The following is a 130,146-nucleotide window of genomic DNA, read 5'->3' on the forward strand; positions in this document are numbered from 1 at the left end:
TCTAGAAATATCTTTAATTATTGTTATTACTATTAACTCATTTTGTTATTACTTCACTTTTTTTTATGAGTTGTTATGTATCTATTCATTAGTCTATTTTACTATTACTTTAATTTAATTTTTAATATTTTTTTATTTATTATACTTAATAAAAATGTCTAATTTAATGTAAAATTTTATTATTTAAAAATATAATTAATTATTGTCACTTTTATTTTGACTCTAATTAATACATCTGGAAAAAAAATAAGAATATAAATTAATAATATATATTAAATTGAAATTAAATAAATAAATAAAATTAAGTTTCAATATTTAAAAAATATATTTGTAGGTCATTATTTTTATTCGTTAAACACCTACAAAATAAATTTTAAAAGTATTTAGAATTGATCATTAGATGGATCAATAGACTCTATCTTCATATAGTTTATGAAAATTGTTAATATATTGAGATTCATAATTTTAATTTATTCTCTTGACGATTTTTAAATAAAATAGAAAAAATATCATTAAATTAATTATTTAATTCAAATACATTGTTTGACACGATGTTAAAATAATCACTGGCACATGTGATATTTTATTATTATTTCTTATCATATTTATCTAAAATGTCATAATATTTTTTAAAAAAAAAATTAATTAAATTTCTATTGTAAGTATATATAATATTGTAATATTAAGTCTATAAAAAAATTCTTTCATTATATTGAACATGTATACGAACTTTAAATAATCTAGTATATATATATAACTATACGTTGGCAAGTGGAAACATTTGGTCCTCACAATTTCCTCCTCCAAGCTGTGGTTCTAAGTTCTGGATATTCCCACAATCGTTGGACCTTCCACATGTCACTAGACACGTGTCATCATTTTTCTAGTCTAGTTTTTGCCTTATTTTGTTCTAGTCAGTGAGCAAATACTCTCTTCGTTTAAAAAAATGACTTTATTTTTTTTAATATGTTTCAAAAAAAAAATTATTTGTTTTTTTTGCAACAATTTAATTTTAACTTTCTACGTGATATGTTTAAGACCGCAAAATTAAAAAGTATTTTGGTACATTATATATAATTTTAATTTAGAACCAAAAGATTAAAAAATCTTCTTTCTTTTCTTAAATTCCGTTCCAAATCAAAATAGACCATTCTTTTTAAAACGGATGGAGTATTTCTACATAAAATTCATTACATTATTTTTACCATGTGTTTAATGCCCATTTTTGTTAGAATGTGATTACGTGCCTTCATTTTTAATTTGAATTTACCTTTCGTATTATCTTTATTTTGTCAGAAACTTTAAGATATATGTGAGTTAAATTAGGTTTAATTTATGGGAATTTCACAATAATCTCATTAGTGTTGAAGAGCTAATTACATCATATCTCTATTTTTTAAAAATTATAAAAATCCTTTAAATTTGATGGAATCTGGATACTTTCTAAAACATCTCGATACATTGTGTTTTCGATTTTGTATACATCCCTCAACGTCTCGATTCATTACATTTTGGTTTTTGATACATCACACAAAGTGTTTTATCCGATCGATATATTGCGTAAAGTGATAAGAAAGCGTAATGATTTTTCTAGTTTTTTTAAATGATAGAAAATATCAGAAATATAGTAAAATAAGTTGTGTAGTTAGATAACTTTTTCTTAATTTATTCTAGATATATTGTATTCAAGCATGATCCGTATGTATATGAGATACACTGATGTGTCTTTGACCTCTCTCCAACTCTCAATTGTCATGTATCTATATTTAAGAATAAAAATCCTATATCACATATACACGTATCGAGTATCAAAATTTATAAGTTGATTCTCTCACTCGCCTCTCTCTCTATGTATTTATATTTCATAATGTATTTAGTATCAAAGATACATATATCTAGTATCTTTATATATGCATGTATCTGACTTGAAATCTATTTCGATACTATTAATTAATAAGACGATATGTAATTATTAGAGTGGATTAATATTTATGTAATTAAGGTGTGTGCTAATCTATGTTGACATGCTATGAGGACCAAGGACCAACATTTTTTCTTCACCAAACGCATAAAGTACATAGGTAGACGTGGTTGCTCTATAGACTCTCACTTTCTATCCACGATCAGTGATGATAATACAAAAATCCCTAGCCTTAAAATTAATGGACACCATTCATTTTCTATATAATACCACCATATCTTATAAGAAATTAATTTAAGTGAAATTCTCGTACATCTTCTTCATTTATTTTTTTTCAATCAAAAAACTCAAAGGGGAATTTTGAAGTTGTTGAGAATAAGCAAATGGCTCAAACAATGTTGTTAACAGCCAATGCCAAAGTTGATTTAAGGAGTAAAGAATCTTTAGTTGAAAGACTAAAACCAAAGCCTTTGTCTTCTTTGTTCCTACCTTCTCTTCCTTTGAGATTTTCTTCTTCTTCCACTAATGCTTCTTCTTCAAAATTCACTAGTACTACTGTTGCTCTATTCAAGTCAAAAGCTAAAGCTCCTCCCAAAAAGGTAATACTCTCTCGCTCTGTTTCAATTTATTTAATGTAGTTTTTTGACTGGACATGTACGTGTTTTAAAATTATCAAATAAGTGCGACTCAAACATGAATAAAATGTTGATAGTGTTAGTTAAATATCGACAGGTTGCACCACCAAAGGAAAAGCAAAAGGTGGAGGATGGGATTTTTGGTACCTCCGGAGGAATTGGCTTCACTAAGCAAAATGAGCTATTTGTTGGCCGTGTTGCTATGATTGGTTTTGCTGTGAGTATTACTACACTTCAATATATTTTTTCTTGATATCAGATACATTATGAAATACAAATAAATAGCGAAACAAATTGAATCACATTCCAAGGTCAATAATGTATTAGATAATGCGGCATAGGGAGATTATTAGTGATTGTCTTTATCTACTATTATTTGTCATGTTGTGTTTCTTCAAAAGTTTATTTGACTAGTTTTTAAATTTAAATTAAATTATATTAATTTGATATTTTAACAAAAATTTAGATATTCAAAAACTCTGTGAAAAGTAGTATAAATTGCAATTTCTTACGAATCATGATGAAAAAATACATCATAAAATATTAGTCAAAATTTTTATAATTTAACTACAAAAATAGAAATCATGACAATTAAGAATGAACAAAAAATAGTACGTGACCAAAGGAAATCAATAATTTTTATGTAAATACTCTGTTCATATTAGAAAATTTAGTAAATATTTAATTAAAACCATAAATAAATATACCTAAGCTTCTTGCATGATTAATAATTTTATCAGTTATGTGAATGATGATGTTAATTTTGATATATAGGCCTCTTTGTTGGGAGAAGCAATAACAGGAAAAGGTATTTTGGCACAATTAAATCTTGAAACTGGAATTCCAATCTATGAAGCAGAGCCACTTCTATTGTTCTTCATTCTATTCAATCTTCTTGGAGCCATTGGAGCTTTGGGAGACAGAGGCAAATTTGTTGATGACCCTACCCCTCCTACTGGCCTTGAAAAGGCTGTTATCCCTCCTGGCAAATCCTTCAAATCTGCTTTGGGACTCAGTGAAGGAGGTATTATAACTTTATAAGCTCACTGCAATAAAAATAACTTTTAGCGGTATTAAATATTGACATTAATAAAGAATGTTAAAGTCTTTATCGATATTAGTTAAGTGTCATTAGAATCAATGTCGCTAAAGACTTTAGAGACATATACAAAGAGTGTTAATATTGAATGTAGTGATTGACGGTATAAAAGAAAAAACATATTATGTTGTGACGTTGTTTGATTGGATACTGAGCTAAAAATAATTGCAGGTCCATTGTTTGGATTCACAAAGGCAAATGAGTTGTTTGTAGGGAGATTGGCACAATTGGGAATTGCATTTTCCATTATAGGTGAAATTATTACAGGGAAAGGAGCATTGGCACAATTGAACTTTGAGACAGGTGTCCCAATCAATGAGATTGAGCCTCTTTTGTTGTTTAACATTGCCTTCTTCTTCTTTGCTGCTATAAATCCTGGTACTGGCAAATTTATCACTGATGAGGAAGAAGATTAGATATAGAGTACTACTACTTTTTGTGTGTATTACTTATGTGTAGTTCTTCTAATAAGAATTCAAACTTCCTTTAAATTCATTCAAAGTTGTTTGCACTCTCCTTCATCATTTTCTATTTAATTCATTTCTGCGTTTACCTTACTCGCAATTTAAGCCCTAAAATAAAGTCCTTTATGAGAAGACATAAAAATTTGAGCAAATTACACATCACATATTTTTAAGATAAAATTATAATTTATTCTTTAAAAATTTATATTTACGAAAATTCTTCAAAGCGGATAAATTAATATAAGCGTTGATACATTTATCTAATGCGCGAGATACAATAATCTGATGTGTGAGGTACATTTTATATATGATACATTAATCTGATGTATGAGATACACTAATATGATGAACGAGATACATTAATGTAATGTGTGACATATGTTAAAGTCATGCGCTATAGTGAGAGATTTTAAAAATTTGTAAAATTTATTAGGGATAATAGTAATAAATAAAATTTCAAGTTGGTTTCGAGGTATTGCATATTTGGAGTTTATATATTAATCACGTAGAATTAATTGTCTTTTGCTCTTTGTATCTCATATGTGAGGTAAGCAAAATGCACCAGTCCATTATCGCCTGATCGATACATAATATTGTTTTTTTAAAAGGAAAAATCGTATCAAGTGTAAATTATTAATTTAAAGTTAGTGTTATAGTCACAATTTCACTTAATTTTAATTCGTAGCAAATGCTTTGTCATCGTCTCTCTCCAAATTTCTCACTCGCCCTCTCCTGATCTCGCTCGGCAGTCTCTCGCTTGCCTCTTTATACAAAAACACAAATGCATATATTATGTTTGTGTTTGTATAAAGCGAGAGAAAACTGTATATTTATATATATATTTTTTTTTCGCTCGCCACTCTCCCTCGCCTTTCTCATTGATACAAATACAAATGTATAAATTGCGTTTGTGTTTTTATTAAACGAGAAAAATCTATATATGCAAATACAAACATATATTTTCACCCTATAAACTTATAATTATAAAAACACAAATTTTCCCCTATAAGTTATCTTTTGTCTTTCTCTCTTTCTCGTTTTATACAAACACAACACAGATTATACAAATTACAATGAATTTTGTGTCATATAAACGAGAGATATTTCATATACAAATGTTTTATTTCGATTGAATTTTATACAAATTCAAATTTTATGTAGATATATAATTGAATTGAGAGACTGCTATCGATCTATACAAATACTTCATAAAGCGCAATTATACAAACTATATCTATATTATACAAATATAATTTTAATATTTACTAAATCTAAAATTTACTCTTTTTAAAAAATAATTAAGTTAATTGTAGCGAAGTAGATAGCTTTGTTAAAAGTTAAAACTGTCCATTTTTTTTAAAAAAACAGTGCCGAATACAAGACATAATTAATTAAGATTTAATTAATTAATGCATTTCAACTGAGCGCGGGAAATCTAAACGGAATGCCGAATAAAATCGCGGGAAATAGCAACCACAGGTAACCTGTTACCGGCTATACCGGTTCTCTAATCCTTTGTTTTCATATAACCAAGTGGGCCCCACAACCTAGCAACAAAAGGTAAAATAGGAAAAAGGAAAAAAGAATAAAGCAAAGGGGAAATTCTGGGTAGCCTTCTTCATTGAATTGAAATTCCCAAATTGCAAAAAACCCTAACCAAAGCTGATCCAATGGAGGATGTTGAAGCAGTGGAGGAAGGACATCGTAGCAGGCGAAAGTTTGTTCAGTCGACGCTGTTTCCGAACAGTGCGAAGCAGATTCCAGTTAAAGGAGGAGCTGAAGAAGCTGAAGAAAAGAGAGTAGATGAAGAAGAAGAAAAAGAGGATGAGGAGGAAGAGTGGTGTGCGAGCCAAGAGAATGGAAATAAGAAGAAAGGAACACCGAGAAAGAAGAGAAATTCTAAGGTAACAACGCCACAGACTAACTCAAGAGCTACTAAGAAGGTGAATTTTGTTGCCAGTTTATTACCTACAGTGCTTACGAGAATTGCATTTGATTAAACCAATGTGATCGGATTTGAATTAGGATTTTGCAAGTGCTAGGTTTAAGAAAGGTGAACTCTCTTTAGAAGTTAGTTTTCTAGGTTGAATGTGGCTCTTAAGTAATGAAGATCCATTCCAAGTCCTTCAATCCCACCATTATTATATTGAAAAACGTATAATTCTGTATTATTTTAAAGATACCCATGGTAGTGTTCGAGCTAGCTTGTTAACATATTGTCCATTCCACTGGGTACCTACATCCTACCACCAATATGTGTATTGGTTTACTTCATCAACTAAGCAGATGCGATGAAATTACCTGGATTTTCTACCACTACTCTGTCCTGTATATATTCATTCCAGCTTCATCAATTGTTAGGTCTCACCCTTGGCCACATGAAGAATTTGCATCTTCTACATCTCTGCAACATGATCACAAAAAAATAATCTTCGCAGGTGTTGTGTCCTTCCTTGTGACATATGCCTGTTTTGTCCATTTTTGTTTGCATATACTGGTGTCATTCCCTCTCTGCATCTACCTCTCAAATATCAGTCTACTTGTTTCTTCAATTAAGTAGAGAGAAGAGTAAAATCTGGCAAAGGAATAACATAGAAAGGGTTGGATGTTACTGTAGCTTTGATTTTATCTGTCTACTTTATAATTCAGGTTGCTCTAAACAGTAGAGAAACTTCAAGCAAGGAAATGCCTGATGGAGACTCTTCAGTTGTTGTCAGTAAGTAAATTATTTAAAAAGATGTTCTTTGTCTTGTCTGTACTACAATAAAGTGGGGATTGAAGGGGGAGAGAGGATTATAGATAATATATGGAGAAATAAAGAAAAAGTCAATTCTTTCTCCTTCTCTGAATTCTTGAATGCTGAAAGCGAAAGAATGAGAGTTTTCTTGCTAATTAATGGAGAAACAATGCATTTTCTTACTTACTTATACTTCTTCTTTTCTGCAGAAAATGATTTTTTTCTAAAGCTTTCAGGGAGAAAGAATCAGAAAAGACAGCAAAATGAGCAGCTATACACCGAGTCACCTGAAAAGATCCAAACATCTTGCTCACCTCCTGAGTTTGCTACAAGTATGCAATATTCTTTTTTCCTTCAATCATGTCGTTTTAAATTATTTTTCAGTCAATTAAGTCGTCATATATTGATTACGAAAAAGAAAAAGAAATTCTAGCATAATCTTGTGTCTATAATTTTTTAAAAAGAGGTATAGTTGAGGCTAAGACCTGCGTACATCGTGTGCTTCCCAAACACCACTTGTGGGATTACACTGGGTATGTTTTTATTTTTTGGTATGAGATGAATTATGAAAGGAAGTCCTTAGAAAGTTGCATGCACTCTTGATGCTTCAATTCTCATTGTTCTTGTCAAATTCAAATGAAGTGTATAGGAGTACATTCATCATCATGTAATAATTGGAATGAGTTTTTCCTTGGCGTATAAAGATGACATCGGACTGTGGATGCATCAAATACCATTTTAAAATCTTTTATAGAAGACTGAAGACATAGTCAGACGCTGTATGACAAGAAAACAAGGCAATAAGGGAAGTCTGAAGTATTCTTTTAGCGTTTCATAGAATCTTATATTGTCTGCAACAGATCATTCTACAGGGTGCTAGAAGTTTATTCATAAATTAAAAAAAACCCGTTAGTTTAGTATGAATTCGTTTAACCTTTCATAACTTGTGCAAACAGTTCTGCGAGCTCCCAGCTTCTGTTAGGATATGATTAAGTATTTTGCATTGACTTCTAATGTGTCGCTAATAGTTTTTCTCTATTGTAGAAGCTTAAATCATTTGATACCCTTAATCAATAACTAAGCCCCTTTCATGTCTTATACAAAATAATACAAGATAATGATTCAACAACCTTCTCTTTGTTTCTCATTCTTTAGCCTCCTAGAAGGCTGGACCACCCACTTCTTCCAAATATCTGGAATTTTCTTTCCTCCCCTCTTTTTCCTTTTTTGTTTCTCTGAATAGTAAAAGATAAAAACTTATCCACTAAAAATGTCATCTGAACAAGACTGGGAGGACCTAAGGGTTTATACATATGATAGTCCAAAAGATCAGTTTCCTCATTCTTAATCTTATCGCTCCTTGTATGCTCACACATCCACCTTAAAATCCTCATTTTTGCGACACACATATTTTGAACACGGGAGTTCTTGACTATACAACACTACGCCCCATACAACAAAGTTTGTCTAACCAGTAACCACCACTTTATAAAACTTTTGTGAAGTTTTGTTGGTTTCTTTTTTTCACACAAGGCTCCGGATGCAAGCCTCCACTTTATCCACGTAGCACCAATACTGTGTGATGTCATCATCGATATCCCCACTTTCCGGTATTGACCCAGGTCTTGAAACTATCGGATAGCCTGAGTGCCAGCCTTCACTTCCACACTTGCCTCTTGCATTAAATTACTGAATTTGCACTCAAAATACTCTTTTGGTCCTGCTTGACCTGAATCCTTTAAACTCGCAAGTTTGTCTGCACACCTAACTCCTAAGCCTAGAATTTACACCGTTGTGCGTCTCATCAGTCAGTATTATGCCATCAACAAATAACATATAACAAAGCACCTCATTCTGAATGGACTGCATCAATTCATCCATCACCAAGACAAATAGGAATGGGCTAAGAGCTAACCTTTGGTGCACTTCCATCTCAACTGTGAAGTGCTCAGAGTCTCCTCCCACTGTTTCACCCGTTTCTTAGCTCCATCATACATGTCTTTTATCCCTCTAGTGAAAGCTATTGTACTCCTCTCGCCTCGAGGCATCCCTAGATGGCTTCCTTTGGGATTTTGTCGTAGGCCTTTTTTAGGTCGATGAACACCATATGTAGGTAACTTTTCCTTTCCCGGTATCTCTCCACCAGTTCCTCACAAGATGGATGGCTTTTGTAGTCGATCGCCCTGGCATGAATCCAAACTGATTCTTGTAAACGGAGAAACACTCCTCACTCTCAACTCCATCGCTCTCTCCCAAACTTCTATAGTATGTCTTAGCAACTTGATACCCTGTAATACTTGTCCAAATCCTTATTGTTATCCACTCACCCAACGAAATGGTCTCACACTTCCTGAGATTTATTTTGAGGCTTGACACTGCTTGGAGCCATGTAAAAACTTGTCTCAGTTAATTTAATAGGTAATAACTAATATCCGCATACAGAAAATTAAAGTACTTTTTGGGAACAAGAAACCTGAAACCCTCACTATATGTTGCTTTGTTGCAAAAAAATTCCGTCAAGTATTAGCATGCCTCAGATTTATCCATTATTCTGCTCAACCCGGCCATTACTAAAAGAAAACGAATAGCATTCGGTTTCTCTATCTCAAGCCCCTCGAGTTGCAAAAGAACCACAGACTGCCATTCACTAGGAATGAGAATTTGACTCTTAATATTCGTACTTGATCCACTTCTGCCGCCTATCCTCGAATCCCATCTTCTACATTATAAAGTCCGGGAACTTGTTAATATTTGGCCTTCTTAATACCCAGTCTGTTTCTGAACTTCCTAATCATATCTGATATTATGTGCTATTGAGATCAGTAAATTCATGTTTCTATGTGAATGTACTTTAAGTTCTAGTTCTAAACTCAATAAACAGAAGGGTTAAGGGTCTGGTCCTTTCATGAGACAGTTATGCTATAAACTTTTCTTTTTTCAGAGGCTTTCTCCTCAGATGTGAAGATGGCCGTTTGGCCATGTGAATTAATTCACGTTTTTTCCATATAATTTTTTATTTTATTTAAAAATCAGTGTTTGTTTTCCAATTATATCTTCATAAATTCCAAATAAAGTGCTCTCTTCTCTTCTTTGCAAAGAGTATAACCAAACAGAACTCCATCATCATCTCCAACTTCGAAAATTCCAAATAAAGTGAAACATATTTGGAATCTATGGCCAAACGCCTTCTAATTTGTATGCTTTAAATGTTGCTGGAAATTTATTGCTTTTAATTGAACACTGTTTGGAAGATAAGAGGACTCCTCGGTCGAAGAAGAAGCTTGCTCGATCAACACCAGAGAAACGCCAACTGGATGTTAAAGAAAGAAAAAACATGCTGATCAGTGGATCTACGGAAGCATGTTTGGTTCCACGCAACCTTATGGAGGATGAATCAATGTTACACTCAATTCCTGATCTCCGAATGGAGGCTAAAAAGACAGCTGAGGTTCGTTGAAGTTTTTATATTTTGTTTACTTACAAAATATGCATTACCTTGATTAAGTTGGAACTTCTTTTTTCTTCGTTTCTTCTGCGACACAAAAAGCACGATCCTTCTAAAAAAGAAATCCCTTCTCGAAAAAACAAAAGCATGATGTTTTATGTGGTTGAGTTTTGGTGATTCTGATCCTTAAGATTCTTCATTTCTTTAGCACTTAATGCTGGATCCTGTTATGCTTCTTGCAAAATGTTTTTTTTTTTTTGGTATTGGCATAGTTTTCCTTGATGTTGCTTTCTTCCAGATTTTGCAGAATAAGGTTCCTTTTCATTTTCATAGTATAACACAACTGAAGCCACAGTTTCGTTTGGTTCTTCATAACTTCCGTGGTTTTGCATAGTTTTCCTTGATGTTGCTTTCTTCCAGATTTTGCAGAATAAGGTTCCTTTTCATTTTCATAATATCACACAACTGAAGCCACAGTTTTGTTTGGTTCTTTTAAACTTTCTTTACTTTCAACAGGAGGATTCCCGCAGATATGCAGGAAAACAAATACATCCTTTTTTTCAATCTTTGAAAATGGGTAAGAAGAGCCAAGAAGTGGTTGATGTGGAGAGTAACTGGTACTCTTCTGAGGGAGAGCGAAAAAGCCTTACTTTCAGCCCCATTCATGTATTTGAAATAGTTAAGGTATGATGTTCTTCATTCTCGATTATACATTGTATTAAAATGGCTCTCTTAAACTACTCTTCTAATAGTTTTGTCCAGTTCTCTTGCTTGGATGATATATAAGACTTCCCTTTACAGGAGGATGAAACTGCCTTTGATTGGGGTCACTGGATCTTTTCTGAAGCTTGTTTTCTCGATGCTGCTGTTATGCTAGAATGTGGAAGCTCTTTACTCTCTGAAGGTTCCTCCACCTCTCTGCAATTTGATAACTTTTCTTGCATCTCTTATCCGAAGAGAACATTGTCACAACTAAACAAGATGGCACTGAATCAACATGCTATTCCACAAGATGAAGTGGTCTCTGATCATTCGTCTAGAGAAACAAAATTATATCATTCAGCATTATCTGTAGTTGCTGAGGAACAAGTCAGCCACTCTGAGCAGCTAAAGAATGTGGGAGTGGTACGCTCTGGCATAGCCTTGTTTTGAAATTTTGCTGTCTGATGCTCAAATTGATTATGACCCGAAGTGTGGAAAATATCTCTCTTTCTAGTGAGCATTATAAATTTGAGTTGGCAGTTATTTATAAGTGGGTGTGTTGGTTTGACTTAGCGTGTCATGCTACAGTCCTGCTTTTAGAGATACCTAAAAGTAAAAGGCTTTATGTTCTAGTCAATAAGTGAGCGTATGTTTCCTATCTTTTTTGTCTGATCATCAGTGATACCTGTGGTTTGGATAATTGTAGGCAAATTTAGTGGACTCCCTCCAAAATAATCTTAGCAGTTCAGATACCAAGAAGCAAGGTCAATTTCTTCAAGGAAGGTGAGGATGTTTATGATATTGATGGAGCAAACAGTTGTGAAGCTTGTTAAAATTATCCTCCTGTCTGATGACTTTATGTTTTGTCAACTTGTTTTGTTACATGCAATATCACGCCTTTTCTTTTTCTCAAATTATTGTATTAAGATTCTTCTGGGGCAAAGATAGTTTACTGTTTCAACTTCCATATTATTAAGACAAGACATCTCTAACTTTTTTGGACTTGGACCATTTTGTCTGAAGTGACAAGATGGTTGAGGAGGTAAGTAGTGTAAATGGAAGCCATTCTTTTTTTGTTGGATAATTGATATAATTTAAGTTAATAGATAGTATCCAGGAGGTACACATACCGAGTATGTACTAAAAGCTGGACTTAGCTCCTACTATATGCTAAGGAGATTATCAGCAGAACATTCCCCATCTCATTTTGACGGCCTGTAGAAACAAGTCTTAGGAACTGACTCAAGCAACTTTGATTTGTCAGTCTCTTGTAAAATGGCTATAACTTTTTACTCTGAACTCGAAATGATCTAAATTTGGTAGCATTGGAAAGAGGACTCAAATACCTTTAAATTTATAGGTCATGGACCATTTAATTCATTATGTGCTCGGAGATATGATCGTTTGAAGTTGACCTTAGTAGAATCTTATGTCAAAACTTAATCGGTAAGGAAGCTTTCAACTCAAATTTGTGCTAGGGGGTTCTTGTAATCTTTAGTCATATCAAAATCCATTTCAACACTAAATAATTGACCTTTACACATGAACAATTTAAGAATCACCTGATACGATTTTACATGCAAATAAAGAATGGTTTGGGCCTTACTTAGAAATTTTCGTGGTGTTACAATTATTGTCTCCGGCTTCTGCAGCTACAGATCAACACTTTTTGCTCAATTGTTGAAGCTTCTCCTAAATTGTAGTTGCCAACCATTTCCGAACAACATTCTTTGTTTATGCATTTTTTGTCAATTTCAATATTATGAAATTAGCAACATTTCTTTTGACGCAGATCTCAACCATTCATCTCTCTACAGCTGAAAATTTTTCTGCCATTGCTCAGCCTCAGCCTTATTTTATCCAGCAATTCCTTCTATATAACTACTGGCAATCCCTTATGTTTTCTTGATCAACCATCCCCATACAAATTAATCACTATTTTATTTTATCTGTGATCAGTTTTTCAACATTTAACTGTTACCATTGTTCCATTATTCATTCTTATATGGTGGGATGGTGGTTTGGTACCTCATGGGCAATGTCAAGAACTGTGAAAGAGTTGATATTCAGTTGGAGGAGCGGGAGAAGGAGAAGAAGACGCAGGGCATGGAACGTGGTTCCACTCGCATTAATGTGGGTGGTGCAGAGAGAGAGAGAGAAACAAGAGAGCTTTTGAGGGGGTAGAGTAGAACTGAGTTTTTTCAATTGAGGAGTAGCCTCCCATCACTTATTTCATTTCGGTGCACCCTTAGAGTTCCTAATTGTATAGAAGACAGGGTGGAGTTTGTAGAGACACATTTCTTTTTGTAGATTCTCAGCCTTTTTGGTATACCCCTTGTATATGACCAGTTTTTTGGTGGATGAAAATATGTTTACTTGATCAAAAAAAAATTATTCATTCCTGTTCTTATTGTACCCCCAACTTTTTGAAGAACAAATTCTTGTTGTGGAACCTCTGCGTTTTGACTCTGATGCCCACCTTCCGTTTTTCCTCAACAATTGTGGACCATGAAACATGTTCTCTTTCCTTCCCACAAATCACTTCTTATTTTTTTCAACTTCAGAAAGGGATTGATAACAAAAAAACATCAAGTAGGTGGATGTCAGTATTCGCCAAAAATATATACTGCTTTTGGTCAGATTCATTTTGCCTTCGAGTATTGCTTTTTGTCAGATTTAGGCTAGTAGTTTCACCTTTGAATGTAGCAATTGTTCCTCAACTACTTTCATATAGTACTTGGGTATCATCAGCATATAATTGGTGTGAAATTTCAGTACCATTCCTCTCTTTGTTTCCAGTTTGAATCCTCTAATGCATCCCAGTTTTGATGTCCTTAAAATTAGACTGAGTACTTCCATCACTAGCAAAAATAGGAAAGGAGACAGGGATCTGTTTCAATCTTGTTTGAGGACTAAAAACCCTTCAAGAGAGCCATTTAATATTATTGAAAATTTTGCATTGGGGAGAACAGTGAGATACATCAAACAATACATAGTGAGAAATTAATTGACTAACAAACTGCAGTTGTGACTGTAATTCGCGGATATGGGATAGAAACCCAATAGAAAGAATGAGAAGAAAACCATACATGATGCTGATGGAGCTGAACCTGCCTACGTTTTGTCTCCTTGGCAATTACTTTTGCGCGGCATATGCTATAGTAACTTCAATCCGTCCATTTATTCTTTGACAAAAACTCTGCGAGTTGATTAAATGAACTTTCTTATATCGCAGTGCTGGTATGCGGTGTGTAGTCCAGGTCGTTTCCGTCACATTCTGAACTTATACATGGGTACACATCATAGTTCTTTGCCTGAATACAGGATGAAAGAAACCTTTTGATTTGAAATATATATTGCTTACTGCCGTTATCACTATGGGTGCTCCTTTTATTATGTAATGCTGATTTACTCCCAACTATTTTTTCATGTTCAGGATAGTATTTGACTACCAGAACTGTCCCAGTCAGCCTAAAAGTTGTCTATGGACTAACAAATATCAGCCGGAGAGAGCTTTTCAGGTGAATATCTCATTTTGGATACCAGGATTGTCAATATTTATGTGAAGACAAGTCTTAAAAGAGGGTTATTCATTCACATGTTGACATTTTCCATGTGCATGCAGGTGTGTGGTAATAGCAAGCCAGTGAAACTTTTAAGTGATTGGCTGCATCTTTGGCATGAAAAAGCTTCTCGCACAAGCAAGTCGAGCATTCAGAGTGATAGCGATACTCTTCAAGACTTCTCCGACAGCCTTTATGAAAGTGAAGCTGACTCTTCAAATGAAGAGCGGCTGAAGAATGTCCTGCTGGTATCTGGACCAGTTGGGGTATGTAGCTTGTTTCTACTTTTCTACAAATTTAATTTATTGAACTTTTTTAATTGTTTTTTATAAAAAAGTTGGCAAATTTTTTTTGGATTTTTTTTTATAAAAGAATTGGGGGTGGTGGAGGTGTGTGGGTGGGGATGGAGGATGAAGGTACGGGGTTAAAAAAATTAATGTTTTTTTTTGTATGAAAAATTTTTCTTTTTTAAAAAATAATAATTTACGGGTGGTAGAGGTTGGGTTATTAACTATTTAGCTTTGGTTTAATTTTTTTGTTGTTGTAAGAGATTAAAGTGGGTTAGAACCATTTTACCCATACCATATTTTACATGGGTGGATTGTAATTTCAATCAATTTTGACTCCATCCAAATCTAATCCAATCCAACCATTTGCCGCCCCTAAGTGGAGGTAAGTAGAAAACGTGGTGATTAGAGGTGGAGTACTTCCCAATAATATTAGGGTCAAATCATTCAGTTACACTTTCTAAGTAGGTGTTTGGCCATAGATTCCAAATATTTTTCACTTCCTTTGGAATGTCTGAGTTGGAATTGAATATAGAGTGTTTTTTGGCTATACTTTTTGCAAAGAATCTTTGGAATAATGTTCATGCTTGAATGTATTTAAGTACAACTTCAAAGAGAAAAGTAAGTTGGAAAACAGGTTACAAGTTTTTTTCTAAATTTGAATACAATTTCAAGTTGGATTTGGCATTTTTATGGCCAAACGGGTTAAATCAATTTTTGGCATTTAGTTTCGTAGTCATTTCAGTAGGAAATAGACACTTATCCCGTGAAACTACACACAAATAAGTTTCGCAGTTTCTTCTGCCATGGTTCTATTAATGCTGTCTTGACTAGGCTTAATCAGGCCTGCTTCAGTATATGTTGAAGTATCTCTTATTGGTGATTTTTATTGTACTAACTGTTATTATGCAGAGTGGGAAGTCGGCTGCAATTTACGCCTGTGCCAAAGAAGAGGGATTTCAAGTGATTGAGGTAACACTTTAAAAATTCGCTATTTTATGGATGTTATGTTGCACTTCGACAACATAGATGCATGTGTTACAGTATGAGTCTTGGAGCATTTTAAGATTTGATTTCAGACGTGTTCAGACCAAACTCTTAAAAAGAACTCTTCAAATTATCAAGAATCTATATAGCTTATTTTTTGGTTTGTTGTCTTGTTAGGTTAATGCATCAGATTGGCGAAACGGAGCTCTTGTAAAACAGAGATTTGGGGAGGCTGTAGAATCCCACTGGCTTCAACGGTTTGTCTATGAAATTTTATATTATGAGTGTTCTTCTATTTTGACTTATTATTATAAAATTTTATTAAGATATAAAATATAAATACTTTAGAGCAGTGCTGTTTTCTTTTCCTTTTTGGGGTTACTGTACCTTGTTGTTTGGTATACAATTCAAGTATTTGCATTTCCATTTAAAGAAGAAAAATACTTCTCTTGTGATGGTTCGCGGTTTTACTTTTGGGTTCCCTTATCATATGATTTTTCTCATTTAGTTCTGGCTTTCTTAAATTTGTACTACACATATTTAACGTTCATCTAGAATTCTTAAACCTCCAAGTCATGCATGCTGCACACACTTCTGAGATTGGTCTTCCTTTAGGAAATGCATTTCATTAATCAGTGATCAGGGAGGGAAGACCGTAGGCCTTTTAGTGGCCTCTTAGCATGTACGTTGACAACTTCTCGGTGTCTCATGCTTGTTCCAAGAAAAGTTCGCTGAATTACTCCATGAATGTTCATATTTGTTACCAATTTTCATATAGAAATTCGCTGCTCACTGAAGAATTGAGTGAAAAAGTGCAAAATAGCTTATTTATTTATTTCTTTTTTCTGTGATGGAATTTCACTTCATGTAAGCACCAAATTATGACTACAGTATATCTTGAGTCTTAAATGAGTTGACTCACAATACTTCCCTTTGTCTGTTCGATTCTTGTTTCAGGATGCAAAAGGATCCAGTGTATTCGGAGGACAAATTAGTGTCTGGCGGTGGAGTTATTGAAGCGATACCTTTGTCTGATGAGGAAAATGCTCCAAATGCCACTGGATTACAAAGAAAACAAGTCTTCAGGGAGGAGATAACTGCTAATTATCAGGGTGAAACTAATACTCTAATTCTTTTTGAGGATGTGGATACCGCTCTTTGTGAAGACCGTGGTTTTGTCTCTACCATTCAACAGCTTGCGGAGACTGCAAAGCGGCCCATGATATTAACTAGCAACAGTAAGGGGGTAAAAGGTTGAAATACAATATTTGTCAAGCTTATGTTTCACAAGTTAAGCATTATTCCTTGATGTGATAGGTGACAATCCGGTGCTCCCAAATAATTTAGACAGGCTACACGTGTGCTTTATGAGGCCATCTTTGGAGGAGCTCCTTGGACTTGTGCACATGGTACAGCTTGTTTTGCTAGTTTCTCACGGAAATCTGTCTTGATCTGGCTAATCAAATAGATTCCTTTCTAGGTATGTGCTGGAGAACAAGTTAAAATTCACCCGATGCTAGTAGAGCGGTTTGTAGATCATTGCCATGGAGATATTCGTAAAACTATTATGTATCTCCAGTTCTGGTGTCAAGGCCAAACTTTGGAGAAAGGTAATTCACCACATATCAGCAAGTTAATGCATGCTTCAGAATAGTTGATTGCGTTTTTCCCATAGCAAAAGAGAATGCTAACTGAAAAAGTTCTTGTTAAGCAAAATTTTTGAAGCTTTCATGTTATTTTGTAAAATGAATCTTCTAAAATGAATGCATACATTTATTTCATCTTACTAATAAAGCAATCACTGATAACCACAATATGCATATAAAGCATGCTGACATAGAAATTATTATGTGATCTGTTAACTATCTTGCTTAAGATTGAATTTTGGCCAATCAAAACTCAAGCCTTTTATTATTGATAAAACCTTACATATCTTGAATGCAATGACAATTGCAGAGGAAATGATGTTGATACAAGGGGGCAAAAACAAGAAAGAAAGAGATAAAATCTTGAAAGACAACCAAAGTTGGACCTTTTTCAGAATCTTAAACACCATTTTGAGTGTCGGACCCAAATCTTTGCTTGATCCGTGGAGACCAATGAACAACCTAGATTATCAAACTAAGTATCAACCCGTAAAGAAACATACCTCTACTGATTGAAGACAAGTTAATTAGAAGAGGTAAGATTAGTTTAAATCCTAGAGTTAATATGCCCTATGGTCACTCAACTAAGGAGTTTTATCACAGAAAGTCACTCAACTACATATGTTTTACTTACAAAGTCACTCAACTTTGATTTTTACTTCAAAAGTCACTCAACTATAAATGTTTTACTTACGAAATCACTCAATCTATTTAGTTGTTTTTTTCCTTGAAGTTTACTTGCATGAAATTTGTATTTAAAATCAAATTCTAAGGAAAAAAACACATAAACTTCTTTTAAAATGTTTACAATACGGCAGTTTAGTTATTTTATAAGATAATCCATTTAAACCTCTTTAAAAATAATTACTTGTCAGTTTTCATCTTTAAAAACATTTGAGTTTTGATCACTAGAAAATATTGGCTTTTATTTGAATAAAATTACCTAATAATAAAATATGCTATTCAGTTATTTTAAAGTGTTAAGAAATAATAATCAACCAAATGACTTTAAATGGATATCATTATATTTTTTAGAATTTGATTTTAAATAGAAGTTCCATATAAGAAAATTTCAATGGAAAAAATAATTAAATAGGTTGAGTGACTTTGTAAGTCAAACATTTAAAGTTAAGTGACTTTGTAAGCAAACACTTATAGTTGAGTGACTTTTGAAGTAAAAATAAAAGTTGAGTGATTTCCCGTTTTAAAACTCCTTAGTTGAGTGAACATGGGGAGTATCAACTCTTAAATCCTCTGAAGGGATGTTCATTAATCAATAGGCAAAATCTAATGGTATACACATTAAGGGAAGGTAAAAAGAAATTAAGTATGTAGGAACAATCTCTCCCCATATCTGAACAGTTCTCGTTCTTCAATAGGTGCTGATGAAATTATGACTACACTGAATCTACAACCTATGTTTTCTTCATCCTAAAGTTTCATTTAACTCATTTAATTCCATAATGTGTTTTTACTACGACCAGGTGATGACCTGAAGCTAAGATATTGTCCTCTTCAGTTTGATCTAGATGCTGGTCATCTGCTACTACCAAAGATTATCCCTTGTGATGATTTCTCAACTCCACTATCAGAACTTGTGGATGAGGAGATAACTAAGTCGATGAGAGTAGAAGAAGATAGCTACGTGATTAACGAGATAGCTGAGGAAGATGAGCTATACAATATTACAGGAAAACACAATTCTAGGAATCACGATATGGGTGCAAACAATGTTAATGGAAAAAAGGATGCAATGTTGAGCTTGCTCTACTCATTTCAGGATCACAATGAGTGTACTATGTTTGGTACTAACTCAGAATTTTCTGATGCCTCTGAATCACCGATTGCATTCACTCGAAGAAATACGCTGAGAAAACTTGATAGAGTCATGTCTTCGGATTCTGAGGAGGAATGCAGCAGAGTTCCCTTGTCTTTAGATCAACCTGATACCATAAATGAAGAGATTGAAACAGTATGCAGTTCTCCCTCCCATTTTTCTGCTACTGAAATCTCCTGCAGTTTATTGACAGAGAATCGTCATTTCAAAGCTAAAAGGTTGAAAAGAAATTACTTGGAGACAACTGATTATTCTACTGTGAATGTTGTTAGCAAGTCCGTAAACATTTCATGTGTGCCAGAGTCATCATTCATCCCTGAGACTCTGCTTACTACTAGTTCAGAATTAATTTCAAATACGGAGTCATATAATGATATGGATGTCAAAGTTGAGGCTGATTATTGTAGTAATCTGTCCCTTACAAGCATGTATCCACTCGAGGTTGAGAAACTTGATGAAACTGTTCTTCTATCTTCCAAGTATCAGGAGTTGCAGAATTGTAGTTCCGATAGAATAACAAAATCAATTCCTGGTGAGGTTGGTAGTTCTGATAGAATAACAAAAACAATTCCTGGTGAGGTTGGTAGTTCTGATAGAATAACAAAATCAATTCCTAGAGAGGTCATGGAGCATTTCAATGGAAAATGCATGGAGGATGTTCCAAGTGGATATCGGGTGTTGGATGAGTGTAGCCACATGGACTTCACTAAAAATTCTACATCATGTAAGACTTCTGTGCAGCTTAACCTGAATACTTCTGTTCAGGAAACATGGAGAAGACTTCGTGAAGGTTGCCTAGACCTGAAACAGTACATCACCCCAGAGCAGAAAGAATCTTCTCAGATTCTTAATGTTGCTCATGAAATGAGTGATTTGATTTCAGTGGCTGATTTATTACTTACTGATTGCAAACACCTCCTACCTGTAAGTAGTTTATTAGACACAGATGTTACCTTTGTGTTACTGAAAGTGCAGTTTTAATGATTGTATTTGCTTATCCAGGATTCTCTGGAGGCTTCAATGATCCCTGCTGAAGAATCTCATTCGTACAATTGGCATGATGACCAGTTGAAGATGTTTTCAATTTTCGCTCAACATGGAGTTTGCTGTTATGCGAAAGAAATTACTTCTCTCAGACCGAGCACTTCATCTGTACATGAGGTGGACTTGACCTGGGAGATGTTGACATCCACAAACAGTACAATGGCTCTTGGAAAGATGGTTGGACAGAGTAGGGGAGAACATGAGGGCTTGCATTTAAAGCTACCGAGAATTTGTCATTCCTTCAGAAGGTATAGGACCATATGCCCCTCTTCCTTTGTTGTATTTTTGCTTATAAATTGCTTGTCCTAAGTAGTGTGTATCTTCCAAGTAAATTGCATATAAAATGGAAAGGGCTCTCTAACTTTAGATGTATCTATTGCTTGTCACTGCTTAGATATGTTCAGCTTGGGGTTATACCCACAGATGTTCAATCTGTTACCGTAGAGTTGTATGCTGTTTAAAAAGAGAGTGCAGGAAGAAACATGTAGAAACCACTAGAAGAGGACGAGAATTAGAGAACTGTAAACTTGCTATGCGTTCTGCTTTCTCTGATAGAGAACTGCATAGAGTGATAGGTCATGGATGATGAACCTCAGAAGAACGGAGGGGGCTTCTTTGAGGGAAATTGATTCTCTATAGGTTCTGTATTATATTAAACTTCAAAGTTCAAATCTCCTCTTTCACAGAAGATTGGGCATTTTCGAGGGAAATTTGTAGTGTTGTTAGTGAAGGATTTCCACTTTCAGTAGGGTTTTTGTACAGTTTCAAAATTGTTGGTTTTAACTTTTAACCACTACTAATTGTTCCCTATCCATGCTTTGAATTTGGCCATTTCTATTATATATCTGAAATGTCCAAAATTTCTCAACACATGTAACTGATCTGGCTTCCTTTTAGGACTATATTTTTAGTTTAGCTATTATGTTCAGTTGAGAATTACTGTGATATTGCTAAGTTGCCTTGTATTGTTCCTGCGTTTCAGCAAAGCAGACCCTAATGCATACAACTTACTACAGTCTTTAGTTCCATTGCGCTCACACATTGCAATGAAAGGTGATTCATTGCATGAATATCTGTCTTCATTGAGCCAAATCTCAAGATTTGGAACCACTCGGTTATCAGAAAGCATTGATAGGAGAAGACAGAGAAGGTATGTTTCATATCCCACAAAACGAACAGTTTGTGCATTTCTTGTAAGAACTTCAACAGATTGGCAGCAGTGGAATTGATATGCTTATATTCTATCCATATCGAAAATTGCAGGGCACGTGCTGGTGAACACTACCTTAGTTCTGGTAGATTAGGTTTGTCTCAAGATGATATCTCATTACTGGGCCAATATAATTGCTACCAGAAAGATCTACCAGGGTCAGAGACTTGATGTACATAATTTAGAGATGGACCCTCCACCACCTAATGAAATGGGAGAGGGAGGCAATGTATAATCAATTGTTGTTTATGGTAATGGCCTCGGCCAGGCAGTAGTTAGTTTGCCTGAACCCGTGGACGTCAAAGATAACGGTTAGGAATAGGCACACTTAATTTACTGGAGATGTAGTTCAATCATTCCTTCATTTGAAATCATACATAGTCATGTACCCTGTCAAAACTATACAGTTTTACAGTTGGTTAATTCAAAATAAAATGTTGGAAAAGAAAGGTTTAAATTGAGTACATTTTTTACATAAGTGAAACATTCTTATCATAATTTAAAACAGCAAGTAAAGCACCAAAGCCAGTGAGATGGGAACAAAAGAAGGCACATTTAGGTGTTTCTTTTGTTTCAGCTTTTTGTATAGAACAAACATTATTAAGGTCCCAATATTTGCACATTTGAAATTGCATCATGACTTACTATATGATAATTCATGAAGAGACTTTTATATTATTCTCTCGAGGAAGAGTCTTTAATGTAGTGACAAATATGGTTACTCTTAACGAGACCAACCCCATTTGAGCAGCGTCTTTTCTAAAGTGTATAACTAACATTTTTATTAAACAAACTTGGACTCCAGCTCTCATCTAAATCGAGCCTTATAGTTTGATTCAGTAAAATTTAAAAATTTTGATTCAAATTTTATGTTTATTTGTATAAGAAAATTAATGGATATTTATTTATTTAAAATTCAACAAAACATAGAAGTACTAAAATTTGAATCAGCCTGTCAATTCTCAGTGCCATGTTTAACCAAACATTATTTATACCATTAAATTGGTGATCAGAAAAAGCAAGCAACTAGTGTTAATGATTGCATGCGGGGTCTTTAATTACTTGACACTACACTCGCATGAGTCTATTCTACAAAAGTAGGTACTCACGGGCTATTTCCTAATGTTAGGGTCATTGGTAAGATGTATTAGAAAAAGTAATTTATGCATTAGTTTTGGTCTCGTGTATTATTTGTTTTTTTATTTAGTACTTTTTTTCAATTTATGTATACACAATAGTTATATATTTTATTGTGTATTAAGGTGTGTATTGTGATATCAAAGATTTTTGGGTATTAGCAATGCAATGATTTTAGAATGATTAAAGACCTAATTGCCTTTAAAAACTTTTTTTTACGTCTTTTCTATCATAATAGTGGAGGGGATGCAATGCAGGCTATTTTCTTTATGCATCAAACCAAACATACATAAAAATAATCTATGTATAACTAATGCAAGCATTATTAATTCATGTATTGTTAATACAAGCATTATTATTACACTCCATATAACATTATTTTACACACTCTATCAACGACACTTACTCCATATTATGAGTAGTCGTATATAACCAAAATCTCTTTATAATAATGTTGTTCGTCTAAGATAATTATAAAGGGATTACTCTAATGAAGTTTTGTTAAATGAAATATAGAGATTCAAATGCATTTGACATTCAAAATAAAATATAAATTAAAAACAAGAAGAAACATTTGAATTTTGATGGTGGGGACCCAAGAAAACATGAAATGTCATTCCCAAAGCATAGCTAGGCTTTGGTTACATGGCAAGAAGAACACAACACAAAACAAGACTCAATAGTGAATGGTTTCCTAGAAATCAGTGTAAAGTTCACGAGAAGCAAGATTACTGTTTCTGAACACTATTTTGTCTCTTTCATTATAAGATGTTTTTGTTTTTCACTTCATGTTCGATAGAGCTCAATTAAATTTAAATTCATATTGAAAAGTTTCATATTAAAGCGCTTCCTAACAAAGATAACTCTATACCCAAAGAGACTTAAACTTGAAATCTCTTGATTAAAGATGAATGAATACTTATCACTCTACCACAACCCTTATTGGTCTCTTTCGTTATTGAATTATTATGCCACTTCTCTTTTAAAAAAAACCAGATTAATTAACTTTATGCTAAAATGCTTCATTAATTGCTTTGACTGTACTCCCTTGGAATTCATTTTACTAGTGTTCCAAGTCAAATGAAACTGTATCCTACACTCTTTTATATTGTAATCCCTTTGATTTTCATGAGACAAAAGATCAATTATTGTTTTAAGAGTAAACTAAATTAAGTTGACATGTTAATTTGGGCAAAAATTGATTCAAATTGGAAAATTAAAAATCATAACGATTTGGTTTTATATTTTCAAAAGTGGTTAAGTGGACAATATTTAGTTCGGTTTTGGTTTCGTTAAAAAGATTGTGGGAATAATTGAATTAAATCGATAAATTATATACATATATTTTATAATTATACATGCATATACATTAGTTTGTATGAACAATTTTAAACATTTCATAAATATTTTCATCAAAAATGGTATATATTTTAGTTAAGAAAGCATAAACTTTCGTGACAAAAATATTTATCTTATTGGTTTACAACAGTTTTTGATGGAACTAAGGAAGTCATTGTCTAAACCATTTTTAAAACTTCATTATAGAGTAAATTCAATGATCAGAAATTTTGTTACGTCCACCGTTCTAATTATTTTCTTTATGAATAAATTGTTGTATTTTTTCCTCTTGAATAAATAATTTAATTTTTTATATGTATGTGAATAATAACTGAATCAAATCAAACTGGCAATAACTAAACTGATAAAAATGTGTATTATATTTAATTTAATTTAATATTTTAATTATTATAAATTCAATTAAATTGATTTAATTTTGATTTTGATTTCTAACCCAATAATCCAAATTGACCCATAAAAACGGCAACAATGACTTGGCATACCTTAATAAATTATAAATAGAAATATAATTTTACTATATCCCCTTTGAATACAATAAATGCAATTTCTTAAAAATATAATAGAGAAATGACTATCATTGACAATAAATATAAATTAGAAATTAAATATAAAATTATGCATGAATGAATTTCATTAAATAAACAAGTACTATTAGACATTTATTTTTAATATAATAGACAAATATTACTCCATCGGTTAAAAAAATAAATTTCTTTCTTTTTTAGTCTATTTTAAAAAAGAATGACCTCTTCCTTTTTTGGTAACATTTTAAAATCAGTTTTCCACTGACATATTTAAGTTTACAAGATCAAAAGACAATTTTATACATTTAACCTAACTTTAATTTAGGACTATAAAATATAAAAATTTTCTTTATACTTTTAAATTTCGTATCAAATTAAATAAGGTCATTCTTTCGTATAACTCAGAGATTTTTAAAAAATATAGAGAAAGGAAATTGGAAGTTGGTTGGATTGGAACAAGATTCAAGAGATGAAATTAGAGAAAATGAAAGAAAAAGGAAAATTGGGTAAAAGGACAAAAATGGTAATTTATTTCTCTGTGCAATAACAGTAGTAGTACGAATTTTAAAAATAGATTTTAATTACTTTTTTTTTTTTTGCCACTTTAACCTATCAAAAAGATAAACTATTTTTTCCATTATTACTTTCAGCATTAATGATTTTCTAAAAAATATTATTTTTCAAAACATCATTTAGTAAAAATAATTTAACAAAATTGTATATTTATTATAGTTTTCTAATAAGTATATTAAAATAAATTATGACTAAGTAAAAATAAAAAGTAATAAAGTAAGAGGAAGGGAGTAGACCCAGCGCGTTCAGCGGGAGCAATTATTTGTAAGTGCTCCTTATTTACCGCTCAATTCACGAGGGAACACTTCACATTTCTTACTAAAGTAAAAAGTAAAATTAAATATAATTGTTAATGTACGTATTTCTATCTTATTTAACTGTTGGTTTTTGTTTTTTTTTCTCAATATTATTTATCATAATTTTTATTTTTAAAGTTAAATTATAAGAATTTTAATAAACATTTTAAGATGTATTCTTTTATCATATTAATATGTTAAAAATTGTAATTTATAGTACTTTTATATTATTTTAAAGTATTTAATTTTTTATTTAAAATATCAAATTAATATTATTTATTTATCTTTGAAAATTAATTAAATTGACTTTCTATAAGCGTAAAATGACAAACATTTCTAAACGGAAAGAGTATTATTTTTTTATCCCAAGCAGAGTTAAAAATATCAATTAGTGATTGAGTGAATATAATAATTTTGACTTAAATTTTATATTTATTTCAAATTTCTTTAAAATAATTTTAATTAAGATTTTATTTGATCATATAATTTGAGTTTTTTATTTTTGAATTTTTTTTGTGAGTATAAAAATCTTTTAATTTGCAACAACTATTCAAACTTATTTGATTGTCTTATATAATAAATGTTGCTTAAAAATATTTTAAGATGTCAAATTAATAAAAACAAATGTCTTTATGTTCATTTTATGAATAAATACCTGTGATTATATATTTTATTTCAATTTATAATGACAATAATATTTTTTAATTTGACACAAAATATAAAGAACCTAAGAAACAAGTTTGATATATAACACACATTTACATTTGTGTGGGCCGTAGCAATAAGCTAATTAAAAAAAATTAAAATTACATTGTTTTTTTTTTTTTAATCATAGAAAGATGATAATCTTGGAACGATAACCTAAATATGAAATTGTGTTGATAAGTTAAGATTTTTTTTTATAAAAAAAGTATATAAATCTTTAAATGCACATAATTTGTCAAAACATTATTGATCCATACACATAATTTGACAAAATAGTATTAATCCAATAGATTAACTATAGTAATAAGGAGATGACTCGAAAAGGTCAGAAAATTAAAATATTAATAACTTTTTTTTTATTTTAAAATAAATTGATTTCTTTTATTTTTTAATTGAAAGATTAAAATTAAAAAAATTAAATATTTTAAAAATAAAATAACATAAATAAAATTTCATTCTGGCCAAAAAAAAAAATCATAATAATAATATAGTATTTTTTTCCCACGCGGATGATAGATAGTCTTTCCAGAGAGCAAGGTCTATTTAGTTATTTATTACAAAATTTAAAATTATGATTTATTTTTTCGTAAAATATAAATTTGCGAATTAATATTTTTATAATCTTTAAAAAATTAAAATTGCAATTTAGAAGTCAAATATCTTTTTAGAGAAATTTAAATTTAAACTTATGACGTGTGGTAAAAATTCAAATTTGTGCAAATTTTATAAACAAAAGTTGATTTTAAATCAAAACATAGAAATCATAATCATTGATACAATGATCAAATGTCTACTTAGAAATTGCTTGAGTATATGTAAATTACGAATTTATAACCAATTAACTTCAAAAAAAATTGAATTCCAAACATATAATTAAGCTTTAAATTTAGACTCCACCTTTACTTTTTATGCGCTATTAAGAAAGAGAAAAAACATTGTTCAGTTTATTAAATTACCCCTATTACTATTCTTTTTTTAAAAAAATGAAATTAAAGAAAAAAGTCACATCTTTTCTTTAATATAAAAGGTATATTTGGAAGGAACAAAGGGAGTAATAAAGTACTCCCGCCGTCCACGATTGTTTAGCTGGTATATTAAAAATAAATATCCAAGATTAATTGTCAATTTAAACACTCAAAAAATAATTAGTCTTTTTTTCTCAAATTTGTCCTTAATGATAATGTAGTTCAATTGGAAAGTTAGATAGACTTTTGATATTCTTGATAGGGTTATATTAGTCTAATTACACATTATATTAAATTTTCCTTGAGAGATATGCATGACCTTAACATGACAAACAATTATGAACGGAGAAAGTAATTAATTGCATTTACTACTCTGTGTTTAATTACTTATCTATTTTAAATTGACACACTTATTAAAAATAAAGATTGACATAGTGTATTTATATATTTTACTTTATAATTAAGAATAAAGTTAATGGATTAAAAAATTTCATTTTAAAGAAAATTTATCTTTTTTTAAAGTAATTGATTAAAAATATAATAAATTAAAATAATTTTTTATTTTTATTATTGAAATAAACAAATAAAAAAAACTAAACGAGTAATTAGGATAAAGGGAGTAATTCGAAAATTTCTTAACTAAAGCTGAATTTCACTGTCAAATTTTAGGCCAACAACAAAAAGATAATTATAGCAGTAACATTTATCTTTTACAAAATTTTATTTAATTTCGATGTACAATCAAAATTTATTGTTCACACATTAATTTCTCAGTTTAATAAAGTCCAAATTCACAAGGGGCCACATCTGAAAATTTTAGGTTAATGAGTAAATACTCCCTCGTCCTTTTCGATTAGGACTTGTTTTACCGTAGATTTTTAAATAATATTTGGAAAATTTATATTTGGCAAATATTTTTAGTAAATATTTTAAATTTTTAAATAGTTGTTGCTTACGTTATATTACATAATTTTTTATATTACTTTTAAAATAGTGATAAAATATTCGGTAAATGTGAAATGATAATCTGATTATTGATGAAAATGATGAATAATCGGCTCAAGATAACAAAGTCGTGTATTTTGTCTACTTCACGATGTATAAAATGATGCTTGTTGCAATCATTCAAAATTATCACATTGCTCTAGCGTCATAGACACTATTTGTTACTGTTGTAACAAAGATCCAATTGATTGTAATACAAACTTATGATTAGTTTTGATATTTTTAAAACTTATCAGTATAAATCATATTTTTCTAAAAAGTGAAATATATTTCCCAAATATTGTAACCAAACACTGGTGAAATTTCATCAAAACTTTCACCCAATTAATATTTGTCAAGAATATTTAAAAATCTATGACCAAACGCTAGCATAAAGAGCCAGAATTTGGTTAGGTAAAATAACATATTTAATTGTATGTTATTTTGTCTTTTGAATGTTTTAAAATTTTTAATTTTAATATTTTTAATCAAAAATTAAAAAAAAATTCAGTTTGTCTCCAGATAAAAAAAACATTATAAACTTTCTTAATTTACAGTCAATTTTTTTGATCATTTATAATTACCCTTCTTAAAATTACAATTCATTAATTTACGTTTGCATACACTTATTTAAATTTACTAAAACTAAAAAGAGTTAACGATAACTATCTTGAGTAAATTGATCCAAGAATTTATCAAAATCAATCTTTCAAATAAAAAATAAAAGAGATGTATCGAAAACATTTCAAATTTTACGCAAATTATTGATTTCATCTTCAAATGATTGATCTCCAAAAAAAACATTCTTTCACTTTCACTAGTTGAACTTAAATACCACTCTAATCTTATAACACGAGTAAAATATAAGTCTAAGTTCTCATCAAATTTAAGAGCATTTTGAATATGTTTTTCAATTTTTTTAAGAACTTCATGCTTTTACAAAAATTTAAAATAATTGATATATCATGTAACAAATTAAAAATATATTTAAATTCAATTAATCAATTAAAATATATTTTTAAAATTATGACACATCAGATCCTGCAACTTGTTGTTTAATTGACACTTTTGCCCCCTTTTTGGAGTATCAAAAATCAAATGAAAAAAGAAAATATATATATATTGAAACATCATAAATGATATGCAGATATCTTTCTTTATATTTTTTGGATATTAATATTTCTGTCATCTAAAACTATAGCATGTATGTCCTTCACTCTAACAAAAAACTAAATAGAGTCATGGTGCAATCTTATCCGTCGATCCGATATTTAATAAATATCAGGTCAATGAATAAGATTATAACACATATATTTTCGTTAATATAAAAATATAAAGTGTTCCAATTTTTGAACGACAGCGACACCAATATCTCAAAAATAAGACGAAAGATATCTTCATGCCATTTATTATAATTCAGAGATACATTTGTCTTTTTTCTAAAGGCATAATAGTCTGGTAGACCCTTATACTTGTATCAGTTTATAATTTCGAACCCTTCTACTTACCTCTTTGACATTTGCACCCCTAAACTAAATAAAACACAATATATTAAACTCCTATGATCATTGACCATATTTATTTGATATTAATATAGCTGACTTGGCGTGAGAGTGTGACTACACGCATTTAAGGCGAGTGAACATCATTTTTTAAACTTTAAATTTGAAGTTTTAAATTATTAAAATTATACAATAAAAAATAAAAAAGAAAAGAATCTATCTTCTTCCCCACACCATTTTTCCAAAATTAAAAACTCCTTCTTCAACCAACTCAACCCATTGCCTCCACTACCCTTTCTCTCTTCATATTCTTATTCAGCCTAGTCCCACGTTTTTCCTCTTCTTTTCAGCCCCAGATTCCTCACCCACTCACCCCTTGTCCCTATCCATTTTATTTTTTTCTCTTTTGACATATACACTATTAACATAATCATAGTAAAAGTTTTTGTTAAAATATATCTCATTCATCTTTTTAAAGCTTAATTTTTCAAGATCTATTTTTTGAATTTACTTATAAATATATTTTTTTTCAATTTGAGGTTTTCTTGATAGATTTTTTACTAAATCTAAATAACTAAAACTGAAAGTATGTGTAAGAGCTAACTATAATCTTTCACATTTTGTCAATAAGAAAAATTCTGAGTGTGAGAAAGACGAAAAATTGTGATTTTTATTTTTTGTGGTGAATGGTAGAAGGTGGGGAGGAACAAGATAAAGTGAAAATATGGAAAATGAGTATAGAGAGAGAGAAATTTGCACATTTTTAAAAAATATTATTTATTCTTAAATATTTAATTTCTAATGTGTCATTAAAAAATAATAGTAATACTGACGTGTCATTAAAAATGACATGAAATTTCATGTGTAAATTAAGTGTAATACATGCACACACAAATAATGAGAAAAGGGTTTGAAATATTGTGTTTGAATGAGTTTAAGGATTCAGTTGGCAAAATGAGAAGTACAATGGTTCAACTTACAAACGGAGCCAATTACGAAGATTTACCAAGTCATCCCGCCTTTTTTCAAAATCAAAATCATTATTTTTCTAATTATTATCTTATTTATGAAAACCAAAATGACAAATCATTGGACAGATATTTGTTTTATCTTCTTTTTCAAACACTAAAAGTAAAATAAAATTACATGAAATAAAAAAATTATGTTAGAAGTGTCACTTTTTATAATTCAACATGAACTCAATAACGAACAAATTTAAATTTAATTAAATTCTCGTATAAATATCAATGCCATATAAATAAAAGAAATAAAAAATATAAAAACATACTTTATATACTAATTATATTATAAACAAATTCAAATTTAATCAGACCCTTTCGTAAGTATCAAAAATCCCATTAAAAAGGATAATAAGAAATGCAAGAACATATGTTGGGTGCTAACTATATAAAATTTCTCCAAGATTCTATACTTCTTTTATATTATCTTTAGCCTCGGTTGGTGAGAAAAAAGCTCTTTTATTTTCTGAAAATTCCTGTGTGTTTTATAATTAGATTCTCCTCCCATTTTAGCTAATATCAATGTTTACCGTCAATATTAGAATTGGATTAAATTTAGATTCACAATAAAAAATTTTATATTAAAATAAAATATTTTTTAATAAAGATAACTTTGTAACTCAAGGAGCATGTATGCAAGACCTTTTGACTAAGGATGAAGTTATTTAGGTGATATCACTACAACAAAAATGATATTTAGCGACAATTAATTTTTAACTGCCGCTAAATATGTATTTTAGCTGCAATGTCATTCTTTGTATATGTCCCTAAAACTTTTAGCGACATTCGCTCTAATGACACTTAACTAATGCCGGTAAAGACTTTAGCAACTCTTTGTTAATATCAATATTTAATGCCGTTAAAAAATATTTTGGTTGTAGTGTATTAATCTAACGGATGCGTATAAAATAGGCATAATATGTAAATGTGTTTTTTGTCATTCGTGTTCTTCAATTTTAAATGTGTATAAATAAATTAGTATTTAAATTTGTATATAATTGAACAAATAAATACATACGATTTACTTTATATAATAGACATAAAACGTCATGTAGGACAATATGTAGATTGTAGGGTGTTTAGTTATTCAATTATATATAATTTTAAATACCTACTTGTGCAAGTCTAATTTTAAAGGTTGTAATTGTCTTTTGAAACTAAATTAGAGGATAATTTTATGCAAAGGTTGCAATAATAGACTAGATTATAAAACAAACACTTACATGATTAATACTAATGTTAATTAATGACAATTACCAATGCAAAGACAAAAACGAAGCAGTTGAGCATGATTTACGCATATTATGTATGCATAAATGAGGTACCTATGGTATTATAGGTATTAATAATATACAATTAAAATTTAATTACATTTGTTTGATTTGCAATTGGATCATTAAAACATGTGTTATAAGTAAGAACGTATGAACATCGAAGTAATGAAATAATTTAAAGTTTTTTTTTTAAAAAAAACAATTACTTAAAAAATGCATTAATTTTGTTTTTCACATCAACAATATCTACGAAATATGATTGCATTTTGGTAGAATAATTTTCGGTTACAATACAAAATTAAATGATTTTACATTGCAAAATGAAATTTAATAACTTTTTGGTGATCCACAAAATTAAACACACACACAAAAAGAACATTTTCTTATGTTAAATTTTCTTTTTGATGGACTATCATTCATGTAGCTCATAATATTTATTAGAATCAAATTCAACATTTGAACATAAATCTTTGGTTTTAAAAATTTATCATAGTTCATTTGGTTTATAAAGTTTAAAATCTATTATTAACATATATTTGTTTAATAGAAAAGAGGAAAATATTTTAAAACTATTCAAAGTACGAAATTTTTTTTTATTGTATTTTTTAATCAAAAATATATTTATCGACCGTTAAAAATATTCTTCAAAATAGCTAAATATGATTCCCACAACTAGCTAGCCCTGACCATAATTTTTATGTAATTTTTTTTTTAAAAAAAATTATTAGAAAGAATCAAAATTAATTTCAATAATCTTTTTCCCATTTATTGAAATGATTACGTTTTGAGATTTGATACAAAAAGTTGTACTATGCTTAACTATTTATGCAACTTTCTCAGTTTGCAATTAGCAAAGGCTGCAAACTACTAGAATTCTACTTATAATTCAGATTTGATAACATGGAAAAAGATATTTGGACAAGTCTAATCAGAATATAGTCAAGATAATCATTATCACAACAAGAAAATAAAAAGGAACAAACAAACAAACAAATAAAAGAATTATTTTTGGATTTGTAAATAAGAACAAATCTGTACTTCCTCTTCTAATTGTTTTTTTAGAAATTTTTTGAAAAAGAAGAAGATTTTATTTTTCTTGAAGAAGTAAAATTTGTCATTAATTCTTAAGATCCAATAGCGTAACATTAATTAAAGACATTTAATTTTGATTAACTATTTGGGAAAGAAGGGGCTATGATCTCGTGTTTGATTTAGTTATGATGATACACAGAGGGATTATAATTTGCATTAATTGTTTTTTATTTTTTATTAGTTAAGGAGCCGAGTGGACAGTGACGAAGCTACAATTTTAACATTACATGTTACTCGTTGGGTTTTAAACTTCAATTTATTTACATATTTAATAAGTTTCTTAATACAAATATAATATTTAAGCAAAAATTACTAACTTCAGCACCTGAGATCCAAGCTCCGCTCCTGTTAGAGGAGAATAAGCTACTATTTAATCATAAATTTTTAAATATTTTTGGTAAATATTATTTGGGTGAAAATTTAGAGAAATTTTATCATGTATTTTGTTATAGTATTTGAGAAATATAATTCACTTTTTAAGAAAAATATGATTTATATTCATAAGTTTTAAAAACTATCAAAACGAACCATAAGTTTGTATTAAAAGTCAATTTGATTTTAGTCGCAACAAATAACAACTAATGTTCATGACGCTAGAACAATGTGGCAGTTTGGAGTGAGAAAAACAAGTATCATTTCATACATCGTGAAGTAGACAAAACACATAACTTTGTTACCCGAGCCGATTGTTCATCATTTTCATCAACAATCATATATCACTCTCATATTCATTGAATATTTCATCACTACTTTGATGTTCACGGAAAAAAATATGTAATACAATGCAAACAACTATTATAGGGAGTATTTTTGTAAATGATAAAAGTTTGATATAAAATTTTAATTTTTAAAAGATAACAAATACTGAGATTTGACCCAAATACTAAAAAAAATATTTTAGAATTTGAAATATTTATAAAAATATTTGTCAAAAATAACAAATTAGATGAACAAATATTATTTGCTAAATTCTCTCCAAATATAACTTGAAAAATCTATGACCAAACAATCAAAAAGGTACTCACTTACACATTATTGTGTACATTATCAATATTTGATAACATGAAAAAATGATGTGATTTGATTAATTTGCATTATAATGTAAAATTATTGATTCAAACTTAAACAATAATTATATTTCCTAGTTGCAACTAAAAATAGTACATAGAACATAATATTGATTGCAATATATTAGTAGTATTTAACTCATTAATTAACAATATTAAAATAATATTAGTCTGGTTCATCTACAATCTCTAGGAAGGTGATATTCCAATTATATTAGATGGGATCATAATCCCTTTAAATTATAGATCTGACATCTACAAACCTGACCAATTGGATCGATTAGTGTCACTAACTCACAATTTCTAATATTTCCCCTTAAATTCGTCGCTTATTTACGTATTAGGGAATTTATATCGATACCGATTTAATATATGTTACTTTCTTTATTTGAATTTATTGCGATATAGTTGAAATGCATATAAATTATCCTAATTTTATAATGATTTTTTAGTTTTTAAAGTTGTTAAACATTGTGATCTACAATTTTTTAAAATAAATATAATTTTCAATAATATGATTACTTCGCATGTATCAGTTTACGTTGAGTCTAATAGAATTTCAAGAGTCGATTAAATTTTTATTTCTTTCAAATATTTTAAATTATTATTTATTGTGATTTATAGTATTTTTATGTCATTTTTAAATTTAGCACTTTCCATGTCCCAGTTCAAATGACATCGGTAGAATTTCGAGAATCAATTATATAAATTTATGTCTTTTAGAATTTTAAAATTTGTAAGTTGTTAATTATTGTAATTTATAAAAAAATTAATGAAATATTTAAATTCTTGAAATACTAAAAAGCTTAAAAAGATCATATTAAAATAAACTATTACAATAATTATAAAAATATTCTTGAAAAGAAGCAAACGTGTTCAATGAGAGGTGTATGCTCTATACGATAAAAATATATTTTCAAACTTTATAAAAGAAAATATACTTTCAATCGTCATAAAAATATATTTTCAAACTCCATCTACCTGAATTTTATTACGATTAAATTATCGATTTCAAATCCAATCCCAAAAAAATTAAAAATTACATTAGGCTACAATTTTAGTAATATAAAACTTGGTCCATTTAGTACGAATCCTCATAGTACAAATAGCACTTAAATATGTCCACCTAATCACGTATCACATCTACGCCCGAAGGTAATGTGGGTAACAAATAATATCATATCTAACACTCAAATAATGCAAAATAATATAATGATATAAATTAAGCTAACTACCGATCCCAACTTATGTTGTGATAATTGTTGTAATCAAATATTTTTCATTCTGTTTTTCTTTTTTTAATCTCTGATAAATTGTATCCAACAACGTAGTACTCCATTTATTTGATGCTTTAATACATTTTGGACACTCCTAAACTTTGACCATATATTTTTTATCAAATTTAAAAGTTTATTGGACTGTAAAGTTTAGATCAAATTTTGACAACTCATCTTAAATGAAAAAAAAAATTGATCAGAATATTATTTAAACTTTAATTTTAATTAATTAATAAATGAAAAAAAAAAATTATTTAAAAATAAAATTTTTTTTAAAATTCTGACCAATTTTTTTTGGCCATTTAGCGTTAATCCATCTTCAAAAACTTTTAAAATTTCACTCACAAAATTTACAAAAACTTAAATTTTATGTTTCAACTTTAATACGGTTTATATGATCAAACAAAACTTAATTGTTTTTTAATTCTTGTAGTTAATTAAACAATACTCCCTCCGTCTCTCTTTACGTGTCCTTTTAAATTAATAAATTTATTAAGAAAATAATTAATAACGTATTGAGTTTACCATTTTATAATCCTATTAATTATAAAGTAAATAAAAATGTTCTATATTTTCTAAAGTAATGAGTCATTTAATTGAGGATATAACACGTAAAAAAAATTATTTTTTTCTGATTTGTCAAAAATAAAAAATAATTAAGATCAATTATAAAAGAAAAAGTGGACAAGTAAAAATACATAATAGAGAGTAACTAAAACTCTTTGAGAATATTTGTGATACACTACCAAACACATATGTTCTTTTTCGAAATATGTTAATAAATTATCTATCGAAACTTTCAATCTTATTATCGAAATGTGATTATCCATCTGCCCTAATTTTGAGAACAAAATAAAATAGAGTATTTTGTTATGTTATGTTTCTGAACATAAAAGTGAAACGGCCGAGAGAGTGGCAGTAGTAATTGGGCCAACGAAATTTTGTACAAAAGATTCGACTTCAGGCCCCTTAAAGAATCAACCAATTTCATCATCAAAACACTGTCAGCGTCTTCAATAAAATAATATATTTTATCAGTATACAGCCATAACTAGCTCAGTCATTCCCGTGACCCCCCATTTTTGCCCCCTTACATTAAAATCATCACCCCATTTTCATTATTCTACTCTTTATACCACTTTCTTGTGTTGAATGAACAAAAAGAGAAGTTGATATACATGTTTTGAGGTTGAGTATACAGTGGAAAATGACTATGAGTTCGAGTTCATTCATGAGGCAACTGAGTGGGAAAGAAGGGTGGAAATCGACGTCGAGGAGATGGGGTGGTGGGGGTGGAGGAAATTGGAAGCAAATGGAAGCTGGGTTTAACAACATGTGTGGTGGAGGAAATGGGTATAATGGTGGGTTAGTTATGAGGAAGAGAGTTATGGTGGTGGTGGATCAAAGTTCACATACAAAGCATGCTATGATGTGGGCTCTTACACATGTTACTAATAAAGGAGATATACTCACTCTTCTTCACATTGTTCCTCATTCTTCGTCTTCATCGTCTTCTCATTGTGCTAATAATAAGGGGTTTTCTTCTGATTCATCTTCTTCATCTGCTGCTCATCTTGCTAGTTCTCTTGGATCTCTTTGCAAGGCTTGTAAACCTGAAGTAAGTTCCGCCGGTACCTTTTCGGGTTTCGCGCTCAAATTGCATTCTTCTTCTTTGTGTTGTGTACATCTTGTTGCGATATTCTTTTCACATATACAGATAAAAAATATTTTCATCTGAAAGCTGAAACATCCTAAGTGCAGCCATTTATGTTAAAGGGTGAAGGTTTTTCCATTGTTTATTTTCCAATTTCTTTTTCCGGTGGTTGCCCGGAGTTAATAAGGGTTCAGGCTTCATCCGAACAACGGAAGATTACATTTTTTTTTTAATGTTACAATATTGATATTTTGAATATTTTTCGATAAAAAAAATTTCTAGCTCCGCCACTGATTTCTCTTTCGTGCTCAGTGTTCAATGTATTTTCTGTTCCTTTCAGATGCACGCAATAATGAAGAGCGGAAATCATTACTAGTGACAGTCTCTTCTTTTCCTTTTCAGAGTTTTCAGATCTTTTTTTTTTTTGGGCTCTCAACCAAACAAAATTGCAGTAGTGACAATAATTTCGTCTACTGGCTTCTTACATTTCCCATTTTTTTTTTCCGTCAAACCAAACAAATTCATTTTTTAGCATTTATGACACTATTGACTTTTTGTTCTAAAGGTTGAAGTTGAAGCACTAGTAATACAAGGACCAAAAATGGCAACAGTAATGAGTCAAGTGAAGAAGCTGGAGGTGTCTGTGTTAGTCTTGGGTCAGAAAAAACCCTCTTCTCTCTTTAGCTGGTAACTATATTTTTCGTATTTCTTAAATTTCGTGTTCAGTCAAATTACGAGGATTTTTTTTCCATTTGATTAATTTTGAATGCTGGTACTACTACTACTACTACAGTCTGTGTGGGAGGAGCAGTGAAGAGGAATTTGTGGAACAATGCATCAACACATTGGATTGTTTGACAATAGGAGTAAGGAAGCAAAGACAAGGCATGGGAGGATACCTTATCAGCACTAGATGGCAGAAGAATTTCTGGCTATTGGCCTAAGTTTTTTATTTAGTTTAGGAATTAATATTTTTACTCACTATAATATGGGATAATAATTTGTGTAGAGAGCTTTCAGTATTAGTATTTCCTACGTAGCATTCCCTGAAAAACAAAAAAAAAAATTACTCTTCTGGTGTGTAATTTTATATATATAAATATATATCTAAATGCTAACTGAGAAGTTGTTATTTGTGATAAATACACTTCTTGTTTCCCCTATTTCTATCAGCTAATTAACCAAGTTGTTGTGTACCTTTCTTTGTTTATGCTCAAATGCTTGTATCATGCGTTAGCTAAATGGTGCCTTTTTGGTAAAACAAATCTCTTGGCTGAATACTTAACACGGAGTATATGAGACAGTTATAGTCTTATAGATGGATTTTTTTGTTTGGATGAAGGGAAAAAATCAACCAAAAGTGCATCTTAGGGTGTGTTTGGTGTGAAAAAATCAACACCCCCTCCCAACTTCGACATGGGACCTAACTCCTGACCCCAGACTTTTGATCTCGACTTGAGACTCAACTACTTGACTCTACCCAACTATTGTGTTAGATTTTCACACCTAAGAGTCATTCTTCCTTGTGGTGAATGAACATAGGGCTGTTTGAAGTTAAAATACCTTCAGGGACATGGTTTGTGTAAGGAAAGAGTGAGCACATTGCTCATTTTGGTATATGGGCATTACGTATATAGCAAAAGTTTGGAGTGTGGATGAAAGGCAAATAAAAAATTTGGTATCGGAAGTATCTAAATGGTACATTCGACAAAAGTGAAATGAAACATTTCTGTGTAATTCTCTTCTATAGGGCAAAACAAAAACCAAATCTAAGCCAATCCGGAGCAGGGGATGGAAGGTAAAATAAATAAGTTGAATAAAAGATCCTGAATTCGATTTTACCTAAACAGTAATTAGACAACAATGAACGGTTCGTTTCTTCTATACCAAACTTTTAGCCAGTTCATGTTTCGAGTACACCCGACATTAGACTTTATCCTCTAATTTCTCGTTTACTAGAGGGACAAACTCCATACTTTTTCTGGGGGTCCGTGGTGTTCGGGGAGTGCCTGGTGTTTGTTGTGAGAGCATGTGCCTCACGTACCCATAGAATGTACATCCCACAAGTGTTATAGCACATCCAACAGCATTCATCATTGAGATTGGGTTTCGAAAGATAAGCCATGAACAAGTTACAGCAACTGCAACCTGCAAAGGTAATGAATCAAGTTAACACATCTAGATGTTGTGACTAATTATAATAAGGAATCCCACATCATAAAACAGAAGTGGAAAGTTTTCGCTGTGCACCCGTAAAAGAGATTTGTTTGTATCGTCTTATTTCACATGCTATCAAGGCTATCTAAGCATTAGCTTAATTAGAGAACATCAATCTGTAATTTCAACTTTCTTATGTTTTAGTAATGAATCAAATCTTTAGTTTGTCTACATCTGATTAAGCATTAAGATCAGTTAAAAGCAAAATCCTATCAGATATGCTCACGTTGATTGCTGAGATAATTTGGCACATGTATACAATGCATATTTATTCATGATGAGATCTACAAATTTGTATTGCTTAAGAATGTGAAGGCATCAAACCACCGAAACGCAATTGAACATGCCTAATCAATTGCGCTAACATATAGTGAATTATTAGAAGTGTAAATTCACCGGCCACAAAAATTGTTGGCTCTATACGCATGAATACCAGAAAATATATACAACAATTATTTTCATAACCATAGGCATTAGTAGACAAAAACTAAAAGCATCGCCATACCTTGAGGTTTCCAGCAACATTAAAGGTGACTGCAGTGGTAGAGTGAATGACGTAGAAGATAGAGAAATTGAGGCAGAAAGCCAGCACACCAGAGCCAAAAATAATAAAGAAGGATGAAAGAAGTGGAGGATCCGTCTGTAGCCATGCCACTACCCCAGAGCCTTCCAATAGTAAGGCTGGTAGCGCCAAGATCATTGTCGCAAAAGGTGCCATATAATATACCGTGTTTATGCTACAAAACATAAAAGTAATTCAACGTTACACGTAAAAATAATATTGCCATAACTAAGAGTAGTGTCCAAAATAATACAATAATTTTGTTGATTATGAACACAAACACAACTTTATCTCGAGAGCACATATAATCTTTTTCATAGGATGTCTGGAAAGACGAGGATTTAGGTTTAGGAGCAAACACCTATATTCCATTTGAATAGGAATATGAAACTTGAAAATAAACTCTCATGATGGAAATGGATAACATAAATTTGACTCCAACGGGTCTGGTGAATTTACAAAAACTGCCAATGATTCTAGTTCTAAAGAAAAATGGAACACATAAATTAAGAAAAAACTGCAGAGTCCCTGGTCTTTCACTCACAACTTTAAATTATAATCTTAAGTATGTTATCATCAGTACAAATATTATCCTTAAAAGGGCATAAAATAGACTAAGATGAGCAAATTGGATGAATTTGAGGGGAAAAAAGAAAAGAAGAGTCAAGAGCTTGAGTTCTTCTATTTAATTTTCTTTTTCCTAGTAAAGGCAACATAATGTCTCTGATCATGCATTTCAAATTTTTATCTCGAGTTGTTTCACTCTAAATTATGTCCTAAACAGGTCACAGATATCTTTGGTTCGAAACCAGATAGGAGGGATTAAAATAGTTATATCCTCCTTTTTAACTTCTTCACTATTTTGTGATGATATGCCAAGGTAAAACCATCAACAAGGTGATGAACCCTGCAGAGGGATGATCATATTTAACTGTTCTTTCATGCTGACAATTAAGCTAGCAGGAACCACAGGAATCCCCACCTAGGCTGGTGGAAAAGGAAGTTAAAACTTGTTGCAAACCTCCCCTCACCCCAACCTTCTTAGCAAAACAAGGGGGGGGGGGGGGGGGAGTATGTATATGAGAGAGAAAGAAATGTGGGTGGTGGGGGTTTACTACCTGTCAAATTTGTAACCATGCAGTAGAGACTCTGCAAGGATAGTCTTCGTGGATGTAGCCAGACAACCAAATAAGGCAGCACAAAATCCAAACGTGTTGAAACTTAGCTCTGTGATGGAGGTGAGGAGAATTCCTCCAACAATAGGTATCAAAGATGCCCAAATCCGCAAGTCAAAGTGCTTGCTCCAAACTAGCCACTGCAAAATAACTGTTACAAAGAAATGGCAGTCAGATGTCCTCCATTGTTAAAGGAGAAAGGATTGGAAAAACAGCAAGAATGAGATTAAAGAGCTTGGTAGTTGACTTGACAAAGAAATTCGCTAATCCATATCCCGTAACATACAAGCACACAGATGAAGATAAGGTCATGGAAGAATCAAACTTGTCTCATAAATTTTCTATTACTCCCTCTGTTTGATTTTGTTTGTCTTACTTTCCTTTTTAATCCATTTAAAAAAGAATGACTCTTTCTTTTTTCGACAACTCTTCAATTTCAACTTTTTGCATGGCATGTTTAAGACCGCGAGATTAAAGGACATTTTGGTACATTCCACATATCTTTAGCTATATTTTTTTTAAAACTGGTAACATTTGTATTTAAGATAATACCTAGGTGATACTGAAAAAACACATTTATAAATAAGTATAAAGGAAGTATACTCTACCCCAAAGCTGAACCAAATCTAAATGGACCCTAAAACATCAATCATTGACTCAGTTTCATTGGAGTAGACATTTGTTACCAAAAACAGAACAACACAATACACTTAAGCTTGACTTCCTGCAGGTTGTCGTTCCTATATATCTTTAGTATATATAGCATTCTATATACCTTTGTTCCTATATATCTTTAGTGCTCTACATATCTTTAGTTAAAGACCACAAATTCAAAAGTCTTCTTTACTTTCTTAAACTCCGTGTCAAATCAAAACAAGACAACTCAATTGAAACGGAGGGAGTAATAAAATATAAAAGTTCTACCAAAAAATCACCTGTAGTAGCAGGGGTGAATGACTTTATCGTTTGCATAAATGAAACAGGGATGTAGCGCAGGCTGACATTGCCCAGCACTATGTTGATACAAAACACGAAAGACATGGGGAAAATCCTTCTCCAGCGATCCTCAGGGTCAACCACAATAAGAGGTTTAAGCTTTAGCACTTTAATCACCGTGTATGCACCAATAGCTGAGCAGATAAAGTGTATGCAAGACACTGTCAAAGGAAACTTAAAATCCATTTTCTGCAGAAGTTACAAGATCAACAGAGTATTAGTTATTTGTAATCATAACTTCATACACTAAACCATGGAAGTGATAATAGAGATTTACAATATCTCAAACAGCAGAAAGATAATTGAGTAAGCACAAATTATTGAACAGGTAAACCATGCATCATCTCTAACTAACTTGAGATGAAGATAATTTGAATTTTATGTTATAACTTTTGGCATGGTTATAACAATGGGGAGCTTACGATTGAAACTGTTTTGGCATGTAGGATATGTTCATCATGCAGGCTATACCTCTCTAAAATTATGTATTTCCATAACAAAAGAGAAGTGGAAATATTCAGCGGAAGTATGCACTATCAGACTTCTTTTCAAGTCCTTAATAACTGATTAGGAATAGTGCTTCACAACAACCAACACAGTAAGAAGAAGGTGCAAGAAAAACAGATTGCTGCTGCTGCAGTAGAATGAGTACACGGAGGAAGACTTCACAGTTGCATCTCAGTACTACAAGATAACCATAGCAAATAATCAGAACAAAAGTTCACCTTTGAGACATTTGGCGTCGAATCTACAAGACCCTACCAGGTCCAGGAGTATCATAAATACAGCAAAGCAATTCTTGATATATCCACACTACAACATCAACTAAACCTCAATTCCAAGCAGATGGTGTCAACTACTATCGATATACCTCCATTTAGACTCATCCCATACCAATATAGAATAATTTGAGTTCTCTCGCCTAAAATTCTCTATGTTTATACCTATGTTGCTCGGACTCTCCAAAACTGATTCCATAATTGTGTCAGATTCTTAAAAAATACACTATATTTGGAGAATCCAACATGCACCCATCACAATTTTTAGAGAGTCCGAGCAACATAGGCTTATACTGACTTGCGAATTCCCCAACTAGATTAATACTCCTAGCAAATATTGGACTAACATAAGTGTGCCAACAAGACTAAGCCTATTCTCAACTCTTTCATATCACCTATGTATAGATCTTCTTCTTTTTTTCATTGTTCCCTATTTTTGGCTAAAGTCTGCATGGATTCCAAGCGATTTTAAATGCTTTGAGACAACTTCCGTCAGGGTGATTTTAGGTCTACCTCCTCCTTTTAACACGTTCAATTATCATGGTTTGACATTAACGAACTGGTGCATCTCAATGTTTGCACAGAACAAAATCAATCCATCTAAGCCAACAGTCTCTCAGTTTATCCTTTTGATGTGTTACTTGCACCTTTTGTCAAATGCAATCATTTTTAGCTTGTCTAATTTCGTATGACCAGACATGCATCTTAATATCGATAATTTTTTATTTTATTTTAAATCTGTGACACCACCTTGTGAATATGCTGGACCTTAGCGGCCCGACATTCTCTTTCAAAAATTTGTTAATGTACCGGAAGCAATGCTATCCAGGCCATTCATGAAGCAAAGCACATAAAGAAAAAGCAAACAATAACTTTAGACAGAAAATGTGCCATTCAATTTGACTTGAGTTATTCTTCAATATGAGGAGACAATGTTTATGGATATGATGGCAGGAAGTTCACTCCATGACTCTGCTCGTGCTTATTCCTTTAGGAGGATCAGGTTTTCATATTCCATTCCAGGGGAATGTAATATATTTAATGCATTTATGCGTGCCTCTTTTGGTGCTCAGCCCGAAAATGCAGCTAATATAAAGTTCACATAATTCTCTGAATGACCAGAAGAATGAGGATGGCATGATAAAAGACAACCCTTAAGGACACTCAATCCTATCTGTCACTATAGATGTTGTAATGGGTTTTTCCTTCTTTTAATGTTTTAATCATAGTCATGGTAAAATTATATAGCACATTCAAGCACAAATCTCTACCAGTTAAATGTTATTTGGAATTTGTTCTTGAATTCATACTTTCTTTTGTTTTTACCATCCCACCTCTTCCTAATATTCATGTAGAGAGAAAGATACTTTCTTTAGCAAGCAAAAAGTAGAAAATTTGCAGATAAGGGTCAAAAGTAGGTGGACTATCTAACAACCACCACCCATCACTCAAGCAAATTCATCAATAAATAAATTTCAGATAGTCCACCACAAAAAAAAATGCTGAGGAGGTCGCCCATCAACCTAAAATTGGCAGCACTTGAAAAAAGGAAAGCAAGTTCATTGCGCAATACAAACGACAAATAGAAGAATAACTTGTTTTGTAGCTAAAATTAGAAGAGATAAAGTTTGGAACTTGTTCAACAAAAGACATACAGACAAAAAAAATTATGCTAGCTACAGTTCAATCTCTATAGACAAAGACAAATTGCCAGCAAGAATCGTGCTACATTTTTTCTTTTTTGACCACCAAGGTACAACCCAAACCTAAACCACCTTCCCGAGTCCAAATCCCCGCCCACATGGTAATTTGTTGATATCAAACTGTAATTTGAAAAAAAAAAAATCTACCATAAGCTATATTGCTCGAACTCTTCAAATTTGTTGAAAGATACTTGTAAAATACTCCAATTTTAGTGCTTTTTTGAAAATTACAACATGAGTGCAGCAACATTTTTGGAGATTCCAAACCATAAGTTAATATAATTGGCATACAAAAATACAAACAGCATAATGAAATCAGATAATAACAGTGAAATCAAAAAAAAAAAAGAATAAACAAAGAAATCTACATATGTAAATAGAAATACAGGGGATGTAAAGAACAAACCTGAAAGATCCACTTATTCATGATAATAACAGTGACATTAAAACCCCACCATTGAAGAATGGCGAGTACAGATCGAATCACAGTCCACTGACACAACCTGCTTTCCTCCATATCTCTTCCTTAATAAATTACGCCTACTCTTTCACTAAACTCCTTCTCTATAGCATCAATCAATCAACAACGAAGATCGATCTACAAACAACAAACTGATAGAGAGAGGAAGAGAGACAGTGAAGCGAAAGCTAAGCTGAAAGCACAATTCGCTTTTTGTGATTTCTGATTCCCAAAGTAATTTAAAAAAAAAATGAAAAAAACACAGACAAGAGAGGCGTGATTTTGTTTGTTTTGAAAGTACTGGGGAAGGGGAGAAGGGTAGTGATGGTAATTTTACATCACACGCACCTTACCCGGTCCCCTCGCCTTCGCTCTATAGGAAAAACTATACTTTCCATAATTATTAACTAGGGAATCAGATCTCCACAAATATTATACTACTTTTCCATATTTTAGCAAAATATTTTATTTTATTTTTAAAGGAAAAGAAACACACTTTTTAAAAACTAAGAAAAAAATATTGATTTATTAATGGTAATCGAAAAAATATATTTTATAAGTAATTCTTGAATTTATCGTCTTCTTTTCCCTTTATCTCTTGACCTTTCCACCCCTCTTTGCCTTATTTTATTTTGGTAATATTTTAATAGTTTATATATAAATAGTTTTGAAATTTTTTTACTTGTTAAATTCTAAAAAATAAGTAAGAAATTTAATATTTTCGATTAAGAAATATTTGGTCATGAATTAAATTTTTTAAGACTGTATTTAAAATTCGAAAAACATCCAAATTTTGTTCACTTTCATGAAGTTTTCTTTTTTTATATACATCCAAATATATATATATATATATATATATATATATATATATATATATCGTTTGAATAATATTTTATGTATTTTAGGAAAAAAGTTCATTTAAATTTTAAATATTTTTTTCAAAAAGTATGATCAATATAATTTTAACTTCAACCCAATTTTGAAAATTTTAAATAAAGTTAATTCTTTTATTTGTTTTCATGATCAAACACCCAATATTTATTTCAGATTTTAAGTAAAATTATTTATTTTGATGATAATATACCTATCAAATAATTAAAGATGTCATGGTTAAACACCTATTTAATTTTATTTCATAACCCAAAAATGTCAAATGACAAAAGTTTTTATTTAAATGTAAAAAAATGTCTATTATTCGCCACACTTGATAGACCCTACTAAATTACGTGAATCAAATATATATTTGTCAAGATATTTTTTTATTTTAGAAACGACTTGCAATACTTCTCATACACAACATTTTTACATGATAGACTAGTAACGTTTGCATTAAAACATGTGTAGACATTGAAATTTTGTTGAACTCTACAAGATGCGTTCAATTCGAGTTGGGACTCTACAAATTGAGTTTAACTCAAATTAGGATTCTTGGAGGTTACTCAACTCTAAACCCTAATTTATGCATATTAAAGGGTACTAAATACTCTTAAAAGTTATCTCAAAAAATTCATAAAGAGATCAAGATCTCGAATAACGCAAATTGATGTATTATTCGTATAGAGAGGTCAAATTTAAATCATCCTAGTTCGAGTAATACGTCAGTAACGACCTCGAATCATGGATAAATTTTAAGAGAAGAAAATCAAGAAATCAAAAGAATTATATTCACAATTTTTATCAATAAATCACGTTTTTTCCTATTTTATTTGTATGATATACTTATTTTCATATATTTAAAATTTTGTTGCAAACAACATGATTTGTGAAATAACGAGTTCGATTGCAGCTGCATTTAATTTCCAAAAATATTTTAGCAATATCCCAAATTTTGGGGATCATCTTTTTTTCTTTTATTTCATTAAAGTTTTCATTGATTAATCCATCAATCAAATACTAGAAGCACGACAAGTCGACAACACGGAGGGACTCTTTATTCGTATAGTTAAATTAGACGAACGATTTCTTAATTGAAATATCAATAGTTGAATGATTTTTATTTTTTATTGGTTATAAAATATAATGTAAATTGACTTTTTGAGATAACTAGTTAATTATCCTTAGTTGAGTAATTTTAAAATTATAAATTAAAATTAATTAGTTATTTTTAAGAAAATTATATTATTAATTAAATGACTATTTCAGTGTCAGATATATCTTATCATTCCACCATAACCTTCTTAATATATTTGTGACTCATAGAGAGTTCATAAACTAATACAAGCCTTCCCTTTTTTCTAGCAAATTTTAAGTTTCTTTTCAACTTAAAGATTTTGCTTTTCAATTTGAATCCCACTATGTAAAAGATTGAAATTCGACTACTCAAGTTTAATTTACTTTCATGATTTAAAATTTACTTAATGATTAATACTCATACTTTATTAGCTGGTCTAGAAAAGTAGATCAAATTGATGAAATTAAATTGTCTTGGTCTATGAATATAGTGATCAACTCAAAATTCAAAATTTTAAATGGAAAAAGGAATCTAAACTTTGAAAAAGAAAATTCAGAACTTGTTTATTAAAAACTAAAAGTAATAATCTTGTAAGGTAAAATTTATGTGAGTTGAGGTTTATCAGAAACAACTTCGCTATCTCACAAAGGTAAAGATAAGATAACATAAATGTACATTGTACCATCTTTAGTCTTCGCTTGTGGGATTAAACAAAATTTTGCTAGTAACGTCTTCAAAACTAAATTGAATCAAATTAATTTAAATTTTGAAAATATTAATTTAGATGATCGAAATATTATAGGGTACGATTCTTCTTATATTTAGACGATAAAAATAATATATAAATTCATACAGTTTAATTCTCAACAAGTGAAACGTGACAACTTAAAGTAAACAAAGAAGCAATCATTGTTCGAAAAGTATTTTCTTAAACTTTTTTCAGTTACTATTCTATAAACCACCCCACGGATTAATCAAGCCTAGAAATGAAAAAGAAAAACTCCAGTATAAAGTGTTATTCCTGTAATGGATTTTACGTGATGTAAATCTAACCTAAATGGAACTCATAACAACTATCAATAGGAAAAAAAAATTTAAAAGAAAATGATTACCCAAACTTATTCCTAGAGTTTCAAATATAAAGACTTTAATTCCTTTGAAGTGAATTTTCTCTCTTCCTCTTCCCATTTTGTAAAAGAGAACTTTTAATTTATTGTCCAAATTTCTGTTCGAAATGTGGCATTGTAACTACCTTCTCATCAACATGAGTTAATGATAGGAGCGGTGAAGCTAGAATTTTATAAGAAGGGTTCAAAATTTATAAAAATAGACACTTGAATTAGTCGAAAAGGGATACAATATTTATTATATATATACATAAAATATTATTTTTATCATTATAGATAATATAATTTTTCGTCGAATAGGGTTCAGATGAACCATTTAGTATAAGGTGCTTTTGCCTCCGGTGGTAAGACTATTCCATCTTTAATCAGAGCTTTCAAGCTTTGAATACGAATTATTATTTTTAACGGGAGCACACCTAAATTGACCCTAAATTTAGTCAGAATTCTAATATAAATTTCAAACGCAAAATTTAAAAAAAAAATTCTCACGCCATCAAGCGACTTCAGCAGCAAGAGCCCCGCCTAAAAAAACACACACACCATATTGCACGCCTATAGGGACTAATTAACGTGGAGAGTTGGGCACAATCCCAATACAAACAATCCTTTTTGACTTCTCATTGTAACTTGTACTATTGGAAAAATAATTAACTTTTTAATTTCTTGGCCTCTAATTTAGGTGAAATGCCATGTTCATGCATATCACCTTTTTGTAAATATCACTCTTATTTTAGTACTTGAAATGAGATCTAGTTTAAATGGGATGTTCTTGAGTATTAATTGGATTGTTTGTAACTAACAACTACATGTTTAGCTTAGTAAATACCTAGCTATCTCAATTCTCAAAGTATTCACAGAAGTACTATATATGATTAAAGCATTTATAAGTGGATAGATTAAATCAAAGACTTTGTTGTAGTAGTTGCTCTAGCTAGGATGGGCATTCGGGTCATTCAGATTGGATATGAAAATTTATGCTTAGATTTTTTATTTACAATTTAAATAAGTTTGGATAGGATTTGTTTTGTTCAGTTTTGGATTAATAGGCTTGAATATATTTTAATTTTGATTTAAAATTTTTAAGGCAAATCATTAATGGTTTGAATTTACCTAATATATAATTTAAGAAAAAGGGTCCAGAATATCAAATTAACTGTCTCATTTAGAGTTTATATACACATCGTTATGAAAATGACTCATATATACCCATTCCTATATTATACAAATGACTCACATATACCTGCTTCTTCGGACAATGCGAAAAAGATAGTTTTAATTTAACTTTTTAATTAGTTTTTTGAAATAAAATAAAATTTGCATGCAGTATATTTGATCCTCCTCACACATTTTTTTTTTTTTTACTTTTTTGTTTCAATGACTAACTTAAATTTATTATTTTGATAGTCAAATTTATTTCTATTTCACTAGTTTTCTAGTAAAATTTATTAAAAGATGCCCTGTTTTTTTTTATTTTTGCAGATACAAAACTAAATTACAATATAGCCGTAAAAATTTTGTTTTAATTTTTTTTCTTCACACTAGAGAATGAAAGAAAAAAAGAATAAGAAACTCGAATAATGATAATAAAAAAAGTCAAAAAATAATTGCATGAAAAAAAAATATACAATGAACTTTGCTAGAAGGATCATATATATGCCTACATGATTTTTAAAAAAATTTAAGGCAAAGAAATAAATCTGAAACTTATTTTTCCACTTCCGTTGGATGAAGGGTATATGTGAGCTTATTTTGTGACCATAAGAATATACTTGAATCATTTTATATAAGGCTATATATGAGTCACTTTCATAACGAAGAATATGTTATCTCTAAACGACAAAATTAAGGAGTATATCAGACTCTTTTCCCTGTAATTTAATCACGTATCCATGACGTATAAAGCTTAAACTTGAGAAAGAATATAAAAGGATATTAAGTGAGTTTGCTAGATTTGTTGTGTTTTTTTTATGAAATGTTGATTGTGTTTTGTTACTTATGATGCATGGAATTTTATTTATCAAAATTGTGTTTATTTAGATTATGTAAGTGTTGAATTAATTGTTGAAATTCAAAAAATAAATCATTATTTAAGTATTGTTTTTGTTCATACGCATATATCTGGTCTAACATATTTTTATTTATCAGTCAAGAGCGAATCTATCTGTATGGGTAGAGGTCCCATGACCATCAGTGATCTCATACTTTGTATGTGTATATATATGTACATCATAAAAGGAAGTAATATATATCAAATTTGCCACCTACTAAAAAAATGTTGAATGGTTCAATTGGCAAATGTGACATCTCTACACACGAGCAATGTGGGTTTGAACCTTGCGATCAATACTAATTTTTGGAAGATTTTTCCTTTTCTTTTTCTTTTTCTTTAGTGTGTGAATGTTCTGGGTTTTTATTCTTATTTGTTTACTATTTTTATTAAATTAAATTGATTCTTATTTGCCATAATTAATTTTTAAGTTTTTTATATAATTTTTATTACAAACATGCACGTATGATGGATTTATTTATAAATTTTTTAAAAAGGTAAATAACTTGAATTGTAACTCAAAATTAAAGTAATCGACCCGATTAACTTACTTGAACAATATGACACTCAGAACCTCCAAATCCCAGATCAACTCTGATACAAGTCATCTATATCTAATATGCAAACATACATGAAAAAAATGCAGACTTACATGACTGAAAGTTTAATTAGCTTTACATACACATCAATAAAAAACATCTAACTTTTACCTTTTCAGGTCATATTCACCATGCAGTGCGATCCAGATTTAGTTGGATTCCAATGTCAACTTTGGACACCAATTGAAAAAAAAAAGTGTGTACCTGTCAAATGACCCCTAAGTGCAGAGTCATCCATCTATTGGGCTAAATATACTCACAACCTAATATTGAAGGCAAGGTATAATAATTAAATTAAAGAAGATTATATCCATGTAGGTGCCACATAGGATAATAAAATGGGGTGATGTGGAATTTAACCGCTCAAAGGGTAAACATGAACCCAAAATTTGATAGTAGGACAAATAAAACCCAAAAGTATGACGAAGGATAAATATAACTCTTTTCTAAAAATATAAGGGCAAATATGACCCTTGATTTATTCGTATGTGTATAAGCTAAAGGAAAAGGGGTAAAATATATCCATCAACTTTGATTTATTGGTTGACTATACTCTTACCTTTGAAATAAAATTGTTCTTACCCATATTGCTACAAAACGTTTCATCCATGCCTCTCCTTGGACGAAAATCCCCAAATCAATCAAAATTAACTCGATTCTAAAGAAAATAACTCACCTTTCGAATATAACCCAAACTTGACCAACTAACTTAACCCAAGCCTACTTCACCTCTAACTCTAAAGCAATTCTTAAGAACTTAATCCCTCTATTTCTTGTAACCCAATTAAATTAGTCATAAAATACATTTTCATCGAAAATGAATCGAATCGGTATAAAAAATACTCTAGTTTCATTAATATTCATTGAGTTATTTGCTAAGATTTGAAGATGGTTCTGATGATGATGGAGAAAAAACACCTTTGAGGCAGAACAATAGAGTCAGAATTCTCGTTCATTTTTATGTTTTTCTTGAATTAGTTGTGAAAATAACTGTTCCATTGTGTTGCTTTATGAACTGCCGTGTCTCGTTCTTCGTTTGTGTATATGTACACTGATTTAATTCGATAAAACGAGAAAATATGGGTGTGATTTTCATAAATTCAATTTTAAAAGGGAAAATTGTATACAATAGCAAACTATTAATTCAAATTAAACACTATAAACATAGTTTGATGTAATTGTACCCTATAGCAAACTATTGTTATTTTCGTCTCTCTCCCTAGTGAAATCTCGCTCGCCCTCTCGTTTTGGTGACGGTCTCGTTCACGTCTCTTGCTTTTATACAAACACAAATGTATAAAATGTGTTTGTGTTTGTATAAAGCGAGAGAAAATTGTATATATAAATATATTTTTCATACCCCTCTCTCTCTTCTCCCATCTCACTCGTCACTCACACTTTATGCAAACATAGATGTATATATTGCGTTATGTTTGTATAAAGCGAGAGAAAACTGTATATACAAGTAGAAATGCATACATTTTCGTCCTATACACTTGTGATTATACAAATACAATTTTCCCCTGCCTAGTTTCTTTTGTCTATATACAATTGATCTTTTGTATATGTATACCGAAATAGATTATAAAACTGCTTTCTTTTGTATATGTATAGCAAATTATACAACTGTCTTTTTTGTATATGTATAGCAAAATATACATATTTATGTTTGCTGTGAAGCTCAATTATGCAAACTATATATATCATACAAATGTGATTTTTATGTTTGCTATATGTGAAAGTTACTCATTTAAAAATTAAATCGAAACAATTATATGGACTTGAAATCTGATTTATCAGGATAACTCTACACTCGCTTTGTTGTAGAAATAGAGGAACGAGATGAACAAGAAGAACGGAGATCAATAATCAATGAAGATTGGAAAATTTGAATTACAAATACTCCACTGTGTTGAACGCAATAGACCATGGTTACGATTGACTTCCATTTAAGATATCTCGCATATAACTACTCTATAACAAAGAATTATGTATATAAGTGTGAAAAGAAGCTACACTAGTGATATTGAATAAGTTTACAATTATAAATTTCCTTTTATTAAGTTGAAAGGCGCTAGAGGATCTGTAATGATGATGAGTTTACACTACTTTGGCGAGAGTTGAAAAAAAAATCCTTTTTTAGAGGTCTTACACATTCAAACATGAAGAAAGTGATTGTTTTAACTTATCAGTCTTCTCAAAATTAAATATACATTTGTATGAAGATACCTAGAGAAACAAGCTTTGAATTTGGCCATATCTTTATTGTTCTTGATCTTGTCATTTCGTCATCAGTTATTCAATTTGTCACAAGAAATTTTATGATCTCAATTTTGCTCTACTTTTTTTTTGTGTGTGTGGGAGGAGGGGGGGGGGGGGAGGGGAGGGGAGGGGTGAGTGGCACTAAGGAGGAAAAGTGACGAACTCAAAGAGAGGTTTAGAGATTTAATTGCCATCCATTTTTTTAGAGTAACTTTCACATATAACAAACATATAAATCATATTTGTATGATATAATATAATTGGCTCCATAACAAACATACTATGGAACATTAAATTGTATAACTCGTTGGCAGAAGTTTCAGATTTGTATAATTTAGTTGACAAACCATTTGTGTAAATCATTGGCAGTATGTTGTTTGTATAAATCGCTGGCAGGCCATTTGTATAAATTGTTGGCCACCTGTTATTTGTATAAATCGCTGGCAGGCCATTTGTATAAATCGTTGGCAGCCTGTTGTTTGTATAAATCGCTGATAGCCTCTCAATTCAACTTTGTGTTTGTATATCTGCATAAAATTTGAATTTGAATACAATTGAATTGAGAAAGACAAAAGAGAAATGTACGGAGAAAGATCTGTATTTGTATAATCATAAATGTATAATACAAAAATATATGTATTTATATTTGTATAAACAATTTTCTCTCTCTTTATACAAATACAAACACAAATACATTTTATACATTTGTGTTTGTATAAAAGCGAGAGAGGTGAGGGAGAGATGACTAGAGTGACGAGCAGTGGCGTAACTAGAATTTTATCTAACAGTATCAAAATATTAAGAAATAAAATTGAGTAGAATACAAGGAGTGTCAATATACAATATATATACATAAAAAATAATTTTTATTCTAGCTACACAATGTAATTTTCCGACGAAGGGGTGTCAACCTGTGGCTCCGCCACTGATGACGAGCAAGAAACCTAGAGAGAGGTGAATGGTAACTGTTTGCTACGGGTTACAGTTAAATCAAACTGCCTCAGTACTTAACGCCAGGTTCCCTCCACATCCTCATACATATGAAAAGTACGCCAGTTGTATTAGCTCATCAACTCGCCTTAACGCATCCTTACTATATAGCTGCGGACTTGCGGCGTACGGTATCACTTGCCTAATAGCTGTCAAATGCGAAAGCTTCAAAATTTCAAACTGTGATTATAATATTTAACATGAATTAATAATTTGTTATTTTATATATATATTTTTTAATTATAATAAGTCGAATTTAGATTAAAATAGATAATTGAGGAATTTCAAATGAAATCAGATGAACTTTTATTGATTTGGAAATTTAGGGGTGCATAATAAGTTTTGTAACCTTAAAAGATACTTTATTTTAACTTATTAATAATAAACCAAAATAAATCATAAGTTTCTGAGGTATTTTTAATCTTTTCCCAAAGCTAAAACTCTGTAGTAAAAAATGTAAAAAGAAAAACTTTCTCAAAAGTTATCCGCAACTGCTTTTGTCGTGTACTGCTCGCTCATCAACAAGGGCATAACGCGGGAAAACTCAACACTCCAAACTCTCCTCACTGCGCACCCTCTTTAACACGCGCTTCCTTCCGTTTGCTCAGAAAATCTGAGGAAGCTTCTTAGGGTTTTTGCGAAAGGTCTGTAATGGCGGACTCAGAGAAGGAGGCGGTGAAGGTCATATCCCGAATCGGAAAACAACTGGGTGCATTCAAAACTTGCCCCAATAAAGATACTCTTGTCAATTTGTTAAAAGTAATACCTCACTCTCAACTCTCAAACTATTGATTGTGTTTTCTGTATGTTAATTTATGGAAACAGTTCATTGAATTTTTGTATTGGCTGGTGTTTCTCTAATTTTCTGAGATGCCTTGCGACTGAAGATATGTTTGTTTGGACTACAGTCTACATTATTGCTCCTTCGTACTAATTATTGATAACTTCTTCTTTTTTCCAATTTTGTTATTGCTTATTGTGTTGGCGATTTTTGCTATTTTTCAGTACGTGCTATTCATTTTGGGAGGTTAGTAAGCTTGTTAAGGTTTTAATTTTATGGACTTATCTGAATTAAGATATCACTCTCAGCTATCTTTACTCGTTGGTACAGTTTCTTAAATGTGTTTTCTGAGTCTTCTTCGCCTGTTATTAGTAGTATGAAGACACCACGTGGTATGAATTAAATAGGGAGGGTTCACATTCTTTTGTGTAATCAGAATGGAATAGAGAACCTGGTGAGTTTTGAGCTCCTTTGGAAATGTGTGTATATTTTTGTTGAAGAAAATGTTATACCTTCTTGGTGCATTTGTATGTAAAATACTTTAAAAGAAAAGTATTTATACCCTCAGAGTTTTGGTTTTGTTGTAAAGGGCAATGCGGAATATATGGGTAAGGCGCAAGTCATAAATTCTAACCTAGCTTCTAACTGAAGCCTTGTGTTTAAGTGGTAGCAGGTATAGGGGACATACTTTCCTGAGTTTCAAAGCTGCTGTTAACTGTGTTGAACCCACCACAGATTTCTCGGTTTTAAAAAAATATGGTTATTAACATCTAGGTCATGTTCTCTTGACATTTAAGAATCACTGTGCTATTTTGTTCTCAGATGTCATATTATTTAAAAGTTCTTTGCATGACAAGATTTATTTCTTCTGCAGCAAGCAACTCGTGCCTTTGAAGGATTAAAACAGTCAAGTTCACTGAAATCTGTCATCAAACCCTTGAGCAGTTCTCTTGTTAAGCATAATTTGCTTGTTCACAAGGACAAAGATATCCGACTTCTGGTTGGCATCTGCTTCTGCGAAATTGTCCGTGTGCTGGCACCAAATCCTGAATTTACTGATGCAGTGTCTAGGGTAAAGTTTGACTTTATGCAGTTGTTTCTGTTATATGGTCTTTGCCCATGCTACCTTCTTCTTTACTCCCTCTCCCTGTTCGTAATTGGTAGTAGCTGTAATACTGTCGATGTGATTGCTGATTTTCTAAATTTGTAACAGGATATATTTGGACTTCTTATCAATATCTTCTCAGAGCTGGAAGATACCATGAATCCCTACTTCAGCATGAGGGTACAACTATTAGAAACTGTTGCAAAACTGAGGTTTTGCTTGCTAATGCTAGATATTGGCTGCGAAGAGTTGGTTAAAAAAATGTTCAAGAACTTTTTCGCCTTCTTGAGGTGAAATTCTTCGTTCTCGTTTTATTAATATTTTGTTCTGATTGATTATGAGGTCTTTCATGACCCCCTCCCACCAATTTCCTTGTCCTTTAAACTCCTTTAGTTGTCTAATCATTGAATGCATCAAGAAACACTGCATGAAGAAAACCGGTTGAGAATAAGCACCGACAAAAGGGAGGGCTGGAGTAGGGGTAAACAGGGGTACCTATGTGACATTTCATATAGAAGAAAGCCAATATGCTGCTGATGTTTCTTGTTCTTAGGTTATCCTTTTGGAATGACGTTTTTGGAGAAAATGAAGGTGAAAAGTGTTTCACTTTTTCAAGTTGGCTCTTTTCAAGCTGGGAACTGAAAAACTTTATTAGAGCTAAGTCTTTAACTTTTTCAAGAACTGAAATAACATATGTTTCTCCAGAAGTTGGAATTTTTTTTCACAACAGAGTTTTCACCATTTTTTTAAAACAAGTGCAGTCAAAATCTATGTTCAATCCACATGAGAAAACAAACCCTAGAATGTCCCCAAGCTTACTAATATTCTGCAAGAGAAGTGGTGAAGGTGCTTCTTGAATTGCTAAAAGAATACTCAAACAACATTCCTAAGCTTAGAGAAAGCTGATATAGTGAAGGACTCTGTCAGAGAAGACCTAGGTGACTGGAAAGGGCAAAGTCAGTAGTAAATGATGAGTATGTAAGGCTAGAGAAAGCTAGTAGACCATTGTCAAACCTTTATTCACGCTCAGCCCATCTGCAGCATGTTCAAGGAGATCGTGAAGTCTCAGATGAGGATAAAGAGAAAGAAGTATTTTAATACAAGAATCTTCCTGTGCATGCTACAAGTGGCCAATCTGAATCTAGCATCATGTTGCACAATTTTCTTCATGAGAGAAAATTCAGTTCTTTGTTTTGGTTGAAGTGGGAATTAATGCTCAACGACACAAAAGCTTAATATAAGATCTTGCATTGCTATAAAAAGAAAAAACAAGAGGGGAAAAAGGGAGCCGAAGTGAAGGAAAGAGGTGTGGAAGTAACTAAACCCTTGTTGATTTTCTTAATATTCAATTTAGCATCCCAAGATTTCCCAACTCTGGTGAAGTTCCTAACAGCAGATAAATTTACTCCTAACTTGTTTATTCCTCTGCAAAATCACAAAAAAGTTCATTCAATGAAAGGATGAAGTAGGATTATATATTAAAAAGAAAAGAGGGCTGAAAAGTGTTTACCGTGTGATGTCTCATGCTTAATAATTTTACATGAATTTTTTTCCTGCGGGTTACATGTGGAAAATTAGTTTTACTATCTGATGGTGCTAACTTTTCTCGTAGGGAACATCACCCTCCAAGTATGGTTTCTGCAGCTGTATCAATAATGACACAAATTTTGGAGGAGAAAATGCAAGATAAAGAGAAGACCAGTTCCGAGCTGCTCATTTTTGAAAAAGAAGAATCTGAGCCCCTTTTAGATGTGATCTTGCAGAACCTTTTGAAAGAAACAAAGGTAGATATGGTGATCTATAACATAATAATAAGATTAAAGCTAAAAGTGGTTGCTTCATTAACAGTTTCAGGTGTACTTTAAACTTTGTTTTGAAAAAGATGTAGTACTTTCATCCCTTTTATCGATGTAAAACAGAATTTTTTGATCTTCTTTCATCCCTTCTCCAAGATGAAATTAACAATAGTACTTAATACTGTAATCTCTACTCATTGAATGCTGTCTTCAAGTCAAGAAATGGAGTTCCTTTTGGTGTTTGAGTTCTCTTTGCTGTCACCTTTCTCACCGGAAACAGTAGGAGAGGTCGGGAAGTTTTGAAGAGGATGTTCTATTTTATGTGTCTTCCTTTTTGCACTTATAAAGCTTTAAAGTAAGGACTTAAGCACACCTAAGTCTTCAGAGTTAATCTGCTTCCATTTTCTGTAAATAATCACTGATTATAAATTTTTCTCTCTGTGTTTATCCTCTCTAGCTGATTTCTTGTTCAATTGTATAGTTTTCCATCTATAGATCAATTTATCTATATTGCGCTATGTAATTTAATTTAATTCACATACTTCCTTTTTTTCAACTTAAATGACATAGTTTCAGATGATTTGTCCTTAAGCATTGTAAACTTTCTCTGATGACCGAAATTTCCTGAAGCAACATATACTTTGAAATACAGAACTTGTTGTGTCTCTACATAAATTCATGGATCAACTCTTACACTCTTTTTATTGAGATAAACCAAAGAGTGATCTCTCCCCAACTCCCTGTAAATTGCCAGATAATCTTTTGGATTTTTCCAGCTCCCTACCTTTAGTATATTCTCTGTATGAAGCTTATTAATATTTCTTAGCAGTTTGTACTTTTCATTTTCTGCATCTACTGGATCCCATCAATGTAACGATTACTTCATAGGAAAAAGTTAATTATACCCCAAATTGGCACATCTCTGTGTGTGTGTGTGTGTGTGTGTATCTGTCTGCATGTGTTTGTGTATATATTATATCATTATATGCATGTATGTATATAAATTGGTCGCTCACATATTATACTCCAGTTCAAAACTATTTTAAGTTGACATCTTTAAAGTCAAGCAAACATTCAAATGCCAAAGATGGTGTAAGAGAAATTAAAGAAAGGTTGCGTGCACATAGGGTGTTGTGCTTGTTCATCTTCTCACGTCTGAGTGTCTGAGCAACTCCGCATTTGCGAGTTTGCTCACATTGGTTGTCCCAGGCCTAGATAAGGGAGGTGGCTTGTGAAAACAGGGCAACAGAAGAAAGAGATCCGTACAGATCATACCAATTATTTGGGATTAAATTTTAGTCAGATTGGTGCGTTTACTTTAGGTCTAATGTTCACTAGTAGTGGGTTAGTTTTGTTATTAATGCTAGTAATAGAGAATCTCTAGTACCTTAGTACCTGAATTTTAAGATATTGGATTGAGATGTTGTATAAAGGAGCTATATGAAATGGGAGAATATATATAGCTGTCTACAACTAGCTTGGGATTGAGACAATTGTTATTGTTGTCAGTGTCTGTCAGTGTCAGCAGCATATGGACTGGTTCCATATCCATGATATCTGAAAATTACTCTCCACTTATTATGAGTCTATAGTTGCAGCTCCCATCTCTTCTCAGGTTCACCTCATGTTATTCTTTTTTGTTTGTAGATAAACTTGCTGCCGTCTCAGAAGTTGTAGCTTTCAATCTTTCTTCTTTTCTTTTTGTTGATTGCACAAATGATGGTATGATTCCTGCTAGTCTTTTAGATTAGGGTACATTTCCATGGGTGCTAATGGAGACTTGTCATTTGCTCAACTACTTTCTCTGGTTGTCTGGGGTAAGGTGAGAAAGACATTTTTTTTGGTCCTTGAATAATGAATACCCATTTATTTGATTGATTGTAGAATTGATGTTTGGATGATGAGAGACTATTGGAGGAGGATTCATCAATTTGTGATCATTAGTAATGCCCTGAATATGTCATTTAATGTTTAATATTTGATCTTTAATTTTGGGTGGCGAGTCAGGTCTTTATTCTTTTCGATCAAGTGCAGAGTCATATCTTTTTAGATGGAACCTTCCGAATGACTCATCAAAATGCAGTAGTAGTGCATCTTATTTGAAGTTGCTCATAGACTTGTTCTTTTAAGCTTGCTTCTAGTTATGGCTTCTTGAGATTACCTTCTTCCTTGTCATGCTAAGCGTTCTTGTTGTTGATGGAGGACGGCACAATATTTATGTGTCAAGTTTACGAATGATATGCAATGTAGAAACTTCTTACATTTATTAAGTGGTTCTTGTTTGCAAAGATGAAATTAATTGACACCACTCTCTTTGTTTTGTAATTTACCGTTCCTATGGAAATATCTGCCTAATTGTCTTTTAAAACTGGAATTCTTTTTATGAATTTTGTTCCAGGGTGCATCTCGTGCGTCTCACCAGCTTGCTGTCTCTGTCATTCAAAATTGCAGTGAAAAGATTGAAGATACTGTTTCAAGGTTTTTAAGGTCTTGCATTCTTAATAGAGATGCTGTGCAGAGTGAGATCAAGGAATATTACCATGAAATTATATATGAAATCTTTCAGTGTTCTCCTCAAATACTTTTTTCTGTCATACCTAGCCTGATCCACGAATTATTGGTGCGTCATTCTCCTGCGATTTAGTCTATTTATTGTATGACATTGTACTCAGTTAAATGTTATTTGTCTGGTCCAGTTGAATGCAGAATAAATTTTGATTATCATTGTTATTGTTATTTTTCCTCGTCTTCACATTATTGCTGTTGTTTAAGTTCTTCCATTGAATTTGGGTTACTTTTCCCACTCCATTGCTCAAACTAGAAATGTAACTTCATTCACAGACAGATCAAGTGGATGTCCGGATAAAAGCTCTTGGCTTGATGAAAAAGGTCTTTTCATTGCCTGGAAACCATTTTGCCCGGGATTATCACCAGCTTTTTGTAGAGTTCTTAAACAGAACCTGTGATAAATCTGCTGAAGTGAGACTAATTACACTTTCATGTGCTAAAGCGTTCTACATGACCAATCCATCTGGAAAAGAATCACTTGAAGTTCTTTGTAAGATGTTGAAACTTTTTTTCTTTTCTCTTCCTTTTTTCACCTTTCAATTTGCCCTTGATTTGTTGGTCTCCTGATTCAGCATTACATCTCACTATTTAACTCATGTGAACCGAGCAGCTGCTCTTCAAGGCCGGCTTTTGGATTCTGATGACAGAGTAAGATCAGAGGCAGTTACTGTGGCGTGCGACTTGGCAAGATATAAGCTAAAATCTGTTCCCCTTGAACTTATCACATGTGTTGCAGAACGACTGAGAGACAAAAAGGTTGTAGTGGTGAACAACTTTCATAAGATAACATTGCCTTTTGTGCAATTCTTTAAAAAAGAACTTCTCTGTTTGTACTCCTGAAATATGCTTTTTCATCTAAATATGTAGGTGTCTGTTAGAAAGAAAGCATTAAAGAAGTTGTTAGAACTGTATCAGGAATATTGCACACAATGTGCCACTGCCATCATGGATTTCAGTAATCATTTTGAACAGATTCCATGTAAAATTTTGATGCTATGCTGTGACAGAGATTGTAAGGAGTTCAAGTATGCCCATTTTTCATGATGCGACTTCTAAATGGATGCATTTTCTAGTTGATGGAGATTTAATTATGATTCACCTTACACAGGCCTCAGCAAATGGAGATTGTGCTTACTGACACTCTGTTTCCTGCTTCTCTTTCGATTGAGGATAAAATCAGGCATTGGGTCTTCATGTTCTCACTTTTTACGCCTTGTCATCTGAAGGTCTTGAATGCAATTTTGTCTCAAAAGCTGAGGTATTTTGGTGATATGTGTCTTTCATTAACTTTTCAGTTCGGCCTTGCTTCTTTTGCTTGAATTCATGGGATAGTATTCATCCAGGTTGCGAAATGAAATGCAAGTGTACTTAACTCTCCTCAACAAATACAAGGTATCACAAATAATATTCATCTATGAAATATTCTGATAATTCTCTTTGTTCACCACTGTATAGCAGACAATTGAATTTGTTAAAGCTGAAGTTATAGATGCTTTTATGATTAGAATTTTGGATTGCTCAAAATTTCCAAATTTCCAGCTATGATTACGTCTTGAACTTGGGGGTACTTTTTACTTTAGGCTGAAGCCTCTCTGGTTTTGTCTTGAATGCCTTTTTGTGGCATAACTGCCATTCTTGTTTCTAATCTCTTGATGTTGGCATGATAGGTTGCTGTGTTGAAGAAATTCTAATTTACTAAGAATTCTGTTTTTTACATACTTTTGTCAAGTCATTGTGCAGTGATTTTGCATCGGTTTTCCACTTTTTATTGTCCAGGAAGAAGTATCGGAAGAAGTAGAAAAGAAGTTGAAAATGTCCATTGTGAAAATGTCAGCATCTTTTGAGGATACTGCCAAAGCAGAAGACTGCTTCCGCAAACTGGATACAGTGAAAGACAGTCAAATCTTTGATCTGTTGGAGAAGTTATTATCTGAACAGAGCACTGAAGATGCCCAAACCACCAGGGTGAGCTTGTTTCACTTTCTTATAGTAGATCTTTCCTTATTTCACTTTTAACCTGTATATAGAGTGGCTTTCTATACATCAAAATTCGACCACGGAGCAAGATGCCATTAGAGTTTCTAAAGAACTTTTGCTGGAGTAATTTTAGGATAATTTCTTCTAACCTTCCCGTGTCTTTTGTGTTTTCTTGGTTTTATTCCCCAATAAGTTACACTTAAATTTTGTTGATGGTCATGGTATAGAATAGAGAATGACCAGGGACCTGTTCCAGTTACACTTAAATTTTGTTGATGGTCATGGTATAGAATAGAGAATGACCAGGGACCTGTACCAGTTGTTGGGCCTCTAAATGGGGTATTTTTTTTATATGAACTTGATTTTTAAGAAGTGCTAAGTGGCTCAACAAACTGGAAATTATGATATAACCAGAGGAGAAAAACTAAACAGGTTAAGTTGTGGGCCTAGAGTATAGAGTTGCTCAACTGTAAAATGTTGCTTGGAGTAGAGAGCAAGCTCAACAAGTTAAAGAGTGTGCCTGGAGTAGAGTTAGTTTTGGAGTTTTTGGTTTTGGTTGGTATTGCTTGGATTATTTGGTAAGAGACCTATATTTTGGCTTCCTTGATCGGTCTGAGGATCGTATCTTTGGCAACAAGCTTACTAGAACTTCAAAGTGATTTCGACGAGTGACTGCTGCATATATTATTTTAAGACATCTTATTCTCCTCATTATACACTTCTCTAATCTGAGAAAATTCTCTTGCTTTGGCAACTAAGTGAAGACCCCACTTCACATTCCTTTCATTCTGAGTACATTTTGTTGCCTTGGAAACTAAGTGAAGACCACACTTCTTTTTCCTCTCTTTTGGGGACCTGGTGGTGGGTGCTGGTATGTGGGTATTGAATGGGAGTAATTTTTACAGCAAATACTATAAAGGATCTAGTTAGCTAGAGTTAAATGATGCAGTCTGGAGCATTTCATTATTTATGTTGTACATATCCTGAAGTTGCATAAATTTTATAATGCATTTGAGTTAGTCAGATTCACTTTTTAAGTGTTGAAAAAGAAATTTCTATTGGGTTGGAGGTAAAAGTTTCATGATCTCAGTAAGATGCAGAGTGTTTTGCGTGGTCATTCCCCATTGTATTTCTGGCTTCCCTAACTCCTTGTTTTCATCTGGATTGTAACACCTGATTTGGGTTGGCACATGTGCAAGTTCATGATAACATGCTAGTGCAATTTTTTGTGGATTAGAGTAATCTTATTTTTTTTTCATCTTTAGATTTGAGTTATTGCACCATTATCAGTTCCTCTGCAGATTTAATGAAACTCTTGTCGCCCCTTTGCATTATCCAGGATAACCTTTTGAGAAAGACTGGCAACAAGAGTCTGCATACTGAGTTTCTGCAATTACTCTCCATGAAATGTTCATTTAGTCTATTTGGTTTGGAGCATGTGCGCTGTATTTTTGATCGTCTTTCAGGCGACAGATTTAGGAATAAGCATTTGGAGGATTCTTCTGTGCAACTCCTCTTGGTAAGAGATAGTCACTTTAATTTTTTTTTGATAAAGGTAAAGTTAAGATAGTCACTTTAAATTAAAAGAAGAATCCTGAAATTGGTCAATTTTCGCAACTTTTTATTATTTTTTATTTTTTATCATCTTCAGTGCTTCTCCATATCCAATATTTGGGAACTTTGGGTATTGTTAGGTTAATTTCTCTGCAGATTATGCTATAATGGTCAAAATGCATTCTTGTCTTTTCTTTCTCTCTTCCTTCTCAGCGTTCAATTGAACTACTGAAATCAGTTAGGTGCACCAAACTATGAGAGTTACTGTTGCAGTTCCATTTTGCTGTTCTTTTTGTTGATTTAAACATGTTTCCATTCATAACGTGGCCAAAAATCTGTCCGTATACAAGGGTATACCAAAAGGTAAAGAATCTACAAGAAGAAATGATTCTCTACAAACTCCACCCAATCTTCTAAACAATAGGGAACTCTATGTGTGCACCAAAAGAATCTGCTGATTTCTAGAAAGTAAACCTAGGTCGCTAGTAATATACTGTCACTATGTTAATTGAAAAGGAGATCATAGAAGGCTTCAGATTTTTTTGCTGTTTGATCAGGACAGTTGTGAAAGTTGTGCTTAAAAAGTTAATCTTTTGTTACAAAGTTATTTTTCATTGTTGCTTTGCGTAGGCATCTGCTGAGCGAGTTAAATCACTTCTTTTGAATGAAGTTCTCCAGCTCGGAAAAAGGCATAAGGAAACTTAAGCTTTATATATGCGCCACTTTGAACCTTTCTTTCACTCATTTTGTGTGTTAGATTTTACTTCGTACAGCATTCATATCCATTTCAATTGTATGCTGTTGCTTCATCTTCATCCCTTTTTTCTTGTCAGACTATTCTGAGTGCATTCCCTTCACTCTTGAGTGGATTGGAGACAGAATTCGAGAACTTGTTGTTGGAGGAGGTTATCCCATTCAACGAACAGCTGATCCGATTTCTTGCAAAAGAAGGATCCCACATGTCAATCAACCTTGGGTAATTTTTCGAATTCTAGGTTGTAATATTGTGCATTGTTATAGAAAACGGAAAGCAAGTGAAGCCCTCCCAGCCCAAAGGAAAATGTCCTTTTCTTTCTATAGTGAATGTAATAATGAGTCTGATAGATAGTATTGAGCTTTCACGAATTCTTTTGTTACATGACTTTGTAGCCAACATTCTAATGAAAAGTTTCACTCTGTTAGGTTGAGAATAGATTACTCTTTGGTTCAATCACCATGCAGTATTTACTGTATAGTGTCGTATATAAAACAAATTTCTCTTCTGATACATTGTTTTGTGATTATGTGTGTAGTTTTTCATTTGGGGATTGAGCATTACTTTCCTCTGATTTGTTTTAGAATTAGTATCTCTCGGCATAAAGTATTTCATTTGGTGATTTAGTGAGAGCATGAACTTAAAAACTACAGCTCACTTTATATTGTAGTGTCTTATTCAAGTAAATGTAGGTCTTAAGTTGATCATCTGATTCTTTTTAAGTCTGCCCTTTGTTTCTATTGTATTTACATGAAAACAAGGAGTGGTCCAGGACTCCAGGGTTTTCACCATGTTAGTATCTCTACTCCTGAAAAAATGGAGTCTCTTCTGCTATTAACTTTACCTGGGTGTATCCCTCTGACCATCAGCTTAACTTCTCTATTATCTTTCCTGTATTTGATATGACAGGAGCTTCTTTCTAATTTGTATCAAAGCAGAGAGTCTTTACCTTCAAACTGGAGGATAACATGGGTTTCGTCTTTCTTGGTTGAAAGATTAGATTAGACATTCCCTGCTTGTTTTAACATAAATAATTCGATAGGTTGGCTTCTTGAAGAACTCTACCTGCGGAACTGCTTACTTTTATTTCCTGTGAGAATATAGGGGAAAAATATTATTGAATTGTTGTTGTGTCTCCATTATTACATTGAGACCCAATTTATAGACCCTAGAATACAATCCTTTACCTAGTATGATACTATTTAGTATTTCTTTTCCTATTCTAATAGGGTTGTATAAACTTATTCCTATTCTAATCGGATTGTATAAACCTATTCCTATTCCAATAGGATTGTATAAACCTATTCCTATTCCAACACTCCCCCTCAAGCTAGTGCATATAATTCATGTACCTAGCTTGATACAATTAATTAACACGAGGACCAATGAGGGGTTTGGTGAGATATCTGCAAGTTGATTAATCAACTTCACAAAATTGACAGTCCATCTTAATGTGCTTTTTTCTTCTCATTAAATACTGGTCAGTAAACACAAGAGATAAAATTCCAGTTTTGAACTTCCTAAACCAAACCTTTAAAGACTGCTTCAGACCATAGGGTGACTCACATAATCGACATACAAGACTACTAAACTCCCCTCGAGCAACAAAGTGCTCAAAACATAGTATAAAATATATGGATCATGTTGGAATCAATAGATGAGTCAATATTAAACAAGTCATCGAAAAACTGGTTGTAACATGCTCATATGGCAGAGTATTAGATATGATGGCTAAAAGTGGTCACAATCTAAGAAATAAAATTATATTGATAGGGTTGGAATAATGTCACAACCCAACTAGAAAATAAAAATTATATAGGATAGTTCGAATTGATGGAACGACCCCATTGAAAAAGAGAAATAATATGGGTAGGGTCGGAATGATGGCATAACCCTAATGAAAAAAAGAAATCACATAGGTAGGATTGGAATGATGGCAAACCCTACGCAAATAAGATTTGAGGAGTCATCAAAGACGAATGGAACTACGGAAATCAAATCTGAGGAGTTAGCGATAAGACACACGGTGCTATGCAACTCAAATATGAGAAAATAGTTCGGAAAAAACCCACGGTACTACGCAAATTAAATATGAAAAGTAGCCTAAAGAGATGCACGATGCTACGCAAATAAGATACGAAAAAGGTAGTCAGCAGAAGGATGACAGGGTGCTACACAAATTAAATATGAAAAAGTAGTCACCGGAATGATGGCACGGTGCTACACAAATTAAATATGAAAAAGTAGTCAATGGAATGATGGCACAGTGCTACACAAATTAGATATAAGAAAGTAGTCACCGGAAAGATACACGGTAACCCAACTTTTGCTAACATAATCATTGGCCAGACGGGCGACATATATGAGTAATAGCCACCCGCTAGCAGCGGAAGCTCTTTGATTATCTACCAAGATCGTAGAGGCTTTGATACCGTGTGGGGGTAAAAAATTATTGAATTGTTGTTGTGTCTATATTATTATATTGAGACCCTATTTACAAGCCCTAGAATACAATCCTTTACCAAGTAAGATACTATTTAGTATTCCTATTCCTATTCTAATAGGATTGTATAAACCTATTCCTATTTCAACATTTCCCATTTCCCCGCTTATTTTCTTTTTCAAGTATAATTTTTGTTTATAGAGATGTTTGTTTTGAAGATAGATCTACCATTCACAAAGTAAAATGGAATTGTTTGGTACTTTACTTTTTTGGTGTAAACAGCTCTGTATAGAAGATGTAGATCAAATTATAGAACTAGTAGGCAGCTTGTAATTTTGGTTAGGGCTGTAAATTTTTTGAAGGTGGCCAGCATGTCCTTAATGCTGCAGAATACAACTCAAAAAAAAATAATTTGTTTATCCTTTTGTTTTGCAGAAAAGTGAAAGGTGTTCTTCCTTGTTGTGTGTGTTCTGCTAAGTTACTACTCCCTTTTTTGTTCCGAGTTAGAGTAGTTGTATTTGCTTTGTTGCAGTGACATATATCCATTCTTGGAGAAGGTTTGCTTGGATGGCAGTCGTGCTCAGTCTAAATTGGCTGTTTCTGCAATTGCAGCACTAGTGGGCCCTTCAGAGCTGTCCATTTTCTTAGATTTGTGCAAGGTGGTTAACTGTCATTTTCTTGGCATAGTGATGTAAAGTGTCTGTTCATTTTCAGCATCTTTTGGAGTATGCCTGATTTCTTTTACGTTTTAATGATTGCAAACTAATGGGATCTGACTATAAACTTCTACTAACTGCTACTAACAATCATGTCAAATTGAAATTTTTAATACTTCACTTAACTGTTTTGCCTTTGTTTCCTGTCTACTACTTCAGCTGAGCAGGTACTGCTCTTAGCACTATGTTTTGCTACTGCTGTTTTTACTTTTACAACCACCTCTACAACTGATGATGATAATAAAATTATACTTGTATGGCCATAATAATCATCAAAAATCAAAATGATAATAATAATGATAATCATAAGCATGATCATTCTTGTTATAATCATCATCATTACGACCACGACCACGACCACCATCAGTTTTACAATCAGACACTTCTTTATCTAGGACACCTTGTTTTCATCGTTACTATTTTGGTTTAATGTTCTAACCTCAACAGTTTACAGATTGATGCTTTCTTAAAAAGATGCTCTGTGCTATAACTGACTTGAATTTTTGCCCTTTTAGCAAAATGGGCTCTGTTGTGCTATAGTGTACTTCCACATTGATTGATCCATTGTTTTCTTATCTCCTTTAGTCATTTAAATTTTCCTACTTTTCCATTTCTACAATTTTACAGACATTATTTAGGCATAATACATCAACAAACATTCAAACTTGGGCTTAGCTGGCAAGTAAATACTTCAACCTTTGAGAATGTATATGTAGACACCTCAGCTATCTCCGCTATGTCAGTTGAGCAGTCCAAAATTACAAAATGATCATCTAGACACCTCCAAAATTTATGTCATGTCAGCATCGGGTGTCTGCGAGACACTGTCGGGATGAGTTGGAGTGTTTAGTTGCTAGTTGAGACCAAGTTAAGATGTCTAGAGATGCTCTCTCAAAGTTTGAGTGCTTACTTTCCAACTGAGGCCAAGTTTGAGTGTCTGTGTTTACTTAACGTTGGTACTAATGGATACGCTATAAACTTAAAATGTTTTTACTTTCTAAATTTTTTTTGTTTTGTGTCGTTAGTCTATCATTTTACTCCATGTATGAATTGATTCTAAGGTTCTCTCTTGTCTGCATCTATTATTTCTAGACACTTGTGGATTCTTTACATCTGGGGAAACAGCTTCCAACAGTTTTGCAGTCTTTGGGCTGTCTGGCACAACATTCTGTTTTAGCATTTCAAGAGCATGAAGAGGTGGTGACCCGTTATATCATTGAGGAAATATTTCAGCTAACTGATGTGAGTTCGACTCTTCTGTTACTGACTAGCTACTACCTGTTCCCCTAAAAATGGAAATAAAATGAACTGCTTAAATTGGAAGGCATGATAACTGATAAGTTCTCTTTTAGCCTGTCCACTTTGATAGTTGTAATTGTTCTGTTTCTTCTCTACTGATGTAGATAATTTTTTTCCTAGCTGGCCATGTTGGAGGATATGGATTTATCAGAAAAGACTTCTGATTGTAGTGGTTCTTGCCAATTAAAGGTGAGTCCCATCCATCTTATTCTCACTTCTTTTTCTAATTTCATTTCTGTTCTACCAGTCTAGAATCCAGTCTGCATCTCTCTGATCATTCAAAAGCTGTCAGCAAACTGATCTGCACCTGCATCTTTTCCAATAATATTTATGTCTCCATTTGGGGTTCCATCTTGTAAGAACACACTCACAGATTGAAGCAGCTCTTCATATTGACTAGTGGTACTCATGGATATGCACTTGAGCATTGTGAACTAGTTTTAGCAATGTGACGAGATTACTAAGAACTGAACTTCACCAAGCATCTGTTTCCATCCCAAGGTGTTGGAGTACCACATCGATGGGATAAGAGGTCCTTGGCCCTGGACAATCCTCCTTTGTGAGCTAGTTTTTGGGATTGAGTTAGTATTTGAGCCTAACTCATCCAATTCACTGTTTCTGATGTTGGGTCTCCCATCTTGTATTATACACACTCCAAATGTCCTGTCCTTGGCAAGCCATGAGGCTGGGTGGGTGTTGGAGTCCCACGTCGGTGGGATAAGAGGTCCTTGGTCTCCTTATATGGTTATGGAGAATCTTCCTCTCATGAGCTAGCTTTTGGGGTTGAGTAAGCTCAAGGTCCATTTCTTTAACACAGAGAAATTCTCCAAAGAAAACACACACAACGGAATGAACTTGATGCCCATTCCCTAAATAAAACCGTGGATTTTGGTGTCTTTGTTTAATCAATTGGGGGTTTCAGTAACATTTTTTGGGTGTGTTTAGTTTGGAGGAAAACATTTTTTTATTTTTCCATGTTTGGTTGGACAATTTTTTTGGAAAACATTCTTTAGAAAAACAAGTTCCTACAAAACGAGGAAAATGGCTTCCTTAGAAGTAGGAAAAATAAGTTCTATAAGCGACATTCTATGTTTATTATATCCTCCCCCACCTGCCCAACCCTACCACTTGGCCAACTCACCGCCACTCCCCCCGGGCCCTTCTCCCCACCCCTTTCCACTCCTACGGTGTTTTACTAGGTTACATACTAATGCTTTTGAGAAAACATTTTTTTTTGCTTACTGATCAAACACCAGAAAAGTAGGTAAAAAAACCAACTTGTTTTCCAAGATATTTTTTTCAATAGGAAAACATTTTCCATGGAAAATATTCTACTTTGTACCAAACACACTTCTCACTTTATGTAGTTCGTACGAATATGCATATTTTTCTATTCAAAATTCCACAAAGTTGCTAAATACATAGAGAAAATGTGAATTAACTCGAGAAAATGTCAACCAACTCTAACCCTCACATCCACTACAACCGTTGCAATCACAGCTGCAACCACCACCACGATCATCTTTGTACTGAAACAATCATGGTCTGCAGCAACATCTGTGCTAAAGCTCCACAACTAAAACTGTTGCTATTAGCCTTGTCCTTGGCACTTTGTTCAGCACAGTCGTCGTCACCACTGTACTGGGGACAGCTCCTCCAGTTGCACAACCCTATACCCGTCTATTAGTTTGGGGCCAAAACAACCTTCCCGATTCTGCTCTTCTAAGTCTTACCCCAGTTTAGATTCAGCCCACCTACAAAACATCCTTTTTTTTTTGAAACAGGTAACATAAAAACATCCTTTTCTTCCTCCATGCTTTTCAGGTTTCCAGCCCAATTTTGTCTGAATCTTCATAGAACCACACCAGAAGAGACCCGTTATATTAATAAGGTGGGTTTTGGAGAAAGTTCTTGTTGAATATTTTGGATCAATAGGCTTAGAAAATCATCAATGTTGTAGGGCAAATATGAGGAACAAAGAGTAAAATATAAGAATGGGGAAGGAAACAGGACATGTGACACTCAAATAAATCTTCGAATACAATGTTTTTGCTCTTCATACGCTAGATTTGTTGGAAAAAGAAGTGCTTTCCACGTGATAAGTAGTGAAGGTGTATATAAGCTACTCGTGAAGAGTTGGCGTAATTATTGTGCAAGTTGAGGAGGAAAATATTAAGCTTATCTCTTTAGTTATCTACGCTGTTAAATATGGTCTACACTCTTATTTGAAACTTGCTTCAAAGGGGGTGACCTAGATGGCGAAGAGCTGGTGTAACAACCTAAAGTTCTTCCCATCTGCTTAAGGTTTTTTGGTAGAGTTGCCTAATATTTGTGCTAGTGAGAAGTGACAGGTACCATATCTGAAAGTTATCCTTCATGGAGCTGACTGTGAGTTCATTGATTGGCTTATATGGTAATAATGTTGAAATTAGTTCTGAACTTCAGCAAGGGCCCAAAGGATGTTAGTGTGAAATAGTTTACATGTCTGGTTAGGACCTCTTTCTATGGCTTCATCTGACTGTTCAGTTGATGCAGATTTTTGGGCTCAAGACACTAGTTCGGAGCTTTTTGCCCCATGGAAGTGCAACTGTCAGTCGTCCAATTAACTTTTTACTGGATATCATACTGGAAATGCTTCAGAAGGGTGATCATTATGATGGTATCAATTCAAGGTATCAATTATGTTTTCGAAACTCTTATTAATATGTTTATCAGCATATGGGATTATGCTTCTTTGGGCGATTAGAGGGCTCTCACTAGTTGGATAATTATGGTTCCTGGTGACTTGTGAATGAAATTATTTTTGTTAATGACTTGTATTTTAGACTGAAGATCTTAAGGAATTAGGCATTACCCTATACAAAAACAGAAGGTGTAAGAAAATTAGTGGTCTTAAATATGTCTCCACTTGATGATGTGGAAGAGGGTCAATCTCCGTAGTCATTAGGTCATGCACTGATGTTCTTGCAAGGCTCTTATATGCTCTGACATAAATTAACTGTAGTTTAGATTCATGGTTTATCTCCTAACATATGTTATGAGTTAGGTGTAAAGCATTTCTAACACGGTGTCACATTCTATGGAGCACTGCACACAATTTACATCCGTGACAGTGTACACATTATTAATTTACTTATCGTTTTGGTGCCTGAAATGGACATATTACACTATTTTGGGTCACCAGAATCCAAATCTATCGAAAAGTCTGGAGTAGTTATTTTGAGCCTTAGCATGAAAAATTTACTTGTAGAAATAAGAAGGATGGCCCCAGAATATTGCATAAACTCTAGCCACCAGCCTAAGCTTCCATTCTCTTTTCTCTTTCATGTCTTTTGCCCCAAATAGTTAACTTTTTGTTATGTTTCCAACTTTATCCTCTTGTCTGTTTATGCTGCTTAGCTTACACTTGCCTGGAGAGTTCCTTGGCTACTGTGGGGGAGAGAGGTGTATATTGTGTGCAGTCTGCTCCTATTTTTTCTGCAAAGAGGCTATTTTCATACCTAGAACCTGTGACCTATACTCCAAGGGAGAAACTCTACCATTGTGCAAAGGCCTGCCCTTTTAGCTTACACTTGCCTACTGGCAGAAAATGTTTGAACCTACTTTACCAGTTAGTAAATACCATGCTGCTTATACTTCAGACAAGCAGAAGGTATTGCAGGTCAATTGTGTATTTCCTGTAGATAATATGCTTACAAGTCACAGTATCATCACTTGTAAGAAAATCTAACAAGAATAAATGAATGCTGGAAAGTTAAAGGTATATCTTTGTTGCATTTGTTGCGCTTGCAATTAATCACTGAAAACCTTTTTTCTAGCAGTGATTCTGACAAGGCTCATATTAGATTAGCGGCTGCAAAGTCTGTTCTTCAGCTCTCAAGAAGGTGGGATTCACTCATTTCGCCACAAATTTTCCGCTGCACAGTTTTGACGGCTAAGGTTAGAAGACCTCCACTCTAAAGTAATATGTCAGTAAATGCTGACTAATTCTAGCAATTCACTGGCCAAAAAGACGCATTTGTTTGAGTTTTAACTACTTTAGTATTTTAGTTTGCGGCCATAATTGATTAATAACAGTTGGATTGGATACAATATAATCGTTTTTCTTGCATAGTTCTTGCTGTTATTCAAGTACATAACCTTGTCACTGTTACAATCAGCAGAACTGTAGTCATTTCTCTTGTTCGTCTTTTTATATGGTATTGACTTATGCATGTAAAGAGTAGAGTAATGGTCAGATCTGCAGATAAAACTCTTGTTATTTCATTCTCTGATAAGAGGTCTGTGATGTCAGATAGCCTTCATTGGGGATGAAGTAGCACGTTTTCCATAATTTACGAACTTTTGCAATGTAAACCAGAAAATTAATACTGTCATTGCGTAGTCCCATATTGATTACACAAAGAAGTACAAAGTTGATTATTTTTTGAATGAAAAGAACTTGGATATAATAAACAAGCATTTCTATCCCTCACAATAAAGATCTAATAGGGAGTTCTGAAATTCAACATTGTATTCGATCAATATCATATTGATCTCTTTGCAATCCACCTGAAAACTGTTTCAGTAATTTAAATGTGTTTTCAGAGCTTGTGAATGGAGTGCATAATTATTAGTATTTGTCGACGTGCGATTTCTGAAGATGGAAGTGTTCTATTCTAAGCAGATACCGCTTCCATCTACAACGAATGTGCCCGTAAATCTGACGTGCTTTCCTTTTACCAATTCATCATGCCATTAAACATGGAGACAAAAGATTACATTGATTTGGATTAAACATTCAGGAGCCAACTCTAACTTGAATCAGCCAACAGTTCTCTTCCGTGCCTCTTTAGACCCACATTTTGAATCCCACCTACCTTTCTTTTGATGGTCATGGAATCATGGGATTTTCCTACTCAGACCTACGGTTTACTTATTTATGCTTTTCTCTCTGTCATCTGAATATCCATTGTCTAAGGCCTCTTCTTCTTCTGAGTGACATCATTTCTTGCATAATGTGAGAATGGGAATAAGTGGTAGGAGCTAGTTAGCCTCTTTCTCACTGAAAGTCCAATCAGTTGAGAAATTAATTAACCTCCTGCCTATTAAATCAGCAGTTCTGTGCAGTTTGTTACTGCATGCAGATTAAAGAATCAATGAGAAAGAAAAGAGAGATGAATATGTTTAGGAAGAGGATGAGTAGAATGAATGGGAAGCAAGTATAAAATTTTCAAGCAGGAATGGAAGAACTTAAGAGTTACAAAGTTGATAGTTTTCTAAAGGGGAGCTCTTACACTGGTCAGTTTGGACTATTATATGGCTTAAGTTGGGTTTCTTACTGTGGAAGTATAGCTTCTGAAAATGAGTTGACTAATGTTGAATATTTTATTCACTGCTGTTTGCTATATGATCATGTATTTTCTTTTTTGACAAGGTTAACATCTATAAAAAACAAAAAGTCAAAACACCGTCATTGACCTTGAAAACCCTGATCATGTTATTTAGCTGAGCGGTTTTCAACATATCAGTTAATCCACCCATGCCTGGATAAATAGGAAAAGGGAAAGAGGGTCCCCTTTTCTCCGTCCTCTCTCAGAAGGGAAAAAACCAGATGGTGAAACATTGATATGAACAGAAAGAACTTCACTGTACTCGCGGAACTTTATCCAGTTTATCCATTTGCTGCCAAAATCCATCCTTTCAAGGGTCTTCCAAAGAAATTCCCAACTTAGATGATCATAAGCCTTTTCAATGTCTAACTTGGTTATAATTCCTCACATCCCTACATTCATTTGCTATTAAGATAGCATCCATAATTTGTCTTAAGTTGACGAGGCTCTTCACTTTTGGTGCTGCACCCGTATCGACACATCATGATTGGGGGTGGGAACCGTACCCGGTCTAGTCAACAGATTGTGAGTACTTTGACCAAAATCGACGAGAAATTTCAGACAGATCCAATTATTTCAGTAATCAAAACAAAAGCTACAGTGAAGTTGAAGAAAATGGTATATGGAGTTTTCTACGTCACTTCTTTTTCTTTTATCTCCTTCCAAACTTCTCCTCTTGATCAATATTTTCTCCTCCAGTTATCCACATTATCTCATAATTTAGGTGTCATATCTATATTTTTAGATATTTGAATTGTTTTTAGCTGAATCCTGAACCTGTATCTATCCCCAAATTTTAGAATTTAAATCATGAAGGATCTGACATGTTGATCCTCACCCGTATCGGACACCTGCACTCGAGTCCAAGCAACTTAGAGTTTGTCTATCCTTGATGAATGCCATTTGTTGGGCATCAGTTTTGACATCACTATTTTTAGCCTTTCTGTCAGAAGCTTGTAGATGACCTTGTATAAGGCTATAAGCTGTCAATCAAGACTGATGGGCCTAAAATCCTTCAATTCTGAAGCAACCACCTTCTTAGGGATCAAAGCTATGAAAGGCTATTATAGCTTTTTCCAAAGTAGCCTTGATCATGAAAATTCTGTACAGCAGCTACCTCATCACATTTAACCACTTCCTAACATTGGATAAAGAAAGCCATGGAAAATCCATCTGGGCCAGGGGCTTTATCCCAGCACGTAAGAATAAAAATTATTTTATTTCCTCCTCCCAGAACTGGCTATGGTGCAATAGATTATCTTCCTTGTTGATCATAAGTCTTTCTCTGGGGTCGAACTGTGGTGTCCAATCTTCTGTTTCTGGGTATTAATTTTGATAAAAGCTTATAATCTGTTCTCGGATCCCTGCTGGTTCAGTTACACCGACCCCATTGATCAACTGATTATCAATGTTGTTGTACTTCTTTTGACAGTTTGCAGTTTTATGGAAAAACTTGGTGTTTCTATCACCCTCTTTGGACCATAGAACCCTGTATCCTTGCCTCCCTGCCACCTCCCTTTATGCAATTTCCGCAAACATTATATGGTAATGCATAGGAAGCTAATCCAGACAATGCTCTTGATTCAGACTTTGCTATTAAATGGACTAATTCTTTCATTTCCCGAGTTCGATTTATATTTCCAGCTTGACTTGTTTTATTTTCTTTTCTCCCATGCTTGCTAGAAAAAACTTTTGTTTAGGTCAAAGAGTATCAATTTTTTGATATTCAGTTTAGCAGAACTTGACTTAGATGGATTGGAAGCCTATAAGTATATCCTTATTAAGAAAAGGCCCACGTGTATTTAAGTTGACATTGGTAGCAGCTTGCATTTGGTTTAACTTTGTATATTTTTGAAGTTTCTGATCATATATTCCTATAACTTTTGATAGGATAATTCTCCTCTAGTACAGAGATTGTTTATTAAGAAGGTGCAAAAGCTTTTGAAGGAACATAAGATTCCTTGTAGATATGCATGTGCGTTTCCATTTGCTGCCACAGACTCTTCAGAAGATCTCCAACAAATTGTAGGTTATTATTAAAATTTTTGTTTCTTCTTACTTTGTCAGTTTTTTTCCTTCTTCTGACACTGTCCTTTTTTCCCCTTAAGTCTTTGAAATACATGGAAGAGTTTGTACATGTATATGGCAGTGCAGCAAGAATAAATCGAATGTCTACAATGCCTGGACATGTGACTGCTTTTCCTGTTTATATGGTGGTTTTCCTGATCCACGTCCTTGCTCATGATCCAAATTTTCCCACTGCCGATCACCATGATGCAAACTCCTACGCACAGTTTTTCAGGTTAGTGCTTTCTTATCAGCTGTGTTTAAACACCTCATCTTTTACTTACTATCCTTTTGGGCCAGTCCACTTGTTTTCAGCTTGCGGGCATTGGTTGATTTTAATTACTCTGATGGCACCGTGGACCTCATTAGCAAAGCTAGCTCATACTTGAGAAGTATCTTCCATGCAATAAAAAAGGCAGAGGATGCTGTTGATGCACAAATTACTCCTGTCAGTGTCTTCCTTGGTTTTGAAATTGATGCTAGTTCCTTATTCTTTAATATATTAATGTTGAACCATGAGGGTGATCATATTGCAGAATCTTCATACGTTGTCAGATATTGGGATTTCTTTGTTGGATGCAATAAGCAACAGAGGCGTGTCTCATTCACATATCTCTGGACTTATTTTGCTGCCATCTTCACTCTATAAAATGGGTCAAGAACATAATAGTCAGGCAAGTTCTTTTCACTTGATTGACATTTGCTTTGTTTCTTTAATTTTTATTTACACTTACCCTTTTCTTTTACAGGGGAAAAGTGATCTTTTAATTCGTTATCAGCTAGATGAAAATTTCATTAGGAGTTTACTTGATATTTCTAAAAAGAAAGCTCAGGTATATGCCTTTACCCCTGCATTGAGTTTTATCAGTTTTCATGAAAGTGCCTAACTGATTTTGTTCCCGTTCTTCCATTTTTATCTCAGACTGCTGGCATCATCAGTACACAATACCAAAAATCTCAAGATGGCATGAAGCGGTCTGGTAACAGTGGGGGCAGCATGTTAGAAATGCAACTTTCCAAAAAGGGCCCTCTCCCATTGAGCATGTTAAAAAAGAATTGTGGTTATTCATATTCAGATAAGGAGGAGATAAGTGAAGCAAATCAGGAGCTCACTACTAGAGAAAGACAAAAAACATCGAAACCATTTTCAGCTTCTGTATCATTTGAATTACACAAGGAGTTTTCAATGGACGATGAACATGAAGATGATGCACATGGAGCCATTGAAGCAGATATTACGACTGAGCAGCAGCCACATTGTTCAAGAACTCTCAGGTTGCGACCCTCGTCTGATCAGAAGAATGAAAAGTCACGTTCCCTGAAAGAAAACGACACAATCTCAAGGTGTAAAACCATAATGCGTAAGCCTTCCAAATCCGTGAAAGGCAACAGCTCAGATATCTGCATCTCAAAGGTATATTCTATCATATCTTTCAGTTTTTTCAGTTAGAGTTTCTTGTTCCAACTCTTGAATGTGTAGGGAAGCAAAAATGATGCTGAAAAGTTAATTAATCAGCATAAAGAACTGTGCTCTCCGGAAGATAAATGGTGAGAATTTCTTTGATATTGGTATAATTAACAACATTCACTTTTAAATGACATGTCTGTTTTGATGATGCAGTTATTCTGGAAGCACGGAGGTTTTTGATTCTAGCAACAACTCCCTCAAGGTCTGTTAGAAGATTGCTAAATATAACAGACGTGCTAATAGTGTGTTGGAAATGTTCTGTCTGTTGCTTGTTACCCTGTAACAGAAATTATGAAAATATAAGGATCATTTCTGGGGGGTATCTTAGGAGGAAAAGTTTCCTGGCTCAATTCTGCCTTCGTAGTGTCACTTCTGGTTCTGATCTGACCCTTTTAAGGAGAGCCTGCCAGAACTGGCGTTTGCAAGTTTGCTGTCTCAACTGTTCTATTAAACAAATAGGAGGACTGAACGCCAATCAAAAAAGCCTAGAAGGATTTGGCTAAGTTTCTTAATTATATAAGTTCTGATACAGGGAGCGCTTGCTGATTTTTAGTATTGTATGGACCTGTACTTTTAGATGAATGCATATATCACAATATAATTGTTTTGAGCACAGATATTCAGCAGAGAAGACAATTAGCTAGATCTCAAGTTTGAAACCCCTTGCCAGCGAAAGCAAGGGGTTTGCCTTCTGGGTCGAGCTCGTCGCACCAGGCTTGCCTAGTGTGGGTTACCTCTCCTATGTAGTTTGTGAGCTATTGCATAGGAGCAGGGTTTTACCCTGTGCGCACCCAAAAAGGGTAGCGGCTGCGGGTTTCCCTTGTCGTCAAAAAAAGAAGAAGAAGATATTAGGTGAAAGCTGTGGGTGAAATTTATTCTGTCATGTATTTGGCTGAGGTGGCTCAGAGTTGTATGCAATTGCTGGGGGTGCTGGGTTTGCTAGAGTTAGACAATTGATATAACCAAGGTTTAGATTCTTCTCAGAAACTTTTAATTGGCTTCTTAGGCATTCCAATTGGAAAAACAAGAGAAAATCAGTTCTTGACATGATTAAGTGTAAGTACTTCTGCATTCCCATCAACTTCCTTTTTGAAAGGAAGCCATAGTGTCACCTGGATAGTGGTATGTAGATCAATAATAGGCCCTCCTTAGTCCTCACCTCTCCCCATACCCTTGTCACGGAGGTTGCCATCTTCTAGCCTCTTGGTCATCAAAGAAAAGGAGAACTGAAATAATAAGAAAGAAGAGATGTTGGGCCATCTTTCACGAGAGAGACTGCCTTCTCTCTGGTCAGCATTCCTGTAAGAGCACTGCTTAGCTTCAGATGAAGATTAAAAAAAAGTGATGACTCCCTAGCAAGCACTTGCTCCAACAACAAAGCGAGACTTTACTAATCTACAAAAAAACTACTAAAGCGTTAACAAGCAAGAAAACAGATGCCATGGGTTTTGTTGGAAATAAGTATATTCTACTTCATTACTCTTTGTGTATTAAAGAATTGATTTATTCAAAGTCAAAGAAGGCTTTTTGTCTTATTAATTAGTAACCTGACATCCTTAAAGTTCTTTAAGACGAAACAATAGTATGTGTCGAAGCAGTGTTGGACAATGCGCTCGCCTCTCACTTTAAGCGCTGAGGCAAGGTGACCTGTTGTCACCTTTTTGCTTTCTGGCGAGGAGACGATCTGTAAGGCGATGTTGAGGCGAGAAAAACGATGTTTTTATTTTAAAATGCAACTTGAAAGCTTGGTCTTTTTCACACCTGACTTAGAACACAGCCTGTTCCTCTGTTTTCTGGCAGCATCGTCTCGTTTTCCGGTACTTGAAAGCTAGTTCAGCTGTTGATATATCTGCTTCTCCTTTCTTCTGGTTTCGTCTTCTTTCTGCTTTTTCCTCTGTTTTCCAGTTGCTTCTTTCTTTTCTTTCTTTTTCTTGCTCAGCTTCTTCCTGCCACAGTTTTGTCCTCTGTTTACAAGCTTTCTACCTCTGTTTCCCATTTTACTGCTCAGTGAAGAGGGACACCTCTCCCCTCGCCTTCCAAAACACTGGCTCAAAGTGCTTTTGCATTTTTTGCTGATATGGATAATGAGCTTATTGTGGTTGAATTATCAGAGTTGTATTGTATTTTTTTGTACGGTTGGTTGACTTATTCACAGATGTTGGGTTGCTTTCTCTTATGTAAAGCATTTTCCTGAAAAAATGAACTAATATATGCCATCCAGATATAGTAACAAACAATTTATTTCATGTTGGTTAACAATGGAAATTTTGCACATGTAGATCACATGTGACAGCAGGGAAGCTGAGGTTCTCAGTTTGGATGGTGAAATTTGGGGGACTTCAAGTAATCATTCCTTGCTTGACCAGGTAATGCTCACATCACTATATGCTGACCTTATCTAGCCAGCAGAATTAGGTTTCATGTTTTTTGTTGTTAAGAATCAAACCTCCAATAGAAGATCTAAGATTCAATATCTTATGCAACAGAGTATAATGAGTCATAGACATCTATTTGATCCTTTCCTAGCTTTGAACAAGTAGGTTAATATGCATGATTAATTCATGTTTATCACGTTCCATCATATACTCGAACTGCATTGAATATAGTAAAAGTTTTCTGTAGAGTTAATGTAAGGTAGACTTGCAAAGTGGTGCATTAACATGTTATTTAAGACATTGAAATTGGAAAATGGTAAGGCTTTTGATGACTATCTAATCTGCTAAATACAATATACAATGCTACTGAAAAAGTAAATACAATATAAAATGCTATTGATTTTGTTTGTGAATGTTTCCTTTATGTTTCAACTTTTGGATTTGGCTATAAACTTGCGTCCATAACTCATCTGATCTTAAGCTCCAACTTCCTAATTGCAATATTTTCTTCTTCTTTTCTTTTCTGAGAATTGGCAATTTGTATTCCTCAGCATTAAGGGCTATGCTGAACACCTCCAAAAACTAATCAACAATGAGCCTAGGAAACTCAAACTAATTACAAGGATCCTAGGAAATCTAACAACTGAATTGCATCATCTGTATGTCCTTCCTTACAGTTCTCCTTAATCTTCTGCATTGAGTTAAATCGGTCCTCAAAGCACCTTCCATTCCTTTCCTTCCAAACTGTCCAGCAGATGCAGGAAAGAATTACTCTCCACCATCACTTCTGTGTTTTGCTACGTTCTCTTCTGATCCAACAGCTGGGTAGGTCTGATGTATGTTCAGGCATGGTCCATTTGACTCCTGCAAGGTTAAAGAAAAGGGACCACAATTGAACAGTCACCTTGCAAATGCAGAAAGAGGTAGTTGTTTGTCTTTTCTTCCTTATTACCGAGGAAGCATCATGAGGTTATCTGAAACTCTCTTCTGTAAAGCTTCATCTGTTAGGCAAGCTTTCTTGATCACTTGCCAGGAAAAGCATTTAAGCTTAGTTGGAGCCAAGCATTTCTGCACCTTGGTCCCTGGCCTGTGCTGCCTCCCTAATTGCAATATTTCCTACCTAACAGTATTCTGAAATTAATTGATTTATACTTGTGAAATATATGTTGAATACTGTCTCGCTTAACTCAAAAGAGTTTCTGTTCAACACTCTGACATGAAGTAGAACCTTCACTTTTTGTTGCCCTTGCTTCGACTTTTGACAATGTGAATCTTTCTTGATTGTATTGCCTATCTTAAAGGCATCAAATTTCAACTTGCATTGTTGTCAACAAAATTAACTTTTGGTTGAGCTGTTAATATCAAAAGTAGTTTGCTTATTTGTATTTAGTAAATCTCATATTTGCTTCTGCATAAAGATTTTTGGAAAAAATTCTCCTTAAATCCATAACTGATCAAAATTTTACTGACCTTCTCAATTGGACATTTCTTTTTTCTCCAATCACAGTAATCACATTGTCAGTTTGAGTTTGTTCTCCATTTTCTGCACTTTTTTTTCAAGTAATAAGATTTGGTCAAATTTGGGTTGAATTTTTTCCTGACACTGAGTTAATATGCAGGGTTCCTGTGGTCTGCAATCATTGTGCCGGTGAGCTGTTACATTTTTTCTGATTATTTTATGGGTAGAAGGATTGTGTGATGTTCTCTTATGAACTTTGACTGTTTTCAATCCACTGCGAAATTCTTCCAGACTCTCAAATATGGAATTTCTTTGTTTCAACTTGCAATCCATTTCTTGCTTGATAGTCAATTTAACTTGTCAGTGGTACTTTCCTTAATGTAGGTGTTCATTTTATGTAACCAGGTATATGAAGCATTTTTTGTGCGGTCACAATGTCGTTGGATTTGGATGTTCTGTAATGCATTTTGTGTAATCTTTATCGTGATTGCATTAGCATCTACATACATAGAAGGGGTAAAAATATATGAAACATAGACATTCTTATGTCCTCAGCTTTTTATGTCTCTCTTCTATGAGAAATGATATTTCATGAGTTCATCATGTAAAACATGGACAGCATTACATTGTTCCTATCATATGCTTGAATTCCGCTTTTTATTCTGTTGTGGATGCTATAACATGTCCTCTAAAAGATTTACTGTAGTTACAATGACAAGTGTTCTTCAATTTATAGCCCAAGGAAAAATATAGACATGATTGAATCTGTCTCTCAACAAGAAGATGACTTGTCAGAAGATAAAGCTAAGATTGGTAGTAAAAGAACTGCCTTAGCTGGTAAGAATCTTACCTTTGTTTGTTTATAAGTGTTATGAATTAGTTCAATTTTGTTCTTGCTATGGATACGAGCAGTAATTTTGTTGGATCTTCTACTAATCTAAAAAGTTATTGCTGGTGTTTTGAGGAGTAAGTCTGTATTTACTGTTCTATGATTCTCTTTATTTTCTGCCTCAGAGTTAAAAAATCAGGAGAGTGTTCTTGTCGACTCATCAGCTTCTGAGGTCATTGATGTGAACGAGGATTTTGTAAGATTCACCTTTTTTCTCCTCTGTTTCCTTTCAGCTCGCTATTTTTTAAGTTTTTTTTAGCTCAGATTGTTGTCGCTGTTTCTGAACGGAAAAACCAGCAAGTCAAATTCTTGTATGGTATTTACTCTGCTTTAAAAAAATCAGCTTGCACCAACACTATTAGAAGAGCCACCTGGTCTCCCTTCCACGCCCACCAACTTTTATCTTTTTCTTTTTGTCTCTGTTTTTATTGAAGCTTTGTGGACATTTATCAGGGAAAAAGAAAGAAAAAGTGTAGCTTTTAGAGCTAGGTCCTTCCTCGAATAATTGACTGAGCTATAGAGAGAGATGGCTTTGCAGAAGGCATTCTGGAACGTCCTAATAAATTACAGTTCAGACATTGTGACTTTTAAATTTTTCTGTTTAACCTAGGAAGTTTTTTAGACAAGTTAATAATTTTTTCGGTTCATCTGTTGACTGAAGTTGTTTTTGGGTGCATTACAGATTGCCAGAAGGACTCGAAGTAGAAGAGTTTGAATATACTTTTACAAAGATACACTTAAGTCTAACATGCTGAGTATTTTTGTTTTGGGCATTCTCTATCTCAGCGAAGATGTGCTTGTTTGACTGGTTGCATCATAATTTTCAGCAATCCTCTAGCAAATAGCTGAGTCTTGGCGGAGGTGTTAACAATTGGCTGTTGTGAATAGACAGTTAAATGAGATGTTTTATTAACCTAGTGTTTAGATGGAGAAACTATGCCCCCTTGCCCCGTGTATGATTTCTGTAAATAGTGAACATGTTGGCTGTTGATGTGTTTATACAAGTGAGGGAACTCTTTGAACCCAACATTTAAGTATATTTACCAAATGCTATATTAATGTATGTATGTCATCATAATGATTTAGAAGACTAAATGATAGTCTGTAGATCTGTATCTTGATTGAACTACTTTTCACTGGGTTCATGAAAGATAGAAACTCCATTGAAGAGTATTCTTTTGCTTCTTTCACAAAATATAGTTGCTTATTCGTGTTGAAATTAGCACTGACATGTTGGAATGGATTAAAATAGTCTCTTAACTTTTGTTGGATGAATAGCTGATTGATAGTGCAAAATTATTTTGTGTTTATTTGGTTGAGAAGTTATGATATTGCAGTAATTGGCTTTATTTTAATAGGTTATTTTGGTTGATGGTGGGATTCCACCTAAATGAGGGGTATTTTAGATTACTTTGGTAACGGCATGAGTAAATTTGGCCCTTAGCTTACAGAGTATTTTTTACCCTTGTAAAATGAAATGATTACCTACAAAGTACGCGTACTGAATGTCCTGTTTTTTTCTTTTAGTTGTTAGAGCTCTTCGATCACTTGCTTTGCATTTTTGGTGGTAAAAAAGTTGAAATTAATTTATTTCAGTGTACTTTATTGGCTGTTGCATTCTTTTCCAAATGCATCAAACTCGAAGGATGCGTTGTTGTGCCAGATTATTTACTGTCGATCAACTTATATGCTTCACCTAATTTCTATATGTTTTCCTTCAATCAGATAAAACGTACATTTAAATCCAATAATGACTGAAGCTAATAGCTATATCAAATTTGTCTTTCCGTAATTTGAAATTGAACAATTTTACCCAGCATTCTATTCGTTCTCAATCCTTAAAAATATTTTCAAAGGAGCTTGCATTTGAAAATAACTTTTAAGGGTGTGTTTAGCACAGAGAGCACAATTTTTTTAATAAATATTGCCTATAAAAACAAGTTTCATACATGATAAATACCATCACATATTCATAATATTCACTTAACCTACCTCTTGACTCGCCCACTCCCACCATCCCTCAAAGTTCCACACCAACCCTCTACCTCTCTGTGGTTTTGTGCTAGACAATATTTAAGCATAATACATATATTGAATCATAATATTTGATTTCAAATTTTAACTTTGATTTTCAACTTTTATTATGCTTAAACAGACACTTTAATTCAATTTTTAAATTAATAAACACATGAGTCCTACATGGCGAAATACACATAGTATATCACGTTGGACAAAAAATAACATATAGGATGACATGTGTCTCGATTTGTTCAACTTTATGTAAGTTTAAATGTCTACTTATGCACACCCAAAGTTGAAGAGCATAAATATAATTCGAAACCAACCTAAAGAGCATATTTATATATTATGTCAAATATTTAAATACCGAGCAAATATATATATTTTTTTTGTTTATTTATCAAATAATAGAAAAGAAGTAAGAAATCAATGACATTATTTTTGTTGTTTGAATCCCTAAGCAAAATTCGGTTAGCAATGATTAAATAAATCAATTTCGGATGGCACATGAGTAAAATTTGACATTTTTCTTAAGGAGGATACGACTTAAAGTATACTAGGGAGAAACACCCGACATTCTCGAGCTCTCTCTCAACTCTCTAAGTCCGAACTCCGAGATTTGTGATGGAGGAATTAGAGGAAGCATTGAGTGATAAAGGGCTCACCGTCTCCTCTGTGCCGGAAAAGGGTCGCTGCCTTTTCACCACTCGAGATTTCTCTCCAGGTTTTACTTCCATTCAAATTAGAGTATCGCATAAACTACACATCTCTAAGGTTTACTCGGCAGACTTTTTTTTTTTTTTTGATAATTACAGGGGAAGTGATTATATCGGAAGAGCCATATGTTTCAGTTCCCAATAAATCAGCTAAATGTGAATGGTGTTTTACTTCAAGTAACCTCAAGAGATGTTCTGCATGTCAAGTTGTTAACTACTGTGGCAACACATGCCAGGTACACATTCTAGTTCAATAAACATAAATGAATATCAACAACTAAGGAGCTTTGCTATTTGTCTGTTTAAATTTCCTTTGGGCAATTTATAATTATGGTGAAGTGAACTGCAGAAGTCAGATTGGAAGTTGCATAGGGTTGAATGCCAGGTTTTGTCCAAAGTTGACAAGGAGAGGGTAAAATCGATCACGCCAAGTATAAGATTGATGGTTAAGCTTTATCTCCGGAGGAAACTGCAAGATGAGAAGGTCAAGGTCCATCTACTTTTTTTTTTTTAAATCTTATAAATCAGCTTTATTATATGCTCATTCAGTGAATGTTTGCTAGTCTGAAGTGAATATGACTTAATTTTAGAGTTCAATGTGGTACTTGAATTTTGGTGCAAGTGTTACGTTTGTGCTTTAAATCCGATTCATTTGGGGTGAGCGAGTGCATTGGAGTATAAGCAGCGAGCAAGACATGAAAGGGGAGGTACTGACATCCTTACGGGCAGTCTTAGAGTATGGTCCCTTGATTATGTAGCATGTCGGAGAACTCTAGGTATTTCAAGAAATGGGAGCATTGTAACAAATATGTGATGAAGTCAATCAAGAAGTCTGTCTAATTCCTTGAAGCCTTTCAATTCTTTATGAAAGTCCACACCAGCGCGGACACGTCTTTGATTGAGCCAATTATACTAAAATATTTTATTCATCATTAGAATCTTTTTAATTTGTGTTCATAGGTGAAGTTGTTTTATATTCTTACAACTAAATGTGGCCTGCCGAGGGACCTGATACGTTTCTCATGAATACAATGATGAGGAAAAGGATCAGGTTCAAACAGAACACTTCTTTTTCTGATCTGCCAAAAATCTGAAGGCTAATTAACTTATTTTTTCATTGATCAAATGAACTGCTGAGGAAATATCTACTCCCTCTGTGCCAATATATGTGGTGATTTTTAACTGGGAGCGGAGTTTTTAGAAAGAAAGAAAGATTTTTAAAATCTGATCTAAAACAAGCCAAAGAATTGTGTGTGGCTATAAATCTTATCAAGGAAAAATGAGATAAGGAAGTATGACATTGTTTTTGGTACGAACTAAAAAAGAATGCTTGATAAATAAATTGGCACAAAGACAGTACATAAAAGAAAACAGGGAGTCTGACATCATTTACTTTTACAAAGTGAAAACTGAAAAGATTCCAACAGTTTGTTTTAAAAATGGGAATGAAAAGGTATGGAGGTTGTCTAAATAGGTGATTGGCCATGCAAGTTGAAGCTCAAATTTGAGTTTTAATGCCAAATCTCAAGTTCACATAAAAGGTAGGATTTCAATTTCAAGTTTTTGATTTCAAAAGTTTTCATATTTGAAACTTCATAGGTTTATTATTTGCCAAAAAGACCATAGTTTAAATGTTCGCAAAAAAAGATCGATGCTCGACATTGAGAGATTGTTCGTACCTTATCGGATGATTATATTAAACAATAACTAGTTACTATTATTGTTGATTTATTGGACCAATGGATCTTTGTTAAATTATGTGTATTTGAAAGTTTGTAACAACATGCAATCGAAAACATTTAGTTATAAAAAAAAGGACATGGAGATATGTGATTTATTAATGAGACGCCACCGAATAATTCGATTACCTTGTTTATGAACTATGATTTTCTCATTTGGTAAGATTGTGCAAGAGACTAAGAGCTGAGAAAGTTTTGATAGCTTTCATAAATTTTGAGGTTTCCATGTTTATAAGTACATATTTGAGATTTGAATTGCATGTCCAAACAAATTTCAACTTCAAATCAATCATTTCAAATTATAATATGAAATCATGGCCAAACAGGCCCTAAATATCCCATTTCCTAGTTTGGTTTGACAAAAGAAAAAATGAAGGAAAATGAAGTGAGAGAAAAAAATATTTCTCCTTGGTCAGCTAAAATATCTCTTTCTTTTAGGAGGAAGAGAATCTGTAGAGATGTGAAAGGAGAATCAAATTATGGCATCTCTTATATTTTACCTTTCTATACCTCCTTCCGTTGGTTTCCTTCAAAGTGTAAAATCTTTATATGTGCATGGAAGTACCTAAACTTCCATCATCAGACTTTTTTGGAATAATTGATGGCTTGAAAAGTCAAATAATTGTTTCAGAAACATGGAAACCTCATGCAAGATAAGTCTCCCAAGTAGCTGCAATATATCTGCAAGCAGGCTAATCTTGGTCCTAACCAACTTTAGTTTATCTTCTTACCCTAGTTGGATTTGTCATTCTCGACCTCCAGCCTTGTCATGAAAAATAGTCTTGCTATTTTTGTATATATTGGTTTTGCATGTAGCTCATAACTACTCTTTCACTGCCAGGTCATTCCAATAACAGTCATGGACAATTACAATCTGGTGGAATCCTTGGTTTCTCGTATCCTTGTGTAGCTTATACTTATGAGTTTCTGATATAATGTTGAATGCTGTATTAAGGTTCTATATTTGGTACGTCCTTGACTTTGTTTTGTTCTTGACAAGTTTGTTTCCATAGATATGACTGGTATTGATGAGAAGCAACTAGTTTTGTATGCTCAGATGGCAAACCTTGTCAATCTGATTCTTCAATGTCCCAAGATCAATGTAAAGGAGATTGCAGAAAACTTTTCTAAGGTATAGATTGTGGAACAGATTTTATCTTTTGATATGTCTCGAAACTTTACAATGTTCCTCGTCCCGAAAAAAAAACTATGCTGCATAGGCCCATCCCATGCATAATGTCTGGGCTATATTGTATCCAATGTTCAAATCCTTCGTTATAACTCACTCTTATTTCATGATAATTACAAGACAATGTGGTTAAAGTTTTCCCTCAATGACTTGTCTTGAAGCATCTAATGTTTTTTCTTCCTAAATTCATTGTCTAACCTGGTGTTTCTCTGTTGTCTTTTCTGGGGATGTGCAGTTTTCATGTAATGCACATACAATTTGTGACGCTGAACTGAAACCCCTGGGGACAGGCCTTTATCCTGTGGTTTCTATAATCAACCACAGGTAATTATTGCAATAAATTTATGTTAGCTTGTATACGTATTGCTCTAAGTGGACTTTTCGTGTTATAGTTGTTTGCCGAATTCGGTTCTAATATTTGAGGGAAGAATGGCTGTTGTCCGAGCTCTGCATCATATACCTAAAGGTACTGAGGTAATACATTGTTTTCCAAATCATTTTGGTCAATTTGATGAGTTCAAATTTTCACTAACTGAAAGTATGTCATCATTCTGAAAACTAAATAAGATGCAAATCAACCAACCACAGGTTGATATCTGGAAGTGCTTCCTTTGACCAATACCTCTAATTTTGAGCAAGAATTATCTTGATGAATTTAGTAAGAATGATAACTGATAATGATATGCATGTAGTCATGATGATTTTCATGATCAGCAATCATTGAGATCTTTGTGGTTGACTCTTGAGTAGATTTCAAGAAGCTTATTACTGTATGATTCTTGTTTGCTCTTTTGAGCACTTAAACATCTACATAGAGTTCAATAAGATTGTAGAAATAGTGGTGCATGTCATTGAAGGGGGATTATATGGTTGCTTCGATTCCAATAGTTCTGTTGATTTTATATGTCATAAGCAAAAGGTTTTCACCAGTTAATATTGGAAATTGACGCTCATTACTGTAGAAGTGTGTTAAATTTGACAATATGTTATTTACTGATATTTAAGCAGTAAATTAAAAACACAAGTGAAAGCAATCACTAACTCTCTGATTTACTTGATTGGCTTCCAAAAGGTATCAATAAGTTATATAGAAATGGCTGGAACCACTGCAACTCGTCAAAAGGCTCTTAAAGAACAGTACCTTTTCTCCTGCACTTGCATTCGCTGCATCAAGTTGGTATGTCCATTGTCTAGTCTAACTAGTGCTCAATAATAAGATTTCTCTGCTCACAAACTTATAACCTACTGTAAGGGACAAAATGATGATATCCAAGAAAGTGCAGTTCTGGAGGGTTATAGATGCAAGGACAAGAGATGCACTGGTTTCATGCTTCGTGACTCTGGTATATGATCCCTGTCTCGATCCTCATCTTAAACCTGCAAGATTGATCTTGATCTGGTTTTCCAAGGACTTCTTTTTTTTTTTTTTTTGCAGGTAATATAGGATTCACATGCCAATTATGTGGACTTGTTAGGGACAAGGAAGAAATAAAGAATACTGTTCATGAAATCCAATCACTGTCTGAAAAGGCTTCGATTTCACTTCCATGTGGACGTATCCTCTGAATTTAGCACTAAGAATGTCTAATCTATGTTACTATCTGTAAACCTATATAATAGTCTTAAATAGATATTCTACTAATCTTAGGATAATCATCATGTTAATACTACTTCTAACAATGTGTTGAGCTAATATTTTCCGCTCTAAGTCAGCACGAGCTATATTACGCCATAAGAGGAGGTACTTCTGATCAGTCCACTTGAGTTGGTATAGAATTGAGGAAGTGACATGTTCCATCAATTAAATTCAAAGATTATATTTATTTGTGTTTTTTTTTTGGAAAAAGAGAACTCTTTGACAGGACACAGATAACAAAGATGCTAGTGTAATGTATAAGATGATTGAAAAACTTCAATTGGAGCTGTACCATGCATCGTCGATCAATCTGATGCGCACACGTGAGAATATCTTAAAGGTTTGATTACCTTTAAAGTAGTGTCTATCAGAAGAATGTTCTCCAGCCATGTTGAATGGTGATTCTATCAAGGAAATCTCGTTCTTGATTTCCTTTGAAAATATTGACATCAATCTTATTCCAATCTTCTCGTGATATTTTATTGCACCTGATATATGGATATTTTTTCATTTAGATATTGATGGAGCTGCAAGATTGGAAGGAGGCACTAAAGTATTGCAGATTAACTATTCCAGCTTATCGGAGTAAGTTGGCACTACCTAAAGGTTCAGCATATTTCTGTTCAGTAGTCACCATATCAATGCTATCTCTTGGCATAATAATATGATAGCAAGTGAGGTTCACTTAAGATCTACTTTTTCTGAACCCTATTGTCCTCAATAAAAGTACTGTGACATTGTGCGGTTGGTACGGAGGAAAACATTTTCTAGGAAAACAAGTGGTTTATTACTTTCTTTCTTGTGTTCGGTGTGCAAGTGAAACATAGGTTGGGGAGGTGGGTTGTAGTGGAGGCCTGTGGGTCTGGGGTAAGGAGTGCAGAAAACGCAAAATGCATTTCTGCACCAGTATTTTAAAATGCAGGAGCGGGAGGTGAGCCAAGGCATCAGCCTTATGGATATTTAACTTTTTAATTTATAATATCGTAAAAGAGTATAACAACACAAAAATCACAAAATAATGCATTAATAATTCAAAAAATTTAAAAACATGATTAAAGCAATTCATAGAGAATAAAACGACTAATGTAATTTCATATGTATAAATAATCCAATGATATAAAAAGCTATTATGAGATGCAAATTATCATACAATGCTATTTACCTCCCCCCAAAAATATCAATAAATTTATTAGTATTATAATTAAAATATCACTTCTTCACGAATAAACACAAAATTACTTTTAAATACCAAAATAATAAAAATATGATGATTTTGGACATAAGATAAAACGTAAATTAGTAAGTAAGCAAATTAAGTGAACTTAGTCATGCTCTAAAGTGGATATACATGCTTCTTTTTTTTTTTGGTTAAAGATATACATGCTTGCTTCATATTGTAATATCTCTTCTTTTATAGGAGTTTATCCAGAATGTCATCCTTTACTCGGACTGCAATACTATACTTGTGGAAAACTTGAATGGTTAGACCTTTTGGCTTTTTCTATTTATTGTGTCGTATATCTGCTTTGCTAGTTTTCTTTTTTCCATTTCTTATTTCATTATTTTGCTTGTCAGAGAAATATGCTTAGATCTTGTATATCCTATTGCAATATTGCACAAGTATCTTGCAACAATAAATAAGAAAATCATTCAATAATCAGACAACAATCAACAATACCACCTAAAGTCAGGCATAAAACGCTACAAGAACAGCTAAGAGAATGGTCGTAGATGGAGAACAAACATACCTATGAAGATCTCTACCTGATTCTCTGTTCGGTTGGGTATGGGTGTTCAAATTATACGGGTCATGGGTGGGTTTGTTTACAGGTAGATGGGTGGGTTTTAATTTGTAGGTGAAAATTAAAATAATTTTGGTTAGACTGTTTAGATGATGCCACGTGTCCCTCCGTCTGCCATAAGGGTATACACATCCCAAAGGTTAGATGGTAAGTTATGAGTAACCTTAAAGTATAGCGGAGGGTAATGAGATACCATTTATGCTAGATCGTGGTCTATTTGTCATATTTCCGAACATTTGTATTTGTATACTTTGAAAAAAAAAATTATGTTGAATTTAAGTACTGAAGGAGACGAAATTATGGTTGTCCCACTCTTAGTTGATGAGATATATTTTGCAACATTGCAATGATTTTGTGGTTTGTAGATTTGCTTCCTCCAGGCATCTTCTGTTCTGTTTTGTTAGATTTTGGTCGCTGTACATGAACATCTGGAGAAACCAAATCCTGTTATTTTTTGGTTTATTCATCAATCATTTTTAGTGATCAAACATTTTCCATATCGACGACATGAAATTATGCGACTTCTGAAATGCCCCAAGGCTTTGGTCTGGCGCAACGCGATGCGTGTGTTAGGTACGCGTCACGAATCAACCATACCGTTGACTGTTTGATATTTTAAGCGGAAAAGGATAGAGGGGCGGACACATCATCCACTAAGTTTCGAATCTGTCATGGGTCAACGGGATTTTTAAGTTATCAAGTAAAAACAATGCGACTTAAAAAACTATTTAATGAAATTGATAAACAGTCTCTGCTCAATAGAATTTCAAGAAAGTGCTGATTTTGTTAATTGATCATCCTGTGGTGCTGATATGTAATTTCAGGTGGCTTGGTGAGACTGAGGAAGCGTACAGGTCACTAGCCAAGGCAGCAGAGGTACTGCGAATTACTCATGGAACATACACCACTTTCATGAAGGAGCTTTTTGTGAAGTTAGAAGAAGCTCGTGCGGAGCTTTCTTACAAGATTTCATCCAAGGAAGAATGATTATTGAACATCTGCATCCACAGATGCACAAACTCTTAGACGATTGCACAAAATTCTGTTATACATGTTCAGCAAAAGGTGAGGATGCAAAGAGTCTTGTAGACGACATATACAAAATTCCGGAACATCAGTTCAACAAAGTACGGACCTTCTTTCCTGATCATTACAACGAATTTCTTGCGAGATACTGATCTCTCTTTTTCCTAATGTCTTCTGAATTTACTATTGTGAGGGAAAATAGGATAACTGGCAGTTTCTGCTATTGGTATAAAGATACATTTGAATATTGATGCAGGGGGTTCAAGTCATGTTTCTTAGGAAGGTGTAAATGTCTGAAGTAGTCATTGTTGGTAACATTCTGCCACCAAGCGTAAATAGCTATTTGTAGCTTCTTTGGTTTATGATAGAGGCTGGCAAGTTATATTAACCTGGCTAAATTTTGTGATGGTCTCTTGGTGATTCTTATAATCAGTTTAGTTACCAAAATAAACAACTACATCTAGCAGCTTCTAAAATACCAAATAAATATAACAGTATAACATTATCATCTATCATCACATCATCCATTGCACAAATTGAGCTGTTCTACCAAGTTCCTCAGAACTTGATTTCAAAAAGAAACTCTTCAAGTTGAACAATACAATAAGAAACTCTTGAAAAACTCCAAGTAGATCAACGATAACGGCGTAGAGACAGAGTTTGGTTCCTCTTCCAGGTTGCCCTTCTTGAGGGTCTTGCCTTGTGGTGCAAGTGTCCTCTTCCTCGGAGACCCCTGTATTTCTTTCCAGCTGAAGTCAGTCCACGAAGCTCTCTATGCTTGTGCACTGGGTTGCAGATCCAGTTGATTCTTGGGTCATTCCTTATAGCAGCATGGGCTGAATCAATCAGGATCACTTCAAAGTATTTATATGTTGAATCCTGCAATCAACAATGTCAATGTGCACATTATTTTAGTATTACTTAGTTCCATCGTCTTATTAGTCTGTAAAGAAAGAAGTTGATTTCTATGAAATGAGCTCGAAGAGACAGATACCTCATTGATCCAGTAAGAGTTGAGGACCTTAAGACCACCCAATTTCCTACCAGCACGCTCCTCAGCAACAGATCGCTTACTACGTTGAAATTTCAACTGGGTAACTCCCTGGTTGGTGGGCTTACCATACACAATACCCTTGGATACAGGTCTCTTCCTTCCACCACGCTTCACACGAACACGGTAAACCACATAGCCCTGAAAATATTACGGTACATGGATATAAATCAGAAGCAGAAACAGATGTACCAATGATACGATACAATGAAAATAAGTAATGACAAGAGACTGCTAGTTCTAATTTAGAAATGTCATAAATAATTGCATGCATTACAAGGAAAAATTATTTGCAACTCTTTTATCGGTCTCATGCATCCAGAAATTTCATATAGACAACAATGAATTTTCATAGCAGAGACCTGTTATCAAAAATGACATATACTGTGTTACAATTATTTACAGGGGCGATAAGAAGAGACAACGAAAGGAACACAGATTTAGGGTGTGTTCGGTACAAAGGAAAAATATTTTCCATGGTAATCGTTTTCTAAGAAAATAAGTGGATCTCTAACCTATTATCTCGTCTTCAGTACATTAACAAAAGATATTACAAATATACTATGGGAGATTAGGAGGGTGTGGTGCGGATGGGGACTAGAGGATGCGGTGAAGTTATGGTATATTGGATGGTGCGGAGGGACACAGTCAATGTATGACAAGCTACTTGAGGAACTTGTTTTACATACTTAACAGCAAGTCGTTTGAAGAATGTTTTCGTGTAGAATATGTTTTGAAATGAACTTAACCAAACGAACATAGAAAAGGTTTGAATCCATACTATCTCATTAGAACACTCAAACTCAAACTCATGTTTTACAATACATGTTTCATTTTCATCTTAATGAAGAAAATTGTTCAACAGTTGTGGATTCTAAAAACTTAGTACACCATACGTAATTATATTGATAAGAGTTTTCAGTAAGCACATGTGCTGAAGTCTCAGCAATCAAATATCGATGTCTTATCAATCACCAAACAATTAGGACTTATTTGCCTCAATCTCAAGCAAGTAAGCAAAAGATACATGAATCAGTTGGATTTAAGCTGAACTCAGCACCATAGTAAAGAAGAAAATGTACCTGTTTGGCTTTGTAACCCAAGCGTCGAGCCTTGTCAGGACGAGTAGGCCTAGTAACACGCACTATTGATGGAAGCTGGCGATACTCCCAGCACCTCACCCTCTGTAAGAACCTCATCACATCCGACTGCTTCTTCCTCCATAGCTCTGACACATAAGTGTAGGCGCCTATATAAACCAACCACAGTCATTTTCCAGAAGAAAAAAAAAACAAACAGTCAGATCTTTTGCATTTGCGTTTCCAGCAATCCCAACCATTGGATATGATATTAACTATAGATATCGTAGCCATGAAAACTGAATGAAATTGATTGAGATACATACCCATTGTAGTGCGGCGAAACTCTCTGCTCCTACTCAGTTATTCTCGCCAAAGTTCGGCTTTAGGGTTTTGTGAGAGGCGGGGGTTTTAAATGACCTCTTGGGCTGGACTAGGCTACGCCAGCCCAATCGGCCCATCCTTCAAAATAGAGTTTCCACCGTGTGGACACTTGTGTAGAACGAACCCGTTTGGATCGGCTGATTTTTTTCAAAAAAAAATAAACTATTACGTATTTGGATAAATAATAAAAAAATTCACAAGTACCAAACATAATAGACTTGATAAAACTCTACAGCTATAACTTTGATAATTACACTCCATAACTTAGTTTTGTTTGCTATAGTGAATGCAATTTGTATATTTCCTTGGGAATATACAAGTAGAGTAAGTATTATATAAATTATGTATTTATACATTTAAGAATTTTTCAGAATTTCGTTTGTCAAAATAGGGTACTTTATGAATTTTTCATAAATCGTATACAAATGTCCAGGATAAGCTTATACAAAATTTTAAATTTATACAATCAGATACTGAATTATACAAATTCTGAATTTATACAAATCAAATAAATATTAAGAATTGGGAAAACTACAACCGCGAATTAGTATTCTTAAACTGCAGCTATTATACCTAATATTAGCTATTTGCTATTCGGCATAATTTTCCAAAAAAATGAAAATGTTTATACTACAAAAAATCTTATTGAGCCTTTTTGAAAAAAAAATGTTTGAACTATCGTTGACATGGTAAAATGCTAATATATTATAAGTTTTATTTCTAAAATAAATTGAACTAAAATTTCAATTATACCTATTTCAATTTCAATATAAGTTGATAAATATAAGGTAATTTATATGTCTGGATTATTTTTAAGTTTTAAAATTTATAATTTTGATAAAGCATATGAAATTTTCTAGATATTTTTCCAATTATACTTATAAATAATAATGACTATTTCTTTTTTACCACAAATAATTTGTAGGAAAAAAGGGTAAAAGGAGAAGAATATAATATAGAAGAACAAACGAGAAAAAATAGAGCAAGAAAAAGAAAGAGTGGGGGATCAATTTTTAAGTAAATCTTTAACTTATTTTAATTACTTTTTTAATTTGTCGAATACTTCACAAAGTAAAAAAATGAGCTAGCTTTTAGGTCAGTTCAAAGACCCTGTCAATTATTGGTGCTTGTCTCAATTGACTTATTTTAAGTATTTTTAATTCATAATAGTTTTACAACACTTTTGAATTGTATTAGCCAATTAAAAAAGTGTTTTGAAACATTTGATTTTAATTTAAAATGTTTAAAATAAGTTAAAAAACAATCCACACAGGCTATTAGTTTAAAACTTCAGAGTTTTCCAAGATTAAACTCAAAACCATTACATGGGTTGAGTTAAATTTGAAAATATTTAAATAAATTGAGTTATTAAACAAGTGAATCATTGTCGCTCTTTGATATTATTTGGGATTAAGCAGATGGAATGCAATGCGCTAAAAATGGGGTCACAGTCAATCCACCCAATTTTTACTAACCTTAATATTCACTGATAATTTTCAATAATTTGTTTATCTGATAAAACTTTATCCCATATATTTTTTTTAAAAAAAAAGATATTTATACAATATTTAAATAAAATTTCTCTTGATATTGACTGTTTTTTTTTAAAAAAAAGTTATTTATATAATATTTAGATAAAATTTCTCTTGATATTGACTGAATTAACCAGATCAATATAAACCCAATCAATATATATATATAAATGAGGACCATAGACAAGGTGATGTGGCACCTCTCTATGGCCTCCATTCCTTTTTTTCTTTTTTCTTTTTTCTTTTGATATTTTTTCTTCTTTCTTTTCATGAAATAATTTGTTTATTAATTAAAAAAATTCAAGTATATTTATTATTGTAATTATATATAATGAGTTACAAAAAAACTTCTATCTATTGATGTTCTTACTTAAATAGCATGTCTTTTCAATTTCCTTCTAACTATTTGTATGGCTTATCCGATCTATAAATATATATCATCTATAGAGATGTTGAATGTTTATTTTCATTTTTTTATTCTTTCTTTTTAGTAGCATAGGTTTTTAATTTTCTTTTCTTCGTCTTTTTATTCATCAATCATGTACATAATAAAAAAGAAGACATAGAAAAGATGATGTCACAATATGACCTTCACTTTGATGAAGATCATAGATATATTCTTTAAAGATTTATCACATTATTTGGTATAAATTCAACAAAATGAAGAAGGAAGCATAATTATCTTGGAGATTCCGGAAGATAGAGTCATAGTAGTATAAAAGTTTGAATGATTTCCAGACATTTTGAAAATTCATTGTTGTATTAATTTGATTCCAATTAATATTATTCTATTTTATTTCTTTGATTTGAACAAAAAAATGAATATTCTATTCATTGTTGTTGTCGTTGAAGATTAAAAGATGCACATTTTTTATTATTTATATATACGTTAGTTTGTAGCTAATTAATATTTTAAATTTTGTCATGATTGAATTAAAAGTATATTACTTATGATACATTTCTTTTAAATCTACTGGATATTGTTGCCCCTAAAAATATATGATGTGGTCTATCATATTAGTAATCAATCACAAAATAAATGAATTATAATAATCAATCACAAAATAAATGAATAAATCTTATTTTTAGTATTAAATTTTTATAATAATATTTTGTGAATAAGCAAACTCGATCACTTTGTAAGAATACATTACATTATTGTAATTTGTTGTTTATCACGTTTTATGTTTCTTCATTAGTTAAAACCTTTACTTTTTCATTTTATCATGTAAATAAATGGGTAAGGGGAGCTAATCCTACACAAATAATTAGAACTTTAAATTTATCATTTCCTAAAATTAATCTCATTAATTTTCCCTTCTTAAACTAAGAAATATGTATCTCTTTATCTTCATAATTTATATTTTCATAATCTCTATAACTCTTTATAACCCCCAAATTTAAATGTGTATACTTATAATTATTTATTTGGTATATATATATATATATATATAAAAAGAGAGAAAGAGGGAGAAAGAGAAAGAGAGGGGGAGGGGGTCATGAATTAGAATGGAGATTAAAGAATAGAAAATTTAAAAAATATTAAAATTAAATTTTAAAATAACTTGGTTAAGATTATGCAATACAATGTCACAAGTTTTCAATTTGTGTTGCAACTTATTCCTTAAAGAAAAGAAAAGAATTATGATGAAAAATATATTTTTGCCAAAATAAAAAATAACAATTGAAAAAAAGACTTGTAATTTAATGAACCAATATCATGACTTGTGTTTTTATTATTTTATTTATTGTTTTTTATCCCATTTTTAGTTTTTTTTTACGCTTTATTTTACATGAATTGAAATAAGTAAACAAAATTTAATGAGTGAAAATATTGATCCCATAATTGATGATGTTGCAAACTTTTGAGTCAAAACTGTTCTTTTTTGCCTTGGTACTTGTATTTACATTGCACTCCACATATATATTTTAATATTAGATACTTATATTCTTTATACTATCAAAATCATATTTTTATAACTCTTTTGAAGTATATTAAAATATAATTATCAAATCAAAAAAAATAAAATTGTGAATATAAATATTTATAAATAAAAATATAGTAAGCGAGTTGATACAAAAATCATGTTCTCATTCGAAGTTGAACAGATCAAGACTTAATAATCAGTAGCGTAACGTTTTAATTATTTTCTAAAAAGTCGTATTTAACAAGTGCAACATAACATTTATCTTTTGATATAATTGCAACTAAAAATTCTAAAATATCGATTGATGTGATTTATGCAAAAATCATAAAATCTAAATTGTATATTTGAAAAAGAACAAGATTGATTAAAAAATGAGATATTTAAAGAAGTTTTATCATATCAATATGACAAAGAATAATAAGACATGTAGACGTGTTTCATTATTATTTTCAGTTACTTCACAACATAACTTTTAGATACTCAAGAAAAAAGGTACACCGTTATAATAGATTATACATGTTAAATTTGTCAAGCTTATTTCAATTGCCATCTCAAATGATCTTCATAATTAATATATAATTAAAAAACATAGTGATAATATTATGTTTGGGCATACTGAGAACATATAATTAATTAAAAAAAGTAATTCTTTATCATTTATTTCAAAGACCGTGCGAAGCGCGGCCAAATTCCTTAGTTAATGAATAAAGTGGGTTACTAATCTGCCAAGTTTATAAATTGATTTTAATCTCTAATTAAACCCATTATAATAATCTTGATTAGTATAGCTTTTGAATTTTGAACTTCAAATCTTCTAGTTCAATTAGAAATCAGGTTTTAAATCACAAATGGCAAGTGCGCAAATAATTATTTCGATAGTTGCAATATATAATTTTTTTTTTGCAAGTTTAGCCATATCAAAATATCATCAAGTAAGATGGTCCAAATAATTATTGAGCGATTCCTCAATAAAACTACCTACAATGCCAACAAATGCGTAATTTGATTTAAATATTTTAGCATAAAGTTTGTCCTTAATTAATTAGTCAGGCCAAAACTTTCAACCTTTTTCCTTAAACATTTGTTCGAAGTTGATTTTTCCATACAGTTATACGTGACGTTAAGATATATATGCTTGAATTTCAAGTATATTTTCATTAAGTTTGAACATATATAATTGAATTTCAAATATATGCGAATATAATATGAAACTTCACGCATCTTTAGGTCTCAATAAGTGTTCTATATCCCAAAAAAGATTGCATTTATAACAAGTATTTCATTGTGCTAGTTTTCCCTCTGATTTTGAATACCAAATAGGGTTTGAAAAGAACTTCTCATCTTACATCATATCGATGTAGGGGAATTGTCGAAGAAGTGTCTTATGTGTCACAATCATTACTTTGACTCCTTTTATGCAATTATAAACTCCAGTTAACTTAATCAATTTCAACACAACTTATCTTTTCGAAGTTGATGTAACAAACTATGCGATAGAACTTTCCAGCAAAGCCAACGTAATATCTTATTTCGTTAAAAATTATTAAATTTGCATATGTGACGTGTGTGATTCCCATTAGTGCTTTCCTTACTTGAACTCGTTAGTAAAGGTTGTACTTTGAGAAATTAAAAATCTTGGTTGCATTTGGTTTATATATTCATGTACCTATTCTAAGGTGCTTTTTAGTTGGAAAAAAAGTGGTCCTTTGGTGTGAAGTACGACAACTAAGCTTTGAAGATGAAAAGCTTGTGCAATCGATGGGCCTTTTGTCTGAAGTTTGTAAATACTGGTCACATGTTAAATAATTTGAGAAAATTACACAAATTGGATCAATTAGGTAATATATTTATTTAAATTAGACCAAATTTAATATATTTATTTTGATTGGATCCACTGTCCAAGCTATTTACGCAAATGCCCTCACTCATGACTCGACGAATGTTTCTTCATACTTGATATCATCAAGCATATATGTATTTTGATGGTATTAATGTCTCTTCTTTCTTAATGCCATCAAAGTATATACATATGAGTATATTATATACGTTAATGGTATTAAAGAGTAATTAAGTAGTGTTTGTGAAAAACTGAATATAATTTTTTGAAGGTACAAATAATTCTAGATATTTAGTAGAATTTTCTAGAGTTATGTATAGTAGTACCTTAAATACATGATGTGTCTAGGAATTGTATAGATGTTCTAGAGAAGTTGATATTTATATGAAATTATGGAAATATCTAGATTCTTATTAGATAGTTAGACGATAAAGTATCTAGATTTTTCTTATAGAAGTATCTAGAATAATTTCTGAAAGATCCTTATACAAGTATAAATAGGGGTTACATTAGGCATTTGTAAGAAATCAGGAAAAACCCAAATCAAATTGTTTTCTTCTATAACGAAGTTCTTTTATCCTAAATACTCTTTCTCCTTACTAGCTTTCTTTTCTTTAGTTGAATCTTCCGATCTTAGTTAACGATCTTGGGCTAGCAGAAGGCTTTCCGAATTATACGTTTCTTCTGCTATTCTCTACATTTCACTGAATCATAACTTTTTCCTCTTTAATTCCATCAAAGTACAGTAAACATGAATTAATAGTTAAAAATATAACGTATGAAAGTAAGGAAATAACCATTTATAAATAGTTTATCTTTTTGAATGCTAACTGTTTTTTCCCTAAATAATTTGTTTTTAAAAAATGGTACCATAAATCATGAAACCGCAAAATCCATCATAAATGGATTTAATTTTGGTTTTATGTAAAATTTAACTCGAATGACCGATTTCTAGATCATTTGTTGATATTTAGCCATTAAATAAAATTTGAACAAAAATATTCTAACCAAAAGATTAAAAAACTCTTAACACAAAAAAATTGGCACTTGAAATTGACTAGTGAACTAGTTAAAAAATTCGTGATTTTTTTAATTATGCTGTTTGATTTGAGTTATTTTTCATAAAATTGTACTCAAACTAGAAGTGTTTGAACAAAAAGACAAATAAAAAACAAATTTTGATGAAAAAGGTGAAAATGCTGGCTTGACTAATTAATCAAATCTTGACAACTAGTTCCAGTGGTCCTCCTTCCTCCTCTTTTACGCTAATTGAAGAAAATAAAGAATTTAGTGCGTTTGATATGAAGAAAAGTATTTTTCGTGAAAAATATGGTGAGAGATGGAGTGTGGATTGAGTAAGGATGTGGGTAGTGGGGATAGGGGCTACGAGGATGGGTGTGGCGAATGAGGATGATTACGAAGTGTATTGAAGGATGTGAAAGACCCAATCTAAAATTTGAATTGTTATTTGTTTAACTTGTTTAATTTTTTACTTTCACCGATTCGGAAGGAGGTCATTTCCTCTAGTGTTTAAGGAACTTATTTTTCTAGAGAAAATTTATTTAATCAGAAAACTAAAAAATTTCTTATCCTTCATACCGAACATCAAATACTCCCTTAGTCATTTCAGACTAATTAATATCATTTAATTTTTTTTTCAAAAATATTAAGATTTTTCTCTAAAAGGTTAAAATCAAAATTAGAATGGATCTCCTTTTAATTAAAAGGAATTGTAGATTACAAACAAGTGACTCATGTTATATTTTCATTTGTTTCATTCTTTTTATAAAAAAAAAATTCAATGTGTTATTTTAAATTTATTTATGAAGAATGTGATACTTCATATTGCAATACAACAGCATCTTTCATATAATTTATTTTTAGGGAAGAGTTTAAAATAGAGTGAATATTTAATTTTTTAGAGTAAATTCCACCTTTGGCTTGAAAACACACCGCTCATTTTAACTACTACTATGTGCTTATTCATTATCAATTCATACGTTCTATTTATTATACTTCAATATTTCAAATGCTATATTTAAGTCTTTTAGGACATTCCTCCTATTTTTATTTATATGTAATAATATATTTAATTTTAAGATCATGAAATTACTGAAGTCTAAAAAAATAGGAGGAATGTCCTAAAAGTATTAGAAAATAAAGTATTTTACATACAAATGCGACGACTAAATCATTCCGTCAAAATAGGGAACTGCCCAAAGGAAAAAAAAATAATATATGCGGCTTCGGATTAAGCCGTTTAAAATATACATCGACGGCTTGAATTAAATCAAAGTGGCTCCACAAATTCACTTTAAACCCGGTCCACTATCATCTCTTTTCTCTCTCTACCAACGCTCTCTCTGTGTCTCGTTTTCCGCTACTTCAAAGCTTGCTTAACCTGCGCACTTTCAACTGCTTAACCTGCGCACTTTACCTGCCTGAGTAATGAAGCCGCCATTTCAGTTCGTAATAAGGATATCATCAAGATACAGGATGTAACAGTGATCCAACGGTTGTGAATTCGCTAACAATGGACGGTCAGAGAAGCCAAGCGAAACTTACGAGGACTCATTCTTCACTTCTCCGATCATCTCCGATGCTCCGGTCATCTAGCTTTAGTGTATCTTCAATTAACGAATTCGTAGATGATCATGAACTGGATATTGAAGAACAGAAGCCCCACAGAACCGGCGCTACTCTGGTTCGATCGGCTTCGTCCCGTTTCTGTGATGGTACGGGCAGGGTAGCTCCTGTTATAGCGGTTTTCTTGCTCTCTGTATACGTTCTGTTCTATTTCTTCAACAGGGGTGACAGATCCATATCGGAGAATCTGCTTCTAGTACTGATTTTCTTTGCGATTTTGCTTTACTTCGCCGGAAAGAACAAGAGTACAATTCATCAGGGTTATAATGGGTTGAAGATGACGTGTAATGTGTATGGAAGGAAACTTGGTTTAGTGTCTAATAAGCACGTTAAAGTGCAATGGTTCATCGGAGAGAGAAAATTAGATGTGAAAGAGAAGAAGGGGAAAGTGAGAGAAGGAGTAGAGGTATACAGCAACGGGGACGTGTATGAAGGGGAGTTTCACAAGGGGAGGTGTAATGGTAGTGGGGTCTACACTTATTCTATGAACAGTAGATATGAAGGTGACTGGATTGACGGGAGGTACGATGGTTATGGGGTAGAAAGCTGGGCTAGAGGTAGCAAATATAGAGGGCAGTATAGACAAGGACTGAGGCATGGCTATGGAGTTTACAAATTCTTCAATGGAGATATCTATGGTGGGGAATGGTGTAATGGACAGAGTCACGGAATTGGGGTCCAGAGCTGCTCCGATGGCAGCTGTTACATCGGTGAATTCAAATGTGGCATAAAACACGGCCTCGGCTCTTACCATTTCAGGTAAATTTAAAATTAACTTCTTCGCCATGGAGATCGTTGTTCGTATCTGAGAATTCGAATCCTTAGGGTCTTTTTGTTAGGATTTCGATTTAGATCAGTGTCAAACTAGTTACGATCTGACTTTAACTCACACCTCAAAAGCTAGCTCAAACGGAGAAAGATTAAATCCAAATCTTACAAGGAGACCAGGATTCTCATCCTGTCATATATGTGATATTCGATTGTATTCATCAACTGGTGATGATTTTCGTTTACCTTCTGTTGAATTTTGTGAATTTCTTAGCATCAATCAAGTCCAAACTAATAATGTATATTTGGATTTTTCTCAAAAGAAATTTCCCTTTGCAGTGCGGTTAGTGAAGTTCTTGTATTTTTCTGGTTCTTGATTGTTTTAACAATTACGAATAGTATTTCATAAGCAACTTGGTGTTTCACTGGATTTGGTGCAGGAATGGGGATCGATACGCAGGAGAATATTTCGGTGACAAGATTCATGGTTTTGGTGTGTATCACTTTGCCAATGGGCATTGCTATGAAGGTTCATGGCATGAAGGCCGCAAGCAAGGTTACGGAATGTACAAATTTAAAAATGGTGACACAAGGTGTGGTGAATGGGCCTCTGGTAATCTCAATACTCCATTGCCCCCACTTACTGATGTCGTCCTTCGAGTTGTTCAGGTAAACTTTATTTATAGTCCAACTTGATCAACGAAGATTCATATAGTTCGTGTAGTCCCTATCAACATATGCAACCGCTCAAACATTGACTTGTGATGCAGGCTAGTAGAAAGGCAGCAGAGAATGCAATTAACATACGTAGGGTCGATGATCAAGTGAACAGGGCAGTGATAGCAGCAAACAGAGCTGCCACTGCAGCTCGAGTTGCTGCTATAAAAGCTGTTCAAAACAGGATACATGGAAAATTTTGTGACACTAACAATTGAAGTTTGATAAAATGTAAATTTAGTACTACTACTTGTATGCAAAGTATTGAATGAATATTCCAAAGCCACCCTGGCTGGCAAAATGCCTGTTGGAGGTTGAGTTTAATGCTGTAACTTTTAGTTGACAAACAATTATAACTTGTATATACACTCTTTCAATCAAATCATACATGTGTATTGCGTTTATTGATTTAGTGTAAATATCAAGTCAAGACGCTTATTTGACTATAAATATTTTGATTATTTGATTCAGTTACTCTAATTTATTTATAGAAAAATATAAAAGTTGAAAAATTAATAACGTTTTGGTTTTTAATTTATAATCTTCTTATTAATAAAGCAACATAAAGTCATGTTAAAGGAAAGGGGAGAGTGTCAATTGCTATCCTTTTGTAGTGTTCTCAAATATCAATTATAGATTCTTGGAACTCTTTGTTCTTTTAAGGCTGCTGCTTTTTTCCAAAATATCAAAAAAGTGAAAAACTTTACTTCCTTTATCAAATATTTTATATGTTATTTGGAAGTCAAATTTCTTTTGGGGTATGTTATTTCTCCAACCATATCAAGATGTGCAAATTAAACAAGATTAAGAAGTGATCAGTCCTATCCTACACACACAAATACTTTGTATTTTATCGGTCTTAATTTATGTTATATTTTTTTAGATAGAACATTATTTTTCTATAAATATAAACCGTTTAACTTTGAGTTTTGTTTCTCTAATGAAATTATTTATGATATAAATTATAAATTTCAATTATTTTTTTAATTTTTATGACTATATCGAGTTAAATTGTGTCACCTAAATCTAAATATAAGAGAGAAAGTACTTTTTAACACTTCTCTTCTTAATTGTAACTCTTTTTTCTTTGACTTTCTTTTATAGAATGTGAGAGTTTCAAAATAATGGTTGGAGAAGGTAAGAGTTAGGTAGAAACATAATTACATGTCTACATAGTATAGTAAATTGTATTTTTTATTAATTTTTATTTTATTTTTCACTTTAATGGGATAATCATTCTTCGGATCATTTTATTTACATTTTTAATTGTATAAGTTTGAAATTTAAACATTATCTATCGCTAAAAATTATAGGGACTATACATGAATGTCACCTAAAATAAAATCTTTTTTATGGAAGCAAAAGAAGTAACAATAAAATACACCTAGCTTGATTTTCACGACTCCATCATCACTCAAAACTCATAATTATTATATTCAGCAAAAAAAAACTAATAATTACTAGTAATCTTTGTTTTGGATAATTATGTCTTTTTATATGCATATAAAAAAGATAATTAGGGGTAGGGGAAAAGAAGGAGGTTATAAGATAAGAAGAAATAGAACTCTCGTCAAATGAAAATTCAGATAGCTAATTAATTGAGCTATTCAATATTTTTCGAATAATTAGTTTCTAAGTCAATAAAAACTAAATTAAAATGAGGTTAGATGAAGGAACTCATATTTCAAAACTTAAATAATTCTTTAAAGAATACTAGGCTGATTTGTGAACACATGTACATGTAATTTTAATGCTTTCTATAATATAAAATGTATCATCATGTAGCAACAAATATAATACATCCAGATAGGATATAGCAAGATATAATCTCCTTTTATATATAATAATATATCAGGATAATATATAATAATGTTTAATGTTTATTTTCAACAAAATGTGGCAAGAGTGTTTCACTTTCACATGCCTATGTCTAACACATGTTAGAGATACCAATTGATATTCTACGTTGTATTTAGTCGTCCTTTCCAGTTATAATTTTTGTGAATATATAATTTGACTAGTGATCGAAACAAGCTGGGTCGTTTGGCTATGGGAAAAAGAATAATCATCTAAGAATTAAATATACAAAATTGTTTATCCTAAGTTTTGTAAAACTTTTGAGTCTTAGATTTATCTATTCAGGAATTGTTTTATATCACAATTTTTGTACTATTTTTTTAAAAAAAAGATTTCAGTGCAGATAACTATTTGAAGATGAAATAACATAATGTAGTATTTTTTTTCTTCCTACATGACCATCTATAAGTTCGTTTTTTTTTTAAAAAAAAAATTCTTAGTGACTTGAATAAGAATATTTATCTTTTACCATTCGAACAACTTCCTCTTATCTTTTTTGGGACTATCATTCTCTTTTTTTAAACCATAATTTTCATTGATTAAGTGAAAAGTTGTGTTTATTGCTTGATTATGGCATATCATGATATTTTATTGATATATGTTACTTAATGATTTTTTACGTGTATTACTATTTTTGTGTTCTTATGATTCTACATACATGATAAAGATACGTTGAAACAGTAACAAGAGAATATACAAGTTACAAACCCAAAAACTCTTGTTACAACTAGAATACATACATATCTCACGTGATAGTGTATTTAAGACATCATGCTTTTATTCAAATAATAAATTGAATATGAGATATAATGTTTTGATGTGGAAGGACCTAATAATATTGATATGTTAGTCAAATCAAAAGAAAGTAAGAGTGAGAAATTTAACGTCCGTAAAAAACTTACTTGCAAGTAATTTTTTTAAAAAGAAAACATGTATTTCTCCGATGAAACATGTTTCAATTTTGCTCAAAAGTATAAGGAGCAAATTGCTCTTAGCATTGTGGTCATAACTTGAATAAGATCATGGCATCAAGTTTTAATTGGATACAAGAAAATGGAAGACAAATAACATATTTTAAAGACGCTTTGCTTGTTGGCGAGTACCAGCAGAAAAACCTTCAGAATACGCAGTGTTCTTGAACATTGTCTGCACAAACAAAAAGCTATGGTGAAAATAGCATCTACTTGAAGGAACTCGACTTTTTTCACTTTTAGTTTTTCCAGGAAAATGGGGATGAGCATGAATTTTTTTTCAAACAAAACCAAACCAATCCTATCCAAACTTGTCGTTGCTTTAAGAAGTATACAGCAAAATCCCAAACACCAAACTATCACATTACGTTATGATAGAATACTACTACTATAACATTATGACCTCTGTTTGACTAATATATATGTCAAAAGCAAAATAAATTCTGTTTGGATAGGCTCTCCTACCGCTTTATCTTAAGATATGTGTCCATTGATGCTTAAATATAAAATTTGAGATCATACTATATTTCATCACATGCGTTCAGAAAAGAGGAAGTAGGTACTCACAGCTGTGCTCTTTAGCTCCATTGCAAGTCTTTTCCTAATTGTATTTGATATGTTTTCACCAAGTTTCTCACCATATTGCTTCACATTCTCCTCCGTTATCTGGATTTGATTTGGATATAAGTTTTAACTGGGTGTAACATTTGTCAAATCATCACAAAAAATATTTAGTTATGAGCAAAAAGTGTTTCACTAACTTACCTCTGAAAGAACAAGAGATGATGTTCTCTCTATAAAGTCTTCTACATATTTTTCAGGATCAGCAAACGAGGTTGATAAGCTAACTCCATTTGATAGTTTCTCCTTCCGCACATCAGTTGACGGCTTAACTGCTTTAGCTATTTGAGTAACAAAGAAATATTGACGTCAGTTTCCTTTACGTTTTCCGCAACCACATTAAAATCCAAAATGAAATCCAACAAGATAAGCTGAACGCATAATAAAAAATAACCGTGTGGATCCTTGGCACCAATTCATGGTTGAACTTATATTAAACCACTTCAAATGATCCTTTGGTTTCTCAGAAATTTCTAGTTGGAATACAACCACATACACTATCAAGAACGACCATTGTCACGTAAAAAGGAAACCAATAGATAGACGCCTCAATGGTCTTATCAACGTTTTGAAATTAATCTTCAAGTGAAAAGCTCAAAAATTCAAACCTCCCCTCTTTACTGGAATTTGGCAGAATTAGAGGGTTTGAAGATGCTTGAAGCAGATCTGGATGACCATTCCTTGTGCATCATGGACTATATGGCTAGAAAGGAATATAGTGAATCTAATTTCTTGGAGGTTTGGATTCTCCCTAGATAGAGTGAAGAAAAGGACAATGCTGACCATCAATATATTATAAGGTGCATAAATCTTGTTCAGATGCAACAGTGCAATCAGTAAAGCATTAACATCGCCAAAAGTTTACCTGAAACTCCAGTTGACTTGTTATTGACAGGGGCATGACTCATGTCAGAAACTAGCGAAGGAGCTGCTTTGTCAGGTTGACCTGGTATGGAAATTGCATCAGATGGAACAAGAGACGCTAGATCAGGAGGTTGATCCTTTCCTACTGGAGGATTAGCCTTCAAAGTGAGGAAAAAGAGTTACGTAAGAAACAGGAGCAAAATTATTTTTCAGAAGATTCAGTGATCAAGCGTATGAATTCAGCCAAGCAACTAGATAAAAGATCACCTCAAGGTCCACATAGACTGATTGTTTTCCTATGGAACTCAGAAACTTATCGAGACCACGAGCATTAAGAGCTGCAAGAAGTATCTCAGTTACATAATCAGAACCAGACAGTCAAACATGTAATGCAGAATTCTGTATTAAGCTCAAATTGATAATCCCCAATATTCTAGTTCTGGAAAAAGAGAGCAAATTTGTATCTCATTAATATTTCAATACTTCCTAATAAAATGTCATGACCAATAGGAGGCATAATCAACCACTTTAATTTCCTAATCTCTATTGATTTTCATAAACACGTGCAGCAAAATTGAAGGGTATCATTCTCCAAGTAAATATGAAAAGTAAATTGAAGGAATGACACAAAATAAACAAGGGCTTGAAGAGTATTAAAGAGTAATGTACATCACTTTACAGTTGATCAAAGCAATAAATCAGAGTAAGCTAGTAATAATCAAAATTTATGTGGTTAGTTAAAGGTAAAAGACACTCTGATATTTGAAATTAAAGTGCAATACAAAATAAGTTTTTAAGATTGAAGAACACCCACTTGTGAGTGTTGTGACTTCTCATAATTTATTTCTCAGGACATTAATATTAGAAAATTACATGTAGTGACAAATTACAACATCACCCTACTTAAGTTTACAAAAGGAATTATGTGAGAGAAATTAGACAAACAGAGAGAAGTTTGAGAGAATGCATCTAGAAAAATGTGTTGTGTCTGGGCTCTTTTATATTCACTCTTTTCAATGTATACCAATACATGCTGGAACTCTATATACATCTTATACGATCTAATGCTCCTTTTTACAGAAATCTTATGCACGGAGCTTGAGAATCTTTTCTGTGACAGAGTGACAATCACTTTCTATGAGCTTGGTCCTCTCGCGAAACACTGGATTTGATGCAATATAAAGTGCCTTCTAATTGTCACACACGACTTTCAGATGATCAATATTTGCAAACTTTATTCTTTGAGTAGTTGTATGTTCCATATAAGTTCCAAAGAGGCCATCATCATGGCTCGATAGTAGCCATCGCGATGACTCAATATTCTTCTCCTACACTAGATTTGACAACCACATTTTGTTTCTTTCTCTTCAATACATTAAATTACTAATAAGTTGAGTTTCAAAGTACTTTGATAGCATCTGTATCACTTTCTTATACTTATGCTCATGGTTTTGGAGTACATTGTTTTGCAATGTATACTTACTTTAAATATGGGACTTCAGGAGATTTAAGAATCTTGAAGAAAAAAACTATTTGTTTAGCTAAAAAGTCCTCGAAGAATATGAGGATAATGAAAGTGAAAATCTACTACAAAGTGGACCCTCTTACCAATTGTTGTATCATTTGAGAGTGGGTGGAAGAAGCAGCATTCCTGTGTTTTAAATCCCTGATCCAATAACAAGGAAACACACCTTGGGAAAAGTAGACCAAGTTATCATCTTAAGAACCGTTGACAAAGGATCGTGGAGAACATCAGAAATTTTAATGTAGCTTAAGAAAATAGTGAAATGAGTACCTTGCTGATTCATTTACAAGTGCAAAAGGGGTGACACAGCCAAGCGGCACCTTACATAATAATGAACAAAAAAACATTAGAAGGGCTTGCCCGAAAAATTTAAGCTGTCAGCAAAAGATATAGAGGAATGATTCTGAGATTTCCACAGCATACATTTCATTCAAGCCAGTAATCTATAAGTTGCTTGTTAAAGAAAAAAAATTCCACTTCAAAGAATATCCTATAAGTTTGTTGCAGAAGAACATCACCAGATTTAAACAATATTGCCTCTACAAGATTGAAAACTAACTCAGCATCTAGAAAACAGATATTAAAAGGCAAGGAAGTGAGGAACTATCTTTCATTAAGGACCAGATATTGAAAGACAGGGAGCTATCTGTCATTAAGGAGGTTCTTACCATCCATGGTTTCTTACTGTCAAAGATTTTCAAGAACGAATATATGAAAATTTCAAGTAGGAAATAACTTTTATAATGCAATTGCATTGCAGTACTTGTTAGAGTTAAATACAAAAGGATTAGACAGAAAAATTCAAACACTAAAATTTCAGTTTATTACTAGCCAGATAATTTCTTCATTGACCTCAGCCATTGAGTGATTTACCATGAGAAAAATTCTGGTTGAAAAAGCAATACAATTTCTAAAAAAATCCCTAAAAGGATAATCAATGCATTTCAGTTTGCACACCTTCAAGCACTTCGGAAAGGAGGATGCCTGAATAACCTCAAATTTAGCATGCCATGTTCAGTTACACCACCTATGTGATAGGGACTCAGTATAAAAGTGGACTAAGGTATCATGTAAGTCTTGAGTCTAGAGTATAAGATATAAGGTTAAAGATAAGTTTATCCTCCCTTTTCCAAAACATAGTTGACCCATTTTCCTTCTATTCTGTTCAAGTTGACTCGTTTAAAATGGCAAAAGTTTCCATCTTCAAAAGCAACTTTAATATAGGATAATAGTGCTTCGTTTCTGATGGCATGTAGCACTTGTACAAAACTCAAAACAGGGTCTACACCCTAACAGTAAGATATAAGAAAACCCAGAAAACCAGAGGAAGGGGCGAGAAACAGCACACAAACACATACCTGAAGTACTTCTCCAAGTGCTTCTTCAGGAGCCATTCTTAACCCTCCTTTTCCCAAACCAAGCCTCTGAGACAAAACTGCTCAGTTTCAACAGAATGTATGCATACGTTAAAACGAAATAATTCAGATTTACATAAAATGGAGATATGGCATGTAGTACAGCAGCAGTCTCTACTAATACACAAAATATGATCATTGGTATTCTGTTCCTATGCACATCACTCATATAAGAGAAATATTATGACATTGTCCCGAAGTAATGGAAACTAAAGAATCGATACCTTTCAAATCTACATTGGTTTTTGCCATTGCAGAAACAACATAGAACCTGTGTTTCTTATCCTGCATCAGAAATAAGGTGTGCATATTATATTTTAGCACAAGAGCTTGGGTGGATTTAAGTTGGAGTTAGCAACTTCTTTTGAATTAAAACAAGCTAACATACAAATATTTCCACATTTAGTCTGTCATACCTTCAAGAATAGGTTTTTACTCAATGCCCCATTCAGATGCCCAACATGCTTTGCCTGAGTGAATGAGAACTTAAAGCTGTAAATTGTTAATCAAAATGGAAGAACAATTAACAGGGATTCAACATATTTACTCACCTGTGCTTCAACTGTCAAAACAACTGGGTGTTCATGTTTGGTGAAATCAATTTGAAGCTCCTAAAAAGAACACAAAAATATTGATTAATTACAGTAGAATTCTTGCTGGCATAACATCCCATCCTCAAGGATGCTAGAAATGACAACATATTCAAGTTATCAACAAAAGATAAGATAAGCTATTAGCACTTTGCAACAACTTTAACACTATTTTTGAATAAGACCCTCTTGACTTGGAATTAACATTTCCAATACATACTAAAACAACTGGAGATCTGTAGATGCAGATGGAACCTGTAAACGGACAAGCAATTGCTCCTTAGTATGACCCATTTCGTCTTTGTGGAGATCTTTTCTACACGTCCACTCTCTGCAAATAACACCCAAAAAAAATATTATTCGAGATATTACAACACCAACTTACCCAATGTTATTCCCATAATTGGGGTCTGGGAAGGGTGAAGTGTATGCAGACCTTATCCCCTACCTCATGGAGATAGAGAGAGTTTCCGGAAGACCTACAGCTCAAGCAACACATAACAAGGCAATTTGAAAAAAAAAACAATACAGAGGTAGAACAAGGCATAGAAAATAAGATATAACAAATAACAGAGAATGCGTAACAGACAAAAAAAAAAGTAGAATAATGTGATAAACAAAGCACAAGAAACAACAGGTAGTAGCAGTAATTGAAGAACAAGAAACTACAAGAATAATGCTAATACTATCTACCCACCAAGCCTACCCGCAAGGAAGCAAGACAATCTTCATCTACCTTCTACCCTAATTCGCGACCTCCATATCCTCCTACCTAACGTCGTGTCCTCAGTAAATTGAAGTTGCGTCATGTCCAGTCTAATCACCTCTCCACAGTATTTCTTCAGCCTAAAGTATTATCAATAAACTTAAGGGCCACTGAGATGGACAGACCTAGATTTTGGGCACTATGTTAATTAATTGATCTCAAATGCTTATATTTGGTATGTTTCAAAATTTATATCGGCAGTATAAGCACTTCTTATTCTCCTTCTCCTTTTCTCTAGTAAATACAACTCCTAAAATTCTCAAAACTAGATTATTACACCTTTTGACTTTGCCACAAACAGTCTATGCTCTCACCAAACATGAAAACAAATCTCTACAGTTTAAGTTTCTAAAAAACAGAAAACCAATACTCAAAAGGCAGAGTAGTACACAACTTAGGAGCTATGATCACATGGAAGCAAATAAAAGAAAATACACATTCTCATAAAATTCACAAATACAAGTCGGAGCTAAAGCAAAACATTTCTTCGATTCGCATTTTGTAGTTCGTCGTTAAAAGTTCATCGGAAAAAAGGTTGAAGTTACAGTCGGAAATGGAACTTACAATAAGAATTCGCCGCAGAAAGAATGGAAGAAGGGCGAATCCGCAGCTCAGAAAACTTTGCCTAAATTTGGATTTGCTGTTTCTTACTATACGAGTTTTTGGCCCAAATAGCTCCACAAGTTTTAAGTGTTGTGCACTTCTAATCCTCGACTAACGGATCTAGACGGAAGTTTGCATATCTAACGGAATTGCATTTATGTATGGTATTATTTAATACTAAGTTTCGTAGAAATTTGAATCTATATATAATTAATTCATGGGTTAGTTATATCTCTCAATACGGTATTATAAGATGTTGTCTAATACCTTTTATTTGGAGGGATTAGTAATACATAGTCTAAACTACCATGGGATAAATATCACTCAAATCATTTTAAGCACTTTATTTATTTTCTTGGTTTAATATTTTTAATTATTTATATTTTGAACAATTTATAAAATTGCATACATATTAAAATTACAATTTGTATTTTTTATATGTAAACGTAGATGATTTATTCAATTTTACTATTGTTTACCGTCTTTTTAATTTTAACAGTTGATAGTTTATCATTTTTAAATTGAAAATTGATATTTTGTAAGTGATCAATTCACTAAGATGATAATTATTTATCCTCAAATAATTTATGTGAAGAAAATGCAAACATGACAACAAAATTGTTCTTCTCATATCTAGTTAAAAGAAATAAAAACTAATATTGTCATGTAATTATTTACTTTAACCTAATTACATAATAATTCAAGGGTATAACTGAAAAGAAGTTTTTTTATAAAGTTTTAATCCAAACACAAGATGAAGTGGAAAACAATGAACTAAGCACTTGATAAAAATAAAGCTTGCATTATTAATCACTGTACTATTAATCAATGCATTACTAATCTATACATTATTAATCTTTGTACCAAATGACCCCTTAATCTTTTACCCAAATAGTCCTTTTTAAGCTAGTATTTTGGTCATAGATTTCCAAATATTCCCGAGAAATATTATTTGGGTGAAATTTCACCATATGTTTGGCCATAGTATTTGAGAAATATATTTCACTTTTTTAGAGAAATTATGATTTATACCCATAAGTTTTAAAAATATAAAAACTAACCATAAGTTTGTATTACAAGTCAATTGGATCTTTGCTACAACAATAACAAATAGTGTCCATGACACTAGAGCAATGTGGTAATTTGGAGTGAGTGCAACAAGCATCATTTCATACATCGTGAAATTGACAAAACACATGACTTTGTTATCTTGAGCCGATTGGTCATCATTTTCATCAATAACCATATTATCATTTAACATTCATCAAATATTTCATCACTACTTTGGAATTAACGTAAAAAATTATGTAATACAACGTAAGCAACAATAGAGAGGGTGTTTTTATAAGAGATAAAAGTTTGGGCTAAAATTTCAATTTTTAAAAGATCCCAAATAATGAGATTTTGCCCAAAAACTAGAAAAAACTAGAGCCGTCAATATGGGTTAGGCCTGTTGGGCCAGCCTGGCCTAACTCGGGATTTAATAGGGTTGGATTACGATTTTTGGATCTCATTTGAGAAAAGGGCTTTTTAGCCCGGCCTGAATAACCCTGTTGATTTGTGGGGCTTGAGAAATATTGATAAGGCCGCCCCCTGGGCCAATAAAAATTAATTAAAACATATAACATAATATTAAAATTTAAAATTAAAGAGAAACCAAACTCAAAACAATTAGGTTATATTCAGTTCACCATCAGCTCACACATCATGACAATTATTATTCTATTACGTACTTAAATTTTGTTTTAATATATGCCCCTATTTAATTTTATTGATACCTACTCTTTTTTGTTGGTTATATTTACATTTTTGATAATATATATTTTCAGTAATTATTTTCTTAATGAATGCTTCAAAGTCAAACAGTAACAAGTAAAAATAAATCAGGGAAATAGTATACTATAAAAGTAAAATGTAAAAAATCTACCTAGAATCTCCAGGTTATTTAGATATTTATACTTTAACTAGAAAAAAACTTAATAAATATTATAAAGATAATTTTATTTGTGAAATTGATTAAAAAGTAGTAACATTAACATCATGTCATATTGTTTTGTCGATATTTATGATAATATTTTAAAATATAATTTAAAATTTAATATAATAATTCTAAAAATAATATAATTTTTTAAAAAGTGGACTGGTCCGGCAAGCCTGTGGCCCACGTACTTGTGGGTTAGGCCGGCCGTTTTCTGGCCTACACCAAAAATGGGTTAGCCCCGCCTGACTCGTTAAATGTTGAAGCATGTATGAGTTAGCCCGTATGGATTGGGCTAGCCCATATTAGCAGTTCTAGAAAAAACTAGTATTTGGGAATTTGAAATATTTGCCAAATAATAACAAAGTGTATGGACAAACAATATTTGCAAAAAAATTTCCTAAATATTATTTGAGAAATCTATAGCTAAACGGGCCTAAGTTTTAAGGTTTGGTAAGCTAAAAATTGTATTAGAAAAGTTGAAACGGAATTAATTATCCAAGAATAATTGGTGATGAAATTGTATCAATGAAGTTCCAACATAATTGAAAGTTTTATCTTGATGGTGCAATTGTCTATTAATTAAATTTCATTTGAAATAATTAAAAGTTTGACGGTGATTAAGTAGTAGAGGAGAACCTAAGATTCGAAGATTTTGGGTGAATCAATATAAACATAGCTCAAATATGAGGTCTAAGCTAAACTTAAAATAAAAATAATAAAAACAAGTTGTAGTAGGATTCAAACCCTGGTCTGCTCGTTTGACATTCAAAATGGGCCGGACTGGCCGTGAGGGCCAACCGACTACATAGACAAGGTCTTGACGGACGTCCACAAGAAAATTTGGCATTTTTTACGTCGGAATCCGGATCACCCAAAAAATGATTTGCTATAGCACACGAAAATCGTCGAAATGAGGGGTATACTCGCTTCGGGGCTCGTTTGACTTCAAAATGGGTCGGACTGGACATGAGGGCCAATCGGCTGTATAGACAAGGTCTTGAAGGACATCCACAAAAAAAATTGGCATTTTTGACGTCGGAATCCGGATCACCCAAAAAATGATTTGCTATAGCACATGAAAATCGTCGAAATGAGGGGTATGCTTGCTTCAGGGCTCGTTTGACCTTCAAAATGGGTTGGTCGTGCCGTGAGGGCCAACCGTCTGCATAGAAAAGGTCTTGAAGGACGTCCACAAAAAAATTTGGCATTTTTTACGTCGGAATCTGGATAACCCAAAAAATGATTAGTTATAGCACACGAAAATCGTTGAAATGAGCGGTATGCTCGCTTCGAGGCTCGTTTGATCTTCCAAATGGGTCGGACGGGCCGTGATCTCCAACCGGATGCATAGACAAGGTCTTGACGGACGTCCAAAAATTTTTTGGCATTTTTGACGTCGGAATCCGGATCACCCAAAAAATAATTTGCTATAGCACACGACAATCATCGAAATGAGGGGTATGCTCGCTTCGGGGCTCGTTTGACCTTCCAAATGGGTTGGACGGGCAGTGATGGCCAACCGGATGCATAGACAAGGTCTTGACGGACGTCCACAAAAAAATTTGGCATTTTTGACATTGGAATTCGGATCACCCAAAAAATGGTTTGCTATAGCACACGAAAATTATCGAAATGAGGGGTATGCTCGCTTTGGGGCTCGTTTGACCTTCCAAATGGGTCGGACGGGCCGCGATGGCCAACCAGATGCATATACAAGGTCTTGACGGACGTCCACAAAAAAATTTGGCATTTTTGATGTCGGAATCCGGATCACCCAAAAAACGGTTTGCTATAGCACACGAAAATCGTCGAAATGAGAGGTATGCTCGCTTCGGGGCTCGTTTGACCTTCCAAATGGGTCAGACGGGCCGTGATGGCCAACCGGATGCATATACAAGGTCTTGATAGACGTCAACAAAAAATTTGGCATTTTTGACGTCGGAATCCGAATCACCCAAAAAATAGTTTGCTATAGCGCACAAAAATCGTCGAAATGAGGGGTATGCTCGCTTCGGGGCTCGTTTGACCTTCCAAATTGGTCGGACGGGCCGTGATGGCCAACCGGATGCATAAGCAAGGTCTTGATGGACGTCCAAAAAAAAATTTGGCATTTTTGACGTCGGAATCAGGATCACCCAAAAGATGATTTGCTATAGCACACGAAAATCGTCGAAATGAGGGGTATGCTCGCTTCAGGGCTCGTTTGACCTTCCAAATGGGTTGGAAGGGCCGTGATGGCCATCCGGATGCATAGATAAGGTCTTGACGGACGTCCACAAAATAATTTGGCATTTTTAATGTCGAAATCTGGATCACCCAAAAAATGGTTTGCTATATCACACGAAAATCGTCGAAATGAGGGGTATGCTCGCTTTGGGGCTCGTTTGACCTTCCAAATAGGTTGGACGGGCCGTGATGGCCAATCGGATGCATAGACAAGGTCTTGGCGGACGTCCACAAAAAAATTTGGCATTTTTGACGTCGGAATCTGGATCACCCGAAAAATGATTGCTATAGCACACAAAAATCATCGAAATGAGGGGTATGCTCGCTTCGGAGCTCGTTTGACCTTCCAAATGGGTCGGAAGGGCCGTGATGGCCAACCGGATGCATATAAAAGGTCTTGACGGACGTCCACAAAAAAATTTGGCATTTTTGACGACGAAATTCGGATCACCCAAAAAATGGTTTGCTATACCACACGAAAATCGTCGAAATGAGGGGTATGCTCACTTCGGGGCTCGTTTGACCTTCCAAATGGGTCGGACGGTCCTTGATGGCCAACCGAATGAATAAACAAGGTCTTTATGGACGTCCACAAAAAAATTTGGCATTTTTGACGTCGGAATCCGGATCACCCAAAAAATGGTTTGCTATAGCACACGAAAATTATCGAAATGACGGGTATGCTCGCTTCGGGGCTCGTTTGACCTTCCAAATGGGTCGGACGGGCAGTGATGGCCAAACGGATGCATAGACAAGGTCTTGATGGACGTCCATCAAAAAATTTGGCATTTTTCACGTCGGAATCCGGATCACCCAAAAAATTGTTTGCTATAGCACACGAAAATCATCAAAATTAGGGGTATGCTCGCTTTGGGGCTCGTTTGACCTTCAAAATGGGTCTGACGGGCCGTGATGGCCAACCGGATGCATAGACAAGGTCTTGACGGACGTCCACAAAAAAATTTGGCATTTTTAAAGTCGGAATCCGGATCACCCAAAAAATGGTTTGCTATAGCACACGAAAATCATCGAAATGAGGGGTATGCTCGCTTCGGGGCTCGTTTCACCTTCCAAATGGGTCGGACGGGCCGTGATGGCAAACCGGATACATAGACAAGGTCTTGACGGACGTCCACAAAAAAATTTGACATTTTTGACGTCGGAATCCGGATCACCCAAAAAATGGTTTGCTATAGCACACGATAATTGTCGAAATGACGGGTATGGTCGCTTCAGGGCTCGTTTGACCTTCCAAATGGGTCGGACGGGTAGTGATGGCCAAACGGATGCATAGACAAGGTCTTGATGGACGTCCATAAAAAAATTTGGCATTTTTGACGTTGGAATCCGGATCACCCAAAAAATGGTTTGCTATAGCACACGAAAATCGTCAAAATGAGGGGTATGCTCGCTTCGGGGCTCGTTTGACCTTCTAAATGGGTTGGACGGGCCGTGATGGCCAACCGGATGCATAGACAAGGTCTTGAAGGACGTCCACAAAAAAATGTGGCATTTTTTACGTCGGAATCCGGATCACCCAAAAAATGGTTTGCTATAGCACACGGAAATATAAAATAAACTATAGGTTATTAAAAATTACATGACTTAGACAATAATTTTACTTAAATATAAAATAAACAATAGGTTATTTAAATATAAAATAAATCATGGTTTGATATAATAATTTCACACTAAATATAATTATACCAAGGATCTAAACATAAAACTGATATGAACGTTTGAACATACTTCATACAATAACATGAATAAATATTAATGGTTTAAACATACGCGAAATTTAACAACTTTAATATATATTGCAATTCATTCTCGCATTATCATGACATAAAACTAATACAAAATTAAATTAGTATTACCTCTTGTGGAAATTATTTCACCAAAAGAAAACAATGCGAATAAGGAACCGCGAAAGTAAACCTCAACTTCAACCTTTGGTTTCTTTGTGCGTGTGTTCTTCGGAAAAAAAAATTCTTTGTTGTTTCTTCTCCTTTTTTTTTTACTTACAGATTTTTTTTCCTCTTTTTCTTTCTTTCTCTTCTTATCTTTTTCTCTCGTGTGTTTTTCTCCTTTTTGTTCTTTTCCGTTTGTTGATTTCCTCTTTCTTTTTTTTTCTTGTGTGAGTCTTTTTTTTTTGAAACTTTCCTCCCTCTCTGATCTATTTCTGTTTGTTGATTTCCCTCTTTTTTTTAACCTCTTTTTCTTTTTTAATTTTTCTTTTTTTCCCGTCCCTTTACCTTTCTGATATTTTTTTTATATGTTTTGTGTAGTGTGTGCAGGTGTACGTGGGGTGTGAGTGGGGAAGTGGGGATTAGGGAGTGGATCGTGGGTCCTTTCCCCTTTTTTTAAATTTTTTTTATATATATATAAAATGATAATTATATAATTTCTTTAAATAAATAAAAGCTTAAGGGATTATATATATATATATATATATATATATATATATATTTACTATTATTTTTTTTAACAATCAAAAATAAATTTTTTTAATAAAAATTATATTTATGTTGTTTATTTTTATATCTTTTAAATAAACTTAATGAAAATAAAAAAAAAAAGTCAAAATATATTTAATTTAAATTGATAAAATTATTTATGCTTTAAATATTGGTGTTAAATTTAAATTCGGTCAAAATTACGTGTCTACAATCGAAATGAGGGGTATGCTCGCTTCGGGGATCGTTTGACCTTCCAAATGGGTCGTACAAGTCGTGATGGCCAACCGTATGCATAGACAAGGTCTTGACGGACGTCCACCAAAAAATTTGGCATTTTTGACGTCGGAATCCGGATAACCCAAAAAATGGTATGCTATAGCACACGAAAATCATCGAAATGAGGGGTATGCTCGCTTCGGGGCTCGTTTGACCTTCCAAATGGGTCGGACAAGCCGTGATGGCCAACCGTATGCATAGACAAGTTCTTGACGGACGTCCACGATAAAATTATGCATTTTTGACGTCGGAATCCGGATCACCCAAAAAATGGTGTGCTATAGCACACGAAAATCGTCGAAATGAGGGGTATGCTCGCTTCGGGGTTCGTTTGACCTTCCAAATGGGTCGGACAAGCCGTGATGGCCAACCGTATGCATAGAAAAGTTCTTGACGGACGTCCACGAAAAAATTTAGCATTTTTGACGTCGAATTCTGGATCACCCAAAAAATGGTGTGCTATAGCACACGAAAATCATCGAAATGAGGGGTATGCTTGCTTCAGGGCTCGTTTGAACTTCCAAATGTGTCGGACAAGCCGTGATGGCCAACCGTATGCACAGACAAGGTCTTGACGGATGTCCATGAAAAAATTTGGCATTTTTGACATCGAAATCTGGATCACCCAAAATATGGTGTGCTATAGCACACGAAAATCATCGAAATGAAGGGTATGCTCGCTTCGGGCTTGTTTGACCTTCCAAATGGGTCGGACAAGCCGTGATGGCCAACCGTATGCATAGACAAGGTCTTGACGGACGTCCACGAAAAAATTTGGCATTTTTGACGTCGAAATCCGGATCACCCAAAAAAAGGTGTGCTATAGTACACGAAAATCGTCGAAATGAGTAGTATGCTCGCTTCGGGGCTCGTTTGACCTTCAAAATGGGTCGGACATGCCGTGATGGCCAACCGTATGCATAGACAAGGTATTGAAGGATGTCCACGAAAAAATTTGGCATTTTTGACGTCGGAATCCGGATCACCCAAAAAATGGTGTGCTATAGCACACGAAAATCGTCGAAATGAGAGGTATGCTTGCTTCGGGGCTCGTTTGAACTTCCAAATGGGTCGGACAAGCCATAATGGCCAACCGTATGCATAGAAAAGGTCTTGACAGACGTCTATGAAAAAATTTGACATTTTTTACGTCGAATTCCGGATCACCCAAAAATGGTGTGCTATAGCACACGAAAATCGTCGAAATGAAGGGTATGCTCGCTTCGGAGCTCGTTTGAACTTCCAAATGGGTCAGACAAGCCGGGATGGCCAACCGTATGAATAAACAAGGTCTTGAAGGACGTCCATGAAAAAATTTGGCATTTTTGACGTCGGAATCCGGATTATTCAAAAAATGGTGTGCTATAGCACACGAAAATCGTCGAAATGAGAGGTATGCTCGCTTCGGGCTCGTTTGACCTTCCAAATGGGTCGGACAAGCCATGATGGCCAACCGTATGTATAGACAAGGTCTTGACGAACGTCCATGAAAAAATTTGGCATTTTTGACGTCGGAATCCGGATCACCCAAAAAATAGTGTGCTATAGTACACGAAAATTGTCGAAATGAGGGGTATGCTCGCTTCGGGGCTCATTTGACCTTCCAAATAGGTCGGACAAGCCGTGATGGCCAACCGTATGCATAGACAAGGTCTTGACGGATGTCCACGAAAAAATTTGGCATTTTTCACGTCGGAATCCGGATAACCCAAAAAATGGTGTGCTATAGCACACGAAAATCATCGAAATGAGGGGTATGCTTGCTTCGGAGCTCGTTTGACCTTCCAAATGGGTCGGACAAGCTGTGATGGCCAACCGTATGCATAGACAAGGTCTTGACGGACGTCCACGATAAAATTTGGCATTTTTGACATCAGAATCTAGATCATCCGAAAAATGGTGTGCTATAGCACACGAAAATAGTCGAAATGAGGGGTATGCTCGCTTCGGGGCTCGTTTGACCTTCCAAATGGGTCGTACAAGCCGTGATGGCCAACCGTATGCATAGACAAGGTCTTGACGGATGTCAACGAAAAAATTTGGCATTTTCCACGTCGGAATCCGGATCACCCAAAAAATGGTGTGCTATAGCACACGAAAATTGTCGAAACGAGGGGTATGCTCGCTGCAGGGTTCGTTTGACCTTCCAAATGGGTCGGACAAGCCGTGATGGCCAACCATATGCAAAGACAAGGTCTTGACAGACGTCCACGAAAACATTTGGCATTTTTGACGTCGGAATCCGGATCACCCAAAAAATGGTGTACTATAGCACACGAAAATCGTCTAAATGAGGGGTATGCTCGCTTCGGGGCTCGTTTGACCTTCCAAATGGGTCGGACAATCCTTGATGGCCAACCGTATGCATAGACAAGGTCTTGACGGACGTCTATAAAAAAATTTGGCATTTTTGACGTCGGAATCCGGATCACCCAAAAAAAGGTGTGCTATAGCACATGAAAATCGTCTAAATGAGGGGTATGCTTTCTTCGGGGCTTAATTGACCTTCCAAATGGGTCGGAGAAGCCGTGATGGCCAACCGTATGCATAGACAAGGTCTTGACGGACATCCACGAAAAAATTTGGCATTTTTGACGTCGTAATCCAGATCACCCAAAAAATCGTGTGATATAGCACACAAAAATCGTTGAAATGAGGAGTATGCTCGCTTCGGGGCTCGTTTGACCTTCCAAATGGGTAGGACAAGTCGTGATGGCCAACCGTATGCATAGACCAACTTTTGACGGACGTCCACGAAAAAATTTGGCATTTTTGACGTCAAAATCCGGATCACCCAAAAAATAGTGTGCTATAGCACACGAAAATCGTTGAAATGAGGGGTATGCTTGCTTCGGGGCTCGTTTGACCTTCCAAATGGTTCGGACAAGCCGTAATGGCCAACCGTATGCATAGACAAGGTCATGAAGGACGTCCATGAAAAAATTTGACATTTTTGACGTCGGAATCCATATCACCCAAAAAATGGTGTGCACACAAAAATTGTCAAAATGAGGGGGTATGCTCGCTTCGGGGCTCGTTAGACCTTCCAAATGGGTCGGACAAGCCGTGATGGCCAACCGTATGCATCGACAAGGTCTTGACGGACGTCCATGAAAAAATTTGGCATTTTTGACGTCGGAATCCAGATTATTCAAAAAATGGTGTGCTATAGCACACGAAAATCGTCGAAATGAGAGGTATGCTCGCTTCGGGCTCGTTTGACCTTCCAAATGGGTCGAACAAGCCGTGATGGCCAACCGTATGCATAGACAAGGTCTTGACGGACTTTCACGAAAAAATTTGGCATTTTTGACGTCGGAATCCGGATCACCCAAAAAATAGTGTGCTATAGTACACGAAAATTGTCGAAATGAGGGGTATGCTCGCTTCGGGGCTCGTTTGACCTTCCAAATAGGTCGGACAAGCCGTGATGGCAAACCGTATGCATAGACAAGGTCTTGACGAAATTCCACGAAAAAATTTAGCATTTTTGACGTCGGAATCCGGATCACCCAAAAAATGGTGTGCTATAACACATGAAAATCGTCGAAATAAGGGTTATGCTCGCTTCGGGGCTCGTTTGACCTTCCATATGGGTCGGACAAGCCCTGATGGTCAACCGTATGCATAGACCAAGTCTTGACGGATGTCCACAAAAACATTTGGCATTTTTAACCTCGGAATCTGGATCACCCAAAAAATGGTGTGCTATAGCACACGAAAATCGTCGAAATGAGGGGTATGCTCGCTTCGTGGCGCGTTTGACCTAACAAATGGGTCGGACAAGCCGTGATGGCCAACCGTATGCATAGACAAGGTCTTGACGGAATTCCACGAAAAAATTTAGCATTTTTGACGTCGGAATCCGGATCACCCAAAAAATGGTGTGCTATAGCACATGAAAATCGTCGAAACGAGGGGTATGCTCGCTTCGGGGCTCGTTTGACCTTCCAAATAGGTCGGACAAGCCGTGATGGCCAACCGTATGCATAGACCAACTCTTGATGGACGTCCACGAAAACATTTGGCATTTTTGACATCGAAATCCAGATCACCCAAAAAATAGTGTGCTATAGCACATGAAAATCGTCGAAATGAGGGGTATGCTCGCTTCGGGGCTTGTTTGACCTTCCAAATGGGTCGAACAAGCCGTGATTGCAAACCGTATGCATAGAAAAGGTCTTGTCGGACGTCCATGATAAAATTTCGCATTTTTGACGTCGTAATCCAGATCAACCAAAAAATGGTGTGCTATAGCACACGAAAATCATCGAAATGAGAGGTATGCTCGCTTCGGGGCTCATTTGACCTTCCAAATGGGTCGTACAAGCCGTGATGGCCAACCGTATCCATAGACAAGGTCTTGTCGGACGTCCACGAAAAAATTTGGCATTTTTGACGTCAGGATCCGGATCAACCAAAAAATGGTGTGCTTTAGCACACAAAAATCGTCGAAACAAGGGGTATGCTCGCTTCGGGGCTCGTTTGACCTTCCAAATGGGTCGGACAAGCCGTGAGGTCAAACCGTATGCATAGACAAGGTCTTGATGGACATCCACGAAAAACTTTGGCATTTTTGACGTCGGAATTTGGATCACCCTAAAAACGGTGTGCTATAGCACACGAAAATCATCGAAATGAGGGGTATTCTTGCTTCGGGGCTTGGTTGACCCTCCAAACGGGTCGGACAAGCCGTGATGGCCAACCGTATGCATAGACAAGGTCTTGACGGACGTCCACGAAAACATTTGGCATTTTTGATGTCGGAATGCGGATCACCCAAAAAAGTGTGCTAAAACACACGAAAATCGTCGAAATGAGGGATATGCTTGCTTCGGGGCTCGTTTGACCTTCCAAATGCGTCGAACAAGCCGTGATTGCCAACCGTATACATAGAAAAGGTCTTGACGGACGTCCACGAAAACATTTGGCATTCTTGACGTCGGAATCAGGATCACCCAAAAAATAGTGTGCGATAGCACACGAAAATCGTCGAAATTAGGGGTATGCTTGCTTCGGGGCTCGTTTGAATTTCCAAATGGGTCGGACAAGCCGTGATGGCCAATCGTATGCTTAGACAAGGTATTGACGGACGTCCACGTAAAAATTTGGCATTTTTGAAGTCGGAAACCGGATCACCCAAAAAATGGTGTGCTATAGCACACCAAAATCGTCAAAATGAGGGGTATGCTCACTTCGGGACTCGTTTGACCTTCCAAATGGGTCGGACAAGCTGTGATGGACAACCGTATGCATAGACACGGTCTTAATGGACGTCCATGAAAAAATTTGGCATTTTAGACATCGGAATCTGGATCACCAAAAAAATGTGTGCTATTATTGCACACGAAAATCGTCGAGATGAGGGATATGCTCGCTTCCGGACTCGTTTGACCTGCCAAATGGGTCGGACAAGCTGTGATGGCAAACTGTATGCATAGACAAGGTCTTGACGGACATCCACGAAAAAATTTGGCATTTTTGACGTCGGAATCAGGATCACCCAAAAAATGGTGTGCTATAGAACACGAAAATCGTCGGAATGAGGGGTATGCTCGCTTCGGGGCTCGTTTGACCTTCCAAATGGGTCGGACAAGTCGTGATGGCAAACCGTATGCATAGACAAGGTCTTAATTGATGTCCACGAAAAAATTTGACATTTTTGACGTCGGAATCCGGATCACCCAAAAAATGGTGTGCTATAGCACACGAAAATTGTTAAAATGAGGGGTATGCTCGCTTCGGGGCTCGTTTGACCTTCCAAATGGGTCGGACAAGCCGTGATGGCCAACCGTATGCATAGACAAGGTCTTGAAGGACGTCCACAAAAAAAATTGGCATTTTTGACGTCGGAATCCGGATCACCCTAAAAATGGTGTGCTATAGCACACGAAAATCGTCGAAATGAGGGGTATGCTCGCTTCGGGGCTCGTTTGACCTTCCAAATGGGTCGTACAAGCTGTGATGGCCAACCGTATGTATAGACAAGGTCTTGACGAACGTCCACGAAAAAATTTGGCATTTTTGACGTCGGAATCTGGATCACCCAAAAAATGGTGTGCTATAACACACGAAAATCGTCGAAATGAGGGGTATGCTCGCTTCGGGGCTCGTTTGTCCTTCCAAATGGGTCGGACAAGAAGTGATGGCCAACCGTATGCATAGACAAGGTCTTGACGGACGTCCACGAAAAAATTTGGCATTTTTGACGTCGGAATCCGGATCACCCAAAAAAGGTGTGCTATAGCACACGAAAATCGTCGAAATGAGGGGTATGCTCGCTTTGGGTCTTGTTTGACCTTCCAAATGGGTCGGACAAGCCGTTATGGCCAACCGTATGCATAGATAAGGTCTTGACGGACGTCCACAAAAAAATTTTGCATTTTTGACGTCGGAATGCGGATCATCCAAAAAATGGTTTGCTATAGCACACGAAAATCGTCGAAATGAGGGGTATGCTCGCTTCGGGGCTCGTTTGTCTTTCAAAATGGGTCGGACGGGCCGTAATGGCCAACCGGATCCATAGACAAGGTCTTGACGAACGTCCACAAAACAATTTGGCATTTTTGACGTCGGAATCCGGATCACCCAAAAAATGGTGTGCTATAGCACACGAAAATTGTTGAAATGAGGGGTATGCTCGCTTCGGGGCTCGTTTGACCTTCCAAATGGGTCGGACAAGCCGTGATGGTCAACCGTATGCATAGACAAGGTCTTAAAGGACGTCCACAAAAAAATTGGCATTTTTGATGTCGGAATCCGGATCACCCAAAAAATGGTGTGCTATAGCACACGAAAATCGTCGAAATGAGGGGTATGCTCGCTTCGGGGCTTGTTCGACCTTCCAAATGGGTCGTACAAGCCGTGATGGCAAACCGTATGCATAGACAAGGTTTTAATGGATGTCCACGAAAAAATTTGGCATTTTTGACGTCGGAATCCGGATCACCCAAAAAATGGTGTGCTATAGCACACGAAAATCGTCGAAATGAGGGGTATGCTCGCTTCGGGGCTCGTTTGACCTTCCAAATGGGTCGGACAAGCCGTGATGGCCAACCGTATGCCTAGACAAGGTCTTGAAGGACGTCCACAAAAAAAATTGGCATTTTTGACGTCGGAATCTGGATCACCCAAGAAATGGTGTGCTATAGCACACGAAAATCGTCGAAATGAGAGGTATGCTCGCTTCGGGGCTCATTTGTCCTTCCAAATGGGTCGGACAAGAAGTGATGGCCAACCGTATGCATAGACAAGGTACTGACGGACGTCCACGAAAAAATTTGGCATTTTTGACGTCGGAATCCGGATCACCCAAAAAAGGTGTGCTATAGCACATGAAAATCGTCGAAATGAGGGGTATGCTCGGTTCGGGTCTTGTTTGACCTTCCAAATGGGCCGGACAAGCCGTTATGGCCAACCGTATGCATAGATAAGGTCTTGACGGACGTCCACAAAAAAATTTGGCATTTTTGACGTCGGAATGCGGATCATCCAAAAAATGGTTTGCTATAGCACACGAAAATCGTCGAAATGAGGGGTATGCTCGCTTCGGGGCTCGTTTGACTTTCAAAATGGGTTGGACGGGCCGTAATGGCCAACCGGATCCATAGACAAGGTCTTGACGAATGTCCACAAAACAATTTGGCATTTTTGACGTCGGAATCTGGATCACACAAAAAAATTGTTTGTTATAGCATACGAAAATCATCGAACTGAGGGGTATGCATAGATAAGGTCTTGATGGATGTCCACGAAAAAAGTTGGCATTTTTTACGTCGGAATCCGAATCACCCAAAAAATGGTGTGCTATAGCACACGAAAATCGTCGAAATGAGGTGTATGCTCGCTACGGGGCTCGTTTGACCTTCTAAATGGGTCGGACAAGCCGTGATGGACAATCGTATGCATAGACAAGGTCTTGACGGACGTCTACGAAAAAGTTGCATTTTTGACGTCGGAATCCGGATCACCCAAAAAATGGTGTGCTATAGCACACGAAAATCGTCGAAATGAGGGGTATGCTCGCTTCGGGGATCGTTTTACCTTCCAAATGGGTTGGACAAGCCGTGATGGCCAACCGTATGCAGAGACAAGGTCTTCACAGACGTCCACATAAAACTTTGGCATTTTTGACATCGGAATCCGGATAACCCAAAAAATGGTGTGCTATAGCACACGAAAATCATCGAAATTAGGGGTATGCTTGCTTCGGGGCTCGTTTGTCCTTCCAAATGAGTCGAACAAGCCTTGATGGCCAACCGTATGCATACACAAGGTCTAGACGGACGTTCACGAAAAAATTTGGCATTTTTGACGTCGGAATCCTGATCACCCAAAAAATGGTGTGCTATAGTACACGAAAATTATCGAAATAAGGGGTATGCTCGCTTCGGGGCTCGTTTGACCTTCAAAATGGGTCGGACAAGCTGTGATGGCCAAACGTATGCATAGACAAGGTCTTGAAGGACGTCCACGAAAAAATTTGGCATTTTTTACTTCAGAATCCGGATCACCCAAAAAATGGTGTGCTATTGCACACGAAAATCGTCGAAATGAGGGGTATGCTTACTTCGGGGCTCGTTTGACCTTCCAAATGGGTCGGACAAGCCGTGATGGCCAACCGTATGCATAGACAAGGTCTTGAAGGACGTCCACAATAAAATTTGGCATTTTTGACATCAGAATCTAGATCATCCGAAAAATGGTGTGCTATAGCACACGAAAATCGTCCAAATGAGGGGTATGCTCGCTTCGGGGCTCATTTGACTTTAAAAATGGGTTGGACGGGCCGTAATGGCCAACCGGATCCATAGACAAGGTCTTGACGAATGTCCACAAAACAATTTGGCATTTTTGACGTCGGAATCTGGATCACACAAAAAAATTGTTTGTTATAGCATACGAAAATCATCGAAATGAGGGGTATGCATAGATAAGGTCTTGATGGATGTCCACGAAAAAAGTTGGCATTTTTTACGTCGGAATCCGAATCACCCAAAAAATGGTGTGCTATAGCACACGAAAATCGTCGAAATGAGGGGTATGCTTACTTCGGGGCTCGTTTGACCTTCTAAATGGGTCGTACAAGCAGTAATGGCCAACCGTATGCATAGACAAGGTCTTGAAGGACGTCCACGAAAAAATTTGGCATTTTTTACTTCAGAATCCGGATCACCCAAAAAATGGTGTGCTATTGCACACGAAAATCGTCGAAATGAGGGGTATGCTTACTTCGGGGCTCGTTTGACCTTCCAAATGGGTCGAACATGCCTTGATGGCCAACCGTCCGTATGCATAGACAAGGTCTTGACGGACGTCCACGAAAAAATTTGGCATTTTTGACATCGGAATCCTGATCACCCAAAAAATGGTGTGCTATAGCACACAAAAATTATCGAAATGAGGGGTATGCTCGATTCGGGGCTCG

General features: G+C 33.8%; 9 protein-coding genes across 22 annotated transcripts; 6 read left to right on the top strand and 3 right to left on the bottom strand.

Moving 5' to 3' along the window:
- The first annotated feature begins 2,217 nt into the window (after window positions 1-2,217).
- Window positions 2,218-4,156, top strand: PSBS (photosystem II subunit S). The gene is made up of 4 exons (NM_001309257.1): window positions 2,218-2,520; window positions 2,654-2,773; window positions 3,331-3,580; window positions 3,827-4,156. Exons 1-4 carry the CDS (start codon window positions 2,305-2,307, stop codon window positions 4,069-4,071), a joined length of 831 nt encoding a protein of 276 aa, NP_001296186.1. The 5' UTR covers window positions 2,218-2,304; the 3' UTR covers window positions 4,072-4,156.
- A 1,531-nt stretch (window positions 4,157-5,687) lies between these two features.
- Window positions 5,688-22,026, top strand: LOC101250607 (uncharacterized). Of its 5 annotated transcripts, none has more exons than XM_004242245.5 (18): window positions 5,688-6,062; window positions 6,769-6,835; window positions 7,066-7,188; window positions 10,108-10,304; window positions 10,818-10,985; window positions 11,103-11,426; window positions 11,710-11,786; window positions 14,440-14,524; window positions 14,629-14,832; window positions 15,766-15,825; window positions 16,018-16,097; window positions 16,798-17,078; window positions 17,158-17,249; window positions 17,321-17,450; window positions 18,971-20,247; window positions 20,326-20,615; window positions 21,350-21,517; window positions 21,631-22,026. In XM_004242245.5, exons 1-18 carry the CDS (start codon window positions 5,790-5,792, stop codon window positions 21,746-21,748), a joined length of 4,014 nt encoding a protein of 1,337 aa, XP_004242293.1. In that variant the 5' UTR covers window positions 5,688-5,789; the 3' UTR covers window positions 21,749-22,026. The 5 variants fall into 5 exon arrangements, with proteins under 5 accessions (XP_004242293.1, XP_010322919.1, XP_069155355.1 ...); XM_010324617.4 differs by having other exon boundaries at window positions 5,688-6,023; XM_069299254.1 differs by having other exon boundaries at window positions 5,707-6,062; window positions 10,113-10,304.
- A 14,025-nt stretch (window positions 22,027-36,051) lies between these two features.
- Window positions 36,052-38,168, top strand: LOC101260545 (uncharacterized). The gene is made up of 3 exons (XM_004241978.5): window positions 36,052-36,969; window positions 37,571-37,692; window positions 37,799-38,168. Exons 1-3 carry the CDS (start codon window positions 36,559-36,561, stop codon window positions 37,947-37,949), a joined length of 684 nt encoding a protein of 227 aa, XP_004242026.1. The 5' UTR covers window positions 36,052-36,558; the 3' UTR covers window positions 37,950-38,168.
- Window positions 38,169-38,797: 629 nt separating this feature from the next.
- On the bottom strand, window positions 38,798-45,497 carry LOC101260241 (UDP-galactose transporter 1). Its single transcript, XM_004241977.5, has 5 exons — window positions 44,844-45,497; window positions 41,895-42,144; window positions 40,903-41,110; window positions 39,728-39,959; window positions 38,798-39,153 (listed from the first exon to the last, which is right to left on the bottom strand). The coding sequence occupies exons 1-5, from the start codon at window positions 44,952-44,954 to the stop codon at window positions 38,932-38,934; spliced, it is 1,023 nt and encodes a 340-aa protein (XP_004242025.1). The 5' UTR covers window positions 44,955-45,497; the 3' UTR covers window positions 38,798-38,931.
- Window positions 45,498-54,332: 8,835 nt separating this feature from the next.
- On the top strand, window positions 54,333-83,591 carry LOC101250313 (sister chromatid cohesion protein PDS5 homolog B). Of its 8 annotated transcripts, none has more exons than XM_010324612.4 (31): window positions 54,333-54,632; window positions 55,529-55,726; window positions 55,868-56,049; window positions 57,372-57,543; window positions 59,954-60,175; window positions 60,397-60,613; window positions 60,734-60,879; window positions 60,991-61,148; window positions 61,232-61,381; window positions 61,467-61,515; window positions 61,900-62,088; window positions 63,440-63,619; window positions 64,488-64,630; window positions 67,384-67,510; window positions 68,660-68,809; window positions 68,987-69,055; window positions 71,402-71,538; window positions 72,685-72,805; window positions 76,129-76,263; window positions 76,347-76,540; window positions 76,606-76,753; window positions 76,842-76,979; window positions 77,055-77,138; window positions 77,228-77,719; window positions 77,786-77,853; window positions 77,927-77,975; window positions 80,053-80,139; window positions 81,768-81,796; window positions 82,344-82,444; window positions 82,622-82,692; window positions 83,179-83,591. In XM_010324612.4, the coding sequence occupies exons 1-31, from the start codon at window positions 54,525-54,527 to the stop codon at window positions 83,209-83,211; spliced, it is 4,347 nt and encodes a 1,448-aa protein (XP_010322914.1). In that variant the 5' UTR covers window positions 54,333-54,524; the 3' UTR covers window positions 83,212-83,591. The 8 variants fall into 8 exon arrangements, 6 of the variants coding, with proteins under 6 accessions (XP_010322914.1, XP_025887315.1, XP_010322915.1 ...); XM_026031530.2 differs by having other exon boundaries at window positions 76,621-76,753; XM_010324613.4 differs by having other exon boundaries at window positions 72,688-72,805.
- Window positions 83,592-84,937: 1,346 nt separating this feature from the next.
- On the top strand, window positions 84,938-93,011 carry LOC101259448 (histone-lysine N-methyltransferase ASHR1). 2 transcript variants are annotated; one of them, XM_004241975.5, is made up of 14 exons: window positions 84,938-85,239; window positions 85,331-85,467; window positions 85,581-85,715; window positions 87,812-87,866; window positions 87,984-88,102; window positions 88,395-88,483; window positions 88,552-88,633; window positions 89,232-89,336; window positions 89,412-89,502; window positions 89,595-89,714; window positions 90,029-90,135; window positions 90,311-90,380; window positions 91,213-91,276; window positions 92,422-93,011. In XM_004241975.5, the coding sequence occupies exons 1-14, from the start codon at window positions 85,140-85,142 to the stop codon at window positions 92,582-92,584; spliced, it is 1,437 nt and encodes a 478-aa protein (XP_004242023.1). In that variant the 5' UTR covers window positions 84,938-85,139; the 3' UTR covers window positions 92,585-93,011. The 2 variants fall into 2 exon arrangements, with proteins under 2 accessions (XP_004242023.1, XP_069155358.1); XM_069299257.1 differs by lacking the exon at window positions 92,422-93,011 and adding an exon at window positions 91,371-91,922 and having other exon boundaries at window positions 85,027-85,239.
- Window positions 93,012-93,099: 88 nt separating this feature from the next.
- Window positions 93,100-95,220, bottom strand: LOC101259162 (large ribosomal subunit protein eL15). The gene is made up of 4 exons (XM_004241974.5): window positions 95,080-95,220; window positions 94,757-94,923; window positions 93,618-93,815; window positions 93,100-93,502 (listed from the first exon to the last, which is right to left on the bottom strand). The coding sequence occupies exons 1-4, from the start codon at window positions 95,081-95,083 to the stop codon at window positions 93,257-93,259; spliced, it is 615 nt and encodes a 204-aa protein (XP_004242022.1). The 5' UTR covers window positions 95,084-95,220; the 3' UTR covers window positions 93,100-93,256.
- A 7,202-nt stretch (window positions 95,221-102,422) lies between these two features.
- Window positions 102,423-104,969, top strand: LOC101258867 (uncharacterized). Its single transcript, XM_004241973.5, has 3 exons — window positions 102,423-103,839; window positions 104,289-104,517; window positions 104,619-104,969. Exons 1-3 carry the CDS (start codon window positions 102,968-102,970, stop codon window positions 104,781-104,783), a joined length of 1,266 nt encoding a protein of 421 aa, XP_004242021.1. The 5' UTR covers window positions 102,423-102,967; the 3' UTR covers window positions 104,784-104,969.
- A 2,265-nt stretch (window positions 104,970-107,234) lies between these two features.
- On the bottom strand, window positions 107,235-113,886 carry LOC101258379 (uncharacterized). 2 transcript variants are annotated; one of them, XM_010324608.4, is made up of 14 exons: window positions 113,739-113,831; window positions 112,845-112,887; window positions 112,664-112,739; window positions 112,370-112,429; window positions 112,235-112,288; window positions 112,043-112,103; window positions 111,762-111,838; window positions 110,674-110,723; window positions 110,487-110,569; window positions 109,146-109,216; window positions 108,880-109,036; window positions 108,159-108,295; window positions 107,961-108,059; window positions 107,235-107,568 (listed from the first exon to the last, which is right to left on the bottom strand). In XM_010324608.4, exons 3-14 carry the CDS (start codon window positions 112,700-112,702, stop codon window positions 107,497-107,499), a joined length of 960 nt encoding a protein of 319 aa, XP_010322910.1. In that variant the 5' UTR covers window positions 112,703-112,739; window positions 112,845-112,887; window positions 113,739-113,831; the 3' UTR covers window positions 107,235-107,496. The 2 variants fall into 2 exon arrangements, with proteins under 2 accessions (XP_010322910.1, XP_004242020.1); XM_004241972.5 differs by lacking the exon at window positions 112,845-112,887 and having other exon boundaries at window positions 113,739-113,886.
- Between the last annotated feature and the right edge of the window lie 16,260 nt (window positions 113,887-130,146).

Source organism: Solanum lycopersicum, chromosome 6, assembly GCF_036512215.1.
Source record: "Solanum lycopersicum chromosome 6, SLM_r2.1".
Taxonomy (NCBI): domain Eukaryota; kingdom Viridiplantae; phylum Streptophyta; class Magnoliopsida; order Solanales; family Solanaceae; genus Solanum; species Solanum lycopersicum.

Bases quoted from the DNA above. Each gene is read 5' to 3' on its own strand.
- LOC101258379 (XM_004241972.5), bottom strand. From the start codon at position 112,702: ATGGGTCATACTAAGGAGCAATTGCTTGTCCGTTTACAG. The intron at 112,289-112,369 runs GTGAGTAAATAT...TCATTCACTCAG, and splicing joins TTTTGACAGTTGAAGCACAG to GCAAAGCATGTTGGGCATCT. The intron at 108,060-108,158 runs GTAAGTTAGTGA...AATCAAATCCAG, and splicing joins CATCTCTTGTTCTTTCAGAG to ATAACGGAGGAGAATGTGAA.
- LOC101259162 (XM_004241974.5), bottom strand. The intron at 93,816-94,756 runs GTACATTTTCTT...TAATATTTTCAG, and splicing joins TGGGTTACAAAGCCAAACAG to GGCTATGTGGTTTACCGTGT. The intron at 93,503-93,617 runs GTATCTGTCTCT...TGTTGATTGCAG, and splicing joins ACTCTTACTGGATCAATGAG to GATTCAACATATAAATACTT.
- LOC101250313 (XM_010324612.4), top strand. From the start codon at position 54,525: ATGGCGGACTCAGAGAAGGAGGCGGTGAAGGTCATATCCCGAATCGGA. The intron at 63,620-64,487 runs GTAAGAGATAGT...TTTTCTTGTCAG, and splicing joins CTTCTGTGCAACTCCTCTTG to ACTATTCTGAGTGCATTCCC. The intron at 77,976-80,052 runs GTCTGTTAGAAG...TTGCACATGTAG, and splicing joins CTAGCAACAACTCCCTCAAG to ATCACATGTGACAGCAGGGA.
- LOC101258867 (XM_004241973.5), top strand. From the start codon at position 102,968: ATGGACGGTCAGAGAAGCCAAGCGAAACTTACGAGGACTCATTCTTCA. The intron at 103,840-104,288 runs GTAAATTTAAAA...GATTTGGTGCAG, and splicing joins CTCGGCTCTTACCATTTCAG to GAATGGGGATCGATACGCAG. The intron at 104,518-104,618 runs GTAAACTTTATT...CTTGTGATGCAG, and splicing joins TCGTCCTTCGAGTTGTTCAG to GCTAGTAGAAAGGCAGCAGA.
- LOC101250607 (XM_004242245.5), top strand. From the start codon at position 5,790: ATGGAGGATGTTGAAGCAGTGGAGGAAGGACATCGTAGCAGGCGAAAG. The intron at 6,063-6,768 runs GTGAATTTTGTT...TTTATAATTCAG, and splicing joins ACTCAAGAGCTACTAAGAAG to GTTGCTCTAAACAGTAGAGA. The intron at 20,248-20,325 runs GTAAGTAGTTTA...TTGCTTATCCAG, and splicing joins ATTGCAAACACCTCCTACCT to GATTCTCTGGAGGCTTCAAT.
- LOC101259448 (XM_004241975.5), top strand. From the start codon at position 85,140: ATGGAGGAATTAGAGGAAGCATTGAGTGATAAAGGGCTCACCGTCTCC. The intron at 87,867-87,983 runs GTATCCTTGTGT...TTGTTTCCATAG, and splicing joins GGTGGAATCCTTGGTTTCTC to ATATGACTGGTATTGATGAG. The intron at 88,103-88,394 runs GTATAGATTGTG...GGGGATGTGCAG, and splicing joins TTGCAGAAAACTTTTCTAAG to TTTTCATGTAATGCACATAC.
- PSBS (NM_001309257.1), top strand. From the start codon at position 2,305: ATGGCTCAAACAATGTTGTTAACAGCCAATGCCAAAGTTGATTTAAGG. The intron at 2,774-3,330 runs GTGAGTATTACT...TTTGATATATAG, and splicing joins TTGCTATGATTGGTTTTGCT to GCCTCTTTGTTGGGAGAAGC. The intron at 3,581-3,826 runs GTATTATAACTT...AAATAATTGCAG, and splicing joins TTTGGGACTCAGTGAAGGAG to GTCCATTGTTTGGATTCACA.
- LOC101260241 (XM_004241977.5), bottom strand. From the start codon at position 44,954: ATGGAGGAAAGCAGGTTGTGTCAGTGGACTGTGATTCGATCTGTACTC. The intron at 39,960-40,902 runs GTAGTAAACCCC...TATGTTTTGTAG, and splicing joins CATGGTTACAAATTTGACAG to CATAAACACGGTATATTATA. The intron at 39,154-39,727 runs GTATGGCGATGC...TTACCTTTGCAG, and splicing joins ATGTTGCTGGAAACCTCAAG to GTTGCAGTTGCTGTAACTTG.
- LOC101260545 (XM_004241978.5), top strand. From the start codon at position 36,559: ATGACTATGAGTTCGAGTTCATTCATGAGGCAACTGAGTGGGAAAGAA. The intron at 36,970-37,570 runs GTAAGTTCCGCC...TTTGTTCTAAAG, and splicing joins GCAAGGCTTGTAAACCTGAA to GTTGAAGTTGAAGCACTAGT. The intron at 37,693-37,798 runs GTAACTATATTT...CTACTACTACAG, and splicing joins CCCTCTTCTCTCTTTAGCTG to TCTGTGTGGGAGGAGCAGTG.